Source organism: Moschus berezovskii, chromosome 6, assembly GCF_049115385.1.
Source record: "Moschus berezovskii isolate FMDL1 chromosome 6, NW_MosBer_1.0, whole genome shotgun sequence".
Taxonomy (NCBI): Eukaryota; Metazoa; Chordata; class Mammalia; order Artiodactyla; family Moschidae; genus Moschus; species Moschus berezovskii.
In genome coordinates, this window is record NC_142465.1 from 123,370,174 (window position 1) to 123,486,493 (window position 116,320).

The window sequence follows — 116,320 nt, forward strand, 5'->3', positions numbered from 1 at the left end:
GAGCCGCGCCGTGGTCCCAGGCGGAAGTTCCGGGTGGCCCCCCATGTTAGATGTGGATCGGGGCTGCTCTGTCCAGGAGGACGCTCAGGAGTTTATCCACGTCTCAGGTTTTGCTCTGAGCCTGGGTGGGTGGGGGCTTGGGAACCCCTCCGAGGACCACCCTCTCCAGGCAGGCATCAGCGGGTCACCTAGGGACCCCACAAGGTTCTTCTGAACTGGACCCCGGAGTCACTCTGCACACTGACCCCAACTCCTCACCTGGGGCGGGCCCTTCGAGGCCAGGCTTGGCCCTCCCCACCCCGCGCCCGCCCCAGACTCCTGGGCATCCACGGGGTGGGGGTGGCTCTGGGGGAACTGCGGCCCGGATCAGCACAGCTGCTGCCCTCCCAGAGCGTGGTGAGGAGAAAGACACACGAGAAACAGGAGTGAGAGCCTGCTTATTTCAGAGAAGCTCAAGGAAAAGCACGGGGTGACCGGAGGGAGGCTGGACAGGCAAGCGGAGGGACGGAGGGCGGAGGAGCAGCGGGACAGCGGGGCGCCGGCTCTAGGCCGGGGAAGGGCAGTGGGAGGGGAGGCGCTCGGCAGGAGGAGGAGAGGCGCCGGCCCGCCGGAGGAGGAAGCGGCCGCGCCCCCGGCTTCGGCTTCACCCCGGGGCCTTCCTGGCCCGAAACTGCCCCCTGACTTCCGGCCCCGCCGCCGTCTTTCCCCCCTGTCCTGTGGGCGCTGGGCAAAGGACAGTCAAGGGCCAGACCCCAACAAAGCTGGTCCTGCTTCACGCGGAACTGGGGGCGCGCCCCGAGGGGCCCCTGGGGCCGTCACTCGGCACGGTCACCGGCCCGGAGCGCTCAGTCCGGACGAGCCGGAGCCCCCCAGGGCGGACCTCCAGGACCTGCCGCTATGGCGCGGAGCCGTCCCCGCCGCGCGCTCCCCCCGGGTTCGGCCGGGGCCTCGCGGTCCCCCAGGCAGGACCTGGAAAGGAGGCGGGCGGACGGCGCGAACAGTCAGAGCCAGGCTTCCGCGGGCGTCCGGTTCGGCTCAGGCGTGTACGACTCTGCAGCTCCACGGACTGCAGCACCCCTGTCAGTCAGGCGCTGCCCGGGGAACCGGGAGGCGAGCCCGGGGCGGGACTTCCTGTCGGGGCGGCGGGGCTTCCGGGGCAGCGGGACTTCCTGTCGGGGCGGTGGGGCTTCCGCCGCCGCGGCACCGCAGATGGCCGCGCTCCGCGCAGCGCTAGCGGCCTCGCTCGCGGTCGCCCGTGTCCGACCGCCGCCCCTTGGCCGCCGCCCGCCGTCCGCCCGCTGCTCCTCGTTGGCCGGCGCCATGGAGCCCGCGCCCCACTGGCTGGCCGGGCTGCGCTTCGACAACCGCGCCCTGCGCGCGCTGCCGGTGGAGACGCCGCCGCCCGGCCCCGAGGGCGCCCCGTCCGCGCCGCGGCCAGTGCCCGGCGCCTGCTTCAGCCGCGCGCGGCCCGAGCCCCTGCGGCGGCCGCGCGTCGTGGCGCTGTCGGAGCCCGCGCTGGCGCTGCTGGGCCTGGGCGCGCCGCCCGCCGCCGCCGCCGCCCGCGAGGCGCGCGAGGCCGAGGCCGCGCTCTTCTTCAGCGGCAACGCGCTGCTGCCGGGCGCCGAGCCCGCCGCGCACTGCTACTGCGGCCACCAGTTCGGCCAGTTCGCCGGCCAGCTGGGCGACGGCGCTGCCATGTACCTGGGCGAGGTGTGCACCGAGGCCGGCGAGCGCTGGGAGCTGCAGCTCAAGGGCGCGGGGCCCACGCCCTTCTCCAGGTGTGTTTGGGGGTGCCCCCGCGCACTCGCCGGGCGGTCGGGGGTGAGGCGTGTGGCCCGGGACCGTAGAGCGAGCTGGGCAGCCGCGCCCGGTCCGAGGCCGGAGGCCCAAGGCCCGGGGCCCGGACGAGAGGCTGGGAGCTGTGCCGCGGCACCTGGCCGCCCCCGAGCGCCCCCTCGCCCCCGCCTGGCACGGTGCGGCCCTGCGGCCTCTCGGGTCGGGCTGAGCGTCTGATCCCGCCGCGCTGGCCTCTGCCCGTGCTGTTCTGATAAACGACCCACGGACTTCGGAGCCAGTTCTGCGCGTGACACGCTCGTGTTTACCGCGCGCCCCGCGGGGCTGCCGGCGCTCAAGGCGGCGTCGGAATGCTGACCGGTCCGTCGGCTTGCCTCCCACACACACAGCACCGCGGATGCCTGCTTACTCCGAGCACTTGGGGTCAGCCCTGCTCTGAGGGCGCAGTGAGGTGGGCACTGTCCGTGCTCTTCCAGGGGCTCGTGCTGCCGGCCTGGGTCCGGATCCTGACAGCCCTACCCGGCAGGGTGCCCAGCTGCCTCGCCTCTGCTGTGTGCCCGCGGCAGACAGGCTGTTCTGCTCTTTAACACAAAAAAGTTCATATCCGTCGCCCATACTGTTAAATGCCTGTTGAATGGCCAGAAGAATTACACCTAACTTGGAGTTTTATGCTCAAAGACATTCTGAAGGTGTGGCTGTTGTCTGGCCCCTCCCGCGAGCTATCGCTGCGCCTCTGTCCAGGGACTGAAGTCCCTCCTGCTTCTGTAGCAGCTCCACCTCAGGTCCTCAGGTTCTTCCTCACAGCCCAGTCTTCAAACCTTTCTGTGTCTGAGACGTCCTGAGTTCAGCCTGGCACCCCCACCATGGTCCTGGAACAACCTGCTCAGAGTTGTCTGCACCTTCAGTCGTGTAAATGTCTTACACTGGGGCTTGCACATTGAGCATCTTTCAACTTCCTGTGTTCATTTTGACCATTCGTTTTTGTTAGTTATAAAATTTTTTTTGAGAGTAACATGCTGCTGGAAGTTGCTTTTAATATTTGAAGACTTGAGTTGTAAGTCAGTGTTTCCAGACCTGAAGTCCTTTAAAAGAAAGGGACTGTCTGACTGTTAGCAGACTTGTGCCCACCTACCAACCCCAACGTTTCCTGGGGTCCCCAGCCTCAGCAACACTTGAGGCTAACATCTGAAGTGGGTGAGGCCAGCAGCTGCTGGAGTCCCCAGGTGTGAGTTGGGGGTGGAGGGATAGGTGGCTTCTTGCCTTTGCCTCCATGGGGGTCAGGGTTTCAGGACAGCAGGTGGAGGAGAGCTTGTCATATGTCCTTGGGGCTCTGTGAGGGGAGGGTTAGGGAAGGCCCTGTACCCTTGCTTTGTGATCATTATATGGTCTGGTTTCTGCTTTGGGCGCCTCGCCCTGGGCAAGGAGGTAGCCTGCCTGTTTTCCGGATCATTTTTTACCAGATCCACGATTAGCTTGAGCAGTGCTGGCTTCCTGCTGAACAGACCAGGGCGGGGGTGGAGTGACATTTGAGGACAGATTATAGACCACAAGGGGATGAGTGGAATGCAGCTGTGTATTGAGTCTCACCAGCCAGAGGCAGGTACAGTCAGCCTGCAGACAGCCTTGGGGTGCCCGTCAGGCCTGGTTTCTAGAGGTGTCAGTCACACCTGGAATAAGCCCCTCCCAGGTGAGGGTGAGGCGGGAGGCCGAGGTGGTCCCTACACCGTGTGGAGGCCCGCGGAGGTCTCTGCTGATCCCTGGTCCCACTCTCGGCGTATGCCCCAGCACCTCAAACTCATACTAGCCTCTTCCCTGCTGAGGATGAGGGTAGAGGTGCATCCCAGGCACCTTCATGCAGCGTCTTCATCCTTTGGCAGGTGAGACAGAAGTGAGCCCAGAAGTTTTTTTTCCTAGAGAATTTTCTAAGTTGTCTCAAGTGCCTTCCTGCTGGGGGAGTGCTTGGACGCTTCGGTGCCCTGGGCCAGGCCAGGGCACCAGGCCTGACTCTGAAGGGCAGAGATCCAAACTCACTTTGTTGTGGCCGCTTGCTGGGTGGGGGCTCTTGGAGATCGAGGTGTCCAGCCCCCTCACCTTACAAGGAGGGGCTGAGGACATGGCTCATGCAGGCCAGCTGTTTTCATGCACTGCTGTGACTTTCCTTTAATTTAAACAAACATAAAGTAAGAAACTTTGGGTATCGTCACTCCATTCTAATGGGTGAAAAGCTGAACAAACTGAAAAATCAACAAGTCTTCTTAGATCTGCAAGAAAAGTGAGGTCAGAGGGCAAATCGCTGCCCACCCCCCAACCCCACCCCAACTGGAGAGGCTGACAGGCAAAGACAGAGAACTGCGCATCACCAGAGCAGGAGTCTCCAGGAACACTTTCCCTGCAAGTGATGATTTGCTGGAGGCTCAGTGCGGACAGATGAGCCAGTTAAAACCCCAAGGGCCCCAGTCACAAGGGGCCCCGTACTTGGCTGAGTTTTACCTCCTGGAGCTCTACTAGTTCTTACAGTGGATGCTGGTGGAAAATCCCTTTGTGCTTCTGGCAGGAGTGGGGAAATGGAGCCGTTTGAAGTTCGCAGGAGCACTGTGTTCTTAGCACGCCTGCCCTCAGGGGGAGCTAATTAACCCGAGGTTGACCTGCTGGGGTCTTCTCAGAGCCTAACTGACCTGGGGAAGGGGAAGTACCCAGCTCCAGCCTCTGGCGGAGAGGAGACTGAAAAGCACGTGTGCATGTTCTCAGTCCAGAGGCCCGGTTCACTGACAGTCTGAGCCTCCACCCAGTACCTGTAGCCCACCCCACATCATGGAGGCCTGCCTACAGCTGTTCTGTTTACCTCGAACATCATACCCGACTATCAAGAAAAAATTACAAAACACACTGAAAGGCAGAAAACACAGCTCGAAGCGACACGGCCGACATCAGAATCAGCCTCAGACACGGCAGAGATGTTGGAACTATCAGGCAAAGAGGCGACACAGCTGTGATTGATGCGTCAGAGGCTTAATGGACAAAGCAGGCAGCGTGCGAGAACAGATGGGCAACGTGAGCAGCTGTGATTGATGCGTCAGAGGCGCTAATGGATAGAGTAGGCAGCGTGTGAGAACAGATGGGCAACATGAGCAGAGAGATGGCAGTTCTGAGAAAGACCAGAAGGAAGCGCTGCAGATTTCTAGTAAAAACACTAACAGAAATGAATGCCTCTGATGGACATATTATTACACTGGACACAGATGAGGAAAAACCTCTGAGCTTGAGGATATTAGGAGAAACCTACAAAGATGCAAAGAAAATTACCGAAAAGCCCGAACGCTGTCCCAAGAACTCAGGACAGCTGCAAAAGAGGGTGCCAGGAGAGAAAGAGAAGGGACGAAAGAAATGTTCGTGCGGCGACTGAGTGTCCCCAGAGTGATTCCAGGTGCCAGACAGACACAAGAGGCTCAGAGCACGCCAAGCAAGACAAGTGTCTACTGCGCCCCCCACACACAAAACTATGCCAGACAGACACAAGAGGCTCAGAGCACGCCAAGCAAGACAAGTGTCTACTGCGCCCCCCACACACAAAACTATGCCAGACAGACACAAGAGGCTCAGAGCACGCCAAGCAAGACAAGCGTCTACTGCGCCCCCCACACACAAAACTATGCCAGACAGACACAAGAGGCTCAGAGCACGCCAAGCAAGACAAGCGTCTACTGCGCCCCCCACACACAAAACTATGCCAGACAGACACAAGAGGCTCAGAGCACGCCAAGCAAGACAAGCGTCTACTGCGCCCCCCACACACAAAACTATGCCAGACAGACACAAGAGGCTCAGAGCACGCCAAGCAAGACAAATGTCTACCGCGCCCCCCCCCACACAAAACTATGCCAGACAGACACAAGAGGCTCAGAGCACGCCAAGCAAGACAAATGTCTACCTGCCCCTCCCACACACACACACAAAACTACACCTAGGCTTATAATTTTCAAACTACAGAACAGCAACGTTAAGGAAAAAAGTGAAAAAAGCTAGAGGAAGGAACCACTTCACCTACAGAGGAGCAGAGATTAGAATGACAGCTGACTTCTCAAAAGCCAGGCAAGCAGAGGAAAGTGGAGTAAGGGGGGAAATTCACCCACCTAGAAGTCTGTGCCCTATGAAATTATCCTTCAGCAGTGAAGGAGGCAGACTACCTCAAACAAAAGGAGGGAAACTGTTACCGTGAGATCTGTTCTGCAAAAAATGTTGAAAGATGTTTTTTTGTAGAGAATGAAGATGATACAGGTCAGAAACTTGAATCAACACAATCAAAGGAAAAGCACAGGAGAAGGAAGTGAACGTAGAATAAAACCTTTACTTTTCGTCTTAACTGATATAACAGATAATAGTTTAAAATAGTAGAAACGTGCATTTGATTACGTGTGAGTGAAATTAGTGATACCAAGTGGAGTAACGTATGGGAGGGAGAGGCGGGGATTACTGTGCTATCACAGAGCACTCATACCGCCTATGGAGTGGTGTAGTGGCACTTGAAAGCAGAGCTGGATTAGTTGTGAATGTGTATTCCAAACTCCAGGGCAACCATTTTTCAGAGAGTAAAAAAACAGAACACAAAAGAGCATTTCTGATATGCCAGCAAGAACTAGTGAAAAAGGAGAAAACAGAATCACAAAATGCTCCATTAAAACCACCGAACATGGCGGGTTGGGGGAAGAAGGGAGGAAAAGGAAGAAACAGAGGAGGACGCTTTGGTCTGAATCACTGACACGCCAGGTGCTGTCAGGAGAGCGCTTAAACGGCCCTATATGTCATCCGCAACAGACCCACTCTAAATGTGAAGACGCAGGTGAAAAGTAAGTGGGCACTAGTGCGCCATGCTAGCACTAATCCAGGAGCGGGAGCAGCCACGTTAGTTCCAGAGAGTGGACTTTGGAGTAAGGAGAGTTATTAGGGATACAGAGGGGCAGGACAAAATGAAGGGGCCAGCACGGCAGAACAGTCCTTAAGGTGAGTGAGTAAAAGTCACTTAGTCATGTCTGACTCTTCGTGAGCCCATGGACAATACAGTCCATGGAATTCTCCAGGCCAGAATACCCGGACTGGGTAGCCTTCCCCTTCTCCAGGGGATCTTCCCAACCCAGGGATCGAACCCAGGTCTCCCGCATTGCAGGCAGATTCTTTACCAGCTGAGCCATCAGGGAAGCCCAAGAATACTGGAGTGGGTAGCTTATCCCTTCTCCAGGGGATCGTCCTGACCCAGGGATCAAACCAGGGTCTCTTGCATTGCAGGTGGATTCTTTATCAACTGAGCTATCAGGGAAGTCCATCCTTGAGGTATATGTGTCAGACAGCAGCATCAGAGTGCCATTTGGCAGAAACTGACGCCTTCAGAGAGGCATAGAGGAACCCACTATCATAGTTGAGACTTCAACACCCCTCTGCCAGAAATGGACAGAGCCAACAGGCAGAAAATTGATAAGGACACTTTTGAGCTCAATTAACACCATTGATCAACTGGATATAATGAACATCTAGGCCTACTTCATCTAACAACAGAATACATATTCTTCTCAGGCCCACATGGAACATTTATTCAGATAAACCACATTCTAGGCCATAAAACACACCTTAACAAATTTTTAGAAATTATACAGTGTCTGTTCTCAGGCCACAATGGAATCAAACAAGAAATCAATAACAGATCCCTAGAAACCCCCACATTCTTGGAGATTATGCAACGTACTTCTAAATAATGCATGTTAGTTGCTTCAGTCATGTCTGACTCCTTCCAACTCCATGGTCTGTAACCCACCAGGCTCCTCTGTCTGTGGACTTCTCCAGTCAAGAATACTGGAGTGGGTAGCCATTCCCTTCTCTAGAGGATCTTCCCAACCCAGGGATCGAACCTGAGTCTCCAGCATTGCAGGCAAATTCTTTACCATCTGAGCCACCATCCCAAGAGAAATTTTTTAATGTTTTGAACTAAATGAAAGTGAACATATCAAGTGTGTGGGGTACAGTGAAAGCAGTGCTTTGAAGGGAATTTATAGCAGTGAGTGAGTGCATATGTTAGTAAAGAAATGAGATCTAAAGCCAGTATGTAAGCGTCCAACTAGGAAACTATAAAGAAGAGCAAATCCAATCCAAAGGGAGCAAAAAAACATTGTGTGTTAGTGGCACAGTGGTGAACATACCTGCTGTCCAAAGGAAACAAGAAGAAGAATTAGAGCAGAAATCAATGAAATGGGGAAATATATAGAGAAAGCAGTGAAACCAGAGCTTTTTCTTTGAAAATATCTATAAAATCAGTAAGCCTCTAGCCAGGCTAACTAGGAAAGAACAATAGGACGCAATGTGGTGCTGGAGAAGACTCTTGAGAGTCCCTTGGACTGCAAGGAGATCCAACCAGTCCATTCTAAAGGAGATCAATCCTGGATGTTCGTTGGAAGGACTGATGCTAAAGCTGAAACTGCAATACTTTGGCCACCTCATGCGACGAGTTGACTCACTGGAAAAGACTCTGATGCTGGAAAGGATTGGGGGCGGGAGGAGAAGGGGATGACAGAGAATGAGATGGCTGGATGGCATCACCGACTCTGTGGACATGAATTTGAGTGAACTCCGGGAGTTGGTGATGGACAGGGAGGCCTGGCGTGCTGTGATTCATGGGGTCGTGGAGAGTCGGACACGACTGAGCGACTGAAGTGAACTGAACACTCTTTATGATAAATCAGAAATAGAGAGGAACTTCCTCAACTTAATAGAGTATCTACAGAAAACCTATAGCTAAATCTACTTCATCATGAGAACCTCAGAACTTTCCCACTAAGATCAGAAACAAGGCAAAGATGCTCCATCTCACCATTGCATCTCAGCAACCCTGGAGGTCCTCGTTAATGCAACAAGGTAAGAAAATCAAAGGTATGCACGTTGAGATGTGAGAAATAAAAACCATCTTTGTTTGCAAATGGACATCTATGTAGAAAATCTCAAAGGATGGACCAAAATGAGCTCAGAGCAGTTATAACAATGTTGCAGGATACAGAGTTACTACTGTACTACAGCCAAGCAGTGACAAGTGGAATTTGACATTAAAAACACTGTTTATATTAGCATTGCTAAAAATGAAATACTTAGGTGTGAATCTAAGAAAAGATCTCTATGAGGAAAACTACAAGACTGATTAAAAAAATGAATAAATAACTAAATCAGTGTAAAGATACTCCATGTTCATGGATAGGAAGATTTAATATAGCCAAGATGTCGGTTCTTCCCAACTCAATCTATAGATTCAGTGCAACCCCAATCAAAGTCTCAGCAAGTTATCTTGTACAAATTGACAAAATGATTCTAAAATTTTTATCAAGAGGCAGAAGACCCAGAATAGCTCAATATTGAGGGAGAAGAACAAAGTCAGGACTGGCACCGCCCCCACTTCAAGTCTGACTATAAAGCTGTGGTAATCAGGAGGGTGTGGTTTTTGCCAAAGAATGGATAGGTCAGTGGAACAGAGCAGAGAGCCCAGAAATAGACCTGCATAAACATGGGTCTTTGACAAAGGAGCAAAGGCAATCCGATGGAGCAATGATAGTATTTTCAACAGATTGTACTGGAACAACTTTCTAATCCCAAAGAAAGGCAATGCCAAAGAATGCTCAAACTGCTGCACAATTGCACTCATCTCACACGCTAGTAAAGTAATGCTTAAAATTCTCCAAGCCAGGCTTCATCAGTACGTGAATCATGAACTTCCAAGTGTTCAAGCTAGAAGTTGAACAAGCTGCCTTTAGAAAAGGCAGAGGAACCAGAGATCAAATTGCCAACATCCACTGGTAATCAAAAAAGCAAGAGAGTTTTAGAAAAACATCTATTTCTGCTTTATTGATTATATCAAAGCCTTTGACTATATGGATCACAATAAACTGTGGAAAATTCTTCAAGAGATGGGAATACCAGAACACCTGACCTGCCTCTTGAGAAACCTGTATGCAGGTCAGCAAGCAACAGTTAGAACTGGACATGGAACAACAGACTGGTTCCACATAGGGAAAGGAGTACATCAAGGCTGTATATTGTCACCTTGCTTATTTAACTTATATACAGAGTACATCATGAGGAACACTGGGCTGGAAGAAGCACAAGCTGGAATCAAGATTGCTGGGAGAAATATCAGTAACCTCAGATATGCAGATGACACCACCCTTATGGCAGAAAGTGAAGAAGAACTAAAGCGCCTCTTGATGAAAGTGAAAGAGGAGAGGGAGAAAGTTGGCTTGAAGCTCAACATTCAGAAAACTAAGATCATGGCATCCGGTCCCATCACTTCATGGCAAGTAGATGGGGAAACAGTGGCTGACTTTATTTTTCGGGGCTCCAAAATCACTGCACATGGTGATTGCAACCATGAAATTAAAAGACGCTTACTCCTTGGAAGGAAAGTTATGACCAACCTAGACAGCATATTAAGAAACACACATTACTTTGCCAACAAAGGTCTGTCTAGTGAAGGCTATGGTTTTTCCAGTGGTCATGTATGGATGTGAGAGTTGGACTCTAAAGAAAGCTGATCGCTGAAGAATTGATGCTTTTGAACTGTGGTGTTGGAGAAGACTCTTGAGAGTCCCTTGGACTGCAAGGAGATCCAACCAGTCCATCCTAAGGGAAGTCAGTCCTGGGTGTTCACTGGAAAGACTGATGTTGAAGCTGAAACTCCAATACTTTGGCCACCTGATGTGAAGAGCTGACTCATTTGAAAAGACCCTGATGCTGGGAAAGATTGAAGGCAGGAGGAGAAGGGGACGACAGAGGATGAGATGGTTGGATGGCATCACCAGGTCAATGGACATGAGTTTGGGTGGACTCCGGGAGTTGGTGTTGGAGAGAGAGGCCTGGCGTGCTGCAGTTCATGGGGTCGGAAAGAGCTGGACACGACTGAGCAACTGAACTGGACTGGACTGGAACAACTGGACATCCACATTAAAAAGAAGAAAAGACTCTAGACACAGACCTGACACCCTCTACAAAAATTAACGGAGAATGGATGACAGACCAACACACAAAATGCAAGACTGTAAAATTCCTAGGAGATAAAACAGAAAATCTGAATGACCTCGGGTATGGAAATGACTTTTTAGATACAACACAGGAGACAGGACCCATGAAAGAAATGATAGGCTGGACTTCATTAAAGGGACAGCTTCTGTCGCAGTGTCAGGAGAATGGCGAGCCGCAGACTGGGAGGTCTCTGCTCAAGACGCACCCGATCAATGTCTGTTCTCGGAAACGCACAAAGGACTCTTAAACTCAAAGAAGAAAACAAATGATTTTAAAATGGGGCAAAGGCTTTGTTAGACACCTCCCCAAAGAAGATAGAGATGGCATCTAAGCACATGGAAAGATATTTCACATCATGTGTCATCGGGGAAATTCAAATTAAAAGTGAGAAGCCACTACACCCATGAGAACGGCCAAATTCCAGGACCCTGACAACACAAAATGCTAGCAAGGACGCACAGCAACAGGAAAGCACGTTCCTTGCTGCTGGGAGCGCAGAATGGCCCAGCTGCTTGGGAAGACTGGTGGTTTCTTACCAAGCCAAACATATTGTCACCATACAATCCAGCAATCATACGACTTAGAATTTACCCAAAGGAGTTAAAAACATGTCCACATGCAACTCTGTATACGGATGTTCACAGCAACTGTATTCCTCCTTGCCAAAACTGGGATGCCAGCAAGATGTCCTTCAAGGTGAATAGAGAAAATGTGGCCCATCCAGACAATGGAATATTATTCAGCAAAAGAATAGAAAGAAAAAAAAAAATGAGCCATCAAGCCGTTAAAAAACATGTTGGAAACTTGGACGATATCAGTAAGTGAAGAGTCAATCTGAAAAGGTCCCACAGTATGATTCCAGGTCTGACACTATGACATTCTGGAAAAGGCAAAACTTTGGAGACAGTAGAAGAGCAGGGGTTGGGAAGTGAGAGGTGGCTTGGTGGAACGCGGAGGGCTTTGGGCAGTGACACTTCTCTTTGTGACACTGTAGTCGCGGTGGGTCCCTGTCTGGGCAGGTGTCCAGACCCACAGGATGGGCACCGCCAAGGGTGAACCTTGATGTCGACATGGGCTCTGGGGGTGGTGACATGTCAGTGTGGGTCCCCTGACTGATAGCTGTCCTGTGGGAGGAATGCTGATGCGGGGGGAGGCTGTGTGTGTTGGCGGGGGGATATGTGAGAAATCTCTGCCTTCTGATCGGTTTTGTTGAGAACCTAACGCTGCCTGGGAAAGTGAATTCTATTTAAACTAATAATCACGTCGGTTTGGGATAAGAAGAGAACGTCCGAGTCCTTCGGAGCTGCCTGAGGTGGACTGAAGTCCTCCCCCACCGCAAACAGTGCGGTGTCTGTCTTGTATTTTTTACAAAGTAAATTCTTAGAAACAGAACTGTGGAGTTAGGAGTGTGCATGTGACCCAGGGAAAGGCTCTCCCTGTCTTCAGTGTGGACTTGGCTCCCACGGCAGGCCGGGCACCCATGCTGTGGCTCTAGACCTGCAGGACGTTAGGGGCATAGCATCTGGGGTCATTCAAACAAACCCGTTCTACGATGATGTCAGAGCTGCTCATGGCCTGGTTTTAAGAAGCCGGTAGCAGCTTTTCTCCCATCCCTTCGGCTTGTGGCTGCGCCTGCATTACTGGCACCAGGCAGTGACCTCTGTACTTGACCTCAGACAGGCCGACGGCCGCAAAGTGCTGCGCTCCAGCATCCGCGAGTTCCTGTGCAGTGAGGCCATGTTCCACCTGGGCGTCCCCACCACGCGGGCCGGCGCCTGCATCACATCCCAGTCCACCGTCGTGCGCGACATCTTCTACGACGGGAACCCCCGGCCCGAGCCATGCGCCGTGGTGCTGCGCCTGGCCCCCACGTTCCTCAGGTAAGGTCCACGCACTCACATCCGCAGCCCAGGGGCTGGGCAGCGAGCCCGGAGCCACGACCTGGGGTCTGTGACCAGGGGCTGTGTCAGGCGCGCCGGGAAAATGGCCTCACCCGCATGGCTGGACAAGTGGCCGTGACGCCCAGCACGCCCGCTCCCAGTGCCCCGTCTGCCAAGTGGAGGCCTCCTGCTGCCGGGGGCCTGTGAGTCCTCGTGGTCACCAAGCTGTCTGGAATCGGGCGCTCGGTACCAGCTGCCCAAAGCCAGTCGCCAGGAGGCGGCTGTGGCAGTCTTGGGGATCAGGGGACTAGCCGACCCCATGGCTCAGCTGTCTCTCACTTCGCCTTTGCCTCTGGGGTGGGGGTGCTGGGCCCCCAGGGCCTTGGCCCGGCCACAGTCGTAGAGTCTGGACCAGACGGTCTGCTGAGGGCTGGTCTGGGTCGCCTAAGTGGTTGGGCAGCACCCCTGGCCTCCACCCACGAACTGCTGGTAGTCAGCCCGTGTGACCAGCAAACCTGGCTCTGGACGTTGCCCCGCTGTAGCTGCCCCACTGCTGACCCCAGCTCACCCCAGTACAGGCCAGCTCCCTCTGTGAGACAGCACGGATCCCCTCATCCCTGCAGGGCGGCCATGGCTGTCCCACCCCATGTGCTATGGGAGGCGCCCCGTATCAGCCTGTGTCCCTGAAGATCAGCCGTGTTTCTATGGTTTGTCCCCCACCAACCCCTGCTCTGGCCACAAGCGCTGGCAGCAACCCCCATCCTGCCTCACTCAAGCGGGGAGGCGTCACGTTTAACCTGTGGTCAACGTGGGTCTCCCCTCCAGGTTTGGATCCTTCGAGATCTTCAAGTCCAGGGATGAGCACACAGGCCGGGCAGGCCCCAGCGTGGGGAGGGATGACATCCGCCTGCAGATGCTTGACTACATCATCAGCACCTTCTACCCCGAGATCCAGGCCTCTCACCCCAGGGATCACGTTCAGAGACACGCCGCCTTCTTCCGGGAGGTCAGTGGGGGCCACCCCCCAAGGGTGGGCGCTGGGTATCCTGCCCTCTCAGTCCCCTCCTGTCCCAAACCCTCATCACCTCCCACTGCCTTGGCCCAGGGCTAGCTTCTCAGATGCTGAGGGTCAGGGTCCTGGGACGGACCCCCATTTGAGTGGCCTCAAGGAGTCGTGCAGAGATCTGGGTGGAGGGGAGTCAGGGCTGGTGGGTGCCAGGTCTCCCATGTGGGACCTGTGCACACAGTGGACCCCACCACACACCCCTAAGCCTCTTGATTTGGGAGACACGCTGACTTCCATGGCTCAGGGCTGAATGCACCCCAGAACTCTCAGGCATGGTCCCGGGGCCGTGCAGGCATCCTCCTCTGTGGGAGGGGTGCAGCCTCCCCCCCTGGAGTGGCAGCAGCAGGGCCGGGGGGTCTTGCTGAGGGCTGACGGCCCACAGCTGGTGCTGAGCCCCGCAAGCAGGCACAGAGCAGCGCTTGTCAGGCTCCTCCTGCGCCCCTGGGGTTGTGTGCAGAGACACGCTGGGGAGGTCCAGTCCCTCCCCAGACCCTTCAGTGTCTTCCCGTCTGTTGCGTGGGCAGTGCTGGGGAGACTTGAGGCTCAGCTCACACCCAAGTGGCGGCCTGGGTCCCCCTCTGAGCCTGGTCTCTCGGTCAGTAAAGCTGAGCGTGCTGCCGTCCAACATAGACAGCGCCCGTGGCCTCAGAAGGCGCGCTGCTAGTGGGCTGCTCAGCGGGCCACAGGGCCGTCCGGCGCACCTGCGGCTTGCAGGGCTCCCCCTGGCTGGGTGCGCGGTCTGCAGGGCTGATGCTCCCCGCCTGGCTGGGTGCAGGGCAGCAGGGCCAGTGCTGGGCCCTGGCTCCCCAGGTGGGCTGGTGGAGCCTCGTCGCCTGCAGCCCCGGGTGAGGCTGGACCTGGGGCAGGTTTGCCTAATAATGCGATGACTTGCCTCCTTCTTCCAACATGGTCATCCCACGTGGGGACCTGTATCGTGAGAATGTCAGGGCTCCCTGATTTCTCTGGTTTGGGTAAAAGCCAGAATAGTGTGTATATGAGAGACGGTGGTGTTGGGGGGGATCCTTCTCACCTGTCCTCGGGCATTCTTCCCAAGTCAGGACAGGACACTGGGCAGGCCACCGGGAGTCGCGCAGTGCAGGACCGGCCCAGCGGGCACAGGTGGTTCGGGGAGGGGCCAGGTCCAGAGGGAGTAGCGGTGGCTGTCCTGTTGCAGGTGACCCGGCGCACGGCCCGGCTGGTGGCTGAGTGGCAGTGCGTGGGCTTCTGCCACGGCGTACTCAACACAGACAACATGAGCATCGTGGGGCTCACCATCGACTACGGGCCCTTCGGGTTCCTGGACAGGTGGGCATCCCGCTGCCCGCCAGCGGCCCCCGGGGAAGGCACACATAAGCACAGGCATCACAGGCCCGTGTGGCTGCTTTCGTGAAGATTTTGTTCAGTGTTTGATTCTCAGCAAGGCCTGGTCAGCTTGCCATTCCCAGAGCAGGAATCCCCCAGAGGGCTTTAGCACAGAAGCGTTCAACCAGCACCCTCCACTCTTGGTTGGAAAGTAGGCTGAAGGGGCAGGTGAGGCTGCAGGGCCCCGTGGGACAGGGCAGGACAGCGGTGTCCACCTGGGTCCCTCGGTGGGTCCCTTTAGGCACCACCCACTCTTGCCCGTGCGGCAGGTACGATCCTGATCACGTGTGCAACGCCTCCGACACTGCCGGGCGCTACTCGTACAGCAAGCAGCCCGAGGTGTGCAAGTGGAACCTGCAGAAGCTGGCTGAGGCCCTGGACCCCGCGCTGCCCCTCGAGCTGGCTGAGGCTATCCTGGCAGAGGAGTTCGATACCGAGTTCGGCCGGCACTTCCTGCAGAAGATGCGCTGGAAGCTGGGCCTCGTGCAGACCGAGCAGGAGGGGGATGGCGCCCTGGTGGCCCAGCTCCTGGAGACCATGCACCTGACCGGTGAGTGGGGGCAGGTTGCTCACGGGCCATGGCTGTCTGGGTCCCCGTCTCCCGTCCTCTGGGACTGCCTTTGCAGGGCGTGTGTGACTTCCTGGCAGATCCGGCTCAGAGGCCCAGTGCTGCCCAACAGAAGTGGCCAGCCGGGTGCCATTTGCTGTTCCTGCCCTTGGGGAAAGCATCTTTCTCGTGAGTGTGCCATGGACCTCGGGCCAGTTCATACGTGACTCCTCTCGATAGGGCACACTCCCTTCTGTCCACTGCTGTGTGCTCCTACACTGTGCGTCCATCAAGGTGGCCACACAGTTTCACTGCTTGGTCTGCACCCTGCCTTTGTTTAAACTGCTTCTCACAGCCTCGTGGCTGGACATTCAGCCTCGGGGTGCCATTTGCTGGTTGCATCCTCACAGGACAAAGTGGGGAGCAGGAGCATAGAGCCGCTGGAAGGGTTGTGCCCTCGTATGTACCTCCCAAAGGCCCCGTCTCCAAACTCCGTCCCCCTGAGGTTTGGGTCTCCGGCTGTGAATCTGGGAGGGGACACACAGATGTCCTTGGACGCTGGGGTAAACCCTACATGGGCCTTCTGGTATTTTGCTGAGCTTTCTTACGTCTGTACTTACAAGGGATACTGGTCTGTGAGTTTCTTTCCTCATGGTACCTTTGTTTGGTTTTGGTATCAAGACAGTGCTGGTTTCATGAAGCGAGTTAGAAAATGTTTCCTCCTATTTTTAGAAGAGTCTAAAGGCTGGTGTTAGTTCTTTAAACGTTTGGTGAACTCACCATGAAGCCCTCTGGTCCTGACATTTCCTATGCCAAGACGTTTACAACCTCTTTACTTGCTATGGGACTATTGAGATTTTCTTTTTCTTCCTGAGTCCATTTTGGTAATTTATGTTTTTAGGAATCTGTCATCTAAGTTATCTGAATTATTCATAGTGTCCTGTTAGTCTTTTCTGTCTAATCAGTAATGATACCTCACTGTTCCTTAATTTTTTTTTCTTTATTGTTTTCATTTAGTCAGTTCAGTTCAGTTGCTCAGTCGTGTCCGACTGTTTGCAACTCCATGGACTGCAGCACACCAGGCCTCCCTGTCCATCACCAACTCTTGAAACTTGCTCAAATTCATGTCCATTGAGTCGGTGATGCCATCCAACCATCTCATCCTCTGTCATCCCCTTCTCCTGCCTTCAGTCTTTCCCAGCATCAAGGTCTTTTCAAATGAGTCAGTTCTTCACATCAGGTGGCCAAAGTACTGGAGCTTCAGCCTCAGCATCAGTCCTTCCAATGAATATTCAGGATTGATTTCCTTTAGGATTGATTGGTTTGATCTCCTCGCAGTCAAGGGACTCTCAAGAGTCTTCTCCAACACCACAGTTCAAAAGCATCAATTCTTCAGTAGTCAGCCTTCTTTATGGTCCAACTCTCACATCCATACATGACTACTGGAAAAACCATAGCCTTGACTAGACGGACCTTTGTTGGCAAAGTAATATCTCTGCTTTTTAATATGCTGTCTAGGTTGGTCATAGCTTTTCTTCCCTGGAGCAAGCGTTTTAATTTCATGGCTGCAGTCACCATCTGCAGTGATTTCGGAGCCCGAAAAAATAAAGTCTCTCACTGTTTCCACTGTTTCCCCATCTAGTTGCCATGAAGTGATGGGACCAGATGCCATGATCTTTGTTTTCTGAATGTTGAGCTTCAAGCCAACTTTTTCACTCTCCTCTTTCACTTTCATCAAGAGGCTCTTTAGTTCTTCTTCACTTTCTGCCATAAGGGTGGTGTCATCTGCATATCTGAGGTTATTGATATTTCTCCCAGCAATCTTGATTCCAGCTTGTGCTTCCTCCAACCCAGCATTCCTCATGACGTACTCTGCATATAAGTTGAATAAGCAGGGTGACAAGATACAGCCTTGACGCACTCCTTTCCCGATTTGGAACCAGCCTGTTGTTCCATGTCCGGTTCTAACTGCTGCTTCCTGACCTGCATCCAGGTTTCTCAGGTATGCCCATCTCTTTCAGAATTCTGCAGTTTACTGTGATCCACACAGAGGTTCTGGCGTAGTCGGTGGTCGGTTTTCTCTCTGTTGGCTCCGCTGAAGTCTGCCGTTGTACTGGGCTCGTCGAAGAGCCCGTTTCGGTCCCGTTCTCTCCTGTTTGTTCTGTCTCTTCTCGCCCCTTCCTTTCTGCTGTTGGGTCTCTCTCTTTTTCTAGCTCCTCAGGTATACGATTAGGTTACTGATTGGAAGTGTTCTTACTGAGAAGTGACTGATGTGGAGCATCTTACAAGTCTCAGGTGTGCAACATGAAATGACACCACATAGTTACATTTATTTTCTGGTGATGAGAGCGCGGTTTAGTTCAGACATATGTAACTATAAACTTCCCTCTAAGCACTGCTGCTTTTGGTTCATACCTCCAAGTGTTTTCTCCTTTCCCTTGTGATTTCTTTTTAGACCCAGTAGTTGATTAATTTTAACATTGTTATTCAGTCGCTAAATCGTCTGGCTCTTTGCAACCCCATGGACTGCAGCAAGCCAGGCTTCCCTGTCCCAGTTTGCTCAAACTCAGGTCCATTGAGTTGATGGTGCCATCCAACCATCTCAGCCTCTAATTTTCCTCCCATTTGTGACTTCTAGCTTCTTTCCACTGTGTTTGCAGAGTGCACCAGTGTTCTCAGGGTACTCAGACTAATTTTATGGCCTGACACATAGTCTGTCCTGGAGAACATGCAGCTGAGAGCTTGGGTGGAGGGCTGTGTCTGGTGCTCATCGTTTCCTTGTTGACCTTCTGTCCAGGGCTCACGTACTGATATCCCGGCACCTACGAAACTGCTAGACTCTGCCCTTCAGCTGTTTTTTGTTGTTGCTGTTCATTGGATTAGTTTCTTTAACATGTACTCAGGGGCTTCCCTGGTGGTCCAGTGGTTAAGAATCTGCCTTCCAATGCAGGGGTCATGGGTTTGATCCTTTGTTGGGAAACTAAGATCTCACATGCCACAGGACAACTAAGCCCTTGCGCAACTAGAGAAACCCCACAAACCACAGGGGTGACCCAGCACAGCCAAAAAACTGTTTGCTCTTCAGTTTTATGAGTTTTTGCTTTGTATGTTGGGGGCTCTTGTTTGATTGATATATCTTCTTGCTGAACTGACTCACCCATATCTAATGCTCCTCTTTGTCAAGTACTTACATAAAATCTACTTTTCTGATGTCAGCATAGCCACCCAACTCTTTAGGTTACTATTTGTGTGGTATGTTTTTTCCATCTTTTCACTTTCAACTTAAGTGTCTTCAGTATCTTACTGTCATTGGATAGTGTTTTTTATCCGTTCTGCTGGTCTTTGCTCTTTGAATAGTGACATTAATCCATTTACTTTGGCAGGGGGGAGGGGTCCTCTCAAGATCTTAGCTCCCAAGCCAGGGGTTGATCCCATGCCCTTGACAGTAAAAGCACAGTGCTAATAACTAACCATTGGACCAGGGAGCTCCCTAGCCCATTTACTTAAAAAGTAACTGCAGAGAAGGAAGAATTTATGCTGCTTTGTTTTCTGTCTTACACCATTTTTGTCCCTTATTCTCTGTCACCACGCTCGTGTTTAGGTGGTTTTTGTGTACACCACTCTGGTTCCCCACTCCTCTTCTGTCTGGTTTGTGGCTGTTTCCTTAGGGGTTATGGTGACACTGATGTAGCCAGCCAGGCCAAGGACGCCACACGACATGCCTGTTACCTCAGGTCCTCTGCTGTCTCAGCCTTGCAGCTCCCAGAGCGTGCGGTGCTGAAGGCGCTGACGGCAACGGGCCAGGGCCAGCCTCAGTGCCTGCACTGTTTATCCAGGTCACCGATGAAGAAACTGGGCTTGGAGGCCTTGGGAGACTGAGTGACTTGTCAGGTTCGAGTGGGGACCAAGTTGGGGGCCCTGAGAACAGGCTGGGGGTGAGGGGGTCAGGAACCCCTGGCCTCACGCCCAGCAGGGCTCCACAATGTGCTGGATGAACACGTGTGATCGTCTGGTGACAGGGCGGTGCCCTGAGCAGCTTTGTGTTCCAGGGGCTGACTTCACAAACTCCTTTTACCTGCTGAGCTCCTTCCCAGTTGCGCCAGAGTCCCCAGAGCTGGATGAGTTCCTGGCCGCGCTGACTGCACAGTGTGCCTCCCTGGAGGAGCTGAGGCTCGCCTTCAGACCCCAGATGGATCCCCGGTGGGTGCTTCAGTCTTGCTTTCTAGGAATTTGTTTCCGGAAAGGGAGGAATATTTAGAACGAAGCCATGGGTGGTCAGATCCTGGATTTGTAACCCTGAGGCCCTGTAGAGGAAAGGATGTGATGCTGATACTGGAATGGGGGTCCAGGAGGCACAGGGTGGGGCATGGTGGTCTCTGCTCCAGGGAGGCACCCCAGGAACATCCTGGGTGTGGCCCGCAGTCTCCAGCCACCCAGGCTTTCTGCACCATTGTGTCCTAGGGCCACACTCAACCTATCAACAAGTTTGGTGCCCAGCAGGAATCTAGCGTTGCTGTGTGCGGGGGAGGCTAAAGCTGACCTGCTGAGCACAGAGCCAGGGTGACTGAGAAGGGGGTGTCAAGGGCTGCCCTGCCCCCCTCCCCAGGTGGGGGATCCAGCTCTGTGGTCTTCATGGGCAGAGTCAACAGCAGGAAACAGGCCTGTCACATGCAGCGGGGGCTGCCACAGAACGAGGGCCGGCGGCTTGCCGTGATCCCTCGTCTTCCCCAACCCCTGAACCGGGCTCCACCCTGGTGGGGCGGAGCACAAGGATGATGTGGCAGGCCGGGACGGCTGGCCTGGGGCCCTCACATGCCCACTCCACGCAGGCAGCTGTCCATGATGCTCATGCTGGCACAGTCAAACCCGCAGCTCCTGGCGCTCATCGGCACGCGGGCGAGCCTGGCTCGGGAGCTGGAGCGCGTGGAGCAGCAGTCGCGGCTGGAGCAGCTGAGCGAGGCCGAGCTGCACAGCAAGAACAGGAGCCGCTGGACCGCGTGGCTCCAAAACTACAGGTGCCCCCTGCCCTTCCCTACCCCACCCCCAGCGTGGGCCGGCCTGCACGGCTGACACCCAATGGGTTGCAGGGCCAGGCTAGAGAAGGACCAGGAGGCCAGCAGTGACGCGGCCGCCTGGCAGGCCGAGCGCACGCGTGTCATGCGCGCCAACAACCCCAAGTACGTGCTGAGGAACTACATTGCACAGGGTGCCATTGAAGCTGCAGAGAGCGGCGATTTCTCAGAGGCAAGCACCGCCTGCCCGTCACCCACCCCCCAGGCCGCGGAGGAGGCCGACCCCCAACAGCCCCCTCGCTCTCCGCCCCGCTGCAGGTGCGGCGGGTGCTGAAGCTGCTGGAGACCCCTTATGGCGGGGAGGCGGAGGCCGCCGAGCCCGAGCCGGTCGCGAGGGCCAGCGAGGCAGCCGAGGAGATCGGCGGGGCGGCCGGCAGGCGGCGCTCCTACAGCAGCAAGCCCCCGCTCTGGGCAGCGGAGCTGTGCGTGACGTGATCCTCGTAACCGCCCTGGGGGGTCCGCGCAGGACACCCCGGGGCCGAGCCCCCGAGTCCACGAGGCGGCTCCCCTCCCGTCTCTCCGTGACGGCGGAGACGTCCAGTCAGGACCTGACCCGTCTCCGCCCGACGCCGACTCCCCACCCCTGCCCCAGGCTGTGCTCCGCACAACAGATGCACCGCACAGCCCGAGGAGGACCGGCCGCGCGGCCCCCACCCACCTGGCCATCTGGCGGGGGTGGGGTGGGGGGACGCGCCCCCCAATAAACCGGCAGCCTCCTCAGTGGCCCGCGTGGTGCTTCCGCCCCCACCCGCCCCAGAGACAGAGGCTGGAGGGCGGGCACACGTTTATTGCGGCCGAGCCGCGGCTCAGGCGTCCTGGTAGTAGTTGTTGAAGTTGATGCGCAGCAGGAAGTCCTCCAGGTGGGGCTGGTAGCCGCGGTTCACCAGCTTGCTCACCACTGCGGGGCGGGGCATAGGTTCAGCGCGCGGCTCAGGCCCGCCCCAGCCCGCCCCCGCCTGGGGGTGCGTCACCTTTGAAGAGGAAGTGGGAGTAGTACTTGAAGGCGCTGTAGGACTGCTGCATGAGGGCAAAGTTGGGGTGCTCGGGGCCGCGCGGGCCGCCGGCCGGGCCCCAGGGCTGGGAGATGAGCTGGCTGCGGAACTTGAGAACCAGGCTGAACACGCTGTGGATGACGTTCATGACCGGCGCCGCCTTCTCCGTCAGCAGGCCCCTGGGGGGAGGCGGGGGCTGCGATGAGCGCGCCTGAGCCAGGGGCGCGCGGGTGCGGGCCGCAGCTCACCTGAACACCGCCTTGTGCAGGTACTCGGCGTGGGCGCGCTGTATCTCCTCCAGGTCGCCCACCGAGGCCAGCCTGGCCTGGAACTCGCACCAGCTGACGTGCAGGATCTGGTTGGCGATGTAGCCCTGGGTGACTTTGACGAAGTGCTGCATCTCGTGCTTGAACAGCTGCAGCTGGCGGAACTGCACCGAGCTGGCCGCCTGGCTCACCCGCGCTGGGGGGGGGAGGGCAAGGGTGAGTGCGGCTGCGGGCGGGGTGGGCGCCTGGGGCCCACCAGGCTCACCTGTGCGCTTGAGGTGGAAGCAGATGTCCTTGAGCGTCCACATCATGAGCTTCAGCTGCAGCAGGAAGGAGAAAATGCCGCCGTATCTGCTCAGGCAGCCTTCGGTGACCACGATGTTGAGGGGCCAGTCGACCTGCCAGGGAGGCTGCCTCAGCACAGCTGCGTCCGGGGATCACCCGCACCGCCCACGCCAGGCGGCGCTGCTGACCTTGTACCTGAGCTCCAGGCAGCTCAGCACGTCCGGGGCGTTGGGGGCAAACGTCTCAGGCAGGAACTTGAGGGCGAAGGAGAGGTTGGCGGCGTGCGGGCTGTCGCCGTGCAGGCTGTACTGCAGGGCCTTGCTCAGCACCGAGTTGAGCACCAGGGGGCTGAGAAGCTCCCCGGGCGTCTGCCCCGCCCCGAGCTGCAGGGACACGACAGAGTCCCAAAGTGTCCAGAGCCTGCCCGCTGCCCCTCTGGCGCCTGGCCCGCCCGAGCTCACCTTCTCGAACAGCAGGTCGCTGAGGGACTGGGCGAACTCCCCGTCCTCCATCAGCAGGAAGTGCCGCAGCGCCTCGAAGTGCGCCCCGAGGTTCAGCTCCACGAAGAAGTAGTCGACCACGGCCTTGTTCACCAGGGAGACGCTGGCGGGAGGAGCCTGCTGTTACTGACCGTCGCGGGGCGGGGTCGGTCCCGGCGGGGCGGGGCGGGGCGGGGAGGGTCAAGCGGCGCTCACTGGGCAGCCAGCGGGGCGGTGATGGAGTGTTTCATGAGTACGGGCAGCGGCAGCAGCTCGCTCAGCTGCACGGCGCTCTCGTCTGCGTCTGACGGGACCCTGGCGTCCTCGGGGAGGGCGAAGGCTCGGGGAAGTCCGTGGTGCAGGAGGCGGGCCACGGGAGGCTCTGCTGCAGGGTGACAGACTGCAATCACGCACCAGGGACAGAGGGCCAGGCTGCCTCCTGCTCGCCCGCCGTGGCCGGCCCACTCACACATGGCCTCGTAGCTGTCCGGGTACTGCTCCAGGCGGTACTGCCCTGCCAGGCCCGCCAAGTAGGCCTGCTCCCGCTCCCAGCGCTGGGCCGCCGCCTTGCCAGGGTCTCGGCTGCTCTGGACGTCTGCATCCTCCTAAGATGACCCAGGCTGGAAGAACCCGCCTCCTTCCGGCGTGTGAGAGGAAGGACCGGCAGGCAGATGCCTCCCCCGCCCTGCGCAGTCCCAGGACAGAGCCCTGCCTGCCCACAAAAGGCCCAACGCACCCTCCAACCCCTGACCTGCGAGCCGCGAGCGAGGTCCCCGGAGTCCTCACTCGTCCTCAGGCCTGAGCAGCAGAAATGGGGCAGGAGACGGGGTCAGGGCCAAGCACCTGCTGCCCCATCGACCCTCCCCATCCTGGGCTCACAGGCGTCCCCAGGGTCAGGACAGCTCTGGGTCCCGCTAACCTGGCTCCTCCGAGGTGCCGTCTCCCAGAGCAGCAGGTACAGCCTCAGTGGACAGCAAGGCCTGGGGGCCTCCCTCCTCCCCGTGACCAGGGCCTGGTCCGGCCACCTGTGCGCTGGAGCTGCCTGAGGTTGTCTCCGCAGGCAGCTGCGGCGAGTATTCCTGGGCAGGTCCCTGGGCTCCTGAGCTGAGGCCCAACTGGGGCACAGGATTGGGGGGGCCCAATGGGGACCTGGGCAAATGGGGCTCGGCTTCCCCTGAGAGCACCCCCAGCATCACACTGGACTGAGACACATGTCCGTGGACGTTCCACCGTGGCCGGGAGGGGGCCACATCCCACACATTTTCCCCCACCCTGATGCTGGCGTTAGACACATGTCCGTGGACGTTCCACCGTGGCCGGGAGGGGGCCACGTCCCACACATTCTCCCCTACCCTGATGCTGGCATCCGACACGTGTCTGTCGACATTCCACCGTGGCCGGGAGGGGGTCATTCCAGAAGCACAGCCCCCTCTGGGTACACCAGGCTCTGCCCCGAGGACCTGCACGGTGGCTGGGCAGTGCTCCTCCTCTGGGGAGGAGTGCTGCGGGAGGTCTGAGCCACGTTTGTCCAGCAGCGCCTGAGTGTCCTCCCGCAGCTGCTGCTCCCTGCTGCACAGGCTGCCTCCTGCAGTCTGCAGTGCCCCTGCGGAACCTGGGGCAGCCACAGCAGGCCTCAGGACGGTTCTGAAGTCGTACTCCTGTAGCCCAAGAGGTGCCAAGTCCTCTGCTGTGGATGGAGCCACGGGAGGCAGGTCGGAGCCAATGGTTTGCAGCGCCTCCTCCAGGACGGGGGCCATGCCATTGAGTCCAGGCTCAGCCCCCGGGGCCGCGGGCAGGAAGTCTCCCAGGCTGAGGTCTTCAGAGAACGGCCCCGGCTCCTCTGCCTGCCCCCGCAGCAGGCCTGCCCCTGGCCCCATGCGGTAGGCCGCAGCTCCTGGGGGCTCGAGGGGCTGCGGCATGAGCGCACTCCGCCCATGAGCACTGGCCGGGGCTGCCTCCCACGGCTCCTCACGCCCGGGGTGACAGCTGCCGCCGCTGCCGGAGGTCACAGGGCCCAGAGAGGAGGCCTGAAACACAAGCACGTGTGGGTCCCCCTGGCGTCTGGTTCTGTCCCCCAGGTTCGGTTCTGCACCCAACACTCCAGCCCATGAAAGGGGACAGTGGGGACACATGCCAGACCTGGGGCAGCCAACTCAGAGCCCACCCTCCGTGGCCTAGGTCCTACCTGGTCCCCTGCCCATGAGTGGGCACCTGTCTGGGAGCAGGCACCAGGGAGGACAACCGGCTGCTCTAGGGGCCTCCCCTCGGCCATGGCCTCTAGCATCCCCTGAAATGGAACCAGCATGATGTAAGGCGGCAGCTGTGAGGGGTGAGAGCCCCAGCCCCAGCACCACACCTGCGGGCACACCGACAGGCAGGGCTCCGCAGCAGCTGCCGAACCTGGCCGGCATCCAGCACCGCCCGTGTCACCTGAAGCAGCCCAGCCTCCCCCATCACGCCCCTCTGAGCACCTGGTGAGAGCGTTACCCAAACCCCGCAGTGGGCACACAGTCAGTCTGTGTGTGACTTCAGGGCTCCTGAGTCCCCGAGAGCCCAGGGAAGAGCTCCTGAGTGACGAGTGGCAACACCTGAATACGCTTCCCATCTTCCAGGAGAAAACGAAGCCGCGCGCTGGCCAGCCGGTGCCTCCGGACCTTCCACAGTGCCTTCTGCTCCCGACGAGCCGCCTCTGCAGACAACTTGCTGTAATGATCCACCAGCGCCTGCCTGCAGCCACCCAGACAGGATGGGTCACCAGTCACCCCACTGTCCAGTCAGTGCCCTGTGTGGGGGCCCCCAATGGGAAGCCTATCCCTGAGCACCTTCCCCAGGTGGGCAGCTGGCCCCTTGGAGCCCCCACAACACCTGCAGGGCCTCACTGAGCAGGTCTTTCTGCTTCTCCCCCTAAATGGGAGCCCCTGGCGGGCAGGCGCAGTGAAGTCACACAGAGCGAACCCCGGAACGAGCTCCTCCACTGCCTGAAGCACAGGGAGGAGTGCGGGCCGGGGGCTCAAACCCTCTTGGAGGTGAGACCTCGCTCCTCACTGAAGGTGGTTCTTGCGCTGCCGAGCCAGCTCCAGAGCATCGAGAGGTGACGCGAACGGCACGGGGCAGTGAGAACATCTCAATTCGAAGCTGGCCACGTTACGACCAATGGTACTGACCCTCTCACCAACATGAAGCTGGTTTCAAACTCAGACTGGCCATTTCTAATTCAGCTGCCACAGGCCACGGACACACCCTCCATACCTAGTTTCCTCCACACGTAAACAAGAGAATAACGGCTACCCACACACGCGTGTGTGCACACCCAAGTCAGAATGGAAGCACACAGACACATGTGCACTCAGCATTGACTGGCTCTGTCGCAGCTCCAAGAACAGTCCCCAGGGCCAGGACCACTGACCAGGGAATGAGGAAAGGGAGGGGCTCCTTCTAAGGTGCCAGCTGTGCTGCCAGCTCGCAGGAAGTGCAGGAACTGCAGGGAGGGAGGGATGCCAGAGCACAAGAGACTCCCGGACACCGTGCTGGGTAAACCCCTGTCTCTCAGCCAAGCTACTAACAGGTTTAAAGACAAGTTTAAGAAACAGGGGCAGTTTAACTTACAGGAAACAGAAAGAGGGGCAGGCTACGAGCACAGCGTGTGGACCGAGCCTGGATCCCAGTCCACACAAGGCAACTGCAAGAAAACAGTTCAGGCCGCTGCTGCTCCTGCCTAAACAGACTCCTGAAAGGTGCCAAAATACTGACAAAAGGTAACCGACCGTCACAAAAGCCAAACCAGCCATGACGTCCAGGAAGGTTGACCCGGCGTGGCCACGGTGCCCCCCAGCTGCCCACCTGGCCTTCCTCTCCAGCTGCTCCTCCAGGGCCCTCAGCCTCCTCTCCCGGTCCCGGAGCTCACGGGCATAGCTGAAGTCCTCGTCCAGCTCCTCCTGCCTGGCCGCCCGGCGTCGCTGCAGAACACCCCACAGGCGCCCTGCTAGTGAAGCCGACCCCTCGAGCCCGCTCCCCCCACCCCTCAGCCAGCCCTCCCACCTCCTGGTCCTTCACAAACTGTTCCTTCAGCCTCTGGAACTGCTCTCGCTTCCGGGCGTCCGAGGCCATCCGCTCTGACATCTGCCGATCTGCAACAAGACAACCAGGGGCTGTAGTGAGGAACCCCAGCAGGCAGCCCCCGACATGGGAGGGGCAGGCGAGCCACACGCACCACTGAGCGCCCGCAGGACCCTGGACGCCGCCTCCCGGGCCTGGACCATTAATTCTTGCTTTGCAATTTCCATCCGTAATTCCTGAAAAAGACCACCAGCAACTGATGTGTCTGACCTTTCACCCCCCATCCCTGGGACAGCCAGGGAAGAGGGGTCTACTCAGACCGGGTCTGGGGGTGCAGCGCCCATCCTGCAGGGCGGTGATGCTGGTCCCCAGGCAGGTGACACCCTCTCTCAGATTGATCTGGGGCCAAGACCCCAGCCCTCATGCCCACCCTGGCCCTCCCACAGAGGCCAGCCCCCTGCACCCCCAGGGCTCGCCCCTCCACCCAACTGGTTCTCAGGGGTCTGCCCCACCCACAGCTTCCTGCTGCCCACAGGAGCCAAGACTTTGCATCAACCCCTCCCCAGGACACAGGACACTCAAAGCTCGGCGGGCCTCAGTGCACCTGACCCTTCTGAGCAGGACGGGGGCTCAAGGCAGCCACTGAGGCCAGGAGCCTCAGGCCCTGCTGCCCTGGAACCATGGCCCGGCCAGGATGGGGCTGCCTGGCGCCCACCCCGCCCCGGGAGGAGGGGTGGGGGGGCCAGGGAAGGCCGGGCTGTGGTGCCCTCACCTTTTCCTCCTTGCTGACCGAGCTGTGGCGCGCCACCCTCTCCATGCGGCCCACGTAGATGGCGCAGTCCTTCTCGATGTCCTTCAGCTCCTCGAGGGAGAAGATCACGGAGATGCGCGGGACCGGGACATCGGAGCAGCAGAGGTAGTGCTGCGGGGGGCGGGGCGCGTTAACCCAGGGACTCACCGACATAGCCCATCTTTGCCTCCCACGTGCGACCCACATGGACAGCCCAATCGCGAGTACTGTACGCCTCGCCGACGCGCTCCGGCCCCAGAACGGCAGGTGTGGGTCTCCGCCCAGGGCCACGCCGCCCTGCAGCAGAGGCCAGGCCTCGCTCCCACAAGTAAGGCTCCAGGAAAAGGCAGAAAGACCCAGACACACCCACACGGCCTCCCTGAGGTCAGCCCCGCCCACATGTAGCCCCGCCCTCCACGGGAGCCCCGCCCCCCCACAGCCAACACCTGGGCAGCTCCTGGGGGGGTGGCTCACGGATACTGGAGCACCCCCAGCAGCCCTGAGCCCATCCTGGCCGCTCCAGCCTGCTCCTCTCAGCCCTGCACTCTGCCGGCCACTGCCCCCGACTGTGGCCTGCACCTGGCTGTTGAACTGCCAGGAGCCCCGAGTCCACGCCCGCCAACCTGTCCAGACACCAGACAGCACCTCCTGCAGGGGCCTCCCATCCCACCCACTGCCACTGGGCATCTTCCAGGGCCCTTGGCTGCATGGTCACCAGCTCAGGCCTCTGCTCCAGGGCAGAGTCGAGCCCTGGGACTCCTAAAACGACCCCTGGGTCCATCCTCCTGCCGACACAGCCCTTCCCATCCCTCTGGGGCGGTTTCCAAGGTGGGGGAGGGGGAGGAGCCCACTGCCCCTTTGGCCTCTGAAAGGCCTTCAGCTTTCCTCCCATCTTTGAAGGAGCACAGAAACTCAACAGAGCCACTCATGAAACTCTCAAGGGGACTGAGGTTGAGGGAACCCCACCTGGGCTGGAACATTATGGACCCAGGCTGAGGGCAGATGGGCAGGCAGGGCGGGGCTGGCGGAGGCCGGCCGCTCCGCCCCTCACCCGGGGGCAGCAGAGCTTCAGCAGGTTGATGGTCTTCCCGCAGACGTACACATCGTGGGCGATGTGGCTCAGGAACACAGGGACGCAGTCCTCCGCCTCTTTGGAAATGAGCACGTAGCCATGGGTCCAGTAAAACCTGTCTGCACGTGGGACAGCTCGCTCAGGCCTGTGACCAGCGCAGCCCTGACCCGGCCGACGGCGGCATCCCTGCCCAGCGGCAGCCCCCACCTACCTCTGAAGCCCAAGTACTCGTGGTTCACCTGGATCATGAACTCGCCGTAAACATCTCTGAAGACCCCACTGTACACCCAGTCATGGATGAACCTGCATGCGCGTGGAAAGGGGGGTGAGCTGGGTGTGACATCCACAGGGTAGAGAGCTCCGCCCTGGGAGTGGTGGGGGGGCAGCAGTCCAAGCCCACCTATCCTGCTCCCCCATGGCTGCGCTCTGCGTGGCCCCGCCCCGCCCCCGGGGCCCGCCCCGCCCCACCGCGTGTAGGGCTCGCAGCTGGTCTGGAGCAGAGACAGCAGGACCGGGTAGTGTTCGTTGCTGCAGTTGTCCAGGGCCTCCTGGTAGAGGTAGGAGAGCAGCTTCACGCCCTGCAGACAATAAGGGGGGCTCAGCCACACCACACGCAGAAGGGGGAGCCCTGCCCTCCCCAGAGCCCGCCAGCCCTCACCGTGGGGAAGGCAGCCCTGGGCTCTCCGCCACCTGAGCTGGGGAGCGTGGCGCCGACACCACAGAGCTCAGCCAGGTACCTGCACACAGAGGCGGGGAGACCAGGTGGGCAGAAGACCCAGACCCTCCCCTGCCTGTCCACATGGTCTGGCTTTAAAACCGCCTGCACAAGAAGCTCAGCTTTGAGCTGCCTGTCAGACCCCTCCCAGGGACCCCATGCATCTCCACCTCCTTCCCAGGTCTGGCCAAGACTCTGAGTCTACGACACTTCCCCACTCCTGCTGCTCTCCCCCAAGAGCCCCTCCTGCACCCACCACCTCCCCCAGATCACCTCCTCCGCCATCCTGAATGGCTACCAAGTCCCCTTGGGCCCCCCGCCTCGCCACCCCACTCCAGGCTGTGCTCCCATCGCGCCCTCCAGACACCTCCAGGCTCAGCCTCCCCACTCCTCCCCTCTGCCTGCAGGAACTCCTCTCCATTGAACCCACCCCGCCAACCCCTAGTCCTCCACTCTGCCTTCTCCAGATGGCACCTGCCAGCAGGCACTCTGCCCATGTTCACTGACCAGTTCCTGAGTGCAGGCGCCAGGTCTGTCTGTAGGGCCCCTGTGTGCCTGTTGGGTAGGAGCCCTGATCCTGGGTTGGGCCTGCTGGTGGGCATCTCACGAACTCAGCTGGGTCAAGGGCCATCCAGACGCCCACCAAGAGGCCGCCCACCACCCAGCATAGCCCATGCCTGCCTCACCAGCCACCAGGTCGCACGCCGAGGCTCACCTGAGCTGCCGGCCCAGCTTCTTGAAGAGAAAGCCGATGGTGAGGAGGCTCAGGGTGGGCGGGGTGGCGAGCACACAAGCGCGGTAGTACTGCAGGTATCGCCTCAGGCCGCTCGTGAAGGCCTGCAGGGCAGGGGGCTGGAAGGAGGGTGGCCAGGCCCAGAGGCACGGCCACCAAGCTCAGAACCAGAGAACTGCCTGGGTGCGGGAAAAAGTTGGGCCTCCACCCCCAAGCCCGCGGCTCTGTTTCCCAAGGAATGGGCATCTGCGGGTCACATGCAGACACCTGCCCGGCCAGAAGCCCGAGCCCACTGCAAGCCCCCCCAGGCCAGTCGCACCCGGAATCTGGACCTTGCAGATCCCAGGCAGCTGGGCTGGGCGCACAGATGCCAACTCCCAGAGGGCCTCTGGCCACTCAGGCCACTGGGGTCCCGAGGACACTGGTGTCCGGGGCGGTGCCCAGGAGTGTGGCCCCAGTGCAGCTCACATACTTCCAGGTGGCCTGCTGGAGTGCTCCAGAGCAAACGCCAGGCCCCAGGAGGCTGCTGTCCTGCCCGCCATCCCAGACATTCAACACGGCAGTCCTGTCTGGGTTTCCCTCCGCCCTTCCAGCCCTGCTCAAGCCCATCCAAGAATCCGAACCTTGTCACATCACCCCAGCAGCCCTTGTGTGATGTCCGAGTGCAGAGGGTGCAGCCCAGTGCCTGCACTCACTCTCAGGCTGCACACACCAAGGACAAGGCTTTAGGCAGACCTGGTTCAGGCCCGTGCCAGGGGCCCGGTGGGGACCAGGCAGCACGCGCTCCCTCCACACCACTGGCCTGCCCCGGCCCCCGGCCCCCAGCACTAGCCACAGCTGCCTCCCACGCTCTCACGGCCCCAACGCAGCCACCCAGGTTTCCATGCAGTGATGGGCCAGGCAAGAAGTGGTCCCCAGCCACCATTCCCGAAGGGCAGCTGACAGGCTCTGACGTCGCTGAGCGGAGTATGGTCTGGCTCAGAGGCCCCGGGGCAGGCCTGCGTACAGCGCCTGCGGACCTGCAACAGCATCAAGTGGGGCCGCACCTGGAACACGAGGCCCTTGCTGAAGGAGGAGTCCAGCACGGGCTGCAGAGAGAAGTGGCTGAGGCGCGCATAGTGGGTCCCGCACTCGGCCACCTCGGAGAGGAGGCTGCTGATGCTCTCGGGGGACGCTCCTGAGACATGGATGCCCCGCTTCACTGTGAAGGCCTGAGCTGGCTGGACGGGACAAAAGCGAGGTCACTGGGGTGGGGCACCCAGGGTGGTGCTGCCTCCCATTCCACCCAGGCACCCAACCTCAGCACTGCCCTGAGGACCCCTAGACCAGGAGCCCCAAACCCAGACACACAGGGAGGGCACAGGAGACAGAAAGCCTCTGCCAGCAGGCTGCCACTGACATGACATGACACCTCCCACAGGTTAATATGGTAAATGTTAATGTCACATGAATTTTAAGATTTAAAGAAAACAAAATAAAACAAAAACCCAAACAAGAGAAGTCCAACACCAGATGGCTTCACTGGTAAATTCTACCAATAAAGAACACCAATTGTTGGGACTTCCCTGGTGGTCCTGTGGCTAAGACTCCTCACTCCCAATGCAGGGAGCCTGGGTTCGATTCCTGGTCAGGAAACTAGATCCCACATGCCGAAACTAAGATCAAAGATTCTGTGTGCTGCAACCAGGACCCAGGGCACCAAATAAATAAAGTAAAAAAAAAAAAAACACCACCAATTGTTATTAAACTCTTCCAAAACTTAAACAGGAGGAATACTTCCTAATTCTAAGAGGCCAGTATTGTTCTGATGCCAAAGCAAGACACAGACATTACAAGGAAAAGACTACAGTCCAGCATTCCTTATGAGCACAGACACAAAAACCTTTGAGAAGATGTTAACAAACTGAATCCAGCAGCGTGTTAAAGGGTTACACACTATGACCAAGCGGGTTTTATCTCAGGAACGCAAGGGCAGTTCAACCACAAAGATCAGTGTAACACACATTAACAGAACGAAGGAAAAAATCATACACATGGTTGTGCCAGCCGATGCAAAAAAAGTATCTGACAGAAGTCAATTCAATCCTAAAGGAAACCCATCCTGAATACTCACTGGAAGGATTGATGCTGAAGCTGAAGTTCCAATACTTTGCTCACCTAAGGCAAAGACTCAACTTACGAGAAAAGACCTTGATGCTGGGAAGGATTGAGGGCAGGAGGAGAAGGGGACAAGAGAGGACAAGATGGTTGGATGGCATCACTGACTCAATGGACACGAGTTTTCACAAGCTCCTGGAGATGGTGAAGGACAGGGAAGCCTGGCATGCTGCAGTCCATGGGGTTGCAAAGAGTCGGATATGACTGAGCAACTGAACAATACCTTTTCACAATTAAAAACACTCAAAAAACTAGGAAAAGAATGGAACTGGCTCAACAGGATAAAGACTGTGTGTGAAAAATCCACAGCTCGCATTACACTCAGTATTGAGAGACTGAAAGCTTCTCCCTGTAATAAGGAACAAGGCAAGAACGCGTGCTTTCACCACTTCAACATAATACTTAAGTCCCACATACAGCAGTTAGACAAGGAGAAATTTTAACATGCAGGTTGGAAAGGAAGAAGTAAAATGATCTATTTGCAGATGACATGATCTTATATACAGAAAATGCTAAAGAATCCACAAAACATGTGTTAGAGCCGTTAAATGAATTCAGCAAAGTACCAGGATACAAAATCAACATACAAAAATCATTTGAATTTCCATACACTTGCAATGAACAATCCAAAAAAGGAAAGTAAGAAACAGTTCCGTTTACAAGCGCAATTTAAGAATAAAGTACTTAAGTAAATTTAACTGAGGAGGCAAAAGACTTGTTAAAGTGAAAACTAGAAAACACTGCTGAGAGAAATTAAAGCCCTAAATAAATGCAACGATGTCCCATGCTCACAGACTGGAGTATCTAACGATGTCAGGATGACACACCCAGGCGCTCCCCATGCTCAGTGCTCTCACTGCAGGCGGCACAGGTTCGCTCCCCGCTCCAGGAACTAAGATCCCCATACCACGGGACCAAGCCCACTCGCAGAGATGAGAGACCCCACAAGCTGTAACACCCTGGGGGTGAGGGGTGGGAGGGAGACTCAACAGGGAGGGGATGTATATACACATGTGTGCATTTATACAGTCATGACTGATTCTCATTGCTAAACGGCAGAAACCAACACAACACCAAAAAGCAATTATCCTCCAATTAAAAAATTTAAAAAATAAACATTTGGATTTTGGGGAAAAAAACTATAATGAGACACCACTTCACACCCACTGGGACAGCTATTATTTACCAAAAAAGGAGTAGGGGGATAACAAGTATTGGTGAGGATGTAGAAAACTGGAACCCCAGAATAACACACACTGCTGGAGGGAGTGTAAAAGGGTACAGTCATGGTGAAAAATTAGTTTGTTAGCTTCTCAAAAAGTTAACAGAATTACTGGGACTTCCTTGGTGGTCCAGTGGCTAAGATTCTGCACAATGCAGGGGGCCCAGGTTCGCTCCCTGGTCAGGGAATTAGATCCCACAGGCTGCAACTAAAAAGGCCCTGCATGCCACAATTAAAGATCCCGTGTGCCACCACAGACCCGGTGCAGCCAATTTGTGCACTCCCAGGAACATACCGTGAAGAACTAATGCACCCATGTTCACAACAGCACTGTCCAAAACAGTCAGAGGGCGAGACCCACCAGAGCGTCCATCGACTGGCAAATAGCTAACAAAACGTGGTCTTTACACACATAGCAAGGGAGAGAGGGAAAGATACACCCTACTGAATGCAGAGCTCCAGAGAACAGTGAGCAGAGAGAACAGTTTCTTAAATGAACAGTGCAAAGAAGTAGAGGAAAACAACAGAATGGGAAAGACCAGAGATCTCCTCAAGAAAACTGGAGATGTCAAGTGAACATTTCATGCAAGGATGGGCACGATTAAGGACAGAAGGGTAAAGACCTAACAGAAGCAGACGAGATTAAAAAGAGGTGGCAAGAATACACTGAAGAACTGTACCAAAAAAGGTCTTAATGACCCAGATAACCACAATGGTGTGGTCACTCACCTAGAGTCTGATATCTTGGAGCCTGAAGTCAAGTGGGCCTTAGGAAGCATCACTACGAACAAAGCTAGTGGAAGTGACAAAATTCCAGCTGAGTTATTTCAAATCTTAAAAGATAATGCTGTTAAAGTGCTGCACTCAATATGTCAATAAATTTGGAAAACTTAGCAGTGGCCACAGGACTGGAAAATGTCAGTTTTCATTCCAATTCCAAGAAGAGCAATGCCAAAGAATGTTCAAACTGCCGTACAATTGTGCTAACTTTGCACATTGGTAAGGTTATGCTCAAAATCCTTCAAGTGAGGCTTCAGACGTACATGAACTGAGAACTTCCAGATGTACAAGCTGGGTTTAGAAAAGGGAGAGGAACCAGAGAGCAAATCGCCAGGATACACTGGATCATAGAAAAGCAAGAAAGTTCCAGAAAAACTGCTGCTTCATTGACTACGCTAAAGCCTTTGACTGTGTGGATCATAACAAACTGTGGAAAATTCCTAAAGAGATGGGAGTATCAGACCACCTTGTCTCCTGAGAAACCTGTATGCAGGTCAAGAGGCAACAGTTAGAACCTTACATGGAAAAACAGACTGGTTCAAAACTAGGAAAGCAGTATGTCAAGGTTGTATATTGTCACCCTGATTATTTAACTTGCATGCAGAGTACATCATGCAAAATGCTACGCTGGATGAAGCACAAGCTGGAGTCATGACTGCCGGGAGAAGTATCAACAATCTCATATGTGCAGATGATACCACTCTAATGGCAGAAAGAGCCTCTGGGTGAGTGTGAAAAAGAGTGAAAACTTGGCTTAGAACTGAACATTCAAAAAACTAAGATTATGGCATCACTTCATGGCAAATAAGTGCAGAAAAAGTAGAAGCAGTGACAGATTTTATTTTTCTTGGGCTCCAAAAATCACTGCAGATGGTGATTTCAGTCATGAAATTAAAAGACGCTTACTCCTTGGAAGGAGAGCGATGACACACCTAGACGGTGTATTAAAAAGCAGGACATCGTTTTGCCTACAAAGGTCCATAGAGTAAAAGCTATGGTTTTTCCATCAGTCATGGATGGATATAGGAGCTGGACAATAAAAAAGGCTGAGCGCCAAAGAACTGATGCCTTCAAACTGTGGTGCTGGAGAAGACTCTTGAGAGTCCCTTGGGCAGCAAGGAGATCTAACCAGTGCATCCTAAAGGAAATCAACTCTGAATATTCATTGGAAGGACTGATACTGAAGCTGAAGCTCCAATACTTTGGCCACCTGATACCAAGAGCCCACTCACTGGAAAAGACTCTGATGCTGGGAAAGATTGAGAGTAAAAGCAGAAGAGGATGGCAGAGCATGAGATGGTTAGATAGCATCACTGACTCAATGGATATGAATCTGAGCAAACACTGGGAGATAGTGAAGAACAGGGAAGCCTGGAATGCTGCAGTCCATGGGGTCGCAGAGTCGGGCATGACTTAGTGACTAAATAACAATACATGTGTAGAATACATATAAAAAAGAAGGAAATTCTGACACAGACTACAATGTGAATGAACCTTGAGATCATCATGATGAATGAAATAAGTCAGACACAAAGGACAAACACTTCGTGATTCCATTCATATGAGGAAAATCAGTTTTTAAAACTGAGACAAGAAGACCATCCCCAGGGAGGCTGCCAAGACGGTTTCCTGGCCACACCTCACCTCTTTACCTGGCAGAGAGAGAACGTGGCGGACACGACTCCAATCAGGACGTTGAGCGCGTCCTTCACCAGCTCGCACTCCTTCACCAGGACGGGCTGTGGGGCCTGCAGGAGGCTCCCACCCAGCACCTGCAGCTCCCCTTGGCGAAGCCGGCAGAACCTGTCAAAGGCGTCCCTTCCCGCCTCGGTGAGGTAGGGCTCCTCTCGATGGCCAGGGGGGCTGTGGGGACAGAGCAGGCGGCGAGCTGAGGTGGGCAGAGGGCAGGACACAGAGCAACCCAACAGCGTGAGGTGTCTACGGCCAGAGGAGACGCCCATCGCCCCCAGGCCGCGTCCGGCAGGCCCAGCAGACAGCACTGCGCAGTAAGTGTCCCCACCCAGCCTGACCCACAGGGCACACGCTGGTGCTCTGGCTGATGCCGCGCTCGCCTGCGATGACCTCTACGTGGGAAACAACACGCGGGCCCGGAGCGGCACAATCAGACCCGCACAAGTGTCCATCAGCAGAGGATGGATAAGGTTGTGGTCTGTCCACACAGAGGAACGTTACTCCAGCCTTCAGGGGGAAGAAATTCTGACACACCGCGTCAGGCGCCACAACACAGAGGAACCCTGAGGGCGTAAGGCTGAATGATCAACCCGGTCACGCACGAGGACAACTGCCGCATGAGCCCACTCCTGTGGGCCCCCAAAGTCACAGTCACAGACACAAAAAGGAGACAGTCGGGGTCGGGGTGCAGACACACTCTCAGTTTGGGAGGGCGAGAGCTCTGGAGAGGATGGTGGTGACGGTCACCTAACTTGAATGTGCTTAACGCCACTGATGTAAACTTCAAAAGGGCTGAGACGTTAAACTTCACACCATAGGACGTTAGCACTCTGCCCAAGAAAATACAAAGATCGTACAGAGCCAAAAGTTCCCTGACATTCTAGGAGAAAACAGGCACACACCTGCCCTAGGGTCTCTGCCTACGGGGATTCTGCAGGAAGTTCAAGAACAGGGTCTACCAGCCTGGTCACACTTTTCAAAAGAGGCCAGAGACAGCACCGTTTCTTAGATATTCCTTTGGAAACCATCAACTCCTACTGAAAGCATGAAAGAGCTGCTTTTTCAAGTCCACTGGAAGAAGTAGATTCTTAATAAAAGGAGCCCAGGAAAAATCTTAGAACTTGCTAAAACCAAAAAAGCTTCTTGATGGACAGTGCACCATAAGGCACCCTTTCCCTCATTCAGCAAGAGCAGGGGCCAGAGCAGTCAGGCAGACGAGCCCAGCCTCACAGGGCCGGCGCCGCTACGAGACATAGGCTGCGAGGAGGTGTGATGTGCCGCCCAGGACAGGAGCCCTAAAGGGACCGAGGGAGCGGAGATGCTGCTCAGGAAGGCCAGGGGAGCAAGGCCACGCCCAGAGCAGTGTCCCCGGGGGCGGGAGTGGCCTGCGTGGAAGCCTAGAGACGGGAGGAGAAAGGGGCCAGGTGCTCTGGGATCAGCATGGAAGGGCTGAGGGCAGGGGCCCGCGGCCAGTCCCAGTGGGCAGGGCTGTGGGGTGGCGGGCGGAGCAGTGCACTCCGATTGTCATCCCTGGAAGGCGGCGCTGGCCAAGCAGAGGATGGCCGGGTGGGCAGGAGAAGCAGGCGGGCCAGTCCTGAGCATCCAGATCAGCAGGGGGGCCCAGCCAGGCCACGACAGAAGCCTGCACTCCTCAGGGCAGGGAGAGCTGGAGGGGAGGAGCCTCTGGAGCTCCAGGGACCCCCGAGGCTCCAGTGCTGAGGGTGCCACCCCACTGTGCACGCAGGCGTCAGCCTCTGACCACTTTCCCAGGGTCAACCCCCTCGGTGACTGAGAGCTGAAAGAGGAGAGCCCGTGAAGGAAACACCACATTCATATTTGTCCCCACCGAGAACCTGGCCCTTAACATCACAAGACCACTTCCCCAGAAGTGTGACAGATGCTGAGGTGCCAGCATCAGGGAGACCCAAGCTGGCTGGCAGGTGAAGCACAGGGGTGGGAGTCCTCCGGGGGTCTCAGGCAAGGGCAGAGTTCACAATCAAGGGCTGTGGCTGCCAAGGAAGCTGTGACTGCCCATTTGTCAGAGTTCCTGGCAAGAAACTAGCTAGTGACTGGGCTCCAACAGCAACAGATTCCCAAGATTCTCCAAATGAACTTGAGCAACAGGCTTCAGGGGCAGGGGAATCCAGCTGCAACAGAAGAGGCAGTGGAAGAGCTGCAGGGCGGCCAGAGTCTCCTGCGGGGGCGCAGGCTAACGTACTGGCCTCCACCCTCCTTGAAGGGACACCAAGAAGCAGCCCTCACTCTGAAGCTGTGGGATCAGTTTTACTTCAGGGGGACACTGAGGAAATTAAGTGCATTCACAAAAGGGGACAAGAACGTTGACTGGCTGAGCAATCATGCCTCCTACTGAAGAGTGATCTGAAAAACAGCAGAGAAAATCGGGAATTGGCAAGTGAAATCCACTCGTGAACATTCACAAAAGAAAGCAGTGCTGCCTGATGGCCAGCATTCAGACTTGCGAGGACTTCGCGGGCAGCAGGTGGTTAGGTCTGCTTGTACACACAAGACCGGGGAGGACCGAACAGGAAGTCACAGGGCAAGGGCGCTCCTGCAGGACCAGACAGCCACCAGTGCCGGCGGTGCTTGGGGAAGCAGGGAGAGGGCCTCGCCCAGGGAAAGATGCGCACGCCGGGAAAGCCCCTCCAGCAGGAGCAGGGCCCACACAACACCCTGAGCACATGCTCGTTCCAGGGAGGCCCCGCAGGAGCCAAGGCTGCGTCGGAAGAACGCAGCTCCCTGCAAACTCCGCCTCTCTCCCGCAGGGCTCCCCACGCTGGCATCCCACAGAACTGTCAGCAGAGAAGAGGTGCCCAAACATGTGGGAGATGGGTCCTCTACCCCCAACTCTGGGAGGCTGTGAGACGCCAGCACACCATGGGCTGAAAGACCCAGTGTCAGAGCACCCATCAGGGAACACTGCGATGACGGGCTTCCCTCAGGGGAGCACCACCCTCAGGTCTCCCAGGTGTGAGAAGCACTCCCTCAGCAGAACCCCGTGCCCGGCACCCACCGCAGAGCCTGCCACCGCGACCAGGAGCCATCACGCCCGGACGTGAGCTGCAGCCGTTGCTGGCTCGGTGGGAACTTCCGTAGGTTTCTCCTGGTGGTTCCCTCAACCCTCAGGGCAGACAACTTGCACACAGCGTGACTGAAACTGCCAAGTCCCTAATCTGGGCTGAGGAAAGGCCACATTCGAGGGCGGGGCAGGGGCAGGATGTGCACTGAGGGCAAAGGCTCACAAACCATCCAACTTGCTCCCAGCATCTCCGCTTGCTGGCCTCGTAGGTGAGCACAGCGTCCCACAGGTCAATGTCTGGTGTCACGCCCGGCTCAGACTGGGAGTCAGGAGTCAGATTGGATGCTGACTGGAACCCTTCATCTTCTGACTGATCCACGCTCGGAGGGACCTGGAACCCATGGGAAAAGGACTTCACCTGCGGCATGGTGTCTGGATTCCACCCCAGTGTGAGGAGAGTTCCAGGAATCCTTCCACACGCTCATGTTCACTCTATGGGAAAGACCCAGCAGAACGTTTCTTCTCTTTTTCTCAAGCACACAAGTTACTACACCATGTTTTTGCCCCCAGTGAATCATTTAAGAAATTAAATTTAATCATTATCAATTTCCAATTTCAAACAACACAAACTTATTGAGGCTTATAAGCCTCAAAATAACTCATAATGACATTTTCCATAACATGTCTCTGATCTGGAAATTCCATTTTGGGGAACCCAGCATTAAAAAAAAAAAAAAAATCACATAGACACATAAAAATTCACTTCTCCCAGGGAGTTTGCTACAGCATTACGGTTGGAAACAATGTAAATGTCTCCTACTAAAGGAAGAACTGAACAGTAACACCACATCCTTTCAGCAAAGCTGCTGCTGCTGCTACTAAGTCACTTCAGTCGTGTCGGACTCTGTGTGACCCCATGCAAGGGCAAAGGATGATTAACAAGGTCTGACAAATCCCACTTCATCCAGAAGAAAGCATAGAACACTGCACAAACAGGAGAAATGATTTTTGGCACCTATGGCTGCCGAGTGCGTGAGCAAACAGGAGGAGTCAGACTTACTCCGTTTTGCGTGCTATGCTGTAGAACCAGCCTGCCAGTGCAGGAGACATAAGCTACGAGGATTCAATCCCTGGGTCGGGAGGATCCGTGGAGAAGGGAACGGCTACCCACTCCAGTATTCTTGCCTGGAGAATTCCAAGGACAGAGGAGCCTGGTGGGCTACAGTCCAAAGGGGTTGCAAAGAATCGGACAGGACTGAAGTGACTTAGCAGGCATTCTGTGCTCAGCTGCCTCTGACTCTTTGCAACCCCAAGGGCTGTAGCCCTCCTCTGTCCATAGAATTCTCCAGGCAAGAATACTGGAGTGGGATACTTCTCCGGGGGGATCTTCCCACACAGGGATTGAAACCGGGTCTGCCGCACTGCAGGTGGATTCTCTACCCTCTGAGCCGCCAGGGAGTTTAAACATCAACTGGAAGGCAGGAGAAATGACTGAATGGCAGATACAAGAAAACAGTGGCATGCGACTCGGGCCTGCAAGGAGGGGGCCGCTGGGAGTCCGCACGAGCAGCTCCACCCCACAGCTCAACCGCCAGTGCTGGACTCCGGCTGTCCTCCCTTTACCCCAGTGGAAGGAGGGTCAAACGAGGCGCTTCCCAAGCCCGAGGAGCCGCAGGCAGGAAGCAAACACCCTACCTTGATGGCCAGTCCGGAGAGGTCTGCGCTGTCCGGCACCGGGGGCAGGTCCAGGCGGACGTCCAGGTCGGCCGTGCGGCTGTGCACCAGCGCTCCGAAGAGCGAGACGCGGGTGTCCCTTTCAAACCTGTCCCCGCAGGGGTCGCCGTACGAAAAGAGCCCGACGGCGGGCAGCCCGGTGCCCGGGGCCGCCTCCATCACCTGCCGCGTCTTGCGGACGAGGTCTCGACACAGAGACTCCTCTCCGGAGATGAGCGAACGCACGTCCGCCTCCAACTCGCTCAAGTCGGCGCAGTCGTAGCCGCCGTAGGGAAGGGCTCTCCCGACCTGCCGGCTGTGCAGGAAGACGCCCCGCCAGCGCCGCCGCACTCGCGGGGGCCCGCTGCCCGCCAGCCGCACCAGCAGCTCCAGGACCGCGCCCAGCTCCGCCAGCGGCTGGCGCGGCGCGGCCTCCAGCCCCTCCACCAGCTCCTCCAGGCGGTCGGCCTCGGCGCCCAGGCCGCCCACCCGCAGGTCGAAAGACAGCATGAGGATCCTGTTCCTCACCGGCAGCCTCGGGAGGCCGGGCTGCAGCCCGCGGCCCTCCTCGCGAAAGAGGCCCGTGAACAGGGCGTCGTAGGCCACCCTCTTGAGGCCCCGCTTGGCCTTCCTGCGGCTCCCGCGGCGCAGGCCCGAGGGAGCCTTGGCGGCCGGCAGGAGGACCTCACACAGGTCGTCCACCAGCTGCGGGACGCTGGCCATGCCTCCGCCTCACGCCGGGGCCTCGCGGGCGGCCGGACTCGCCTTCTCAGGGCCCCGGAAAAGCGACGACCTGCATAGGCGCTGCCGAGGACGGAGCGTGCACCCGGCCCCCTCAGCGGGAGGAAGGAGCGCGCGGCGCCGCCGCAAACGCGTCACCGCCGCGCGACCAGCCCGCCAGCAGGCGCGAGCGCGCCGGAACTGCGTCTCCGGGGGCGGAGCCTGGAGGCCGCGTCCGCCAGCACTTCCCGCCTGGGTCCACATTCCCGCCGCGGGGAGACAGCCGGAACCGAGCGAGGCCGATATACGGGGCTCAATAAAGAGGCAGAGTCAGACTTTGGCTTAACCTACTTTTACTGACGGCTGGGAGGAGGGAGCCGGGGCGGGGCCGTCCGTGTAGAGGCTGGCGCCGGGACTGGGGTCCCGAGCCCCTGAGCCCGGGTCCTGGGCAGGCCCACGGCCCGGCCTTCAGGTCGGAGGCCTCACGCAGAGACGTGCTCGCGCACGGTTAACAACAGGCTCCCGGGGGACTGGTGCGTAGTGTCTCTTCCACGGTGTAGATACTCCCACCCTGGCCGACTTCACGCTGCCAGACCACAGCACTCAAGGTGGCGCTGAGAAGCGGGGCACAACTGCTTGACAGGGCCATGAGCTGGTTCAGGGCAGCACCCCGCTCCCCGGGACGCGAGCCCCTCTCCCCGCAGAGCCCGAAGGCAGCTGTCGCCCAAGGCCCCACGCATTCAGCCTGAGTCTGACCCCGCAGCCTCACCAGCCACCCGCAGCATCTTCCACCTTGGCTCCAGCCGCGCTCTCAGGTCCATCAGGGCCTGCGTGTCCTCTGGGGCGGCCATGGAGAAGGGGCCCAGGCTGGGGGGTGCCTCCCCGTTCAGCACCCTGGCCAGGACTGTCGCAAGCTGGGGTGTGGATTCCTGGGCCAGCAGCAGAGGTGGAAGCCGTGAGTCACTGGTTTCTCCCTGCCTCCCACCCCATAGCAGGTCCACCCCACCCAACTCACCTCATCCACAAGGGCGAAGACTCGGCCGCTTGCCGGGCCCCGAAGCATTGCAGCCAGGAGTGCCGCCTGGGGGTCCCGCAGGCCATGGGCCGGCCCCAGCGCCACCAGCACCAGGTCAGGCTGGAAGCTGTAGGCCAGGGGCAGCACCAGGGCCAGGACACAGCGCAGGAACCCACCAGTCGTCTATAGGCGTGACAGCGGCATAGCCCAGCCCATCATCCAGGGAACTCTGGCCGGCTCGGGTCACCCCACCTCCCAGTCTTGGGTGGGCAGACACCCACAGTCCTGCCAGGAACGGCAGGTAAAGGCCCGGAGTCTGGCCCTCATGCCAGTGCTAGTGAGCAGCAACTGCCCTGCCCTGTGAGCCCCCACTCACCACCGGCAGTGGCACACAGACACGGAACATGGACGGGGCAGTTGCCTCCTCGCCGCCAATGTGCAGCCATAGATCCCTCCTTCCAGGGGAGAGCAAGCATATGGATTCACGTGTTCATGCGTGAGGTGCCGCCCACCCTCCAGAGCCCAGACAGATGAGGAGCAGCTCGGGCAGAGATGCTAGGACTGCTGACCCTCCGTGCTGGAGACCCTCCTGGCATTGCTCCCAGGGGGCCCTTCTGGAATTCCAGCTGCAGGAGGCCCCACCCACCTGTCACCCAGGAATCCAAGGTGATGTGCTCACCCACCCACTTGTGAAACTGGATGTACACATGACCCGAGAGTCATACCCGTCATCGGTGAGATCCGGGGGCCGATCCAGCTGTCCCACGGCCACACAGAGCAGCCTGGAGGAAGAGTTGGCCCCTGGATGAGCTGCACTCACCCCACCTGGAGCCCATTTCCAGAGCCCTTCCCACGCGGCCAGCCCACGAACCCTGCCTTGGAACCTCAGACCAGCCAGGAGAGGCTTACCTCTGGGCTCCGTGGGACAGGCCATACCGAACAGCCACGTCCAGGGTGGAAGCTGCAGCAGGGACTGGGGTGGCTACCATGCCACTGCTCACCTGTGGGGTGGGTAACAGGTGTAAAGGGCAACTCCCAAGCCGGGTAAACATACCCATCTGTCCCTTCTTTGCCCCTGGCTACGGGGTATCATCTGTGCAACCTGAAGTCAAATTGCTTCAACTGCTTCACTCCTGAAAATAAGACGTTTAAAACTACAGGTCATCCCCTTCACCTCTCTGCCAAGAGAATTTCCTTGAGGGAACTGAGGGGTGCTCCTGAACTCTGTCCCTGGGGGCTATTCTGGGAAGGATCCTGGGCACAAAGCAACACTCACATCGACATGGTTCTGTACCACCCAGCCCTGCCCTGACTCCCAGTTGCCCCCACCTGCCCATCCAGGATCCTGTCCAAGAGGTACAGGACCTTCCCGAGTGCAGCGAGGGCCTCGTCCTGGGCCAGGGCCTCATGTGGCCTGTGGTGGACAAACCCGGGGGACACGAGGAGACGGCGTGACACGCAGACCACAGCTGAGACTCAGACACATGTGCAGACACGGCCTGGTCCCTCCCCCAGGCCCTCCCTGCCCACCTGGCCCAGGCCTGCGTCTCCTCCTGCGGCAGTGACCCCTCCTCACAGAGGACATCCGGGGGCAGGGCCAGGCCTGTGTCTGGCGCAGTCAGGGCAACAGCCACTCGGACAGGAGGTGTGGGGTGGAGGCGCAGCTGGTCCAGGAGCGAGCTCAGAGCAGCAGCGGCCTGGGTCCCCGCTGCCTTGAATTCGGGCTCCCCTGGCGGCAGTGGCGAGGGCCTCCCCTCTGGGCAGGGGGTTCCAGGGCTTAGTACAGGGGCGGCACCTAGGGGTACAGGGTGGTTCAGAGTCAGCCACCGACGGGAGCCTGAGGCGCCATCCCACCTGCCGACCCAAGTCAGGCTGACCTTGCGGCTGGAGGCTCACCCAGTGAGGGGCCTGGGCTGCCCGCACTCGCTGGAGGGACTCCAGGGCGCTGCGAGGAGAAGCAGGGTCATGAGGCCCGACCTCCCACCCTGGCCCTTCCCACCCTTGCTCCTCCCGGCCCCACACCTGCCATGGGGCTCCATGGGCCCTGACAAGGGCAGGGCAGGGTCGCCCAGCAGCGCTCGCACCATCATGCACACGGACTGGGAGAGGGACTCCAGGTGGTAGCCGCCCTGGGAGGAGGAGGAAACAGTGACACAACAGGGCAGGGGGCTCAGGGCCCCGGCAGGAGCCCCGCCCCACACGGCAGCAACCTCTGACGGTACCCTGGCCTCTGGCCCAGGCACCCTCCCCCTCACCACGGTCACCTCCAGCACGGCGCAGACCCGGCCGCCAGCCAGCACCTGCAGCAGCTGTGTGAGGTGGGAGAAGCACTCCGGTGTGGCCAGCATCTGCCCCTGCAGCCAAAGCCGGGCGTGAGGAGGGCCTGGCCCGGGGCCCCAAAAGCCCTCCAGGCCCTCACCTGGCAGCCAGGCCAGGCCCTCACCTCAGGATCGCCGATGGCTGAGTCAAATCCTGCGGAGACTAGGACCAGCTCAGGGTCGAACTGCAGGCAAGGCCCAGTGGGAAGGGGCAGAAAAGAAGCTGGAGCAGAGGCAGAGGGGAGGCCCCTCCAGAGAGACCCTCCTAACCCCCAAGAGTCCTGTTCCACTCTGGTGGGAGGGGGCTCTGGGTACCGAATCCCCCTCCCCTCCTGCCTCCACCCCGCCGGAGTCACCTCAAAGGCCAGGGGCAGCAGCACGTGCAGGAAGGCTGCCACGTAGTCAGCATTTCCCATCCCGACCTGCAGCCAAGGGACGTCAGAGCAGCCCTGCCAGGGACGACTGCAGGGTCTTCAACCCCAGGCCCAGCTTCTGGGAGTGGTTCTGGCTGGAGGCCCTGGACTACACACGGGTTAGGAGAACATAGGCTGGGAAATGGGGGGGGGGTCCAGGGGGGCCAGTACCTGGTTCCAGGGCAGGTTGACAGTGAAGCCAAGGCCCCGCCCCCGCCCGACAGCATCAGCATCTGACTCCCGCAGACACGGCCAGAAATGCCCGTGCTCGTAGCGGTGCCAGGAGAAGTAAAGGACGCTGCAACAGCCAGCCAGGGTCAGAGGTCAGGCCCCTCAGCCTCAGGGCTCCTGGCAAAACCCTGACCCCTGCCCCCTAGCCGCCGAGCACACAGACGTGTCTCCCCTCTCAGGCTGTGCTCATCCTGAAAAGTGGGGTAGCAGGGAGCCCCCCGCTTACCTGGGGTCATCCTCGAAGATGTACTGGATGCCCTGACCATGATGGACATCCCAGTCAACGATGAGGATCCTGGGACAGACAGTTCTGGGGTCGCTGAGGGGCCGGGCCTCCCACTCCTGGCCGGGAGCCAGGCCCAGGATGGGAAGGGGCCCCTCTGTCCCTGCGTCCCGTCTGGCCTGGGTCTTACACTGCAGCCGGACTGGCACAAACCTGCGCAACCCGTGCTTCTGCTGGGCGTGTTTGGCTGCTATGGCTACGTTGTTGAAGATGCAGAATCCGTTGGCAGTAGCCCTCTGGCTGTGGTGCCCAGGAGGCCTGGCGGTGAGCGTGGGGCGGGTCAGGGTCATTGTGCCTTCACAAGGCCCCCTGCAGGTCGGGGAGGGGGCCGCGCTCACCTCACCAGGGCGAGCCCGTTGCGCACAGCTCCCGTCAGCACCGCGTCCACCAGCTGCAGCGCGGCCCCCGCGGCCAGCCGGGCACAGTGGAAGGTACTCTGCGGGGCCAAGGGTCCAGGTCAGCCCCTGGCCCCCCATCCCTCACAGGCTTTACCAAGGCCTATGCCAGGTTACAGGGCACCAAGCAGTGAGCAGAACTGGCCAGGCCAGTCCCGGGTACCTGCAGTGGCAGCCAACGGGGTATAGTACACGGGAGCGTTGGCTGTGACCAGGTACAAGCACTGGATGTGTGACTGGGCAGGTGGGTTAGCCAGGGCACGCACCGGATGGAGGTAGACGGCATCGAACTGCTTGGACAGGGCCTGGAGCTCCCTGGTGCCCAAGGCCTGGGTCCCCCGCAACAGCGCCACGTACTCGGGGCTGCAAAGAGGCAGGCAGGCAGGCAAGGCAGGGTCGCCGGGCAGAGCAGGTAGAGGAGAGAAGGAGTGCCCGCCTCATTGCTCGCTCACCTACCCACCCACCAGGGAAACTGAGGCTTGGGGGAGGCTCTGTGTGCAGGAACCGCAGGCTGGGCAGGCCCGCTCCCATCTGACCTGTGCACCAGGCTCAGCTCCTCCTCCAAGGCCTCACGGGCTACCAGCCGCAGACACCTTTGCTCCAGACCATGCTGCTGCAGGCGCTCCAGGGCAGTGGTTAGGCGCTCAGGACATTCAATCTCACACTCTGGGCTGAGTGGACAGAGCGCTCAGCGTCCGGAGCCTCTGTCTTCACCCCCCGCCTCTCCCTCTGCCAGGCCCCACTTACTCGTCCCAGAGCAGCCGCGTGGCGGTCATGTCCTCGTGGGACACAAGTGCGGTCCCCATGGCCCGCCCGGGGTCACTGTGGGCCACTCAGGGTGGGCAGGACCCAACACTCCCGCTCACAGGCAGGTCAGTGTGCCACCCGTCCCTCTTGGCAACTCCAGGGAGCAGCAGGGGAGCCACCGGAGCCGGACCGGGATCTCAGGAAACCCAGACGGGATCTCAGGAAGCCCAGACGGGAAGGAGGCCCCAGCCCCAGCTGGCCATAGAGCCAGGCCGGGGACGCCCGGGGAGCTCTCGAGCCCTGGCTTCCGGCTTGTCTCACGCGGGCCTGCCATGCGCCCGCCTCCGGCTGCCCCAGTCCCCGCCCCGACGCATCAGGGCGGGCCCAGGACTGAGCCCCTCCGGCTCCGCGCGCGTCCCTTCCCGCCGCCGGCGGTTCCCTTTCCCCCTCCTCCGGCGCCAAGGGCGGGCTCTCGGCCTCGCGCCCATGCGGGGGTACGAGCGGCCCGGTGCGAAGCGGGACGGCCAGTGTGCCCAAGCTCCACGGGCTGTCGCGGCGCGCCACACGGGTCCGCGGCCCCCGCCCCGGGCCTCCTCCAGGCCTGCCCAGACCCCGCGCCGCGGCTCAGACACAGCGGTTGCCCATCGCCGCCCCGCTTTGCCCGAGGCCCCGCAGAGAGGGCTCAGGGAGAAGGGAAGGAGCGCGAGGCCGAGCGTCCGCGGGAGCGAGGCAATGAGACAGACTCGCCCGGGGATGGGGGCCGGGACTCAGGCCGGCCGGGGCTGCCGTGCAGCGCTGCCGCCGAGGCGCAAGAAGTGTCCGATTGAAGCTCCGGGAAGACCCCTGGCAGAAAAGCGGGGGACTCGGGGGGGTCAGCGCTGTGGCTGAGAAGCCGAACAGGAGCGGCACCGCGTGGGGAAAGCCAGGGAGGGGGCCAACAGACGGGGGTCCGGGCGAGGGAGGGGTGAGCGTGAAGGAAGGCGGCCCGCGAGGGAGGCGCAGGCCCAGCCAAGGAGAGGGTCAGAGACAGGAGGATACAGGGAGCCCCCGGCCTCAAACCGAGGGCTTCGGGGGACTGAGCCCCTGGGCCGGGGCTGGGCCCGCAGGGCAGACCTTCTAAGCGGGTCTCGGGGGGGCGGGGCGGGGCCCTGGGCGGGCGGGCTCACTCCGGTCGTCGGTCGCCCCAGCCGTACCGGGACCACCCCCACGGCGGGGCAGCTGCAGAGGGAGGCCCTGGCACTGCCCCGCCGCCCGCGGCCTCGCTCGCAACACCCCCGTCCCGGCCGGGGTGCCTGCCCGCGTGGGCCCCTGGCCGCGCGGGGCTGCGGAAGGCGTGCCCGCCCCGGAGCCAATCAGAGCAGCTCGGAAGCGGCCCCGCCGGGATGGCTGAACGCCTGCGTCAGGGCCGCGGGCGGGCCTAGGCTGAGACGGGCGGTATCCACTGTGGCAACTTGACTTGACCGTATATTCGGTTGAACCAGCTGTGGGCGAGGCCGGGAGAAGGAAGCCGGGCTAATCCCGCCCTGCGCGCTCCTGCCGAGGGAGGCAGTTGGGAGGAGCCCCAGGGTGGCCCCTGGTCCATCGGCAAGTCCTCCGCAACGGCCAGCAGAGGGCTCCGCGGGCTCGCCAGCGCCGGAAGGGTATGGCTGGGCCTGCGACAGTAAGAGGGGCACAGAAACCGCCCTCTGCTACAGCACAGGTATCTCGGCCCCCGAGAAGCCACGAGCGCCTTGCGTGACCCTGCCACCCCAAGAACCTGGCCTTAGAGGGTGCGGGGACCCCAGAGTTGACACCTGAGTTGGACCTTGACCCCCTCACCCCTGCCCTGCATCTGGCTCCAGGGTCCAAGATTAGAGGAAGGAAACAGCAACCCACTCCAGTATTTTTACCTGGAGAATGCCATGGACAGAGGAGCCTGGCGGGCTACAGTCCATGGGGTCGCAAGGAGTCAGACAGCACTGAGCACTTGACTACCCAACAACAACCCCACAAGAAGGGCGGGGCCAAGCCCTAACTTGGGGACTCCAGGCTTGAGGCTCACTGACACAGGTTGGGGGGGTCAGCTTTGTGACCTGGGAGGGAAGGATTGCCCAGGCCCAGTGGCTCAGGGTGGACAGAAACTCCCGGACCAGCCTCCGTACTCCCAACACAAACCTAAAGGTGGCGCTCCAGCCCGGGAATCAGGAAGTGAAACAGGGGGACCTACAAAACGGTTTATTTCCTGCAACCGAGGGGCCACACCATGCGGCCAATGTACACTCCAGGCTGGAGGTGGAGAAGCGTCCACGTGAACGCCCGCAGGGGACGCATCCCTGAGTCGGCATCCTGTCCTTCCTTCTCAGCACAGCTCAGAGAAGGCAGGGCCAGAGGCCAGGACCTGACCCCAAACCCCATCCCACCCCACTGGCTCTGAAGCTTCTGGTGCATCCTGGGGGCGGGGACCGCTGCTGGCAGGGTCAGAGCCCAGCCCCAGGTCAGGTGGGCATCCTGTCCAGAAAGTCCAGATGCTCCTCCAAGGTTAGGCTGAGATGGGGTTTGCGAGCAGAGGAACAGGCTTCCAAGAGAGGTTCCGTGGAGCACAGGGACTCCAGCCTCAGCCAGGGTCACAGTGGCAGACGGGATCTCCCGTCCAGGTGGAGCCCCAGCCAGGGCCCAGGAGTCTTCACAAGGCCGTCTCCTTGGAGACCTTGGCCCCCAGCTGCCGGGGAGGCTTGAAGCTGAGCACCTCTTTATATGTGACACCTGGGGCCAGAAGGACAGAGTTTCAGGAGAAGGAGCGCACCACCCATCGGACAGGTCTACAGTGCACACCAAGGATCAACACCAGCGACCAAGGCCAAGTGCTCGCCCGGACCAGTGACGAGTCCTGAGACTCCACTCGGGGGGATGGGGAAGACTCCCGGGCCCAGAGCACAGGGCACTGACTGAGGGGCTCACTGCCCCTCTAAATTACACCTGGAGCTCACTGCCAGGGCTTAGGCACCAAGGGAGCTCCTTTGCTCCACATGTGCGAGCCCACCCGTGTCCATCCACAGGGACTGTCCGCCCTGATGGGACGCCTGCAGCCCACACCCACGGCCCCTAGAGTGGCTCTGGCCCCACAGCCTGCCTCCGTGAACAGAGGACGTTGCAGGAACATAAACCAATGTGTTCACTCGAGTGGCGCTGCGCCGGGTCCCACCAGGACGTTCCAGCTTCTGAATCCAGAACATCTATGAAGCCTCAAACAAGAGTGAAATTCCCACTGACCACCTGCATCTCGGGCTTCCTCACTGGTCCCCATGTTCCCTGCACCATGCCCAGAGTGGGCGGTCCCAGTGGAGGGGACGCTGCCCCGCCTCCCCCAGCGTGCCTACACTCGCTGGGCCGGGAGAGCGCCCATCTGGGGGACCACTGGGGCTCCCAGAGCTCCGTTCAGAGGACCGTGCCTCGACAGCGTGTGGTCTGTGTGGTTGGCCCAGTGAGCGGTACGGTTGTGTTCCCACCCGTGGGGTGCCTCCCAGGCCGTCCGTCTGACCCTTATGCAGAGACGGGCCAGGCCACACAGGGAAGGTCCGTGTGGAGGAGCCCTTGCTGGAAGAATGGCCTTTCCCAGGGAGACAGGAAGTGATGAGCTTAAATTCCTGACCAGGGACTTAACCACAAACATGGTCTGTAGTAAAAGCAAAAGCTCTTACTACAGTTTGGGGCAGGAACCACAGACAGGATCCTGTGGCCCGCGGGTTTTGGTTTTCCGGTGTTTTTTTAGGAACAGAAAACGTATAAGCACAAAGCAGCACAGACAAGGGTGAAGCCCCCACTGGTGGCACTGAGGACCCAGTGACCCTAAGGAGCTCGGTGTGGGCAGCACGGCCACCCGGCTCTGCCCCCTCCTCTGTGTCTAAGACCACGCCGCTGGCCTGAGGCTTGGCTAGGACGGGGTCTCAGACAGCAGCCAGCAGACCCGCAGCTCCAGCGGCCCTAATGCTGTGTCCCCGCTCCCTCTGGGGGGCCCGAAGCCGCAGAGAGACCACATGCTAGACGAGGCCTGATCCAGCATGGGGCATCAGGGACCCGGCAGGGGGTGTCCCGGGGACCAGGCAGGTGTCCCTGAGCCCAGCCTCAGGCTGAGCAGGGGTAGGCAGCCCTCAAAGACCAGCAGGGCCCTCGGTCTAAGGGGACAGCTGACACAAAGCTTGGAGGCATAGAGCACAGGTGGGGGTGCTCAGTGGGCTGGAAGGGATGGGCCAGGGGTGCTGAGGAAGGTGGAGGGCAGACAGGCTGCCTGACGCGGACCTGACCCTCCCAGCAGGACAAGGGTGCTGTGTGGCTGTGTGGTAGGAGGGGTCCTCAAAGGGGCAAAAAGGCCAGGAGATCCAAGAAGTCCGAGTACAGGCCTGGGGAGGGGTTCCGAGGGGCTCCAGGGCAGCCCGGGCCCTGGCCTAGACGTGGATGGGCACGCTGGCCACTCCAGGCGCCGGGAGAGACCCAGTGCCTGGATCTGCCTTCTGACCTCCTGCTGCGTTCCTTGCTGAACCTGCATCCCGGGGAGGGGGGACCCGGGACCCTAAACCTGGCCACATGCACAGCTGACCCGGGGCCCCCACTCACGCTTCCACTCGTCCAGCGTGCGGTCCACGTCATCAAAGGACTCGTCGTACTTCTGGGCCTGGGGCTCGTCCTCCGTGTCGTGCAGCGACTCGAAGTAAGGGTGGGCCAGCGCCTCGGCCGCCGTCACCCGCCGCTCCGCGTCCAGCACCAGCATTTTCTCCAGGAGGCTCACGGCTGTGGGGAGGGCAGGTCAGGCCAGCGGAGGGCAGCGTCCCAGATCCCGGACCCACACCCACCCCAGCCCCACCTACCCAGGGGGCTCGCGTTGGTCAGGACGGAGGCAAAATCCTTCTTCTCCAGCTCAGGGAGGCCCTTCATGTAGTTCTTGGCCTGCGCGGGAGCAGAGTGTGAGGGGCCAGTCCCGGGCCCGTCCCCAGCCCCCACCTGGCTCCCGGCTGACCTCGTCACTTTGCAGCCTCTGCACAAACTCTGCGGGAGGCGTCCCTGTCACCTTCATGATCTCCTTTAGCTGGTCCAGGTCTTGGCTGAGGTCAGGAGTACAGATCGGACCAGAGGCGGGGCTCGCCCACCCACCTGCTCCCGGAAGGTGTCCCCCCAGCTGCAGGGTAAGCCCCCCACACCCAGCCCCAGCTGCAGGGTAAGCCCCAGCCCGGCCCTCGATGTAGGATACGGTCGTTGCCTTTGAAGAGCGTCTTCCCTGTGATCATCTCGGCCATGATGCAGCCCACGGACCAGATGTCCACTGAGACAGAAGCCCCTACGTCAGGGCTCCGCGGGCTGGGGAGGGGGGCACACACAGACTGGGGAGGGGGAGACACAGGCAGGGGTGGGGGCGGTGGAGGGGTCGTGGGTACCGGAGCCATCTGGCCAGCCACCCCCCCACCCAGCTCCGAGCCTCCCCACGGAGCCGCCACCACGGACCGCCATGGAGCAGGGCGCGGGCGGGCACCTCCTCACCCGTCTGCGTGTAGTGCATCCAGTTCAAGATGACCTCGGGCGCGCGGTACCACCGAGTCACCACGTAGCCGGTCATCTCGCTGTCTGCCTGCCGGGCCAGGCCGAAGTCCAGGATCTACGGCCAGAGCCAGAGGGGGTGGGGGGCAAAGCGGGGCGGGGAGGGGGCGGGCCGACTGTGGCCCAGAAGACCCCAAGGGGCCCGGGAACACTGGGGCCTCGGGCCAACCGTGTGGGGCTGAGGTCTCGGCAACGTGCCCCTAACCCTGCCAGCAGGGCCCCCTGTCACAGCCAGGGCCCCCAGCTGAGCGGGCTGCACCTGCCCCCCAATCCTCAGAAACAGGCCCCGGGGGGTCTCCTGCCCTGCGCTCTGCCCCTGCGGACGCCCCAGCCCTGGCCAGTGCCTCTGTGCAGACCCCCTCCACCCCGCTTCTCCTCAAGCGGGTATGGGCATGTGCCCCAGCCCACCCCACCGAGTGCCGCCCTCGGACCCCAGCCACGGCCCAGAAGGCTGGGGTCTGGTCCGTCCGCATGGGCCTGGGCCAGCCCACCTCCGGGCCCGAGAGCAGGGGCGCAGCGGGCGGACAGGCGGGTGCGGGGAGACCCCGAGCGCCCCACACACACCTTCAGCTCACAGTCCTCGTTCACAGCCAGGTTGCCGGGCTTCAGGTCCTGGGGGCAGAGGGACACTGTCAGCGCAGTGCCACCCAGCAGGGCCAAGGCCCGGCTGTGTGCAGACGGGGTGCCCCTCAGGGGTGGGACCAGCAGCTCTGGGACGGAGCCCCTTGCACCCACAGCCAGGAGAGGCGCCCCCCGGGCCAGGACTCACCCTGTGGATGACGCCAGCAGCGTGGATGTACTGTGGGGACAGAGAGCGGCCAGCGGCCGTCAGCGCACAGGGACCCGCAGCCCGGCCGGACCTCCCAGCCCCACGGCCCCCTGCCCCCACCTTCAGCCCCTTGAGCATCTGGTAGACGAGGAACTGCACTCGGTCCTCACTCAGCTTCTCGTGCTTCATGAGCTTGCCCAGGTCGGTGCCCATGAACGGCATCACCAGGTAGCTGCGGGGCACAACGCGGCGGAGACGCTCAGGGTCGCACAGGGCCCCGTCACCCGGCAGCACGCGGTCCCCGCCTCCCACGGCGCTGCCCCAGGCCCCCCCCGTGGGCCCTGCAGTGCCAGGCAAGTGAGGACTGTGCTTTGGCATTTCCAGAGGGTGACCAGGGAGACCGAGGTTCGAGGCAGGGGAGGGGGCGATAAAAAGGACAGTGGTGCCTCTGGACAGGGGCGAACACAGGGCATCTGCACTGGGGGGCAAGCTGGACAGGATGGGGAGACAGGGAGACACCCTGAGCGCTCCACCGGGACGCCAGGCCAGTGTGTGTGCGTCCTTGACTTCCGCGAGGTGGGGCGGCGAGGAGCCTGTCTCCCCTGCCCGTGCCCTGCCGGGCCCTGGGCTCCTAGCCGAGGGGAGCATGAGTCCAGGGGTAGCCACTCGGGCAGTCATGCGGCGGGCACCGCAGAACAGCACTAGGCCCCCTGCACCACTCCCCTCCCACAGGCAAAGGTCAGCAGCTCCAGTTACAGGCACAGCCTCAGGGCCAGCACGGAGCACGGGACCGCTGACAACCCTCGGGGCCAAGATTCACACCTCTGGCACTGGAGGAGGCGGCCCAGGTCCACCCCGCCGCACCATGGGGATGTGGCAGACCCCAGGCCAGACTGCAAGGCAAGGCCTGCAAGGGGCCCCCCACCAACCCCAAACCTGAAGTTGACACCCAGGAGCCATCCAAAACCAGCTCCCTACCCTGCCAGCCCCGGGCTGGCACTCACAAGTCTGTGAAGTCATCCAGCGTCTCATCGGGCGTGAACACGTCCAGCAGCCCAATCACCTGGGGAGGAGGCCAAGCACCAGGTGGGCAGGGGCTCGGGCACCCACTGCTCTCGGCAGGAGAGCCCCCTGCAGCTGCCCACGGGCCTGGCTCTGCCCACTGGCAGCTCTACCTTGCTCTGGCACACATGCCCACAGACAAAGGCTATTTCTGGATGGAGACCGCGGGCACCCTCTGGGGGAGGGGCAGCCTCAAGTCGGGGCAGCCCCCAGCCATCTAAGGAGCTCAGCCCTTGGCCCGTCCTCCCCCCCGCTTCCTGTCCCTACTGAAGACCCAGGACCAGCGTGGGGGTAGCCAGCCCCTATCAGGGACCACAGCTCTACCAGAGGGGTCCAGGCAGGTAGCGCTAGGACCAAACCCACGGCCCCACAGGCCTCTGCTTGGGGGGTGACACAGAGCACACGGGCAGTGTGGCAGCTGGCACCTGGGCCTCCAGGGACCCCGTGACGCCTGCACATCCAAGCGGCTGGAGGGACAGGTGGGTGTGTGGGCAGGGGGCAGGCCTGGCAGAGGCCACACGAATGGTGGCCGAGGCAGGAGACAGAGGGCTCGGAGCACTTGAGGAACATGGGAGAGAAGCCAGGTGGCCAAGAACCAGGCCAGGGAGCCGCCAAGGAGAAGCCGAGGAAACCGAGCGGGCCCGCGACATCAGGTGAGGGCTGCCCTGATCCTAGGAGCCGCTGCAGGGGGTTGGGCAGGCGTGCTGCTGCGTGCGGGGACACAGTGGACACGAGGCGGAGGGGCGGCTCAGTGACCACCGCAGCCTCCACGGCCAGACACGGGTGAGGGAGGAGGGGACACCCAGAGAGGGGCCAGAGGCAGGAGGAGCATCAGGAGGCGGTCTCAGCAAGGATCCCGGAGGCTCAGGGGAGGCGTGTTGGGTTGATGGAAACTTCCGGGCCTCTGCCTTGCACAGAGAGGCCGGTACTGGGGGTGAGGGGCTGGGGTGAAGGGGCGGAGGTGGGCACAGAACGGGCAGCACTGGGGCCTCAGCCTCTCGGAGGCCGTCTCTTCTCAGGGACACGGGGTCATGAAAGGCAGAGCCTCCCAGCTAAGGGGGCAGCTGCTGTGGGTCAGGAGGTCTGAGAGAAGGCAGAGAGCAGCGGCAGTGGGGAGGCCTGAGCAAGGACAGGGCCGGGAGGCCATGGAGCAGGAGCCTAGGGAGCGCGCGGACAGGCCAGGGCGAGGGGGGAACACGGACTGGGAGGGAGGGGACCGCAGGAAGGCTCTGGCAGAGGGGTCGGTCCTCATGGGGACGAGTCCCGCATGTGAGCAGGTGTGGCCTGCAGATAGCAAAGCCGGCGCTTGGCGGGTGTTCACCACGAAGGGGATTCCCCCTGGGAATGAGAGGGCAGGTCCTACCCCGAGGTGCTGAGTGGGTGGGCCCTGGAGCTGAGGGGCGTTTCCTGGTGGACATGGGGACCAGGAGGTGCCAGCCCACCATGACTGGCCAGGGTCTGAGCACCCAGATCACCCTCAGACTGGGCAGGAGTGGCTTGCGGGCGGGGAAGCAGGCAGTCTTCAGGGTCACAGGAGGAACTGCTTGGAGGAAGCAGGGAAGGGCCCTCTGCAGCCGGCACTGTGAAGGGGGAGGCTTGGGGCAGCCTCGTGGGATCTCCAGCAGGCAGGCCTGGAGACAGAGGAGATCCCTCCCTGGTGGTGGCCGGCCCTTCCTCACATTGTGGGGGTGGGCATCACAGGAAGGGTCTGCATGCCCGCTGGTGCCCAGCATTCTCCACACTAAACCCCTTCACCATCAGAGACCCAGGGCCTCTGAGGGCTCTGACAACTCCGATTCTTCCGTGTTCCCAGCTGCCGCAGTCCCAGGGCTGGGGTTCAGGAGGCAGATTGGAGTCAGGAGAGGGGCTGGAGGAGCAGGGAGAGGGCAGCCGGCCAGCGCGGGGCGGGGCGGGGGGGTGGTACCCATCCAGGAAAACCCCTCCTCCCCCCTGAGGTCCCCGAGCCTCAAGGCAAGGTTTGGAGAGAGTAGGGCAGGAGTCCCCGCGGCCTGGGCCAGCGGCGAGCAGGCCCCGAAGAGCCAGAGGCACCCGCGGGACTGACCCAGGCAGAGCGGACGAGACCTGGGGAAGCCGCCGTCGCGATCCGAGCGCTCGGGACACGGCCCGACCCACGGCCTCCGCCCCGCCACCCCGAGGAGCAGCCCAGGGCCTCCAGGGCGGGCTCTGGGGCCGGCGCGGGGTGAGCGGAGCGCGCGGCCGCGGGTCCCGGCGGCGCGACTCACGTTCTCGTGACGCATGTGCTTCAGCAGGCGCAGCTCGCGGTAGGCGCGCTTGGCGAACAGCTCGGACTGAAAGGGCCGGTACAACTTCTTGATGGCCACCTTGGCGCCCGTGCGGCTGTCCAGCGCCGAGCTGCGGGGCGCACAGCTCAGCGAGGGGCCGGGACACCCCACCGCGGCCGCCCCGCCCGGCCTGCGCTCACCACACGGCGCCGTAGGCGCCCGAGCCCACGGGCTGCAGATCCTGGTACACGACGCGCACCTCCCAGGCCGTCTTGGTCACCTCCTGGCGATAAAAGCCCTTGCGGGCGGGCGACGGAGAGCTCATGGCTGGCCGACACCGCGCCTCGAGGGCCGGGGACCCGGAATCCACAGGGGGGACCCGGCGCGCACCCCAGGCCGCCGCTGCCGCCGCCGCCGCCGCCGGGGACCCCGGCTCCCGGCTGTCCCGTCCGGAGCTCCGACCCCGGCCCCCGCCTGGGCCGCGCGCGGCCCCTCCCCGGCGGGATGACCAACCGGCCCGGGGCCCGGGCGCACGTGACGCCCCCGCCCCCCCGCGCCGCTGCCCTGCGGCCCCTCCGGAAACCTGAGGCGGCGCCGCCCGGGAGGCCGGAGGCGGGGGAGGGGAGCGCCGCCGCGCAGGGCATCCCCGGGCCGGAGCCGACGCAGCGCCCCGACCGGCCTGCCTCCGCGCTCCGCCCTCGGGCCGGACTCCCGGGCCCAGCGCACCGTGTCTCTGCGAGAAGCCCTTGGGGCTCCTGTCTGCTCCTTCCCGCCTTGCCCCCTGGCGCTGGCCCATCCTGGCCACCTGAGCTTGTCAGCTTCTACTGCCAGCCCCAAATCACTGTCCAGCAGTCCGGCCAACTTCCTCCCCACCCCCCACAGAGAACTCCCAACCTGAGGCACCTGACCTGAGCACTGTAGCGCCAACTGCCCACCCCAGGATGCCCCTTCACCCTGCACTGACCACCGCCCACCCCCAGCTCCATTCCCGCCTGTCTTGCCTCTATCCCCCTTTCCCTGTGAAGAAGCTGATTCCCTCTCCCAAACTCAGGGTGCCTACCATGCTGGAGCAGAGAGGGTGGTCCTGCAGGCCCCCCACCTGGGTGGGGAGACTGCCCAGAGATATGCAAGCTGCCCTGCGGGTCCCGCCCCTGTCCAGCCCAGGCCCTCAGGTTTACTCTTCAAAACACAGCCAGAGCTGCTCACTCTCCCCAGGAAGGTACATCCGACCCACAAGGTGAAGGGGTGCCCACTTACCTTTAGATGGGGGGCATTATCATTTCATGCGTCAGAGCCCCCTCCATTCCCTCCCCCAGCCCAGTGACCCAGGCCTGAGACACAGCTGGGTAACAAGATCCCCGGGGGCCCCGGCCACCTTCCGCACCCTGCGCCACGGATCAGCAACCCTGCAGCTCGCCGGCCCAAGCAGCTTTACACCTGCTCCACTGTGGCAAGCCGGCACTCGGGAGCTTCAGGTTGGTCCGTGGCCGCAGCCTGGGGTCCCTGGAGCCACAGTCACCTTTGCCCATGCCTCTCATGCCCTGTGGTACCCCACCTGCCTCCTCCAGGAAGCCCCCAGCTGTCCCCCTTACTCCCTGCATTGAGGTGCGGGGCCCCAGAAGGGTTCTGCTGCTCCCACCCCGCCCCACCCCACAGGACTCGGCCCAGCCTGGTTGCCGGGGGTCCTCCGGGACCTGAGGCCAAGCAGCCACGCTGACCAGGCCTCTCTGCAGGCCCAGCTCCCAGATGACCCCCACAGCCCTCCCAAGGCCTGGGGCAAAGGCACGGACTGTCCCCAGACTAGGGACACACTGCCTGCTCCCCAGTGGGGCCTGGACCTCCCCAGCTTGAGCTGCAGGGAGCAGCAGGGGCTGGTCGCTCAGTGGGCAGCCCTCCTTGACCTGGAAAGAAAGGAAACCTCCCTGGCCCTGGGGAAGGCAGGCCTTTGTTCCCGCACCCTGCAAGCTCCCTGACCAGAGTGAGGGGCAGGTCTGGGTCTGGACCAGACGCTGCCCAGTGAACCTCTGAGGGCAGCGGGTTGATTCTGGGTGGACATCCTGCTCTGTCCACCTCAGATCCCGCTGGCCCTCAGGGACCGGCGGGACACGGCCCTGCTCTACAGGAAGTAGGGGCAGCAGGAACTGGAGCCTGAGACACAAGCCAAGCTGGGGGCAGGACCCCCTTTATTGCAAAATGCCCGTGCAGGCACTTGACACTCAGACCCCCCTGGTCCTGCAGGGTGAGAGGTCACCACCTGGCAGAGAAGACCCTGACGGCGGGCCCACACCCCCAACACACCTGGAGGAGGGGCCTGTCCTGGAGGCCGCTGGGTCCCCTCCGCTCTGGAAGGACAGAGGACAAGGGTGGGCCCACGGACGAGGGCACTCCAGGTCCCGGCAGCAGGACCCGAGGGCGCACAGAGGTTTCTCCATTCGGGGCCAGGATCCACGCCCACACTGATGGGTGCCTCCTCGAGGCAGGAGCCCCCTAAGCCTGCCAGCCCCGCAGCGGGCCCAGGGCCCTCTGCCTCAGGAACCTGCTGCAGCTCCCACGTCCAAGGGGAGAGGGGATTTGCTCACAGGGGTGCCCGTGGCCACCTGAGCCCCTTGCACGCCGCCCAGCAGGCTCTTAGCAAAGCCTCGTGCCCCACCCACCTCGAGGACTGAAGGCAGGAGAGGCAACGGTACAGTCATCCCCACTTGGGCCGGCGGCTGGTCACACCGCGGCTCTCAGGGGCACTCAGACACACACCTGAGTTTGCTCTGACATGTGGTTTCCAGGACACAAACACTGCGTACAGCACGGGCGGACACATGGCTCCAGGCAGCCGCCCCACTCCACCGCCCCCACGGAAGACCCTTTGAGCCTCAGCACTTTTGAAGGGAACCCCTCACTTCCAGGCCAAGCAGCTCTGACCATCAAGACTCTTCTTTTGTCTCAGGGAGGCTCCAGCCCCAACGTACCTACCCGCAGCCCCCCAGAGCCAGCCCTCTGGGATCCGGGTCTGGGAACACACACACTGCCCAGGGAGAGCTCTTCGAACACCCAGGTCCCCCCAGGGAGGCCCTAAAGGGGACCTCGGGAGGGGCAGGAGAACAAGGTCGTGCAGGACGCTCTGCCTGGGCCCCTAGGCCCGCAGATCACGCCCATGCCGGCGTCCACACGCGTGCAGATTCCCCAGAAGGCGCAGCGTGAGGACGGCGGTCCCAGGCCAGGGCTGAGTGCCACTGGCTGTGGTGGTGTCAAGGCAGGCACCCCGCATGGGGGCCTGGCAGGCCAGGGCTGACGGCAGGTGGGCTCAGGCCCCTGCTCGAGTCCCAGCGGAGCAGCTGGCAGGCGGTATTCGATCACTGCTCAACGTCCAGGCTGCCCAGCGGCTGCGGGGGCTCTGGGGGCTTGAAGCTGAGAACTTCCTGGTAGGTGAGCTCTGTGCGGGGAGGGGAAAGTGTGCACTCAGGCCCCCAGCAGTCCAGGCCCCCCACCCTCGAGGAGCAGCCTCTCTTCCTGGGCCTACCCTGTGTGGCCCCCAGGTTTCTGGTGGACTCACTCAAGCCCAGCTGATCCCGCCCACCCCGGTGTTGAGGGTAGATGTCCCCCCACCCAGACCCTCTTGGAGGGCTGGCAGCCCCCTGCTGAGAACGGCCAGGGCCAGCCTCGGGGGACGCAGCCCCACCCTTCCACTCCTCCACCGTGCGCTCCTTGGCCTCCACGCTCTCGTCGTAGGGCTCTGCCTCGGGCTCGTCCTCCGGGTCGTGGTACTGGCTAAAGTAGGCATGGGCCAGGGCCTCGGCTGCGCTGACCCTCTGGTCACTGTCCAGCACTAGCATCCTGCCCAGGAGGTCCACAGCTGCAGGGGCGGGGGTGCCAGGTCAGCTCCACCCCCGGGGCTGAGCATGGAGCCCCACCCTGGCCCCGGGCCCATCCTCACCCAGGGGGTTGGCTCCGTGGAAGATGCTCCTGAGGTCCTTCTGGGGCATGGGGGGCAGGGACTGGATGTAGGTCCGGGCCTAGGTACCCACGGAAGGGTCTGAGGGGCTGTTCAGGGCCTCCCCGCTCCCGGCCCTAAGCCAGGCAGGGGCTCGATGGGAGAGGCCCCAGCTTTTCTCTCCAACAGGCCTGGCCAAGGCCATGCGTGGAACAAAGACCCCCACCTCGGGTCTGGGGGCCCCAGCGCTTTGCCTGGCCCTACAGGCCGGCAGGCCCAGGGGTGGTGCCCCTCCACGGCCCGTGGCCAGGACGCTGCAGGTGCCCAGGCTTCACCCGCCCTGTCCCTCACGCCAGGAGTGTCTCCCCAGGTCAGCCGTTTCTCCCTGAATGGGGCCATGCCCGGCTTGGGGTCTGTTCCACTGTGACCCCTGCTTCCCCCATGGGGCCCCATCTAGTCCCACAGCCCCCCTTCCACCAGGTCAACAGAGGGGCTGGTGACCAACGACTCACATGTTCCGAGGATATCTTTGCTAGAACCTCGGGGCTGGGTGTGCCCACCACCTCCACGATACGCTTCAGCTGGTCGATGTCTGCCGGCTCAGGAAAGGTCCGAAGCCGGGCATGGACTCTCCTGGGATCCCAGACCCCAGACCTTGGGTCACTGCCCAGACCCTGCTCTCCTGCCGCTGGGGACAGTGAGCCCAAGGTGGAATGGTGTGGGGCAGAGGAGGCAAGACCAGCCAGAAAGGGCCAGAGCCCACCTCCTTCAACCCCCACCCTGTAATAGGAGGCCCAAACCTGCTCCCCAACCTGAACCAAGGATACAGTCACTTCCGGGGAAGAGAGCCTTTCCCTGGAGCAGCTCAGCCATGATGCAGCCCACGGACCAGATGTCCACTGAAGGAGAAGGCGTCGCCATCAGTCTGCCCACCCAAGTCCCACCCCAGAGAGCTGGGGGCTGGACCCTCAGCCCTGCGGTCATATCCAGGCCCCTTCCTGACAGCACCCTGGGCAGGGCAAGGGTCAGCCCAGGACCCGCGGTGCCCTGCCTTTCTGAAGGTCTGGTCTTGAGCATCTGGCCTGTCCCAAAGGGCCCTGGCTCCCGGGTCCCGCCCAGCCCCCCGCAGGCCGCGCCCTGTGGGGCTGCCGTCACCTGTCTGGTTGTAATGCATCCAGTTCAGCATGATCTCAGGGGCCCTGTACCATCGCGTGGCCACGTAGCCAGTCATTTCCTCATCTGCCTGGCGCGCCAGCCCGAAGTCCAGGATCTAAAGCGACCCCCGGCTTCAGCCCCGCGGGTCTCCACCTCCTCGTAGCCGCCTCCCAGCCCCGGCCCCGGCCGCTCACCCGCAGCTCGCAGTCCTCATTCACGGCCACATTGCTGGGCTTCAGGTCCTGCGGGGCGGGCAGGCGCGGTGAGAGGCCGGCCGCGTCCCAGGTGCAGAACCCCCGCCACGCACACCGCACCTACCCGGTGGATGATCCCGGCCGAGTGGATGTACTGTGAGGGGGAGACGGCGGGGTGTCAGGCGTTGGACCCCGCGCCCCTACCCGCGCCCGCTCCGCTCCCACCTTTAGCCCGCGCAGCAGCTGGTACACGAGGAACTGGACGTGCTCGTCGCTCAGCGCCTGGCACTTGACGATGTTGTTCAGGTCGGCGCCCATCAGCGTGGTCACCAGGTACCTGGGTGCGGCCGGGAATGAGCCCCGCGCCCCTGTGCCCCCGCCGCGCTGCCCCGTGCCCGCGCCGCTGCTGCTCACACTTCGCTGAAGTCCTCGAGGGAGGTGGCCGGCGTGAACACGTCCAGCAGCCCGATGACCTGGGGGGCGGGGAGTCAGAGCTCCGCAGCCGAGTGCGGCCCGAGCGGGCCCCGCCCCTCCCGCCCGCCCCGCTCACGTTCTCGTGCTTCAGGTGTTGGAGCAGCCGCAGCTCCCGGTAGGTCCTCCGCGCGTGGATCAGAGACTGGAAGGGCCGCGACAGCTTCTTCACCGCCACCCTCTGGCGCAGCCGCGTGTCGTAGGCCGAGCTGCAAGGCCGCGCGTGAGGCCCCACCTTGGTCACTGGCCAGAAGGCCACCGGCTTGGGCATTGGACCCCACTCGCTCCCAGGCTCTCCCCTCCCTCCTGCAGTTTCCTTTTTAAAAAATATTTACTTGCTTGGCTGTGCCAGGTCCTAACTGAGGCAGGTGGGGTCTAGTCGCCTGACCAGGGATTGAACTCTGGCCTCCCCCTCCTGGGGTCTTGCTCCTTCCGCCAGAGGCAGGTCCCCTCCCACTGAACCCCTGACTTCCGGCCTCATGAGCCCACCTGAATTTCTTCTGACTCCTGCCCCGACTCAGGGTGGAAATACCACCCCAGGGAAACAGCCAGAAGTGTGTTCCCAGAGTAGACGTTCCTCCAGCTCCCCGTGGGCCAGGGTGTCTGGGAGTGTCTGAGGGATCCCAAAGCCACCTCCAAAGCCCCGGAATGTTCAATACGTGGAGGAGAACCTGACCAAAGATGTGTGTGGCATCCCTATCTTTTGACAGTGAGAAACTAGACAGTAGAAAATGTCCAGCAGAGGGTGGTGTCTGGACCCCCAGAGCGTTTCCCCTCCTGCAGCACCACTCCCTGGAGGTCCAGACCTGTAGCCTCCATGCCCAGCTGCTCAGTGTACCCTCTGACTGAGCCAAGCCCTCCACCCTCCTGCTCCACCACTGTCTCCAGGATCCGGCTTCCTTCCAGCGTACTGTCTGTGTGGCTACCCCACCCCTCCACGCCCACGCAGGGAGCCTCCTGCAGCAGGTGGGATGCTCTTGGGAGATGGTGGAGGAAAGCTGCTCTGGGGTGGGAGTCAGGGGGAGTTGCCCCTCACAGGGGAGGGGAGCAGACCCTTTTCTGTCTGCAGGGTCAGCAAAGGACTGTGGGGATTGGCACCAGGCCATCAACTTCATCCTAGGAGGGAGGGAGCCCAGGAGTGACACCTGCCTGGGGGCCCACTTCCAGCCAGGGCTCTGTCAGCCCCCCCAGGGGCCACATACAGGTTGGCCCACACCCTCTCCTGCCCCTGAGGCCTTAGGGGGAAACCAGGGCCTGCTGGCTGGGGCGGCTGGAGTGGCCTGGGGTTCCCGATGGCTAGCCAGTGACAGCATGAGGCCCGAGGCCCAGGGGACCCCAAACTCCTGCTCCAGGCTCCAGCGCTGGGCCCTGGGAGGGATCTGAGGAGTCCCACTGTGAACCTTCTGCCATGTCCTAGAGCAACAACTCTCCCCCAGGGGCCTGCCTGCCCACACCCATGGCCCCACAGACACCTGGCACCTCACCGGTTCTGGACTGGGGGGGCACCCTTCAACGTCCACACCCACAACTGGCCTCACTGTCAACACTGAAACCCCAAGGATGGTCTGCAAGCCCCGCCCAGCCCCACCAAGTCCAGAGGCCTCCGCAGGCCCCACCCTCCTTCCTGTCTGGGCCCCAGGGTCTCCGTGCAGTGTGCGCTCTCTGGGTTGGGGCAAATATGGGGAGGGGTGTAGACCCCTAAAGACTGTGGGGGATGGTAGGCTTCTCTGATCAGGCCTGAGCCCCATTCGGAGTCTGAGACCCCTTGGAAAACGGGGGAGGGGACCGGGCCCACGGAGGAGCTGGAGGTCATTCTCAGGCAGGGGTCTTGGCGCCCCACCCCCAAGAAAGGCTCTTCTTTTTCAAGCAAAACTACCCACCCTGAGGCGGGGCTATCTACCGGAGCCCAGGGCTGCCTGACCCTTGACCGGGGAACCCCAGATGCGTGCTCAGACATCCAGGGCCACGGAGACCGGCCCTTTCGCCAGCTGTGACGCCGCAGATTCAGACCCGGAGGAGGACGCTCCGGGCTGGAGGGGCAGAAGGACGCCCCTTCCCCGGCCAGGGAGAGGCTCCGGGAGGGAGGTTTCCCTCGCGCCCCCACCCCGCCTTCACTCCTGGGATCCGCGTAAGGCCCGGGGGCGGAGGCAGAGCGAGCCCCTCCCCGCGACGGAACCCCGCACGGGGGGAGGGGCGCGCGCGGAGACCCCCGCCCCTGCCCGCCCCTACCAGACTGAGCCGTAGGCGCCCGAGCCCACCGGGCGCAGCCCCTGCAGCCGCTGCGGCACCTCCCACATCGTCTTGTTCAGCTCCTGCCGGTAGAAGCCGGCGCGCGGGCCCGACATGTCCGGAGCGGCCGCAGCTCGGCGCGCGCCGCGCCCCGCGCCCCGCGGAGCCCCAGCCGGCGGCGGGAGGCGGGGCGGGGCGGGGCCGGGGAGGGGGTTCCCGCAGACCGACTCGCTGCTTCCAGCTGGCCCGGGGCGGCGGCCGGGCGGAAAGCGGCCTTCCCGGCGGGGAAGGGAGGGGTACGGCCGTGGAACGGCTCCTGGCTCCTCCTGCGGCCTCCTCCCGGGGACCGCGCGCCTCCCCGAAGCGCGCCGCGTCTGTCCTCGGCGCGGCACCGCCCGAGCCGAGCCGCCGCCACCTCCCGGGATCGGCTCCCCGCACCCTCCGGTGCCCGCACCCAGGGCGCCACCCCTGCCCACCTGCCTTCGCCCGCACTCCGCCACCCGCCTGCTTTGGGTCCTGCGTCTCCCCGCTCCAGCCTGTTCAGGGGCGGGCACCCCTCCTCTCCCGGCTCCTCATCCGGGCCCTGCACCCCTCCCCTCCCCCAGCGAGCTCCCCCTGGAATGAAGGTAGAATCCTCTAAATCAAAGAAGCCAGGGCGAACCATGGGAGATATATATATATATATATATTTATATTCATATACATATTTATCAAAATAGAAACCCCCCCTAATAAAAGCTAGGTATTTGGTTGGGTAGGGTCCCCTCCGCGTGGGCCAATGGTGGCGCCTTGGATCCTGGGTCGGCCTCGCTTCCCTTCCCGTTTGGCTTTCCGGCCTTGGCCCAGATTCCCCGGCCTGATGAGGCCTCCTGCAGCGGCGGATCCAGGGCCGGGCCTAGCCGCACCCTGGGGGAAGCGCAACTGCCGGGCTGTCCCGGAGACCCGCCCTCAGGACCAGGGACAGCGGTGGCGCCGGGGGATGGGAGGGCTGGACTCAGGAAACTCTCCCCACCTGGGCCCTCTTTGGGGCCTGGTACCCGTCCTCCTGCTGAAGTAGCCCCCTCAGTTGTGACCTCTTCCAGGAAGCCCACTCTGACTTTCCCAGGTACTGAGGGGTCTCGGGCTGCGAACTCCACCCCGCCCAGGGCATTTCCTCTCTGCCCTTGGAAGGTGCAGTTTGCACCGGCTGCTGTCACTGCAGGGGCTGGGCCTGTTTCAGCATCTGTCTGGAGCTCTGGGTGGGAGCGGCTGCTTCTGTTTGAAGTGACCAGAGTTGGGATAGAGCATCTCTGGGGAGTCAGCCCCCTGATTTGAACCCTGGGGAAGCGGGGGGCGGGGGTGCGTCACTTGGCTGTCCCTCCCAAGAGAGTGCGACCTCAGGCTGGGTGCCCAACCTTCCCGTTTTTTGAAACAAACAAAAATCTGAGTTTTTGTGTGAAACCTGATATTCAAATATTGATAACCAAATTAAAACATGTCAACGCAGTCCCAGGAGAAGGCAATGGCAAGCCACTCCAGTACTCTTGCCTAGAAAATCCCATGGATGGAGGAGCCTGGTAGGCTGCAGTCCGTGGGGTCGCTAAGGGTCGGACACGACTGAGCGACTTCACTTTCACTTTCACACATTGGAGAAGGAAATGGCAACCCACTCCAGTGTTCTTGCCTGCAGAATCCCAGGGACGGGGGAGCCTGGTGGGCTTCTGTCTGTGGGGCCACACAGAGTCGGACACGACTGAAGTGATGCAGCAGCAGCAGCAACGCAGTCCCAGGCAAACAGACAGCTGTGCCTGGCGAATCCGGGTCCTGCAGGGGGCCCAAAAGAAAGAAGGGCGCCGGGTCCCACTCCCAGCGCACGGGCCTCAGCTCCCTCTCTGGGTGCCGGGATGCGGTGAAGATGCTGGTGTCCCCTCCCCCAGCCTGCGGCCCTACCCCCGCTTCCTCGGGGCCCCGCGATGGGGACAGCTTTCCCGGCCGGGCGAAGTGACTGAGGTTTTGTGCGGAGTTAATGGAGCTTCAGCTAAAGCGAGGAGGGAGGGGAGCGGCGGGCCGTGGGAACCGGCCGCGCGCCGCAGGGAGGGGCGGCCTTTGTCTGCGCCGAGGCCGCGTGGGGCGGGCCGCGTTCCCATGGCGACCGGGTGGAGCGGGCGCCGGGTCCTCTCTCCTCCAAGGGGGCCAAGAGGTCTGTCGACTAAGGAAGCCCCGCCCCGCCTTCTCCCGTGGCCCTCTTTCCCCCGGAATCCCAGAAGTGAGTGGGGATTCAGTCCTCCGACAGGATCCGCATTTTTTCCCCCTCACTGTGCTGTGCTTTCAGGGTCGTCCTGGCCGGTCTGGAGCCCGGAGCAGGGCTGGCATGGATCAAGGGCAGACAGGATCGGCAGGCACTGCCGGTGTGAGGAGGGCGCGGTGGGACTGGCACAGAGGAGCCCCCGTGAGCCCTGGGCCGCCGGCACCACCCCTGGCCTCTTTCCACTCCCTCCTGTGATCACAGGGAGGGGGGCCATACCAAGATCCCAAATGCCATGTCCACTGTCTCCTCGCCATACGTCCAGACCACCCTCTCCTCAGCCCCACGCTGGTCTTCTGAAGGGAAGAAACCTTTAGGGAGGTCAGACGAACTTCCTAAAATGCTATCTGGCCCTGTCACAGGGGCCCCGTGACTTAGAGGATGTCTCATGCTCTTAACAATCAAGCAGGGTGTGGTCCTGGGCTGGCTGTTTTCTGCAGCTTGGAAGGAAAAGCCTTCGAGGTTGCTGGTCTCCCCTCCGTCTTCGCCTCTCCTGGCTCCCACTGCATTGGGAGGAAAACGGGAAGTGCAGAGTGACGGAAGGCTGCGTCAGCCCTCGGTTTGTCAGTCTCCTGGCCCCTCCAGGCTGGCCAGCCCACCCCCATGCGCCCAGCATCCACACCCGGTTTCTCCGCTGGCCCCGTGGAAGGGCGGCCCCTGGATCCATTCACACGCCTGCCCTACACAGGGGAGGGCACCTCCTGTTGGACCTGCAGCAGAAGGCAGTCTAACCCACTCTCCCCGTTTCATGCCCAGCTACCAGTCGGGAGGGGGCAGAAGTGCCTGCAGGGGTCCAGTCTAGGAGCCAGGCCTCCAGGCCCCTGCTCCCTCTGGCCTCCCCCACCCTCAGGTTAGCACTCCCAGCTTATGTCCCCCTGCTCCACTTTAGCAGTGTCTTGTTCCAATTTCCTGATCGGCTGGATCTTGGGCCCTGACCATAGTGCAGTGTCGTGTCAGTGGTCCTTGGGGTGGGGGTGCCAATTGTGTGCCTTCCACATGGGAGATACCCACTCTTGTTTCATGTGGCTTGAAATTGGCTGCCTGTCCAGAAAGGGCTCATGATCAAAAACCTAACCCGCTGAGACCTCTCAACCGCACTGGTGTACACCAGGTGGAGACACAGGCTGGGGGGGCCTGCCCGTAGCCTCCAGCTCCCAAGAATAAGGCCGCACGTACTGGGAAGCAGGTCAGACAGACGGAACCCAAAGACACGTGAGCCCCTGAATGGAGCCGGATCTGAAGCTGGGCCCTTCACTCGCTTTTATGAAGCCACTAAACCCCTTTTCTGCCGGAGTTGGTATTCTTGGACCACACGGGCTCCCCCAGGGAAGACCCTTTCTGCTCCCTTTACTGCCGTGTAGCTAGAGCCCAGGACAACGTGCTGAACGAACACGTGAGGGCCCCGACACACTGATGCTGCATGTGTGCGTGTGCATGCCTGTGTGCTCACGGCATGTGTGCTTGATGGCCGCAAGCTGGTACACCTCCTGGTTCCTATGATGTGTGCAACGTGCGACTCGGGGCAAGCCCCTTCCCCCAGGGCGGCCTCTGGGGCAGCCCCCCTCCCTGCACTAACAAAGGGGCCTCATGCTCTTGCGTACACAGCCCTTGAGCTCTGGGTATGTCCTGAGTCATCTGGTCTGGTCTAGGGGACCCAGGAGGTTGGCCAACCCTAAAGGACCAACAGCCTTGAGCAGCAGGACACAGAGCCTCTCTCCAGGAACTACCGTGTCCATCCGCGTGTACGCAGGAGGAACGTGTGCTGGTTGGACCACACTGTGGGGCAAGCAGGAAACAGCTCCCCGCCGCTCGTGCCACGCCCGCCCCTACCACCAGAGGGCGCACGAGGCAGCCCCTCCCCCACTGGGGGGACGTCTCCGTGCTTCTCAGGTTCTCTGGGACTAGCTCCTCTCCGCAGCACAGAGCTCACCGCCCAGGTCTGACCAGCATCCTGTCCGGCTGGGGCCGCAGGGAGGACGGGGACCGAGGCCCCACAGGTACAGCAGGAGGCGGGCTTCTGGGGCCACGGAGCGCATGGGAAGCAAGGCCACCGGCAGAGCCTGGGGGCAGGGCGGCTGTGCGGGGACGCAGACCAGCAGCTCCAAGAAGAACCCGGCCAGCCAGCAGAGTGAAAAAAACAACTGGATTCGATTTACAATTCACAAGATTTACAAAAAGGGCTGGGGCGGTCCTGGCAGACCCGCTCCTGGCCCCCCAGACCTGGGCAGGGCCTCCAGGTCAGCCTGTCTGACAGGCTGAGACCGGGACCCCCACCCCCCATCTGCTGGGGCCCTTCTGGCCGCCTGGGCCTCGACGTCTGACGTCCAGCTTGACCTTTGAGGTGGGGCCTGCAGCACGGAGTCCCCGGAGTGCTGGCACCCCGCAGGTCAGGCCCGCGAGGTCAGCGAGGCATCGTACCGCTTCTCTGCCTCCGTCTGGGTGGGGCGGACGCACACAGTCCGGGCACTGGGTCCCGGGGGCCGCAGGCACTCAGGCCCCACCGCTGGAGGCCGAACCCAGGTGTCTGAGGCGGCTGCTGGTGCTCGGGGAGGGGGCTGAGGCCTGACTGCCCCCAGCAGCCCAGCATGGCACCGGGCCATAAGGCACGTTTTTCGAATCACTCAGGAGACACACTAGATGCTGGTTCTTCGGGAGAGAGCTGGTGTTGGTGGCGCCCGGCTCTGTTGCTCAGGGAAAGATGCTAACGCGGCTACAAACGCTGAGAGAGGTTCCCCCACCACACACACTCGGAAGCCGGGGCTCCTCCTCTGCCAGAGAGAGAAGGGGTGAGTCTTGCCTGCTCGGCCCCATCCCCCAGGGCTGCCCAGCGCCCGGCACGGCGCTTCACACACCAGTGTCCCAGACTGTGACGCTGGAGGTCAGAGGTCAGAGGTCCGTGACCTTGTTCTCAAGCGCAGCCGCGATCTGCTGGAGCCGGAAGGCCAGCTGCATCTTCTGGGCAGCAGGGTCCTCCTCCAGGGCGTTGATGATCTTGGTTGGGGGGGATGGGGGTGTGGGTGATGTCAGACCACAGGCCAGGGGAGGGGGAGCCCAGTGAGTGCTGCCTTCCCCGGGGAGGCTGGGCCCCTACCTCGTCGTAGTACTTCTGCGTGTACTGGTAGAGCTGGTGCAAGGCCACAAGGGTGTTCAGGGAGTCCGTGTGTGCCTGAAGGGCCGGGACAGGGGCTGCATGACCCACGGGGGCCGGAGGCCATGCCCCAGGGGGTGGGCAGATACAAAGGGCCCCCCTCCGACCCAGTCACAACACTTAGACGCACAGCATGCCAGGCACAGACAGCTTCCCATCCATGCAGGCCCCGGGCAAGCGGGGCTGGCTTAGAGCTGCCCCCAGCGCCCCACATGTCCCGGGGCCCCTCACCGGCGCCTCTCTGGGTCCTGTGGGCACAGTCACCTGCCCCCAGGGCCGTCTCCTGCCACCCCACCGTGGGGCCTTCAGGGCAGGGCTGAGGGCTAATCCTGGGGGGTGGGGATCTCAGCCTGTGTCCCCTGTGCCCCCCTTACCCGGGAAATCTCTGCCAGGTGTGTGTTCATGTCTTGGTCGCTGACCTGCACCATCTGTCTGATCCCCTTGTAGTAGCTGTGGGGGAGAGAGAGTTACACAGGGTGGGAGGTGCTGGGAGTGGGGGGCAGTGGTTCCCAGAGGTTGGGCCCTCCTCCTGATCACAGGCACCAGCCAGGGGCCCCACTAGGTGGGCGCTGAGGGTGGGCAGCAGGGTCTGGCCTGGTGGGTGGGTGTGCGAGACTCACTCCTCCACCATCTTCTTGTAGGTGGAGATCTCCTTGGCGTACAGGAGCTTGTTGCTGGGAGAGTCCTGTGGGAATTGGAGCCAAGTGACACTCAAGCCAAGACACCCAGAGGAAGAAGGGTGTGCAGGGGAAGGGCTCCCCCAGGGTAGCTGCCCTGCCCGGCCACAGACCTGACGGTGTTTTTGTCATTTTGTAATTTAAAACTCACTCTTTCTCGTGGAAGGAGAAGAACAACAGGGTCCCTGACTGCCAGAGGGCCGCTCCCCACGGGGCCTCCCATCATGCCAGGGACTGGCACCTGCTTTCCTCCTGACCTTCAGCCTCCACGTGCAAACCCACACCCAAACTGACCCCCCTCACCCCGCCCCAGCCTGCTCCCCTGACACCCCCCCCCGGTCCAGGCCCCACCCCGCCGGGCTGCCCGCAGTTGCACGCACGCGGCTCAGCTTGTGCTCTGTGCGTGTGCAGGCGTCCATGAAGGTCTGTGCGATGACCGACAGGGAGGCGTCCACCACCTCATGGACATGCACGTCGAAGATGAAGTGGGGGTTCTTGAGGATGTTTACCCAGAAGCGGAGCGGCAAACTGAGGCAAAACAACAGGGTGTGAGGGGCGCCTCAGGGAGCAGGGCAGGCGGGCGGGTTGGGGCAGACCCCCACCTGTTGGTCTTCCAGATGTGGATGGTGTCCTCATCCTTAATGTCATGCTTTTCTGCCTGCTCGTCCAGGAAGTCAAAGAAGTACTTGACCGCCGGTGGCACCGCGTTCCCGGGCGCCAACACGCTCTGGAAGAAGTTGTCCACGAACTGCTGCAGCGTGCCCTGCGGGGTGGGGCGGGGCTCAGCACAGCTGGGCGGTGCAGGGCAGGCGGGCGGGGCCTGCCGCCCACACGCCCCCCCGAGGCCCACCTTGACGGACAGCAGGCGGGTCAGGTAGATCTCGGTGATGGCCTTGGTGCGCTCCTTCTCCTTCACGCTGCCGCGCTTGCACTTGCCGTCGTCCACCTCGTCCGCGGGCCGCACCAGGTGCCACACGCGGTTCTCCTCCTCCAGGAGGGCGTGACCTGTGCGGAGCGGGCGCTGAAGCACGAGCATTGGAGCCCAGGGCTGCGGTCCCCGCACTGCGGGACCCTGGCCCAGGTCCTCAGGGGCCAGACAAGGGGAAGGGACTCACGCTCCCCAGGCAGGTCCTGCTGGCTGTCCTCGGGCTGCTGGGAGACCCCCACCTTGGACAGGATGAGAGTGGCTCCGTCCCGGACCTGGGGAACAGGGACATGAGGGCTGGCTCTGCACCCCGCTCCCCATGGGCCCTCCCCGCCACCACACTCACATTGTAGTGCATCAGTGTGTTGACACGCCTCCACCGGCCCTCCCGCTGGGAGGTCAGGTCCAGGTCTGACAGGATCTGGGCTGTGGATCCGGGACGCCACTCTGTGGGAGGACACAGCCCAGCTCCAGGGGCCCCAGCCCAGCCTAGCCCACCTGGCCCAGCCTCCCTCTTGCCACCCCCACAGCCCCGGCCAACCCGGCTTCTCCGGGCACAGAGCCAAGCCTCCAGGGATGGGGCTCACCGAGGACCACACTGTCAGCCTTGGGCCAGCGGGAGCACGGCTGCGTGCGGTACACCTGGTCAATGATCTTCTCCTTGACCTGGGAGATGGTGTCGCAGTTGAGGACCTTGACGGGGACCGCGTCGACCCCTTCATCCTGGACGATCACGCTCACCGTCTGCGGGGGCACAGAACAGAGGACCCACTGCGGGGGGGCCTCGCCCTCGCTCGCCCCACACTGGAAGCAGGCTCGGGCCTCCTCCTGATGGCAGCCTCTCTGGGGGAGGAGAAGGGGCGTCCTGAGCCCCGACAGTACCCGGGGCCTCACCTTTACCTGCACGGTGGCTCAGCAGAATAGAAAGCAGGGGGCCGCTCACACGCAGCTATCACACCACACACAGGTAACCAAGGGAGCACACGGCACGCACCGCCTCCCCGCACACACGGTTCCCACCACACACTTGGTGTGCTGTGCCCCACACATGCCTGCAGCAGACTGGGGACCCAGGAGGCAGCCGGCCTGGGGTTGCGGCCCTTAGAGCTCCTCGCCAGGCATCCAGGACCCAGGTCCCTCCATGGGCAGGGGTGGGCCCAGCACAGGGGATGGGTGCTCATGTAAGTTCATGAGGGAGGCAAGTGGCATCCAGTTTCTGGTTCTGAGGCTGGCCCGGAACCCGGCCCTGGGGGCTCACCAGGGGTGTGTACTCCACGTCATCCCCCAGCAGCCCCGTATCGTTGAGGGTGTACTTGGCTTTCTTCTGCACGGCGTCCACCGGCCCCTTCTCCACCTGATGCTTGATGGCCTTGAAGAGCTTGTACAGAGGCTCCCCTGCACTGTCCTGGAGCAAAGCGAGGTGGCTGAGCCAGGGGTGGGACTGACCACACCAGGCTGGGAAGCAGACCCCTCCAGACGGAGCCAGGCCCCAGGGAGGTGGACACTGGAGGGCTCCAGCACTGCCCCGCCCCTCCCCCACCCCTGGCAGAGCTGGGTGGGACCCACCTTGAGGTACTGGTACAGGCAGATAGACATCCAATTAGACAGCATTCTCTCCACCACTGTCTCAGACCTGAGGGGCAGAAAGGCTTTGCACAAGGGACCCGCCAGTGTCCCCAGGGTCAGGTACCTGGGCCAGGTACGGCAGCCCAGACTCCATCCACGACCCGGGCCTCCATCTCCTGCAGTGGCCAATCTCCCAAGACCCCTCAGGGAGGGCAATTCATCATCCACCCATGAGACACTGCTGGCCACACAGAGGAGCGACGTTTCCTTCTGCCCTCCTCACTAGCCCTGGCTACACCTGTTGGCCAACCAGGTGCCTGGACAAGCCTGTGCGCCCCGCTGCACCCCACCCCCACCCCAGGCGTGTCTCTGCCCTGCCCCACGCACCTGCGCAGCATCAGCTTGGGGTTCTTAGCCACCACGTACTGCTCCATGAGTTCCAGGAAGAGCGTGCGCATGATATCCGTGTAGTACTCCAGCTTCCCGTGCAGTGCCACGGTCAGCAGCGACGCAAAGTAGACCTTGGCGCGGGCCGAGAACTCCCGCTGGCTCTCCAGAGTGTGGATGAACTGAAGGGCAGGCCAGTCAGGGCCCCGCCCCCGGAGGCCCCGCCCACGCAGCGGGCCCGCCCCGCCCACACCCAAAGGCCCCAACCACGCAACAGCCCCGCCCACATCCAAAGGCCCCGCCCCCGGCCCCCGCTCACATTGATGAGGAAGCACTTGCTGTTGAGCAGGTTGGAGAACTGGTAGAGCGCCTGCTCCACCACCGGCCTCCGAGACTCGGGGATGTCTAGCTTGCCCGTGATCATCACGTCCTTGTCGCCGTCCTTGGAGGGCAGGAAGAAGACGCGGTCGGTGTAGGTCTTGTAATCCAACACGGGGATGCCTGCCTCGTGCACGTCATTGGTCTGGTCCTCCATCTCAATCATCAGGTCTGCAAGGGGGTCAGGGTAAGGCACGTGTGGCCGTCGCTGACCGCCCGCCCCCCTCCGCCTGCCCCCCAAGAGCCCCTCTCCCAGAACCCGGCCCCCGCGCCCCCATCCCGGACCCGCCCCAGAGGCCCCCCCTCCCGGACCCGCCCCAGAGCCCCTACCCGTGAACTCCTTCTTGCAGCGGTCCCGCACACTCTCCTCCAGGCCCTCCAGCTGGGACTTGATCTTCTCGTACTCACGCTCCGCCTGCTGGCTCTTCCTCCTGGGGGCACAGGGAAGCTCCTGGGACCGGCCCTGGGTGGTGCCGGCCGGTGGGTATGGCCGAGGGGTGGAGGCCGGCTCACCAGTAGCAGTAGACAGACACAGCGATGACGGCCACCATGGGCCCGATGACCAGCGGCAGGATGAGGCTGAGAGGCACGTCGCTCGCGCGCGTGTCATACTCCACTCGGCCCAGCACCCACTCCCGTGAGCCAAACTTCACCTGCGTGGGGAGGGACTCAGCAAGGACTGGGGGCCGCGCCAGACAGCCCCGCGCGCCGCCCAGCACGTGCCGCCCCAAACGCACGATGAACTCTGGCAGGTTGTGGGCCGTGTCTCGCTTCTGCCTCCGCTTGGGAGGGGGCTGCACCTCTGGGGGCTCGCAGTACAGGTCGGTCTCCGTCAGCGTTTTCATGGTGCAGCGCTCGGCACCCACGAAGGCTTCGGCCTCGTGAAGCGTCATGGCCTTGTTCAGATTGGTGCCCTGGGGGGAAGGGTCGCCACAGTGGCCAGGAGGGCATCAGGGAGACCCAGAACAGCTCAGGCCAGGCCTTGGGCTGCTCCCTGCCCGCACCACTCCTGCCCCTTGGGGCTGCACTGGTCCTCACCCGCGCGTGAATGAGCTTGTTGACCTGCTTCTTGACACCCCCGGTGAAGTTCTCGAAGGTGGGGTCGGCGACGTACTCAAAGGCACCAGCCTCCGTCCTGAGCAGGGCCTGGTGTCCGTCCATCCGGATGAGTGCAGTGAGGTTGTAGGCCTCGGGCTCCTCGGGGACGGCCGGGGACAGGAACACGACCTTGGAGTCATTGTAGAACACGTACTCCGTGCCCACGACCTGAGGGCCGAGGTGGGATCTTTAGGCCACCAGGCACGGGGGGCCCCCAGCCCTGGCGTGTACACCAGGACTCACCGTCACGGAACGCAGCGGTCCGGTCTCCCGCCGCCGCCTCCAGGACTGCAGGGGCTCGGCTATGACCACCATGGCGAACCTCTGGATCAGGCTGAAGCCTTGTCCTGTGACGTTGATGCTCCGGCCACCGCTGGGGGACAGGAAGGAGACAGTGCCAGAGTGGGCACACCAGGCAAGGCAAGTGCCCTGCAAGGCCATGTCCCTGACCCCACCCACCACAATCTGGAATATACATGCAGGTCAGTGTGAGCACAGACCTGCTGCAAGGCAGGTGTGCCCAGGGCACGTGTCTGAGCACTGCCGTTCTGCATTGTGAGAGGGCAGGGAGGCTGTCTGTCCACCTGGGTGTCTAGGAGGGGAAGGGACCTGGGGGAACAGTGAGGAGTTTTGGAGGCCTCCTCCTGTCACCCAGACCAGCATGTGCCAATCCTCACAAGGCTGGAGGACAGAGAGTGCCTGGGAAACAGCTGGATGGGGTGGGTGTGGGGGCACCTGCCACCAAGGGGCCCCCGTCACACCTGACAAAGCTCCGCAGTGGCTCGAAGGCCCTCAGTACTGGATTCTCACGGTAGGTGAAGGTGATGCCAGGGCTGGGCACTTCGGAGCCCCCATAGTAAATCTTCAGGGCCAGCTCTCCCGGAACCGCCTGGGGGCCAGTGACACACTGAAGCTGGGCCCCAAACAGTGTCCTGAGGGTGTGAGAGCCGGTCAGCGTCAGCCCTGCCCGGGGACCACCCCAGCCCCAGGTCAGTGGGTCCACTGCCCCCTCCAGGACAGACACAGGGTCATGGCCGGAGGGCCCTCACCCTGTCCCCAGGACCAGGGAAGACCAGTATTTGGCGACCTGTGGGTGACACCCACACGTTACAAGGGACGTCATTGAGGGTCACTCTCACGTCTTCCTCAGAGCCTGTGTCCAGGTGGGTGCCATTGATGGTCAGTGTGGTGCCGCCCGCCTGTGGCCCCTGCTTGGGCTCCACACTGCGGGGTTGGGGCTGCTGGAAGAGGGGTAGGGCATCTGGCTCAGGGCTGGGTGGGGATGCAGGCCCTCCACCCAGCTCAGGCCTCCCCTGGGCCACAGCCGCTTTCAGGAGGCCCCCAGACCCCACCAACATCTGTGCTGACCTGCCAAATGCTTACCTGGTAGGTGAACTGGACGTGGGGAGGCGAATGGCCGAGCTTCCCGTTGATGTCCACCTCCACGCCACCTGTAAAGGGCGCCTCTGCAGCCTCCATGGTGCACACGATCCTGCATGGGCGGCAGGCAGGTAGGCACACTCTGTGGGTGTGCAAGGCCTGGGCACCCACGCACACCTGGACCACGTCTTCCCTCTCCATGCCCCCCAGTCCCCTGGCCCCCCAGGACAGGGCCTAGTCCAGCCCTTGGAGTCCAGGTCATGGGCTGCCCACTCACCGGGTGGACACGGAGTACCGTTCTGGCTCAAAGGCACAGTTCTGGCCAGCCACGGTGACCCTCTTCACGTCGTCCGCTCTGACCCCCAGGTTTGACCCAAGGATGGTGACACGGATGCCTCCGCCCAGCGGGCCGGTCTCAGGCTGGATCTGAAATTGACAGAGCCTGGCTGACCCTGGGGTCCCAGGGTGGTGGGGCCGGAGCTCTACTGTGGGTGAGGGGGGCGGGGGGCTCACCCTGGTGACAACGGGCGGTGGGCACTCGGAGGTGGCATTGCCGCACAGGGCCTCGTACACACAGCGGCTCTGCCCGCTGCACCACACACAGTGGTAGGCGGGGTCAGCGGCCAGGCACAGGCTGCAGTCGCTGCGGCCGAAGGAGCAGTTGTAGAGGGTCACTGCAGAGGGAGAAGCCAGCCGTCGGCAGGGCCGTCCTGCTTCCTGCGCCCGCCCGCACGCCCACCCAGCTGCCCGCCTGCCCACCCACCTTGGAGCCGGCTGTCAACGTTCTTGCCGGAGGACTTGACGTACAGGTGCAGGGGCAGCGTCTCGTTGGTGTCATGGGCCAGCTAGGGGCACACGGGGACACACTGCACCCCCTGCTCCGAGGTCCCCGATGGCCACGATCACATGTCCCCGCACGGCTGAGGGCGAGTCCCATTCCAGGGAGCCGGGGGACACAGGGAGGCCCCGAGGCTGCGCCTGCCTGCCCCCTGCTTCCTCAGCAGGGTGGTGTGGTGGGCCTGCCCCCCTCACCCCTCAAGCTTGTTGCTGTTCAGTTGCACAGTCGTGTCCGACTCTGTGCGACCCCGCGGGGGTCAGCATGCCAGGCCTCCCTGTCCTTCACCGTCTCCCGGAGCCCGCTCAGACCCGTGTCCATTCAGTTGGTGATGCCATCAAGCCGTGGAGGGAACTGGCTGCCTCCAAGGGGTCCACCAACCCGGCCCACCCACCCCGGGAGGCGTACCTTTGGGGTCCGAAAGGAGAAGGTTCCTGGCTCCTGGGTGCTGACCGACGCCTCAAACTTGAGCAGGTCACTGCCCACAAGCAGTGGGGAGCCCTGCCAGACAGGCCAGTCAGGACACCCTGGCCGGGCCACCCCACCCCACCCCGCCCTGGGCCCCGGAGCCCGCCGCCCCACACAGCTCCCAGGCTGCTGGGGTGCCCCCACCCAAGGAACACTCGGCCACAGCGCGGTCCCTGCCTGGGCCCACAGCCTGAGCCCTCTTGAGCAGCACTCGCTGCCCAGCTCCTAAACCCTGAACCCGTGGCCTGTCCAAACGCCCCCCACTCTCGCAGACCTCTCTGCTTCCCCCACACGCTGGGCCCTGAGCACCGCAGGGGGCGGGCCCAGAGTAAGCCCTGCCCCCGGGCCTGGGACCGCAGCACCCCTACCTGCACCGTGTCCAGGTTCTTGCCCTGGAAGGTCACATCCGTCTCGTGGTTCACGGGGATGACCAGCGGGCTGGGGTTCAGAAACTGGGGGCAGTCGTCCTCCTGGGGAGAGGGAGCACTCAGGATCTGCCAGGCCGCAGCTGAGCAGCCGGGCCCCCGGCGGCCCCAGGCCCTCACCATGTGGGCACCAACGACGCCGTCCTCGGGGCTGGGTGAGGCCTGCTGACACGCGTGTTCGCGCAGTGCCCACTGGCAGGTCCACCGATTGCTGGCGCAGGAGATGCACCTGGAAGAGGGGGTGGTGAGGGGTGTGGGGGCCGCACCGGGGGGCCGGGGGTGGGCAGGGGAGCCACTCACGGCAGGTTCTCCTGCAGGCTCATGGCCTCCCGGCAGTCGTAGAAGGGGTACCGATGTGAGGTCAGGAAGACGTTGCCGCGTTTGAAGTGGAGCCGGATGGTCACGGCCACGTGATCTGCGGAGGGAAAGCATCGGGTGGGGCTGCAGGCGAGGCTGCCCATGTGGGATGGGAGGCTGCAACCAGGCCTCCCCTGGTCCCAAGCCTGCCTTGTGTCAGTCTCCCACAGGATGCCGTGTGCGGAGACCCTGGCTGGAACTGGCCCCGAGGGCTCAGCCAGGCCTCCATCAGATCCCGGCTCCGGTGTTGCTCTGCCCACTCCCCGCCCTCAACCGCTGGCCATCTTTCGGTCCCTGGGGGCGTCGAAGGACATGATTCCCTGGTGTCTAGGGTAGAGCGCTTGCCAGGCCCCAGCCACGTCACTGCACAGGCCCTGCCTTCACCCGTGAGCCAGCTTCCACTGCCCCACATGCTCAGGGGACAGGCTCGGCGCCGGGCCTGGCCTCCAGGGACAGCCTCACCGATCTAAGCTGGCTGGGATGGGGAGGGCGGGGCGGGTGCCCAGCACACATTCTTTGAATGCCGCCTGGCCAGGGTGTGGCCCTGGGGTCTCAGTGGGCACCCGGGGCTGGTCAGGGGTGGGCAGCCTAGGGTCTCAGTGGGCGCCTGGGGCCAGGCTTGGCGGGCGGCAGCAGTTGCCTCACCCTGGCCAGGCGGCGTGCTGGGGAGGCTGCTCCTGCTCGGTGAGCTGCAGACCACGGTGCCCTCCTGCAGGCGTGCGGGGTGAGGCGGCGACCCTCCGAAGAGGCACAGCAGCGTGTCGTCGTCACTCAGGGCCGGGAGGGGGCTGACGGTCAGCTGCACCTGGAGAAGGGCAACGCCGCTCACGCCAGGATTCTTCCACCCCGACCTGGTGTGCAGGCCACCTCCTGGCCCAGCCCCACCTGGGGCACCTGTCCCCTGGTTTGCTCTCGGTGGCCGCCCTCCTGAATGTGGACCCCTGCCCCTGGAAAGCCCTCTAGAACCCAACTCCACTTTCTCTGAATGGGACCCCCTTGGGTCACTCCTGGGACAGGGCCTGGATCTGCCCTGGATTCTCAGGGGCGCCCCAGGTCAAAGGGGACCCCACAAAGGACGGAGTCCCTGTCCCCAGGCCCGGCACCCACAGCCAGGAGCACAGCCCTGTGTGGGCCCTCGGCCGTCCCCACAGCCTGGGTGAGGGGCAGCCTTGCCCCCACCCCCCCACTCACCTCCCCCTGGGCCTGGCGGCTCATGTTCTGCGGGTGGGCCCCGGTAACGGCCACGCAGGACTCGCTGCGGCTCCACAGCCAGTGGCCACTCTCGGCAGCCCGGGGGCACTCCGCTTTCCTGGTGCAGCTGTGAGGGTGGGGGGCAGCCTTAGCCGGGCACCCGTCAGCCTCCGGGCCGGGGCGGGGCTACACCCCGAGATTTAGGGTGGGGCCGAGTCCCTGGGCACTCACCGGCCCTCGACGACGCACCAGCCGCAGTAGGGGTCCTGTGAGCTGTGGCAGTGAGCACAGCTGGAGAAGCTCGCACACTCCTGCACGAGAACCCGGAACACCTGGCGGCACCGGGGCGGTGAGCATGAGTGGGGCCGCCAGCCAGAGAGGACCCCCCGCCAGACACCAACTCTGGGACCACCGGCTCAATCCCACCTGCACCCGCTGAGCCTTAGGAGCCTCAACACCGACGCAAGGCTGAGCAGGAACAGCTCCGGGCAGCCCGGGAGGCTAGGCCTAGCCTGGGATCAGCGGGCGCCGGGTTCCAAGGAGCCAAGGGAGCCCTTGATTATGGCGCCTCCCTGGTGCCCATTGCATCAGCCCCCAAGTGGCTGTGGGACTTGGCCCATCTGAGCTCACAGGCATGGCCCCTCAGCCCAGCTTGCCCTTGGGGAAGGCCTACTTTGAGCACTGACCTTCTGGTCAGATGGGCCAGAGACACACAGAAACAGTTTCAAAGGCGGGAAAGGTGCTCAGAGACATCGTCAGGGACCAAGAAGAGGGCCGGCCCCTCCCACGCCACTTGGCCCCTCTCCAGGGCCTGGACCCCAGAGGGCCCTCCTCCCGGGCCCACCTTGTCCTGGGTCATGGCGTACAGGCTAGCCAGGTCTGCGGCCAGCACCAGGTCTCTCTTGATTCTCTTGTTGATTTCCACAAGGATGGCGCCATACTCCGTGGAGCTACCATCCGGGGCGAAGTACACCTACAGGCACAGGGGCAGGCGCATGGTGAGGGCAGGGGGGTCTTGTGCACTGAGGACCCCTCTGGGAGCCACCCTGCCCCAGCCCTGGGCCTCACCTTGAGGACCCGGCCATCCGAGGTGCCCAGAAAGGCGATAGTGTGGTCATTCTCGGTGGTCACGGTCACAGCCGTCAGGTTCAGACCTCCACGGTGCAGCACAGCCTTGGCCGTGAGGCCGTCGCGGCTGCCCAGCGGGTAGGGCAAGTGTTCCGAGCCGCACGGGAAACTCTCACTGGCACCCTGCAGACCACAGCATCAACACCTGCCCGAGGCCTCTCCCCCGCGATGGCCCTCAGCACTCAGGGCCCCACACATGCCCCAGAACCAGCCAGGTACACAAGACAAGGGCCACTGGCGCACCCGACACCCGGGAGAAGCAGCACCCACGTGGGTGTTCACGCTGACCTGCCCGTGGAGACACCGTGCACACACACAGCCCTCCCACACGGTGGCATGCCGACACGTCAAGCAGGGCCACGCGCAGACCCACCCGCGTGTGGCCCAAGCCCCTGTGAGAACACTGAGGCCACGTACCGACCCGTGGCCGCCACACTGGATATCTCCGTGGAAGGGCTTGTAGAAGGTGTCGCGGGGCACCTCGCGTGTGCCCGTGTAGCAGGCGTCGCGGTTGGCCTCCATCCTGCGGTGGATCTCGTCCAGCGGGAACAGGCAGAGGCCGGTCCGAGGCCCCCCACCGCCCCGGCCTTCCGTGCTGAAGACGGCGTAGAGCACCCCGCCGGAGCCCGGCTGGTCCACCGAGGCCGCCAGGCAGGTGCCAAAGGCGGGGGCCTGGGCGTCACCAGGGTCCAGGCAGCTCAGGTCCACCTCCAGGTAGGAGTAGTAGAAGGGGTCCTGCTTGCACATGCGTGCCAGTAGCGTGCGGTTCCGGGCCGGGTGCTTGTCCTGCTGGTTGAAGACGAAGAAGACGTAGGGGCCGTCCTCAAAGGCGGCCACGAACTGCTGCGTGTTGGAGGACATGTAGCCGGCCTTGTAGGTGGCATGGTCCGTGTAGGCCTCGAAGGCTTCCCGGCCCTCGGTCCGGTCCAGCAGGCGGGTGCTCACGATGACCCCGTTGTCGTGTGGCCCGTTGCCCTTGCCCACGAACAGCAGGCGCTCGTCGCCGGGGCCCGCAGCACTCACCAGGCCCACGGTGACCACACTCTCGTCGTTGCTGGCCACAAAGGACTTCTCGCCGCTGCCATCTTCGTAGAAGAGACGCGTGGAGATGTTGCCCAGGGCACGCAGGGCGCAGATGCCCTTGAAGAGGCTACCGCACTCCACCAGGCGGCTCCGGGGAGGATCCAGCAGCAGCAGCTGGTTCACATTGTCGGTCAGCACGGCCTCGTGGCACTGGCTCACCTCGATGGGAGGCGTGCACTTCTTATTGTCTAGGGCCGGGCCCGTGGCCGCCCGCTGCTCCAGCTGCAGGTCGGCAGTCAGCTGGTAGAGCGTGTTTACCGCCCCCACGTACACCATGCCTGATGCCTCGTCCACCACCAGGTGGTTCAGCTCCGTCTCACTGCGGAAGAAGTCTAGCTTGCGGGGCCGCAGACTCACGCTTGTGCCTGCCAGGCCCAGGAGGGTCAGGGCCCAGAGCTGCAGCGCCATTGCCCCTGCACACTGCGAGAAGAAAGGAGGGTCAGGGCTGCACCGGCCTGGAGGACTTACCCACCCTGTTCCTGACGCCCAGGCCAAGGCCCACTCCCTTCCCCGCCTTCCTGCCCCTCTGGCCAGACACACCTACTCAACCTGCCTCAAGAGGACCACCCTGTGACCTAACCTCTGACAGGCCAGGCTACCAGTGCTGCAGCTCCAGGCCTCGGTGTGGCAGGCCACCCCCACCCCAGGATTTCGCCCCCAGGTTCCCAGAGCACCTTCAGGCCCACCTCGAGGCAACAGAGCGCCTCCTCCAGAAAGTCTCCAGAGCACTCACGTCCCATGACCCCACAGCGCCGGTGATGTGAGAGGCACCACCCCCAGACCACACTCCCCAGAGCACAAGACCCAAGCCGGCAGGCCCTGAACAGGCAAACGGGGCCACACATCTGTTCTGTGCCTGACTCTCAGCACAGTGTGGTCCGACCTCAAGTAGCGGAGCCGCTGGGGCTGCAGCCTGGCCTGCCTCCCTGGCCCCCACCCGCACAGGGCCACGCAGTCCAGTCACCCTGCCTGTGCCCTGCTGGGGAGACCCTCAGGTCTCTGAGAGGGGGGCCCCAGAGTCCGAGGGCAGTGCTGTGTGGGCTGCGGCAGGCCACGTCAGTGTGCGGAGATCTACTTGAGCACACGCCCCTGTGTGTGTATGCAGGCCCGTTCCCGTGTCTGCGTGCATGAGGGCTGAGCTCAGGGTTGCCAACATGCAGGCCTGTCCCGATTTGGGGTGATCCAGTATCTCCCCACCTTGGGAACCCTGATTACAATCTGGAGAGTCTCTGCCACCACCCTGTCAGGCTGTCCTCTCCCAATCTGTGTCCCAGCCCTCATCCCTGGACCCGACATCTGCCCCGCGGGTGTCTGTGCCTGGCAAGACGTTTAGGGAAGCCCTGTCCATGCCCACAGGGCCAAGTGGAGACTGGCCCCAATGGCAGAAGTAACGAGGGGCCCTGGCCTCCCAGACTGCCCACACCGGTCGCTGCAGCCACCTTCGACACCACCTCCCTGGACACACTCTTATTCAAGAAACGACTACTTTCGTCCTCTCCTGCGACAGCCCTCCTTGCCCACGCCTCCTCCGGGAGGGAGAAAGCTGTCTGCTCCCTGGCTAGGGAGAGGGTTCTCTGGGGCACTGGCTTTGGGCAAAGCTGTGTTAACTGGAAAAGCCTGGCTTCCTCTCATGGACCTGTGACTATTACACAGAAGCAAGCCGACTTCCTTCTTTCCCTGGACCTCTAGGAACCCCCACCCCCCAGGCTGTGGCTCCTCTCCCCGGGCCTCCCACAGTGTCCCTGGGCTACAAGGAAGCCCCCTGGCCAGGCTGCGGCTGCTCTCCATCCCTTTGTTCCCGTCTCCACCACGTCCCTCGAGCGCCTAGAGGAGGTGTAGTGGAGAACCAGGTGACAAAGCCTCCTCATCCCAGAGCCACCGGGGGGCGCCGGCGGGTCCCGGCCGGGGAGGGGAACCCTCGGCGGGACAGCGGCCCCCCGCGCAGGAGGCCCTGCTCTGAAGCGCTCTCGCCTGGGCCTCCTGACGAGCTGCTGGGAGAGGAGCCACCCACAGGCTGGCGGGACGGTGTCCAGCAGGGGAGATGGCCGGGACCCGGAAAGGGGGCGGAGGAGGCCCAAGAGGAGGCGGAGGGCGGGGCAGCCAGGGTGACCGGGCCGCGCGGAGACGATCGGGCTCGGGAGGAGCGCGAAGATTCCGCAGGCCCGCCCGGGGAAGGGGCCCCACCAGCGCACAGTCGGCTCTGGCTCGGCGGGCCGGCGAACCCGCGCAGGGGACAGGACGCCCCGGAGGCCCCCAGGCGTGGGGCTGGGCCACCCTCCAGTCCAGGGCCGCGCGGGGCCGGACGCTCGGGCGCCTGCCCGGCTGCCCCCCAGGCCCGGGGGCGGGCGGCCCGGCTGGAGGCCCCGCCCCCTCCCCTCCCCCGCGCCCCGCGCCCCGGCCGCCCCGCCCCGCTGGCCGGCCCGTCGCCGCCCCAAGTCTGCTCCGCGGCGCCGCGCGGGCGGGGGGCGTCCGGGGCCTCTGCTGGCGCGCCCCGCGCCCGGCCCCGCTCACCCGCGTCCCCGCGTCGCCGCCGCCGCGACCCCGGCCCCGCTTGGCTTTGGCTCCGGCTGCGGCTCCGGCCACGGCCGGCCGCGGCGGGCGGGGAATGAATGGAATGTTCCCCGAGCCCAGGGAGGGGAGCGAGCGGGCGGGCGGGGGCGGGCCGGCCGGCGGAGGCGGAGCTGCGGCCGGAGCCGCCCCTGGGAGCAGGGCTCCGGTCTCCGACAGATCCGTGTCCAGGCCCCTCTGCCCATCGGCAAGCGCGCGGAGGACTTGACCCAGAACCGACCCATCGGGCACAACGCCCACTCCCCCATACGCCCCTCTCCCTCGGTCCCAGGAGATGGGAGGGTCACAGAGCCTAAACCGAATGCTCTGGTGGGCCTCTGGTTAGTACCCACTTGACTGAGCCCCTGGGGCAGCGGCCCTGGGGCTGCTACAGCAGAAGTGCAGGGTGAAGGCACTGTGTGTGTGCCCTCACCCCGTAGACCAGATCCTGCTGCTGATTCCCAGGGGCCCAGACGCTGGGCTGGTCCCTAACCACCCCCCCACCCCACCCCCCACCCCCAGAAGGCAGGGGCCAGACCTGGGCCCCCTGCCACCCCCAGGAGCCCTCTGGGCGGTGGGCAGAACGAGCCCCTCTCGCAAGCCCAAGTTGTATGGTGTCACAGGAGGGGCTGGGACTCCAGGTGGCAGCTCCCTCCACTTCCTGGACAAACAAAAGCCTCAGGTGACAGGAGCAAAGGGTGACCCACCTGACCAGAAGCCATGCTTGGGCTGCCACACCGGAGGCGCCAGGCACAGCCCGCAAAGCTCCCTGTGTCTGGTGTTCCCGGAACGGGCGCTTCCTGTTTTGAAGGCGGCCCGGGACCCCTGCTTGCTCACCGGGGCAGCGGGGATTTCCTCACGGGCACCAGACGCCTCTTCCTGGCCGAAGTCCGGAGGTGCACTTCCAAGAAGTCCACAGCTCCAGCCTGCTGCAGGCCCGGAAACCATCTGGACGTGTGCCCCCTGCTCCAGGCCCGATTACCAGAAGGCAGCGCTGCAGTCTGTGCCCGGCGGCACTCCTGGCTCTCTGCACAGCCCACCCTCCCACGCAATCCTGCCAGCGGCCCCCACAGCAGGACACCTGGTTTTGGGCAGACGTGTGCCCACTGGACCTGACCAGACAAGACCCGTGGGGACACCTCACCCTGTCATTGCGTGGCCGTGGCCCCCACTACCTTCCCCAGCTTGCGCTAGCCCCCACTCACCCAGGCTTCAGTGGTCCGGCTCAGTCTCTGCTCCAGGCTGACATTGAGGTTCTCTAGAAATTAAAGGAGAGATGGTGGTCTCACGACAAGCCTGGCCCCTGCCTCCACGTCTGGGGTGCGAGGAGCAGCCCATGGAGCCAGCTGGCCTCTGCCACCCTGGAGGAAACTCTCAGCCTCCTGCCTCCTCCACCCCACCTTCAGCCCCACCCAGACTCTGGCCTCCCAGCCCCCAGCCCAGCACCCCCATGCACACAGGTCCACTTGGTGTGTATGCCTGTATGCCCCTCCAGCCTCTGCTCAAAAAGGCAGAGAAGGGAATTCCCTGACTGTCTAGTGGTTAGGGCTCTGCACTTTCATTGATGAGGGGCTGGGTTCAGTCCTCCGTTGGGGGAACTAAGATCCTGCAAGGTACATACATTACTTTGATTAAAACTAAAATTATTTTCTGAAAAAACATACACATACAACTCCGCGACTCTCCTTACAAGATATGTGACCTTGCGCAAGTTACTTAACTTCTCTGAGCCTCATTTCCCCATCTGCGAAACCCCAGCGGTTTGTAAGAACTAAAGGATGTGGGCCTGAAAAGCCTGTCACATTGTAGCCCTCAGCAAGTTGCGACTGTATCCTCTCCTCCTGGATAAACACGCCTGTGTACCCGCAGTGAGGACCTGGTCATGGATACTTCTCAGCGCGGAAGTATGCAACCAGAGGACCCTGAGAACCCAGGGTGCTGGTGAAGATGGGTGGTCCGTGTGGACCCCGACAGAGCCCAGACCTGCTGAGGACAGCTGTGGTGCAGAATTCCAGACCTCTCCACCCATGGGGGTTGATACAGACACACATGAGTTTAACTGAGAAGTTCTAGAAGAGGACATCCAAACTGAAAGTCATGACGAAGCCTTGAGGCAGGGAGGAGGGGGCTGAGAATAAAGCCCCTTCACTTGCCACTTCTGGAAACATCTTTGCGAGATTATACTGAGTACGCACATGCTACTGGCCTACGAAGCCCGCCCCAGCACGGCCACAGGCCACCGGCTCCCGGTCTGGCTCGGGCCAGCAGCATGCCCCCGGGCATCTCACTCCTGTGCCAGACCACCCCCACATGTGGGGCCAACACTGTGACGAGGGCCCGGGGCTGGAAGGAACCCCAGCAGGTCTGAGGGAGACCAGCAGGGGCTAGGCCTGCGGGTGGGGGGGCGCCACGCCTGTGCACATAGGGCAGGAAATCCCTCTGGTGTCCTCAGCCCCCGGCTAAGCAGGGAAGGGTTAACCAGAAAGAGGAGCTCAGGGCTCCAGGTGTGGGGGTGAAGGTGCCTAGGCAGCCTTTGTGAAAGGGGCAAAGGCCACTCCACAGGCAAAGTCAGGGCCAAACCAAAGGGTGTCCGGACAGTGGAGCCTAAGAGAGGGCTCCAGGCCGGGCCTGGCCTTGAGGCTGAACAAGGGGTTCCCAGCACCAGGGCCAGAGCATGCAGGCCTGCCCCTGAAGGGACGTCACGCTGGCCTCTGTGTGCCCCGTGCCTGCTCCCTCTGCCTGGCATGGCTGAGTTCCAAGCCCCAGCCCTCCACCTGCCCAAGTCACGGGGAGGGGGGTGCTGCGTGTGTGCCGGAGGCGAGGCCAAGGGAGGCTGGCCTCTTCCAAGACACCCCATCTTCCTAAGCCCACACACCCAGCTGCAACCTCACCCGAGGGACCTGCGCCAAAGGACCCACTGCGATGGACCCCCTCTCAGACTCTCCTGGAGGCGGTCCTCAGATTTCTCCTCCCGACAGCAGGCGCCCCCAGCCGCCCCATCATGTCCACCCTGCCTCCAACTGGCAGCTCCGCTCATTACTGCTGTCTCAGACGACGGCCCCTCTCCTGAAGGCCCACAGGTCTGAGGCCCTGGGTGACCCCCACCACAATCACACACACCCAATGCCGCTGCCCAGCCCCTTTCAACCCAGGGTTGTATGGGCTATGGACAAAGTTACACTGCGACTCAGTTTCCCTGTGAGGGACACGGGGGTAATGACAGCACCAACCCGAGCGTGAGGCTGGGAGGTTAAGTGAATCTGTGCCTGGAGGAGGGGTTCAGGGTGACATCGCGATGCCAACGTGTCTCTGCTTTTGCCGTCCCCCTGGAAAACGCCTACCCACCCCCCAGAAGCTGGAGACAGCCAGCCTGACCCAGCCCTGCAGGACCGTCTCTCAACCACCATGGCCCACGGTCTTCACTGATGGGCTGGTGAGCAAGGTCTGAACACAGGATCTGGCCTGGTGGGCGCCTCCGGGTCTCAGCCCTGTGATCCAGGACAGGGGTGACACACGGCAGAGGAGGCTGGACGTGAACGTTCCCCCAGAGCTGGTCCCCAAGCCCCCCGCACTAAGCAGGTGTTCCCCCAGAGCACCGGAGGGGACAGGGCCTCTCTTCACACACCCACCGCCCGGGGGAGCAGAGGAGCCACGCCCAGCAGCCCCCCAGGCTCCCTCCTTCGGTTCCTTTCTCCTAAGCAGCAGCCTCACCTGCTCCCCCGCCAGGAAAAGGCAAACAGGAGGTGCCCACTGGGCAGGGCAGGGATCCCACCCCAGGCTAGGGACCCCTGCAGCCCTGGCCCCCAGGACGAGGGCCCTGGGGCACAGGCTGGCCCTCCCTGTCACTATCTTCAAGCAAAACTGATGCAGCAAGGTCTCAGCGCTGACAGCAGAACAACGCAGAGCAGCCAGGTCTGCGTGGGGGGGACGGGGGGACTTTGGCAGACTGTGGGCTCGGGCAGGGGACCCAGGTTCCGCCAACAGGGAGAAGGGGCCGTTCAGACAGAGGCTCAGGCCCAGGTGGGGACACTCCGAGATGGTGGGGGCGGGGGCAGCCTTAGCACCCCACGGCGGGCACTCGGGACCCCCAGGACCGAAGGGGTGGAAGAGTCAACCCCTGGCGGAGAGCTCGGGGCCGCGAGTCACTCCCCCGACCCTAGCCCGGGAGGTAGCCAGGGCTGCGGTCCGGCCCCGGGCGCCGCCCCTCCCCCGCCGGGCAGCTGGCGGCGGGAGACCCGCCTGCGCTCCGCTCCCGCGACGAAAATGCAAATCTGCAATTAGCCCGGAGCGCGAAACAAATCAGAGGAAACAAAAACCGGCGCTTCGCCGGCAAATCGGAGCCTCCGCTGTTTTCAAAACAAGAGCGGGGAGTGGGCGCGCGCTGGAGGGGGTAGTGTCGCGGCACCCGGGCCGGGGCGAGAAGAGTCCCGACCGGCCAGTCGCGCGCCCCGGGGCCCGGGTCAGAGTTCAGTCGGGGAGGCGGGGCGCGGCCCCGATGGGGAGGGGCGGCCCGGCCTCGCAACCTAGGGCGGCCCGGAGCCCGCCCGGCGCCCGCGGACCACCCCTCCCGAGGCCCCGCCTGCACCCCGCGCCCCCGGGGCCGCACCTGGGCCTCTGACTGGGCTCCCCGGGGCTCCTGGACGCGCGGTCGCGGGGAGCCTGACCTCCAGTCGCGATGACGGGGGCGACGGCGGCGGCGGCGGCCACGTGGTCCCAGGGACCCGTCCCCAAGGAGCCTGGCGGGAGTCAGGCTGTCCTCGGCCAGCCAAGGCGCGGTGCGCAGCCCCGCCGGCCCCAGGCCCAGGCCCTCGCGCTCCGCTGTCCGCCAGTTACCCACTGTGGCCCCAGTGCCGCCTGCGTGACGCCCCACCCCACCCCAACCAGACTCACCGGGCAAAGGCCAAGCGATCGACACCTCCGAGCGGGGGCGGGCTGGGGCCTGGCTGACGTCTAGCTGGAGCCTTGCGTCAGCGCCGGGAGAGCCTCCCAAGGGACCCTCCCAGGTGTAGGGTGTCACCTCCCCCTCCCCACCCGCCCGGCTCCCAGCCGCTCCTCTCCTCCCAGCGGAGGCTGAGAGAGACTGGGCAGCCTCCCCTGCAGCTGGGACTCTGGGGCCCAGCTGGAAAGTCACCCCTGCCCGGTGGCCAGAGGTCAAAGGACCAAGACCCAAGGCCAAGGTGAGGAGGCGCAGAGAAGCCCCATGGCTCTCCTTGCTGCCTGCCTGAAGGGTCTCCCGGCCCGCTCCCCGAGACCCCGTGGGCCTTCTCCACTCCAGCCGCCTCTGCCTTCGTCTGAGGTCACCCTCACTGGGGGTCTTGCATCCCACCCTGAGCCTCAGGCACCTCTGCAGCTGCTTGGGCAAAGCCCCAGGGTGGGTGCTGCCCCGGACTGATCCCAGGCTGTTGGCAACAGGCCCCAGTTACTGCCTCACCCTGCGGCCGCCTGACCCTGACCCTGACCCTGTGGAGAGAAGGCTTAGGGGAACACCGTTTCAAAGAATTGTTATTCAGGAATACAAGCCAGGCCCTGCCAGCAGCCCACAGCCTCCTGGGCCTCCCAGGCCCTGGGGGCAGAAGGTGGGGTTTAGTGGGGCCTGGTGCCCACGTGCTCCACCGTGCTGCGCGGCCTGCCCTCCTCCTGGCAGCCCTCCTGAGTGCCAGCCTCCCGTGTCCCCCCTGGGCTGATTCCCCCTCAGGCTTGCCCACACCCCTCCTCTGCAGAGCCACAACCCCCAGAACACCTTGCAGCTTAATGCTTCTCAGTTTCCCTGTGCTGGTGGGGACCCCCGGATGGGCCCACTGACCTGCCCCATCTGCTCAGCCCGAAGCCCCCAAACGCTTGCCATGTGCCAGGGACAGGGGTACGAGCCTCCCCTTCCCAGGGCCCAGGAGGCCCCGCGGCGCTCGCAGCAGCTGGCCAGCCCTGGCCCACAACGGCCTCAGGCCACACCTGGTACACAGATGCATGGCGCTGGCACTCGGGCGAGTGAGTGTGGACACCCCCAGAGACCCCCTGCCCGTGGGCAGCAGATCAGGGCTGGGCTGAGAGGGACAGGAAGATGCACTGAGGCATCGGAAGTGCGGTGTGGGCTGGGCTGGCTGGCGGAGGGAGGGTGCTGCAGGGCCTCGGAGCGCAGAGTCAGGGAGGCCCAGCTGCCCCGGCTCCCGAGGGGCTCTTACGTGAGGCGCTGCACCCCCGTCCCCCCAGAAAGCAGGGAGGCTGGAGCCGTGCAGAGGGTGCGGGGCCCGCTGCGGCAGGCACGGCCACTGGCTCTGATGTCTGATGCCCTCCCCCTTTCCAGGCTGGCCTCCGCAGCTGGTGGGGTGCTGCTGGCCAGGCTGCCTGAGGCTCACAGTGGCTGCAGCTGGCCCAGCCCCAGGCCCGGCCCGGGGCCCCTTCCCAGGCCCTGTGCAGGGGTGGGAACAAGGCTTGGGGGCGGGTGGGTGAGGGCCCAGTGAGCAAGGAGCAGGCAAGGCCTGTAATCTGCCTGTCAGCCTGTCAGCGCCGCAGTGGCCACCCCAACCCTGCCTCCTACATCACGGCCGAACCCCACAATTAGCCTGGGGCGCTGCGCCAGGCCGGCATGCCAGCCACCCCCCACACACCCGTGAGCACTCTACTGCAGGCGCACATCTGGGATGCCTCGGGGGTCCCTGCCTCGGGGGTCCTGCTCCTCCGCTCAGGGTGTTTGCGGGACGAAGAGCCCCAGACCTGACCACTTGGGCTGGGGGCATCTCGGGCAGCCCCAGCTCAGCGTTGGCCCAGGGTGCCCAGAAGCGCAGAGAGGCCTGGAGCGGGCTCCGGGCACCCTGCGTGGGAAGCGGGGTCTGGGCCCTCCGCGCTGGCTGCAAGGGTCACAGGGTTGGGGCCTCGTAGGGCTGGGAGGGTCTGGAGTCCAGCTGCGGGGGGGCAGTGGATGGGCTCAGGGTCCGGCTCTGGGAGGGCAGAGGCGCCGGGAGTTTCCAGCGAGGAAACGCCCCAGCTCAGGCTGAGGCTGGGTGCTGAGGGGGACTCCGCAAGTGCCAGGGGGCAGCAGGGCGCCAGGACAGGGGGGACACCCAGCCCCCCTGTGACAGCAAGCCCTGGAAGTGGCCCCCAGCCCCTGGGGCCAGGCCCCGCACCCACCCCAGCTCAGGGCTGGCTCAGTTCAGCCCTGAGCTGCCACCCATGGGGCCGGGGCCAAGGGTCCCTGTGGGAAGCGTCGCCAGTCTCCCCCTCTGGCTCCTCCTTGGCCTCCTGTCCCTCATCCTGACCTCCCTCCCTGGGTCCTGAGATGGCCACGGTGGCCCCAGATCCGGCCTGATGCCAGGACAGGGGCGGTCCAGCCCCTCACGTCCCCTGGCCAGCCTGGGGAGAGATTCAAAGGCTGAGGGGGAGCTGGGGGCCACGCGGGGGCCCTCACTGCGACCACCTGCCCTCACCCCTGCCACCTCGCCCAGGGAGACTTGGAGACTGCTTCTCCCACTGCGGGGCACGCAGGGCAGTGGCCACCTTCCTGGGGCAGACACTGGCCTCCCGCAGCAGTGTCCTGGGCCTGGCCCTTCTCCAAAGCAGGCCCGGCTTTGAAAAAGCCTGGGGAGGGGGTGGGGGCAGGACCCCACACTCAGGCCCGGAGCCCGCAGCGCTTAGTGGTCCGGGAACTCCGCTCCTCCTCCAGGACGGATCCTCGTGCCCCAGCTATCAGGGCTGCTCCGGGGCACCTCCGGCACCCAAGGACCCAGGCTGCATGCCTGGCTGAGACTGCGGACCCCTGGAGCCCCCTCAGTCTTCAGCGGCCAGCTTGGGACTGGGCAGGGGGCCTGGAGGGAGCTGAAGGGGCCCCACGGCCAAGCCCCCATCAGGGTCCGTGCCCTGCGAGGGAACAGGCTGGCCCAGCGGCCCCAGACCAGGGCAGAAGGCCGGTGGCCGGAACTGTCCCTGCCGTGGGGGCAGAGGCCCCTGCCCAGACGCTGTGTTGACACAGGTGGCCCTCTGCAGAGCTGACATCAAACCTCTTTCCTCTTTCTTCCTCTTCCTGAGTAGGGGCTTCAGCTGGCCCTGTGTCAGGCACAGAGGTCTGAGCTCAGCGCGGTGCCCCTCCTCCTGGCACCCCCAGGGGAAAAACTGGCCACCTGCGCCGAGTGGCTGTGTCTCCACACCCGGAAAAGTCAAGTCCAGGGCGGGGCTGATGCCAGCACCAGGGTCAGAACCTGGGTGCCACCCAAAGGCCTCACTCGTTCCCTGCGTGCCCAGGCCCAGGCTCGTCGGGCACCAGGATGCGCCCCGTTTTAGAGGTCTCGTGACCTCAGGGGCTCGGACGTGGGTCGCAGGTTGAGCCCCCTCCCAGGTGCCCCGCCCCCCAGAAGCGCACCCCCTCTGCCCAGCGCGCGGCCAGCCCACAGGGTGGAGAGTTGCCAGTGATGGGGGAGCCGGTCTCTGAGTGAGGCTGCCCTGAGCTGCAGAGGGGCGCCAGAGAGGCCCAGAGGGCGGGAAACAGGACCCCAGCGCCAGGGGACGGGGCAGCCCTGGGCTCCTCCCCGGGACCAGAGGGGCAGACCTGCAGGTGTGCCCACGGTCACTCCAGGCTCTGCCTGAGGGTCTGGGTCCAGCTGCTGTCATAGGCGTGTGAATACCACAGAAGCGAACCGAGTCATGACGCGCTGGGTTCGGCGCTGCAGGCAGGACAGCAGGCCCGGCCCCGCCCTTCAGACGAGCAGCTGTGCCCTGGTCTGGCTGGGGGGCCCACGAGAGGGCAGGGCTCCTGCCTGGTCAGCTGGGGGACTGAGGTCCTCAAAGCCTCAGGGACAGAGGGAAGCGGAAACCCACAAGAGGATATGAAACCAGGGAAGGGAAAAATCATGAAGGGGCCACATGCGGCAGGGGGAGAAGAGGGAAGCGGAGTTCCTCTCCCAGCCCCATGCACCCCGGTGCCCCCCACCAATTACAGGCCACCAGCAGCCCAGTCTGTGCTGTAATTTGAGACCAAAGACGTTTGAAGGCCCCACCCACCTTACCCCAAACACAGATAGCCATTAGCCTCAGGGGGAGGGACTTGTCCAGCCCCCCAAGAACTAGAGACTGGCCCCTGTGAAACTGCGAGCCAGGTCGAGGCTGGAAGCCCAGCCCGGGTCGGCTTTCGACAGGCCTGATCGCTCCTCTCCTCCCCTGACTGCTTCCCATACCCCTGTCTAGAGCAGGCTCTGGACACAAGAGGGTCTCAGCAGAGAGGAAGAGCCTATCCCCCCACCCAGGGAGCCAAGGCAAGAGGCTGTGCCTGTTGCTGAAGCAAACAGGCCTGAGAGCTGACGTGAGTGAGGACTTCCTACTCACAGGACAGCCCCGGGACAGAGGGCCTGGCATCACTGCATGGATCTGCCCAGACCAGACCAGGGGCCATGTGGGGAGGCGCCGAAGCCACAGCCGGTCCCACGCCCAGCATCCCTGGGCACCACCAGCTCGGCCCCCGCGATAGGAGTCCAAGGCAGGGAAGAGAAGAGAACACGATGCTTCGGGAACGGCCCAGGTCACAGCCCATAACCAAGCTGTCCCGGGGGGCAGAGGGGCATATGCCATACGGAACCACCCCAGGCTGCCGCCACCGGCCCCCCCAAACCTTCCAATCCAATCTCTTCTGCTTCACTCGCCTGGGCTGCAGCCAGGCCCCTGGGCTGCAGCCCTCCAGCCCAGCTGCTCGCTTTGCCTCCCAGTGCGGACTCTCCAGGGGCCCCTGGGGGTGCGGCTGCAGACAAGCCCGCAGGGACCCTGTAGGCCACGTGACGGGCAGCAACCCAGACAGCTCCTGGCAGGGCCCTCCCCTGGGGGACCCCTCGCCGGTGGGACGGACTGACAGGTGGGGACATGGGGGTGGGGGCCGGGCGGTCGGAGGGGCTTCAGGCAAGAGTGTCTCGTCAGTGGGCCAGTCAGGAGGCGGGAGAATGGTCAGAGATTCGGCCCTGGGGAACCCCAGCGCCCCACCCACTCCAGGCAGCCCAGGCCACGCCCCTGCCTGCCCCACCACCCCGGACACACCGCACCACCGCCAGGTGTGAGCAACAAGCCCAAGGTGTGTCCCTGAACCCAGGGCGGGAGGCAGCCTCACAGGGCCTGGGGCCATGGTGCTGAGCCCTCGAGAGGTGAGGGCGGGGCGGGGGGGGGGTCTCCCGGCAGGTTGGCCGCCCTGGGGCCCTGAGACCAGAGGTCCGGGACCCCTCCTGGCCCACGGCCTCCCACAGACAACCCGGGCGCACCCCAGGCTGGTTCGGCGGGCCTGTTGGGGCGCTCTCCAGGCCCGGGTGACGCAGCCCCTCCCACCCCGCCCCCGACCGGCCGAGCAGCCGCGGAAGGTGCCGGAGCTGCCCAGACTTGCCTGTCCCTCCCTCCCGGGACTCTCAACCCACGGCCCCGGAAGTGGATCTCTCTCCCACGGCTGCAGCCTCCCCCCTTGGGTGGCTGGACACGGCTAGATAATCCAAAATAATTCCTTCTTGGCAGGCGGCCGGCGGGGGAGGGGGAACTTGAATTCCAAACCCTTGTTTTTCTCTGCAACTTCCCTCCTCTCTCTGGGTGAGGAGCCCCAGGCCAGACCTCAAGCCTCCCGCTCACTGTCGGACGAAGGTGGACCACCAGTAGGTGTGCTCGGAAGCGGTGACAAGCTCAGATCCGCTGAAACCACCTGCTCGTTTTCAGTCTTCTCCGGGAATTCCTAAAAGCTGACACGCCACAAAACACACTCAACAGCTCAGCCAGGCCGACGCTGACCGTGCCCTCCTGGGGGCCCTCGCCTCACAACAGAGGACCGACAGCCCCTGCCCCAGCGGTCCACCTCTGGGGCTCCCCGCTCTATGCCAGGGTAATGTCCAGGTATGGGGTCGGGCTGAGCCCACACCTCTGGAGGCCGTGTTCTCCCATCTCCACAGGGCCCAGCCTGGACATGTCGGGGGACACAGGGACTGAGGTTAAGTGTGAAAGGGGTTCCCCAGGGCAGGCTCAGGCCCAGAGGGCCCTTCAAGCTTCAGAACGTTCCATTGGCTTTGGGGTCGAGCTTCACCCCAGTCCTGACCCCCCACCACAGCCCCAGAGCCCATCAAGACCCCTTCCTTTCTCCAAGTTGGCTGGGAAGAGGAGCCCAGTGACGTGGCAGGAAGCTCTGAAGCCCTTGAGCTCAAGGACCCTCCTCAAATCTTACAAGCAACCTGAGCACCAAATGGTGGGAAAGGCCCATCTAGCAGGGCTTCCCGCAGGCGGAGGCACACAGAGGGGCAGGGTCCGGGCGGTGAGTACAGAGACTTTCTGGGTCCCAGAGTGTCCACCCAAACATCAGACAAGAAGCACCGGAACCGCCGGAGCCGGCGGCGCAGTGAAGCACCCGGGCGCCAGGACTCGCCAGGTGCCAGGCCGCCCTCCTCCCAACCCGGAACCTGCACCCGCCTTCCACCCAGGCAGGTGCAGACAGGGGCGCCCAGGGTGGCCCTGGCTCATCCCTCCTCAGCAGGCCCGGGGGTGTGGGAGCCGCTAAGGTCTGACCGCGGGCTCAGCCCCTGGGGAGTGCTCCGGCTCGCCCACCCCGGAACGAGGCTGGGTGGGCGCGGGCCTGGAACTCTTGCACGGCCAAGGCCGACCTCCGCCCCGTGCACGGATCTCGGTGGCCGGAGGGCTGGGGGGCAGGAGCACGGAGGGTCGGGAATCACAGCGGCTCCGGAGGGGCGCGGGCGGCGGGAGAAGGCGCGGCGCCCCGCTTGCGACCCTCGGCCCGGCCGCCACCAACGCCGCGGGCCTCGCCCACCACCTGGAAGAGCGCGAGGCGGGAGGGGCCCTGCCCCGGCTGCCCGGACGGACCGACAGCGGCCGAGGCCCCGGTCGCCCTCCGCGAAGCGGCTGCCTCCCGGGTCCCCGCGTCCCCGGGCCAAGCGGCGCTGAGGACGAAGCCCGCCCCCGGCCCAGCCGCCCGCGGGAGCGGGGCCCCGTCCCCGTACCTGCTTGTTTGCCGCGGAGGCTGGATGGCGCCCGGGCCGCGATCGGCGCAGCGCTGCGGCCCGCGCGGCTGCCATGGAGACGGGCCTTTGTGTGGCCGAGGAGGGGCCGGAGCGCGCGGGAGCAGCGGCCCCGCCCCCGGCGGGGGAGGGGGAGGGGAAGGAGGGAGGGAGGGGAAGGGGGAGGGGAAGGGAGGGGGAAGGGGGGAGGGAGGGAGGGGGAGGGGAGGGCCGGGCGGGGGAGGGGAGAGGGGAGGGCCGCCGGGCGGGGCGCTCCCCGCGCGCCCCCGGGCGCCCAGCGGCTTCAGTGGGTGGACTCCGCGTGGCACCTGGGAGGTTCGGCCTGATTCAGGCTCAGCCTCGCTGCCCGAGGAGCCCAAATCTGGGCTCTGGAGGAGACTGTCTGCCACATCGAGACCCCCGGCACCCCACCCCTCAGACTGAGTAACAGATTGGGAACAGGCTGGTCACACCGGTCCTTTGCGGGGCTGGGGCCTGTTGGGCCTTGTCGTGCACCTCCTGGGGGAAGAGGGGTCCTTGGCTTCCAGCCACCCTCCTCCCCAGCTTGCAAACAGGACCTATCGACCTTCCTGTGCTCGGGGGTGGGTGGCTAGACGTGGCCCCTCCCTGGGGAGTCCAGTTCCGGACAAGAGCTTGCCCCACTTTTGGCCACTCCGGGCCCATGTGCCCTCATCCTGATGCCCCTAGCCGCTCCCCACCCAACTTGAGCAGAGGTTGGGACCCCCTCCCCCACCAGGAGGTCAGCTCTCCCAGGCCCTCCCGCTCCCTCATGGACACTCTCTGGTCACAAGCCCTGGTGTGGTGAGCGGCTGCTGGGGACCTAGAGTAGTGTGAGGCCATTTCCCAGCCCTAACCCTAACTCCCACACCGGGATCCCCCTCCCTTTCTGGGGGAGCTGCCATCCAGCTTCCCCTTCCCTGCAGGCAGCCTGCTTCCTCCACCCTGGGACCTTCGTCCAGTGCTCAAAACCCCCCACTAGGATTAAGCTGTTGGAGAGGGTCGCACATGACTTCTTTCTGCGACATGCTCCCAACCAGCAAGGCCACACCCTCACCCTTTCAGCCCTGAACCATCCACACCCCACCAATAGAGCCCTCAAGTTACCAGAATCTCATAGGGATGCCAACTTTTCACCCAAAGAGGAAGTTGAAAGACAAGCATGTGTCACAAAAAGACACTTTAATACCAAAGATGTGGGAAAGCCCTCATCCCAGACTAAAAGCGAGGCTTTAAATAGCGTGCAGGAAGCTTGGGGGTGACGACTGTCCTTCCTGCCCCTGGATCAGCCCACTGTCGTCCCACGCCCATCCCTGGCCACCACTCCAGACCCACACAACCTCCCAAAGCAGGAGGCCTCCCACACTGGCTGACCACAGAGCCTCCATGGACCACTGCTTCCTGCCCATCCAGGCCCTGCTGTGCACAGGGCTCTGGTCGGTGGTGTGTCAGTCTCTTTTGACCCTCCTGACCTTTCCTCTCTCCTCACCGTCTGTCCCCAGCCCTGTTGAGGGACAGAGGCTTAGCCCAGCCAGGGCTGACCTGATCCTGCGAGAGAACCAGGAAGCTTCGGGGGTGGGGGGAGGATGGAGCTGGCAGGACCGCATGCCAGGCTGTGCTGTGCCCAGAGGCTGCCAGCATTGGGGTCTGCCCTGGGCAGCGATGCCCACCCTGCCAGGGTGCGGCCCTCTTCCGCACCCCCACCAAGGGGACAAGCTGCTGTGAGGGGCAGTGGCACGGACTCAAGCGGTGCTGGAGGGAGGGCGCCGGCATCTAGGGGCATCTGGCGGTGCCCGCAGGGACTGCTGGAGGCAGAAGTCTGAGGGGTCAAGGACACCCCGGCGCCCCCTTGCAGCCCAGGAGGACCATGGGCAAGGCTGCCCTCCAGCACATGCCATCACCTTCTGAAAGCAGAGGGAGGAGACGGGGCAGCGTGCCACCGTGATGGTGGGGCACCCCGCGCCTGGCAGCCCTGGCCCAGAGTGGGCGGGCTGAGGGGGGATCCATGAGGTCCCCCTCTCTCGAAGGCCTCACTCTCCTCCGCCTGCGGCCACATGCCAGGCCACCAGAGGCAGCGCTCAGGGTGGACAAGCCGACACTGGCGGTTCCAAGACCAATGCTGCTGCCATCTGGGGGCACCGCCCCCCCTCCCCCGTGCTGGGGAGCTGTGGTGGTGCAGCCCGGCCTGGGGGGTAGGGGGGCTCCAGAGGAGACAGGAGGCCCCCCGCTTGCACCCGGGCCTCCCTCTGAGGCCCATGGGGCCTCTCAGCTGCAGCCTCTGGGGCCATTTCGCTGGGACCTCCCGAAGGCTTGCGGCTCTGGGTCCAAGCCTCACCCTGCCCCTCCCCACCTCCGGCTGACCAAGTTTCCCTCTGGTACAGCTGACAGCACTGTCTGGGCCTGGGTGCAGTGCTCCACGGTGTCCCACGGGGGCGTGGGTCGCTTCAGGGAGCCTTTCACTCCTTGCCAAGGCGCCTGGGGCCCTGAAACTCTGGAGGCTGGGGAGGGCTCTAGCTGCAGGGGCCGGGTCCGGCTAGAGTCTAAGACTCTCTTCTGCCTGGAGAGGCAGATGGGACACACGAGGGGCCACTGGAGTGCCCGTGAGCTGGGGCAGAGCAGGGCAGAGCGGCTAGAGGGGTGCCCAGCGGGGTGACCCTCGAGTGGAACAGAAACAGGGCCCTGGACCCGCCTGGCAAGCCCCCCAGGCCTGGCAGAAGCCCTGTCAACCACAGGGCAGCACTCCTCTGGGCGAAGCAGCTTCTCCCCTCCCAGGCAAGGACTGGAACCAAGATTCCCCTCCAGGCAAGAAGGGGGATGGGGTGGGGCGCCTGTGTGAGGGAGGCGTCTGCCTGGCAGCCACCTCTTTCTGTCTCTGTCCTGAGCTGGGCACCAGGGTGGGTCTGAAGGACGCATCAAAGGCAATGCCTGGGCCTGCAGGGTGCGGGCAGATGGGCATCTAGGGGGGTGGCCTTCCTTGGCCCAGATCAGACCAGTGAGGGCTCACAGCGTGCCACCCCTACCCGCCTAAGACCTCGGAGCGGGCATGTGGGGCCCAGGGAGAGGCTCGGCTTGGCAAGCACACAAGCCGCCAACAGTCAGGGTCCAGGCTACGGTTTCAAATGCCATCTTTACTGCTGGACGACGGTAGTGCCAGGTGGGGGGCAGCAGGGAGCTTGTTGGGGGGGAGGAGGAAAGCAACTCGGCCAGACTCTGGCCGCGGCCCATGGGCACTGTCCTAGGGAGGGCACAGGACGGCCTGCAGGTCCTGGGGCAGGGAGCCGATGGCCGTGTCGATGTACAGCCGTGCCCGCTTCAGTGTCGCCTCCTTCACGGGCAGCTGGTGGCCCTGTGCCCGAACCTACAGGGACAGTGGGGCTCAGGGTCAGGCAGCCTGCACATTTGGCTGGCCGAGGGCGGGCAGGGCCGCGCGGCATCTCACCAGCCTCTCCCGAAGTTTCAGGATCAGATCCACGACCTCCACCTCGGACTTGTCCTTCATCCAGATCTCGATGTTCTGCGCGGACAATGGGCTGTCTGTCTCCAAGGCCCCCCCAGCTCTGGAGGCGGCCTCCCCTCCAAACCCCTTCCCTCAGCTCCCCCTCACCGCCTCACAGATGGCCTCGAGGTGAAGGGCCTCAAGCTTCTGGGTCATCTCCCTGTGCCGCTGCCGGTACCACCCGTCAAAATGGGGGGACTTGAAAAACCGCCTGTCGGGGCAGGGGGGCAGCGGCTGTGGGCTCCCGTGGGCTGATGGGTAGGTGCGCACCCCCACCGGCCGTGGGAGCCCTGGACCCCGCCGACGGGCCGCCCACCTGTAAAGGCCCAGCCAGTCGCCCTTGAGGACACAGGTAAGCTGGGGCCCTGTGCGCTCCAGGCTGCGCAGGAAGTCATCCTGGCGGAATGGGCGGATCTGGGGAGGAGTCTGTGAAAGCGGCAGCCAGTGAGCTGGAGGACCAGCCTCACAGGGGCACGCCTGGGTAGCTCAGGAGTCTCCCCGGGGCACTTCCCAGGCATACCCCTGGCCTCGACTGAGGACCCCCAGCCCCCTGGGACCACACCTTCCAGGGCACGATGCCCTTCTGCAGCGGCATGAGGCTGGCCATATAGTGCTCCTGGGGGCAGGAGGGCAGTGAGTCTGGGTCACAGCCTGACCCCGCCCCCCCACCCCGAGCTGGCCTCACCAGAGGGATGATGAAGCTCTGAGTGAGCTCCAGGAGGTGCCGCCTCAGCACCGCCGTCTGCACATCCGACGGCCGCTTCTTCTGCAGGCCCTGGGGATGGGGGTCGCCAGGGCTAAGCCAAAGCACCAGGCCCAGGACGCCCTCCCACTGGGAGCACCCCACCCCCACGGTACCTTCAGCAGCCGTCTGAGCAGGGTCTTGTCTCGGTGGAGGTGTGCCGTGTATGCGGTGTAGAGGCCTGGGGGTGGCAGAGGTCCACGCGCTCGGTTCTAGTGTGAGGGCACGCCCTCTGGCTGTGCCAGCCCCACTGCCCGCCCCCGCCCGCCCCCAAGGCCTGCCTCTGGGTCCCGGGAGGAAAAGAGGAACACGGACCTGGCTTGGTGTCCAGGGTCTTCAGCCTCGAGGGCTTTTTCAGTTTGACCTGCTTGGGAAGGTCCCCTACGAGACACACCGCACGGCCAGGCCTCAGGGCCTCAGCTCTGTCTCTGCAGGCTCAGACCCCACAAGGCCCCACGCACGTCCCCAGGGGCCCTGGGTGGAGGCCGGGACAGCCTCACCTGACATCTTGGGCTCCCCAACTCGGAGAATGTGGGGCCAGTGCTGGAGTGTTTTGATAAAGAAAGGGTTTGTGACTCCCAGGACCACGTTTGGTCTAGAGAGAGAAAGAAAGAGGGAGGGAAGGAGGCGAGGCAGGGGGGGCAGGGGGCAGGGGGGCGGGGGCAGGGGGCAGGGCTGAGGTCGGCGCTTACGGGGCCTGCGTGCGCGTGGTGAACTCCTTGAACTCGCTGTCGTGGATGGTGAAGTAGGGGCGGTAATCGCAGCAGAACTTGAGAGGCCGCAGGCAGCTGTGGGGGTGGGGGCCCTCGCGGCAGTGAGCACGCGGGGCCGGCCCTGGGCCCCCGCCCCCCGCGCGGCTGCCCAGCCCACCTGGTCAGCGCCAGGACCATCTCTGAGGACACTGCGGGCGAGGGCGCCAGGACCAGCAGGGGCTCCCCAAGGAGCATCAGCTCCCACAGCAGCTGGACGTGGGCCAGCACGGACCGGAAGCATCTGGGGGGGCAGGGGGACAGCAGGGGTGTCGGTGGGGCGGGGGGGCTCCTCAGCCCCGACTACCTGCCCCCACAGGTCCAGGCAGGCCCAGCTCCGAGTGGACGCCAGACTCACACCAGAGGGAAACGGTGGAGAGATGTGGGAACCTGCTGAGGGCGCGTCCAGGCCGCCCCTGTGGCCCCCAGGCCGGAGGCCAGTATCCCTGGCTCCCGCTGGACACAACGGGTCTCCAAAGGTGGGGTCCCCCGCCGATCCCTCAGGGAGCATGGCCTCCCCCCACGGCACCTCCCAGCACCGTCGCTGCCGGCCCTGTGTGGCCTGCCCACGGCGCTCGGATCCTCCAGGTGCAGACCCTGGGCACCGGGCTCCCCGTCTGCCCAAGTCTCCCTCTCAGAACTGGCCGGGGGGCCAACTCCTGACAGGCAGTGCTCCTGGTAGCCCCACCTGGGTGGGCCTGAACCTCGGGGGCTCACTCACCGTCTGCGGGGGGGGAGGTGGGGGCACGCAGGGCTCACCTGAACAGGTCCAGCTCATGGACGCTGGGGAGGACCACCGGAGCTGGCAGCAGGGTCTGCAAGGGGTGAGAGCCAGGCTGAGACCGAGGCGGCTGCCCCAGAGCGCCAAGCAGCCCCCAGCTCCCGAGAGGAGTTCTCGGGATACATCCCTGCTCATGGCTCCCGGTGCCCAGCGCACAGGAGCGGGCACGGCCACCCCACCCCCCACTGGGTCATGGGCTTTGTCTGGGGTCTGGCCGGCCCCAAGACCTCAGCAAGGGAGCTGGGAAGCCCAAGTATGGGGCAGGGTTGAGGCAGGGGTGGGGGTCCCACCTCGTGGCTGCTCTGCTCCGGAGGCCCGGGCTCAGGCGTGTCCGCTCTCGATGGGATATGCACCTGCGGACCAAGGGGCAGCTGCGGTGGGAGGGCCACATGCACAGGGGCCCCCGAGCCGGCCGCCAGCCCCCACCTGGAGGACGACTCCCATGACGGGCAGGCTCAGGGTCTGCCCCGGCGCGGGCACCGGCCACTGGTCGATCTCATTGCAGACTGTGGATATAGGAGGCCGGCATCAGAGGTTGGGCCTGGAGGAAACTGCCCAGCGGAGCCACCAGGAGCTACAGCCGGGTGGACACAGCAGCCCCACCATGCCTGCTGGCTGCTCACCTGCTTCCAGGCAGGGCGCCAGCTTGTCGAAGAACTCAGGGGCCACCAGGCCCAGCAGCGCCTGGAACAGCCGGACGAAGGGCAGGCGGGACAGCAGCACCAGCGACTGCAGGGCCCCCAGGGCTGGTGAGACGCCGCCCCAGCCCCCAGGGACCCCGCAGGGACCCCCGGGGCCCAGCTCTCCAGGGCTGCCTGGGGCAGGGCGTTCCACCGGCTATCTAGGACGGCTGTCCCAGGAACAGCCTGACAAGGAACTTCAGGTCACCAGAAAACCACCACCGCAGCAGAGCGAGCTGGAGCCCAGGCCTTCGGGAAAGGCACGTGGCCAGGATTCTGGGAGGGTCTCCCCGGGATTCAAGCACCTTCTGCTCTGGTGCCTGAGCTGAAGACTGAAGTCTCAGAGACTGTGATGAGGCGCCCCACTCACATCCCAGTGCGGGGAGGGCAGGGAGCCTGGCCCGGACAAGGCTGCCAGCCGGGCTGGGCGAGGCAGGGCCTCCACAGAGCCCACACCCCGGCCTGGGGGTGGTGGGCTCAGCCCGGCGCCAAGTGCCCAGGGCTGCAAAGGAGGGTGTGCTCCTCGAGGCTCCAGACCCCAAGGCCGTCAGTCCCTGCTGACGGCGGCTGCCCCCAGCTCCCAGTGGAGCCACCCCGGGGCTTACCTTCTGGAAGTAGCCCCGCTTCACGGAGCTGTCCTTCACCTGCCTGAAGTACACGTAGCCAAAGTAGTGTGCAGGCTCCCTCTAGAAGGAGGGATATCAGCCAGCCTGTGCCGCCTGCCCACGCTCCCTGCTGCCCCCGCAGACCCCCCACCCAGGCCACGGCAGGCTCTCCCCAGCCCCCAGCTGGCCTGGGAACCTCGGGTCTGGGAACCTCTCCAGGGACATCTCTGCAGACCCAGGCAGCAGTTCGGGGCTCACCCTGAGCCCTGCCCTGGTGCACATAAGTGCCCAGGACCAGCTCCAGGGACACCGGCAGGGCCTCAGAAGGACTGGCCAGCCCCCGCTTGAGGCTGAGGCGCCAGGCTCAGCCTGTGGCAGTCGGAGACCCCGCCGGCTGGGGGACAGGCCAGGCGGCCCAAAGAGGCAGTTCCCGGCCTGAAAGCGGCCTGCGGTGGAGGGGAGGGGGCAGTCGCTCACCTGCAGAGACGTGGGGGCCCCACTGTCGCTGCGCTTCTCACCCGCGTGCCCGGGGCGCCTCTGCCCTCCACACTGACGGATGCGAAAGCTGAACTGCGTGTCCCCGAGGCAGCCTGGGGAAGAGAAGGCCTGTCACGCTGGGTCCAGCTGGAGTCTCTCCTGCCAGCCCCCGGGGGTCGGGGGGGGAGTCCTGGGCCCCTGTATCTCCCAATAGAGGCTCCTGTGCCCTGACTCCTGTACCTCGGGATTTAAACTCAGCACACGGACACGCACAGACAGCCCCGCAGCATGGGCACCGAGGAAGCCCGCTGGGGCGTGGCAGGACCTCTGTGTGGCCTGGCTGAGCCTGCCTGGGATGGAAAATGGGCTGGCCGCACCTGCGAGCCCCGGGGACGGGCGGAGGCCAGGATCCAGTGGCCCCTCTGCTCACAGGAGCCGGGGAGCCTGGCGGCCGCACAGGACTCAAAACATCTCCCCAGAGGGAAGTGGAGCCAGGGCTCCAGGCAGTGAGGGCCAGGCCGGTCCCAGAGTGACGCCCAGGGCAGGGCAGGGAGGGGCGGCGGGGTGGCCTACCTGAGTGGGAGTCGGGAAAGGACAGGTAGCAGATGCTGCTTTTCTGAAACACAGAAACCCGGTGAGGGTCTGCTCCCCAGGCGAGGTCTGCTCCCGAGAGGGCTGGGACCCACCTCCTTGTCCGTGAGCTGGAAGTCGCTGGGGTACACCAGCTGCGGGGGACACAGACCGCTTGGTGGCACGGGCTGAGCCGGCTCGGTGCTGTGCTGCACTCCCTCCACCTCCTCTGACTCCTTGCTGACCCTCCCCTCTCCTGGGCTCCATACCCCCCCCCGCCAGTGCCCCGGCCCCTGCAGCACGGGGCCACTCCAGGCCCCTGTCCTTCCTGTTTCTTGGCCGGTACACCCTGACCGAGCTCGACTCCCTGCCCACAGCCTCACCCTCATGGCCGCTTGCTCAGACCGGCCTCTCTGTCTCCATGGACCAACCGCCTGTCCCGGAGACGCCCCCTGACTTGGAGGGGGGCAGGCCCTGTTGGCCTCCACGCCTGTCCCGCCCACCCAGAAGGGCTTGGCTGCACCCTTCCCTCGATGCCTTCTCACCCAGGCAGCCAGCCTTCTCGTCCCGGCTTCACTAGGTGGTGCCTGATGCTGGCACCCTTGCCTCTGAGCATCTTCACTCCAACCCCCGCTAGTCAGGGGTCCGGGAGCTTCCAGCCTGCTCCCGGTTTGGAACATGACCTGTGGCGTACCCAAGCCCCAGGAGTGTCCAGGGAGCACGACCAGCCGGCCAGGCTCTATCTGGGAGATGGGCCGCGCTTGAGGGGAGCCAAGCACGTTGACGTCTGCCTGTCCGGCCAGCAGCCCTGTGCTCAGGCAGCGGGTCTGAATGGATCTTGTGGGACAGGAAAAATGGCAGGCAGCCCCCAGAGCGCTGCTGTGCCCTGGGCGTCGCCGCTGCCCTGGCCTGTGCTCAGAGTAGCAGGCTGGCTCTCCCAGTGGCCGCCTGCGGTGGACCAGGGGCTGAGGGGGCCAGTATGCGTGGCCCCCTTCTCAGTCTGTGCCAAACTCCCAGGCAGAGGAGGACTGGGGTGCCCTGAACCCCAGATGGTGAGTGCTGGGCCCTGGGACTCCCACTGGCGCAATCCTGCAGCTTCCGTCTCTGTCTGCTCTGGGCCTATTGTCTCCTCTGCTGCCACCGAGTGTCCAGAGGGCCGGACTGTGTCCCTGGCACTTCTGCCTCGGAGCCCCTGGCAGGGACTAGACCCTCACCAGGTTCTGTGCCGGCACGTCTCGTTTTACTGCACTTTGCTTTACTGCACTTCACGGGTGTCGTGACTGTTCTCCAGATCAAGGGTTCGTAGCAATTCTATGGGTGCCATTCTCTCACTTCTCACGTCCTCATAACTTCCACAGTATCTCAGACTGTTCATCACTGCATTTGTTTCAGGGGCCTGTGATCTACGTATCTGACATTACTGTTGCAAAAAGATGACTCACTGAAGGCTCAGATGACAGTGGTTTTTAGCAGGAAAGCATTTTGAAACAAAAGCACATACGCTGTCTTTTAGATGCAGTGCTATTTCTTGCACGCGTATTAGACCACAGTCTAGTGTGGTAGCAGTGTTAGTCGCTCAGTCGTGTCTGACTCTCTGTGACCCCATGGACTGTGGTCCGCCAGGCTCCTCTGTTCATGGAATCTCCAGGCAAGAATACTGGAGTGGGTAGCATTTCCCTTCTCCAGGCGATCTTCCTAACCCAGGGATTGAACCCGGGTCTCCTGCATTGCAGGCGGACTCTTTACCGTCTGAGCCACCAGGGAAGCTAATGTAGCCATAACTTTTATATGTGCAGGGAAGCCAGGAAATCTGTGTGACTGGCTTTACTATAGTGGCCTGGAACTGAACCCCCAACAACTCTGAAGGGCCTATATTCATGGAGAGTGTGAAAACATGTCTCTAAAGGACAGTGGAACAGGTGGGTCACGTAGAAATCACACGGAGACATCAGCTAAGACGGCGCCAAGAAGGAAGGGCCAAGAGGAGGGAGGCTGTTGCTGTTGCTGCTCAGTCGCTAAGTTGACTCTTTGTGACCCTACAGACTGTAGCCCGCCAGGCTCCTCTGTTCATGGAATCTCCAGGTAAGAATACTGGAGTGGGTTGCCATTTCCTCCTTCAGGGGCTCTTCCCAACCCAGGGATTGAACCTGCACCTTCTGCTTGGCAGGCAGATTCTTTACCACTGAACCTCCTGGGAAGAGGTGAGAGGGGAGTTGGCCAAACACTTATATGTCTGTGGGACAGGCCCAGAGAAGTACCTGGAGACAGGGCCCAGAGAGGCAGGAGCCACAGGGCCACGCAGGCCAGGCCCCTGCGTGTCTGCTGAGAAGGGGAGAGGAAAGGCAGGTGCCTGGCGGCCGAGGCAGGGCACACCAGGCTCTCAGTGCTGAGGTCAGGGGTCTGAATCTGGTCTGCAGGCACAGGAGTCTTCCAGCGTCTGAGCAGGCTTGCAGCCCTGCCCAGAGCTCCGCGCTCAGAGTTCAGGAGCTGGGAGCAGAGGCCAGAGGGAAGGCCACGCCTGAGCGAGGGGAGAAACAGGGCAGGCCCACAGAGGTGGGTAGAGGGCACGGAGCCTGCCGCACAGTGAGCCATGTCGCCTGGAGCCACGGGGTCTCATCCTTCGCACCCGAGCCTCAGGGCTCAGGGGCGGTGCTGCCATAGCCCAGGCATCCAGAGGAAGATAGACATGGGAGCTTTGCCTTGCCGGAGGAGGTGCCTCTAGGAAAGTGCTTCCCCATGTGCAGCGTGCATGCCCTAGGCTCCCCGAGCTGAGGCTGCCTTTTCCAGGCTCTCCTTGCCACACGTGCAGCATCGCTTCCCGAGGCTTCGACGCAGGACACCAGGGGCACTGACTGAAGCTGACGTGGGCGTCTTCATGACACGGGGCTTTCTCTAGCTGCCTTCCAGTTGGCCGGATGTTAAAAGGGGTGTAAAACTATCAAATAATGCCGTTCTCCTCACTAAACTTGTTTCTGAAAATATGGTTGTTTTGCTGAGAATATTAATAGCTATATTAATATAAATGGTATCTCGTTTCAAAATGGATTAACATGCATTTTTAATTTTTCAGTTTTAATGTTTAGTGTAGAGAACGTTGATAGATGCGACCCACATAAAAAGCCCCTTGGGCCCTCAGTAGTTTTGAAGATGGAAAGAGTCATAAGGCTGTGCAGTGCAGAAGCTGGGGCCAGCCAGGGGTATGCGGACACCCACTAGAGCCAGGACCCTCTAGGCCCCTGGCCTTGGTTCACTGCACAGGCTTCGTGGTTGGCAGGGCTGCAGAGAAGAGCGCTGCCAAGGCCCACGGCAGCAGAGCTGGGCCCTCTGCTCAGCTTGGAGCACAGCCCTGCCTGCCCTCCCTGCATGTCTGACCCCTGCCTGCCTGCAGGCTCCAGAGTACCCGTGTGGGTGGGACACCACATACATCCTGTGTGCTCTGGGGGGGGCAGGTCCTGAACCACTGACTCTGCGTCTCTAGCCCGGGACGTGACCTCCTGGTGGGCAGGTCCCGGCATCGCACCCAGCTCTGCGTCCTCATGTCCAGCACCAGGACTGTGGAGCCTGGCTGGTGGCAGTCGCTTGATACTGGATTTATTGAGTGACCGAATGGCTGGCTCCTTGCCTTTGCTTTTGCTGGCTTCTGGGGGTAGGGGTTACTTGAAACAGCCCCCCTCCCAGGTCTGGATGCCTCCTTCTCATCCTCCAAGATCTGACCAAGCGCCATTCCTTCCTCTGAGCTGCGTCTGCCCATGGAAGTCTCCGTGACCCACGAGCGCCTGGAGGGCAGTTCCTCGGTCTTCCATCCTGCCCCAGCGCCAAGCACAGTGCCAGAGCCTCTGTGGTGCTCAGTCAGGCCAAGCCCAGAATAAACCAACAAGTGCAGAGCAGGTGCTCCATGAGTGATTGTGGATTCAGTTGAAATGACCCCTGATCCTCCCCACAATCTCCAGGGGAGAGAAGAAAGACAAGATGCAAATCAGTGACCACCGGGGGGCTGCCCTACCTGATCCCCGCACAGATGCATGACCCCCCCCCCAACACCCCAGAGTTATACAGCCTCAGCAAAGCTCGGAAGCTCAGCACATGGAGCCTTTAACTGTTCTTGCTTGAACGGTTAAGTTCTAGAAAATCATACACCAGAATGCCTCAAGGAACAGTAGACTCCCTTCCCTTGTGATTTTATTGGGAACAATTTGGGCACCAGCACAGCAGGAAAACGGACTCTGCGATACTGGGCAAATTACCTGGCCTCTCTGGTCTCAGGTCCCTGCATCAAGTTAGCCTGGTGCGCCAATAGGGGACAGGTGTTGTGAATGGGGTCCCCACAGTGAGCTGGACAGTGCCAGCCCTCTGCCCATTAGGACCTGAGCTTCCCACAGCCTCGTGGAGTTCAGCAAGGCCTTGGAAAACAGTCCCTCACCCTGTCGCTGGCTTTCCCATGACGGCTGACCAGGCTCACCACAGCCAACTGCAGTCACGGGATGCGCCACCTCCTGGGTTCTCAGAAAGCTGCCTCAGACAGCGTGCTGAAGCCTACCTCCTAAGCCTCCCCTGCCCTGGTCAGCTCCACGGTTTGTGTCATTGCCTTCAGGGCACAGAGGAGACCATCCCGCCAGGCCTGCTCAACTACAGAAGGCCTTCCTCCCCGAGTCTGTCACGTTGTCATCTACATCCATGTGGGTGGGGGTGGGAAAGAATCTCGCAGGCAGGGGGAATTCCCTAGGCTGGGTGGGCTGGGTGCACTGAAAGATGACACCCGGCGCTGGATGTGACCCACCAGGGGTCTGGTTCAGGTTCTGAGTGAACAAGGAGGAGTCCAAAGGTTTAAGCAAGAGACCACAGATATTGGACTTGAGGTTGACGAATCTGGAGCCTTGCCGCAGGTGGAGCTGTCAGCCTTGCATCCTCCCGGGATGTGGGATGGAGGGAGGGGAGACGTCGAGGGTGACCCCTGGGATTCTGGCTGGAATAACTGAAGGGAGAAGGTATCACAGTGTGGGAAAGGCGGGGGGGGGGGTGTGTGTGTGAAGGGGAGACAGGCTTTTCCTCGGGAGAAATCAAGTGTGCCACTTTGGGGATCAGAAGTGCAGGGCTCCCCTCGCCTGCATCCCGATGGGAGGTCTTGGCAACTTCACATTTTCCCCTCTGCTTGGGGGGCGTGTTTCAGGAGGGGACCAGTGGAGGGTTCCAGAGGGGGAAGAACCGGAGGATATCTCACGGGCAGTGGGATTCCCAGGCCCCTCGGCAACGCCTGAGCCGCATCCGCCTCCAGCGACAGCGCGGGACCCGCCCTCCGCGGCCAACCCGGCCCCGGCCCGCGGCCCCCTCACCTCCAGCGCCTGGCCCAGCTCCAGGTCGAAGGTGACCACGCACACGCACTCCAGCCAGGCCGAGAAGCGTGCCCAGGGCGTCCCCGGGGCCCGCGTCCCGGAGGACGGCGCGCCGAGGCGGCCGCGAGCCCGCTGCGGCCCGGCGCCGGCCCCGGCCCCCTGGTCCATAGCCGCGGCTACGGGCACCGCCCGGCGTTGCCCGGGGAACGGCCCGAGGCGTGGCCGAGGGACCCTGCCGGCGGCAGCAGCCCGGGCGCGTCCGCACCGCGCGGCGGAGCAGTCGAGCGACCGTCGCGGGCCAGAACGGCCCAGGCGCGATCTCGCGCGCCCCTGGCGACCGGAGGAGCGCCGTGCGGCGGACAGGCTCTGAGACCACCAGCGAGACGCGCCCGCGCGGGCCAGAGCGGCCCGAGCCTGGAGGCGGGACTTCCGGCGGGAGGAGTGATCGGGGAAGCCGAGCCGGGGCGCGGTCGCGGCCCCGGGGGGCACGGCGTGTCCCCGCCTGATTGAGCCGGGCGCGCGCCCTGCCGGGCCGGGCTTCGTCGTTACCGACCTCCCACTCTCCCGGATTTCCTAGTCTCCCTCGAGTTTTGGCCCCGTGGTCGCCTCCTGGGGTGCGACCTCAGAGGCACTTCTGCTTCCTCTAGCCCGGGTAGCGGGTGCTGGGAGACCCCCGCCAGTGCCCTCCTCGCCTCTTGGGTCCACCGCTCTTCCAGATATTTCTGGGCCCCTGTTGGACAGCCTTGCGTACTGTCTCAGACCCGTCTGTCCAAACCGAACTCTGTGTATAACGCATAACTCCAGCCAGCAGTGCCGTTTTATTTTCGGCTGCGTCGGGGAAGTGTGGCTGGGGGCAGATGGCAAGCTCCCTCTTCCGCTACGGCATCGCCAGCCCTTGCCCCTCAATATGTGCCCCAGAGTCTCATCCCCCCACCCCCATCACACAGAGGATCATGGAAGGGCGATTTTGGCGCTGAGACAGTAATTTAACTGACACCCTATATATATATATATTTTTTTTTTTTTAAGGAAAGCTATGCAGTTAGCCTGGGATAGACTAGGTCGGAGTAACAACTCCCAAGGCTTCAGTAGGTTTTTCACTGTCCATAGAACAATGGGAGAATCAGGTGGCTCTTGACTTACCTCTGGAACACATGGGCTCTTACGGCACTGGCAGTGGAAAAGAGATTAGTGGAGACTTGCTAGCTATTAATGGCCTTGGCCTACAAGTGATCAGAGAAGATCCCTTGGAGAAAGAAATGACAGCCCACTCCAGCATTCTTGCCTGGCAAATCCTGTGGATAGAGGAGCCATGGCAGGCTCGAGTCCATGGGGCTGCAAAAGACTTGGACACAGCTTAGAGACTAGACAACAACAACAGCAAGTGATATAACACTTCTGCCTGGAGTCCATGGGCCAAAATGAGTCAAAAGGCAATGTGATTAGGGAATCAGAAAGAGAAACGTAGTTGCCACACTGCTGGCTTTGAAGATGGAGGAAGGGACCATGAACCAAGGAATGCAGGCAGCCTCCAGAAGCTAGAACAGGCAAGGAATGATTCTCCCCTCGAGCCTCCAGAAGGAATGCAGTTCTGTTGACGCCTTGATTTAAGCCGCATAAGACGCAATTCAGATTTCTGATTTGCAGAACTGTGTGCATTGTTTTACATTTGTCGTAATTTGTTACAACAGCCCTATAGCTTCCCAGCTGGTGCCAGTGGTCAAACAAACAAAAGAACCCAATTGCCAGTGCAGGAGACATAAGAGACTTGGGTCTGATCCCTGGATCGGGAAGATCCCCTGGAGAAGGGCATGGCAACCCACCCCTGTATTCTTGGCTGGAGAATCCCATGGACAGAGGAACCTGGTGGGCTACAGTCCATAGGGTCGCAAAGAGTCAGACAGGACTGAAGCGACTTAGCAGGCATGAAGGAAACTACTACATACAATATGCAGCCTTTCTGTTTGGCTTCTTGCCTTCAGTTCAGTTCAGTTGCTCAGTCGTGTCCGACTCTTTGCAACCCCATGGACCGCAGCATGCCAGGCCTCCCTGTCCATCACCAACTCCCAAAGTTTACCCAAACTTATGTCCATCGAGTCGGTGATGCCATCCAGCCATCTCATCCTCTGTCATACCCTTCTCCTCTGCCTTCAACCTTTCCCAGCACCAGGGTCTTTTCAAACAAGTCAGCTGTTCGCATCAGGTGGCCAAAGTATTGGAATTTCAGCTTCAGTCCTTCCAATGAACACCCAGGACTGATCTCCCTTAAGATGGACTGGCTGGATCACCTTGCAGTCCAAGGGACTCGCAGGAGCCTTCTCCAAAACCACAGTTCAAAAGCATCAATTCTTCGGCGCTCAGCTTTCTTTATGGTCCAACTCTCACATCCATACATGACCACTGGAAAAACCATAGCCTTGACTAGATGGACCTTTGTTGGCAAAGTAACGTCTTTGCTTTTTAACATGCTGTCTAGGCTAGGCATAGCTTAGCATAGTATTTTTGAAGTTCATTCATGTTGTTCTGAATATCAGTAATTTGTTCCCTTCTATGACTAGTAGTTCGTTGTCTGGATACATGACATTTTCATAATCCACTCTCAGTGGAGTTATTTAAAGAAATTTCAGTGGAAGTTGGAGCCAGGATAGCTAGAACGCTCCAGTCGGGAGCATTCCCATGCTCACAGTTCATCATCAGTTATCAGAAACAGGAAGACAGGTGTCTCTACTTTTTCTCTAACAGGAAGCAGAAAACTTCCCTCCACCCAAGGACATCCACGCCAATCAAAGACTGCCACAGCCCAACCTTTGGGAAGCCTCCAAGCTCCTCCAGTGGATTCCAGTTATCACATTATCACAGCTCCTCCTTCTCCCCCTTTTCTGGGCTATATGTTCAGTTTATAAGAAACTGTCAAACTATTTTCCAAAGAGGCTTTACCATTTGATGTTACCACTAGCAATGCATGAAGTTTCCAGTTTTTCCACATCCTTGCCAGCATTTGATGTTGTCAGCCTTTTTATTTTTTTATTTAAATTCTTTCCCATTGTTTTTTGGCTGCCCTGGGTCTTTGCTGCTGTGCACAGGCTTTCTCTCTAGTTGTGGCAAGTGAGGGCAGCTCTGTTGTGGAGCACAGTAAGATTCTCAACCCCTGGACCACCAGGAAGAGCAGCCCCTGCTCACCGCGATTGGAGGAAGCCCACATGCAGCAGTAAAGACCCAGGGCAGTCATAAATAAATGTGCAGATAGACAGAGATGGGGACTGGAGTGATAAACCTACATGAATTGCTGGCAGCAACCAGCAGTTAGCAGAGGTGTGAAATGGTTTGTCGCTCAAAGCCTCCGGAAGGAACCAAGCCTGCTGACACCTTGATTTCAGACTCCTGGCCCCCTACACTGTAAGAGAACGGATTTCTGTTATTCAAATCTCCAGGCTTGTATCTGTTACAGCAGCCTTAGCAAACAAATCTGCTGCTGCTGCTGCTGCTGCTAAGTCACTTCAATCGTGTCCGACTCTGTGTGACCCCATAGACCGAAGCCCACCAGGCTCCCCTGTCCCTGGGATTCTCCAGACAAGAACACTGGAGTGGGTTGCCATTTCCTTCTCCAATGTGTGAAAGTGAAAAGTGAAAGTGAAGTCGCTAAGTCGTGTCCGACCCTTAGCGACCCCACGGACTGCAGCCCACCAGGCTCCTCCATCCATGGGATTTTCCAGGCAAGAGTACTGGAGTGGGGTGCCATTGCCTTCTCCGGAGTTACACTGGAGAAGCTTAATTGTCCCTGGGAGTCATTACAAAGGGCGTGAAATGTTGCCAACCGGGGAAGTTCATTAGAAACTCAGCACCCAGGAGCTTATATTTGTTTGTTCGGAGAAGGCAATGGCACGCCACTCCAGTGTTCTTGCCTGGAGAATCCCAGGGACGGGGGAGCCTGGTGGCCTGCCGTCTATGGGGTCACACGGAGTCGGGCACGACTGAAGTGACTTAGCAGCAGCAGCAGTACCACTGTATTACCCACTCCAGTGTTTGCCTGGAGAATCCCAGGAACGGGGCAGCCTGGTGGGCTTCCGTCTATGGGGTCACACAGAGTCGGACACGACTGAAGCGACTGAGCAGCAGCAGTGTAACTCCAGGAGGACCCTGGAGGCTGGCGCGTGGCCTTCCCCAAGCGCAGCCCCAGGAGCCTTTTCCCTGGGTTGATGTCACCTTGTCTCCTCTTCCTGTGAAAATCGTGGCTAGTCCGATAATTCCAATCTCTCTGCCATGTCTGGTTCTGAACTGTGCTGTCTCTTCAGATTGTGTGTGTCTTTTGCCATTTAATTGTGTGATTTGCCTTGTAATTATTTCGTGACAGCCAGACATGATGTACTGGGTGAAAGGACCTGCTAAAAACAAGCCTTAGTAATGTCAGGTGAGGGGTGGGGGAGGGGAAGTCTTCTTCCCTGGGACCAGAGCCCAGGACTCGATCCATCTTGGGATGAGGCCAAAGTCTCTTACTGAGTCTGTACCTGTGGATGGGAACTTCACAAGTGTTTCTCCATTTTTTATCTCCCCGTGGTTGGGGCAGGATGTCCACAGGAGGCTGGAGCTGGACATTTCCCTTTCCCAGGTCAGTTAGGCTCTGATAACACCCCAGCAGGTCAGGCTCTGGCTAACAAGATTTCCTTGAAGGCAGCCTTGTTAGGAAAAACAGAGTACTCAGGACGTTGGAAATGATTACTTCCCTCCCCCGGCAGAAAGCTTGAGGGGACTTTGCTGCGATATTTACTTGGGAACCTGGTCATGCTCCAGGGGTAAATCTCACAGTACTGTATGGACTCCCTCAGGACTGAACCCCCGTGGTGTTTTTAACTCTCAGACTTGTCTATGGTGAGCCTCCAGAAATTCATTAATTACAGTTCAGTCCCGCCTCCTCACACAGTCTCCTGTCAGTTTTTCTCACGAATGTTCGCGGACGGTGACGACTTGTACTCACCTGCCTGTCTCTCCTACCTTGGGAAGGGTGGTTTGCTGTGTCCTCCCTTCTCTTACAGACCCAACAAGAGTTGCTAATTTTTCAGTCTGTTTAGCCCTTTACTTCTCAGCAGAGATTGGCGACTTCCAAGCTGCTTGCGTGCAGAATCCTACAGTGCCAAACTGAGGTGGTGAGTGCAGACACCCTTGTCTCGTTTCCAGTCTTTGAAAAGCATAACTTCATTCACCAGTAAGTCTGATGTTAGTTATAGATGTTTCCTTTAATGAAGTTGATGAATTTCCCATCTGGTCCTAGTTTGTTGAGAGTTTATGATGAATATGTGTTAAATTCAGTAAAATGCCTTTTCTGCAGTTATTGTGACAATCTTGTGGGTTTTGTCCTCTTTTATATTAATATAGTGTATTACATTAATTGAATTTTGGATGCTAAACCAACTTTTCATTCTTGGGATAAACCCCACTGATATTGGTAGATAAGTCTTTTTATAAGTTGTTGAATTGGTTCTTTACTCCTGGGTTGTTTTTTTTTTTTTTTTTTCTGTCTTAAACTCTTTTTCTTCACTCCTATTGATTTGAGAGAACAGCTTGAAGAACTTTCTTTTTCTTTTCATTTTCTTTCAGTGTGATGAACTTTCTTTAGTGTTTCTGATAAGGCAAATCTCTTCCCAATAAATTTTCTGTTTTGTTTCCTGGGACTATCTTTATCTCATTTTCACTTTTTTCTCCAGCCTTCATTTTTGAAGGATAGTATTGCTGAGTATAAAATTTATTCATTGGCAGGTTTTGTCTTTCCTTAGACACTTTTTTCTTTCGACACTTTGAGCACGTCATTTCACTGCCTGTGGCCTCCATCGTCTCTTGTGAGGAGTCAGCTGTTTAACTGTGTCGTCCTCCCGTGAGTGTGATGGGGTCATTTCCCTCTTGCAGTTTTCATGGACTCCTTTGTCTCTGACGTGCAGGCATTTGGTTACGATGTGTACAGTGTCTCTGTGTTAAGCCTGTTTGGTTTATGGAGGAGTCGTTTTCTCACCTGGGGAGTCCCAGGCGTCTCAGCGGCAAAGAATCTGCCTGCCAATGCAGGAGACTCAGGCTTGATCCCTGGGTTAGGAAGATTCCCATGGAGGAGGAAACGGCAACCCACTCCAGTATTCTTGCTGGGAGAATCCCATGGACAGAGGAGACTGGCAGGCCGCAGTCCACGCGGTTGCAAAGAGTCAGACACGACTGAGTGACGGAGGCCACGCACGTTCAGTTACCTGTTACCCCGTCTGCGAACTGCCGCACCGCTGGGCTCCTGAGGAGAACAGGCAGGCTGTGGTTCTTCCTGCTCTGACCGTGCTCCAGAGGCACGCTGACTTCATGTCGCAGTCTCACGTGTTCTGACTGGTTGGTGAGATTTCGCTTGTGGTGTTTATGGTGATGGGGTTTATTTAATTTGGTCCTTCTGTCCGGAAACTCTGGGTTCAGCCTGTCTCTGTGCACTGTGCTGCATGCACCACGGGGAGAGTGCTCTATGGAAAAGCCGCAATCACCAGCCACATCTTGTGACCAACTTCAGAAACAAGGGCTGCAGGGGCTTAGCATGT

At 62.0% G+C, this 116,320-nt stretch overlaps 7 protein-coding genes and 1 long non-coding RNA gene across 22 annotated transcripts; 2 read left to right on the plus strand and 6 right to left on the minus strand.

Annotated features, from left to right (window-relative positions):
- The first annotated feature begins 1,164 nt into the window (after window positions 1–1,164).
- SELENOO (selenoprotein O) lies at window positions 1,165–21,486 on the plus strand. The gene is made up of 9 exons (XM_055396377.2): window positions 1,165–1,778; window positions 12,516–12,719; window positions 13,545–13,725; window positions 14,960–15,090; window positions 15,417–15,697; window positions 19,744–19,894; window positions 20,524–20,709; window positions 20,782–20,938; window positions 21,025–21,486. Exons 1-9 carry the CDS (start codon window positions 1,210–1,212, stop codon window positions 21,208–21,210), a joined length of 2,046 nt encoding a protein of 681 aa, XP_055252352.1. The 5' UTR covers window positions 1,165–1,209; the 3' UTR covers window positions 21,211–21,486.
- On the minus strand, window positions 21,239–41,612 carry TUBGCP6 (tubulin gamma complex component 6). Of its 2 annotated transcripts, XM_055396376.2 has the most exons (25): window positions 40,738–41,610; window positions 39,270–39,433; window positions 35,966–36,176; window positions 31,201–31,374; window positions 30,137–30,258; window positions 29,365–29,443; window positions 29,175–29,284; window positions 28,918–29,009; window positions 28,686–28,825; window positions 27,617–27,766; window positions 26,999–27,080; window positions 26,827–26,915; window positions 26,629–26,744; window positions 25,377–25,515; window positions 24,974–25,075; window positions 23,708–24,815; window positions 23,540–23,586; window positions 23,258–23,393; window positions 23,005–23,173; window positions 22,771–22,912; window positions 22,498–22,692; window positions 22,290–22,422; window positions 22,007–22,220; window positions 21,738–21,937; window positions 21,239–21,664 (listed from the first exon to the last, which is right to left on the minus strand). In XM_055396376.2, the coding sequence occupies exons 1-25, from the start codon at window positions 41,476–41,478 to the stop codon at window positions 21,573–21,575; spliced, it is 4,947 nt and encodes a 1,648-aa protein (XP_055252351.2). In that variant the 5' UTR covers window positions 41,479–41,610; the 3' UTR covers window positions 21,239–21,572. The 2 variants fall into 2 exon arrangements, 1 of the variants encoding a protein (XP_055252351.2); XR_008681918.2 differs by lacking the exons at window positions 21,239–21,664; window positions 21,738–21,937 and having other exon boundaries at window positions 22,083–22,220; window positions 22,505–22,692; window positions 40,738–41,612.
- Window positions 41,613–41,811: 199 nt separating this feature from the next.
- On the minus strand, window positions 41,812–48,076 carry HDAC10 (histone deacetylase 10). 3 transcript variants are annotated; one of them, XM_055396379.2, is made up of 20 exons: window positions 46,878–48,076; window positions 46,667–46,801; window positions 46,397–46,493; window positions 46,074–46,171; window positions 45,889–45,993; window positions 45,679–45,747; window positions 45,393–45,519; window positions 45,165–45,230; window positions 44,934–44,993; window positions 44,755–44,844; window positions 44,513–44,619; window positions 44,368–44,435; window positions 44,021–44,285; window positions 43,820–43,904; window positions 43,400–43,491; window positions 43,216–43,272; window positions 42,867–42,945; window positions 42,491–42,673; window positions 42,245–42,404; window positions 41,812–42,089 (listed from the first exon to the last, which is right to left on the minus strand). In XM_055396379.2, exons 1-20 carry the CDS (start codon window positions 46,934–46,936, stop codon window positions 42,079–42,081), a joined length of 2,013 nt encoding a protein of 670 aa, XP_055252354.2. In that variant the 5' UTR covers window positions 46,937–48,076; the 3' UTR covers window positions 41,812–42,078. The 3 variants fall into 3 exon arrangements, with proteins under 3 accessions (XP_055252354.2, XP_055252353.2, XP_055252355.2); XM_055396378.2 differs by lacking the exon at window positions 41,812–42,089 and having other exon boundaries at window positions 42,216–42,404; XM_055396380.2 differs by lacking the exons at window positions 41,812–42,089; window positions 42,245–42,404 and having other exon boundaries at window positions 42,530–42,775.
- A 1,000-nt stretch (window positions 48,077–49,076) lies between these two features.
- MAPK12 (mitogen-activated protein kinase 12) lies at window positions 49,077–57,145 on the minus strand. Its single transcript, XM_088837589.1, is given in 13 exon segments — window positions 49,077–49,619; window positions 51,468–51,641; window positions 51,719–51,797; window positions 51,868–51,947; window positions 52,099–52,241; window positions 52,243–52,377; window positions 52,379–52,500; window positions 53,007–53,054; window positions 53,212–53,241; window positions 53,332–53,443; window positions 54,216–54,274; window positions 56,517–56,646; window positions 56,717–57,145. Coding segments are annotated over 13 exon segments (1,317 nt in total). The 5' UTR covers window positions 56,842–57,145; the 3' UTR covers window positions 49,077–49,539.
- A 1,525-nt stretch (window positions 57,146–58,670) lies between these two features.
- On the minus strand, window positions 58,671–65,154 carry MAPK11 (mitogen-activated protein kinase 11). Of its 2 annotated transcripts, none has more exons than XM_088837592.1 (12): window positions 64,967–65,154; window positions 62,341–62,470; window positions 62,205–62,263; window positions 62,016–62,127; window positions 61,915–61,944; window positions 61,791–61,838; window positions 61,597–61,711; window positions 61,269–61,340; window positions 60,954–61,033; window positions 60,445–60,523; window positions 60,190–60,363; window positions 58,671–59,943 (listed from the first exon to the last, which is right to left on the minus strand). In XM_088837592.1, the coding sequence occupies exons 1-12, from the start codon at window positions 65,152–65,154 to the stop codon at window positions 59,864–59,866; spliced, it is 1,167 nt and encodes a 388-aa protein (XP_088693718.1). In that variant the 3' UTR covers window positions 58,671–59,863. The 2 variants fall into 2 exon arrangements, with proteins under 2 accessions (XP_088693718.1, XP_055252358.1); XM_055396383.2 differs by lacking the exon at window positions 64,967–65,154 and adding an exon at window positions 64,491–64,691.
- Window positions 65,155–68,898: 3,744 nt separating this feature from the next.
- PLXNB2 (plexin B2) lies at window positions 68,899–96,449 on the minus strand. 5 transcript variants are annotated; one of them, XM_055394965.2, is made up of 39 exons: window positions 96,319–96,368; window positions 94,931–95,055; window positions 85,573–85,625; window positions 81,155–82,240; window positions 80,678–80,860; window positions 80,454–80,582; window positions 79,841–79,941; window positions 79,610–79,736; window positions 79,064–79,223; window positions 78,362–78,476; window positions 78,182–78,290; window positions 78,005–78,106; window positions 77,577–77,669; window positions 77,097–77,178; window positions 76,847–77,007; window positions 76,611–76,759; window positions 76,337–76,445; window positions 76,058–76,194; window positions 75,715–75,885; window positions 75,197–75,326; window positions 74,894–75,121; window positions 74,593–74,769; window positions 74,369–74,508; window positions 74,186–74,286; window positions 73,797–74,026; window positions 73,478–73,659; window positions 73,091–73,157; window positions 72,783–72,929; window positions 72,112–72,268; window positions 71,871–71,971; window positions 71,715–71,799; window positions 71,450–71,604; window positions 71,202–71,362; window positions 70,980–71,127; window positions 70,543–70,607; window positions 70,297–70,372; window positions 69,866–69,940; window positions 69,627–69,765; window positions 68,899–69,542 (listed from the first exon to the last, which is right to left on the minus strand). In XM_055394965.2, the coding sequence occupies exons 4-38, from the start codon at window positions 82,226–82,228 to the stop codon at window positions 69,661–69,663; spliced, it is 5,532 nt and encodes a 1,843-aa protein (XP_055250940.2). In that variant the 5' UTR covers window positions 82,229–82,240; window positions 85,573–85,625; window positions 94,931–95,055; window positions 96,319–96,368; the 3' UTR covers window positions 68,899–69,542; window positions 69,627–69,660. The 5 variants fall into 5 exon arrangements, with proteins under 5 accessions (XP_055250940.2, XP_055250942.2, XP_055250939.2 ...); XM_055394967.2 differs by lacking the exon at window positions 94,931–95,055 and having other exon boundaries at window positions 96,319–96,449; XM_055394964.2 differs by lacking the exons at window positions 85,573–85,625; window positions 94,931–95,055; window positions 96,319–96,368 and adding an exon at window positions 85,075–85,296 and having other exon boundaries at window positions 76,058–76,191.
- Window positions 96,450–99,441: 2,992 nt separating this feature from the next.
- On the minus strand, window positions 99,442–110,060 carry DENND6B (DENN domain containing 6B). 7 transcript variants are annotated; one of them, XM_055395568.2, is made up of 20 exons: window positions 109,764–110,053; window positions 104,550–104,588; window positions 104,437–104,479; window positions 103,864–103,976; window positions 103,387–103,467; window positions 102,725–102,830; window positions 102,528–102,607; window positions 102,392–102,454; window positions 102,080–102,135; window positions 101,442–101,564; window positions 101,264–101,359; window positions 101,072–101,166; window positions 100,887–100,952; window positions 100,688–100,752; window positions 100,515–100,604; window positions 100,392–100,445; window positions 100,146–100,255; window positions 99,938–100,040; window positions 99,773–99,847; window positions 99,442–99,691 (listed from the first exon to the last, which is right to left on the minus strand). In XM_055395568.2, exons 1-20 carry the CDS (start codon window positions 109,929–109,931, stop codon window positions 99,569–99,571), a joined length of 1,749 nt encoding a protein of 582 aa, XP_055251543.2. In that variant the 5' UTR covers window positions 109,932–110,053; the 3' UTR covers window positions 99,442–99,568. The 7 variants fall into 7 exon arrangements, 5 of the variants coding, with proteins under 5 accessions (XP_055251543.2, XP_055251542.2, XP_055251541.2 ...); XM_055395567.2 differs by having other exon boundaries at window positions 100,392–100,604; window positions 102,725–102,785; window positions 109,764–110,055; XM_055395566.2 differs by having other exon boundaries at window positions 100,392–100,604; window positions 109,764–110,055.
- Window positions 105,921–107,374, plus strand: LOC148777755 (uncharacterized). Its single transcript, XR_016037742.1, has 3 exons — window positions 105,921–106,352; window positions 106,476–106,515; window positions 106,851–107,374. It is a non-coding gene; the product is annotated as an uncharacterized LOC148777755 (long non-coding RNA).
- Window positions 110,061–116,320: the final 6,260 nt, after the last annotated feature.

Excerpts from the sequence above, each read along its gene's own strand:
- MAPK11 (XM_088837592.1), bottom strand. The coding sequence starts at position 65,154 with ATGGTTCGCCCTGGCTTCTTTGATTTAGAGGATTCTACCTTCATTCCA. Across the intron at positions 62,471-64,966 it reads CGGAGTGCGGGCGAAGGCAG|CTCGGCCTACGACACGCGGC; the intron begins GTGGGCAGGGGT and ends GCGGCCTTGCAG. Across the intron at positions 61,839-61,914 it reads CGGCCGGGATCATCCACCGG|GACCTGAAGCCCAGCAATGT; the intron begins GTAGGTGCGGTG and ends CCCGCCCCGCAG.
- PLXNB2 (XM_055394962.2), bottom strand. Across the intron at positions 80,861-81,154 it reads AGTGTGGCGGCCACGGGTCG|GGTGCCAGTGAGAGTTTCCC; the intron begins GTACGTGGCCTC and ends TGTGGTCTGCAG. Across the intron at positions 71,800-71,870 it reads ACACACTGATGCACTACAAT|GTCCGGGACGGAGCCACTCT; the intron begins GTGAGTGTGGTG and ends CCTGTTCCCCAG.
- DENND6B (XM_055395566.2), bottom strand. The coding sequence starts at position 109,931 with ATGGACCAGGGGGCCGGGGCCGGCGCCGGGCCGCAGCGGGCTCGCGGC. Across the intron at positions 102,608-102,724 it reads GGCGCCCTGCCTGGAAGCAG|TCTGCAATGAGATCGACCAG; the intron begins GTGAGCAGCCAG and ends CTATATCCACAG. Across the intron at positions 101,565-102,079 it reads CATGAGCTGGACCTGTTCAG|ATGCTTCCGGTCCGTGCTGG; the intron begins GTGAGCCCTGCG and ends CTGCCCCCCCAG.
- HDAC10 (XM_055396378.2), bottom strand. The coding sequence starts at position 46,936 with ATGGGGACCGCACTTGTGTCCCACGAGGACATGACCGCCACGCGGCTG. Across the intron at positions 46,494-46,666 it reads GAGCTGAGCCTGGTGCACAG|CCCCGAGTACGTGGCGCTGT; the intron begins GTCAGATGGGAG and ends GCCTCTTTGCAG. Across the intron at positions 42,946-43,215 it reads CCGGATCTCACCGATGACGG|GAGGGATCTATGGCTGCACA; the intron begins GTATGACTCTCG and ends CTCCCCTGGAAG.
- TUBGCP6 (XM_055396376.2), bottom strand. The coding sequence starts at position 41,478 with ATGGCCAGCGTCCCGCAGCTGGTGGACGACCTGTGTGAGGTCCTCCTG. Across the intron at positions 39,434-40,737 it reads TCTCCGGACTGGCCATCAAG|GTCCCTCCGAGCGTGGATCA; the intron begins GTAGGGTGTTTG and ends CATGGGTTCCAG. Across the intron at positions 26,745-26,826 it reads AGTTTGTGAAGGACCAGGAG|CGACGCCGGGCGGCCAGGCA; the intron begins GTGGGAGGGCTG and ends GGTGTTCTGCAG.